We start from the raw sequence: 144,179 nt of genomic DNA on the forward strand, positions 1-144,179 counted from the left end.
ACTAGGAATAACAGATTATTGAATTTGATATTTTGAAAGCAGCGCAACTAACTGTACTTTATGTTTGATGGATAAGTAGCAAAGTCATAGGGGTGAGCAACTATTTGTTAATGTCTTCTTTTGCAGCTTAATTTAAACTAAAATGCAGCATAATAATCTGTACTCTGGGTTTCTGAGTTTTGTTACACCTAAATTGCTTTACTGTAAGATCAAGAGATTTTTTATCTTTGATATGAAATGACAGGGAATAGAAAGGGACATCAAACAACACTGAAAAAGACAGTTATTTAAAATATCAAGTATATATAAAAAGTATATATTATATTATCTATATTATATCTATATATATATATAATATATATATATATATATATATATATATATATATATATATAGATAGGATATATATATAATAAGAAAGAAAAAAAACATGATAGACCTTATCCGTACTGGTTAAAAGTGTAAATAATAACCAGTAATAACAAAAGTCAACTGTACTTCATCCTGTCATTTCTGTTTAACAAGCTTGCTGTTTCTTGCTTTCTCTTTTGTTGTTTATATAGCCCAGTGTGGAGGTTTACTGAAGGACTTTAGTGGAGTAGTTTTAAGTCCTGGTTTCCCTGGAAACTACCCCAGCAGCTTAGATTGTACATGGACAATAAAGCTTCCAATTGGTTTTGGTATGTGTGTTTTGCCTCATGTGACAAGCCAAGTGTCCCTTTAGTTTATTTGTAAGTCAAGGGTACCTTTGATCAGGAGTTTCCTTAAAGTCAGATCCTGACCAAGGACTCCCATCCAATGAATCCATAAAAATGTGAAATTTGGTTTTCTTTACAACTATGTTGAATAATGGTACATACTGTCAGCATGAAATTAAGATTATAAATGTATGTGAAAGGGTTACAATCTAAATAACAACAAGCTCCTGGGAAACATAGCTTTGGCAGGAGAGGGTCATTCGGGAGACTTCTCCGTATGTGCTGTGGTTCCCCTGAAACAATCTCTAAGCCCCCCCACCCCCCACCCCCCCCATGGGACCTCAGTTAGAAACGATTGCTTTATGTCCTATGCTCTATCCAGTCTATTAATGGGGATCCAATAGACATTTACAACATTTCATTTCTGGTGGGTGATTTAATTGTATGCCAAGGGATACAATTAAAGCACATACACAGTATTAAAGAGCACATAAGGACCTTTTTATTTTATTATGTTACATGTTCCTATGTGTTGCTACAACTGTTTACGTGAGGTGTGTGTATTGTTTAGTTTTTTTTTAATATATTTTTCATTTTGACCACTTTTTTTTAAATGTTCAAATTGCATTCCCTGCCTCGAGATGGCTTCACATGTACCTGCATGGACCTCTCAGAACTACATTTCCCATCATCCTCCTGCTCACATGTGTAACTGAGATAGATTTACCAGTGATCAGTAGGATGATGGGAAATGTATGCTTTGAAGACTATTATTATTATTATTATTATTATTATTATTATTATTATTATTATTATTATTATTATTATTATTATTATTATAACATTGTCTACCTGTGATGTATTATTAGCAGTACTGTTAGTCGTTGTAGTAGTAGTCATAGTAACAGTCTTAGTCGTAGTGTATTTGAACATGTTATTATTATGTGCCAGTATATAATATTGACATGTTAACAGTATTTGAAATGGCTTGAACTTGAATATGTCACATTGCAGTACAATATTACATTTTGGTTATGTGTAGGGGCGTTTTCATGTAAAATTGTTTAGTTTATGTGTGGCTCATAACATTTTCTCATATATATTTCATATTACTTACAGGTATTCAACTGCAGTTTGTCAATTTTTCCACTGAGTTAATCCACGATTATTTAGAAGTGCGGAGCGGATCTATAGAGACTGGTACTGTAATTGGCAGATTTAGTGGCACTCAAGTACCAGCCTCACTCTTCAGCACCACCCATGAGACGAGTTTGTATTTCCATAGTGACACTTCCCAGAACAAGCCAGGGTTTCATATTACATATCAGGGTAAGTACTACAGTAAATTAAGTGATCTGCACTTATTCTGTTGCTGATAGTGAAGTTAGAGGCCTAATATAAACTCACAAGAGGCAGGGCATGAGCTGCCTATATAGTATCCTAGAAATATATTGTATATATGTATGTTGTCTTTAATGTGTTGTGTTATGTAATATATTGTTTTTAATGTGTTGTAGCAGTTTTCCACATGTTTCAACATTTATTTTTTTTAAGCTGAATTATGCATACTTGGATTTTATATTCTGATATCACCCAAGGCATCATATTTAAATAACTTTAATAGAAATATAACAAACAATACAGCAGTATTATTCACATTTGATTATATAGCCTATCAGTTGCAAAGCTGCCCTGATCCCCGTCCTTTCCGGAATGGCTTTTTGATTGGGAATGATTTCAGCGTGGGACAAACTGTTACTTTTGAGTGTTTTCATGGTTACACTTTGATTGGAGAGGCAGCGCTAACATGCCTCCATGGTTTAAGTCGGAATTGGAACTACCCTGTGCCTAGATGTGAAGGTAAGGCCTAAAAAAAACGACCGTTCCTACCACATATTCATAAACAAATTAAAATAGTGGGGTCTAATATCAGTAATAGATTCTAACTGGACAAGCTTTTTCAGCAAATAAATATTTAAACTCGGTATGGGTATGGAGTACTAATGTGTTTGTCTTGTAATTTAAAATCAGGTATCATTCTCTGCTGTATTCATCATGATACAAACTGAATCTAAACAACTAGAGGAATACATTAGTTAATATATTTCATACCCAACCAATGTGTTCCTTTAGAGAAAATACTGTAAGGTAAATGCTTTGAGAATTACTCTGAAACTATGGGTGCATGGCTGTAATGGTAGGCAGAGCTCATGAAACATACTGTATGGACATTCAAATGATAGCTATCGCAGTAAATGAAAGTACAAATGTAAAAACTGTATCAAAATGACTAAGATGAATTTCCCCAGTTATCGCTCAATTACCTAATTGATGAATGGCCACACCTGTGATTGTTGGCAGGGATGGATTTAACCCCATCCATTGGAACCATACCTTCTCCAGACACTATTTACATCTGCTGGGCTTTTGCCCTGCCACACAGAGCATTACCTGCTATTTCAAAATCTGCTGTGTAAAGTAAAAAAAAAAACACATAACCTGATAATCTCAAAGGTTTATGCCATGTAGAATTATACCCCACATGTTAGGTTGTTAAAATGTAAACACAGTCTACACAGGTACTGTTTGAGATGTAATGCATATTGTAGTGAATTTCATTTATCAGTATTATAACATCTACAGAGATTAAATTCTAAGGAGAGGGTATTTGTTTTAGCCAGTATATAACAGTAGTAACCAGGCTTTTGAAGAAAAGCACAATACCTTAATGAAAATTATGACTTTCAAGTGCTCATTGATTTAAAGGCACATAAGCCTATTTTGTTTTAAGTTACAAAAGATGTATTTATTTAATTTTGTTGTATGTTAAATTCTTCTCTGGATGCACAATGCAAATCAACTACAATCTTATTACTCCTGAAGTTTCCCTAAAATATATTTTCAGATTTTTTGACAAAAGGTGTAACATAATGTTCATGTACAATAGTGCTGCAAGATTATTTGACCTAGTTTTTTTAAAAAAAAAAAAGTCTGATCTCATTTCTACAAGCCTATTTAGCAGAGATATACTCCTCTTTTAAGGAGATTTCCTCAGAGCATATTGCATGTCATAATCCCCTTGTGTAAAAATATCTTCCATCTGCTGTAAGGAGTCGAGAATAAAGCTTTCTAAAGACATATCAACTTTGATAAATACACCATTGCACTCTAATTCTTTAAAAGATGACTAGTTCAGTTTCCTTGGTGCAGTGTTTACACACAGAAACATTGCTGTTGTTTGTTTATATGTGTATTTAATTACTAGCATAGTTAATCAAATTAACAAAAGGTTTTACAAAAATTGAAAATAATTGAAAAATAGTAATTAAAATACATATAAATCAATTGGAGGACATGAAGTAAATGTGTTAGATTTCAGGGTAACCAAATATGAAGTAAATTGGGTAAAAAATGTTTTGAACTTAAACATTTTTTTATATTTTTATTTTATTTTAAAAGAATAAAACAGACGTTTATAGAACAAGAGTTCAAGTAAATATTGACAGGTATGCAAGTACTAATGTTTTGCGCGGCTTTATTTTGTGTATGTTTCAACTTTTGGCCATTTGAACACAAAATAGTTATATAACCCGAGCATCCAGCCATACCGGTATTCCTCCTCAAGCTTTGTTTATCTTAAAAATAAATAAATAAATAAATAAAACTGTGTTTTTTTTACCTCTGATCTAATTTCATGGTGTAACAAGAATTGTCCCCTGAAGAAACTGTGTTTTTCCTGAGCTCTGCAAGACTGCAACCAGTTTGACAAGAATTACAAGCTTTTTTTTAAACTTTGAAACTGCATTCCCTGCTTTAAGATGGCTTTCCATGTACCCACATGGACCTGTCAGAAGTACATTTCCCATCATCCTCCTGCTCACATATGTAACTGAGATGGATTTCACCCCATGACTCTAGTCTGCACAGAACATGCTCTTCTGTGAGAAAAACAGTTTCTTCAGGGCACAATTTTTGGTACACCAGGAAGTTATGTATTTTTTGAAAAGATAAACAAAGCTTGCAGTAAGTATACTGATATGGTTGGATACTTAGGAGTTAAATAATCAGTTTAAGGTTCAAACAGACAAAAATAAATTAAACAATACACAGAGAAAAGTTGAAAATGCTTGAAACAAAGCCAAACAAAACATTAGTAAACTTTCATATCTACCAATATTTACCAACAGTTTAAAGCAGCAATTCATCACCAAGCTCTGCTATAAGGAGACATTATTATCTTGTTTTTTTTTTTACTGAAAACATTAACATGTGAATGTGTTTGCTTTCACAGCTCTCTGTGGTGGAAACATTACAGCAATGAATGGTACTATTTACTCCCCTGGGTACCCTGATGAGTATCCAAATTTTCAAGACTGCATTTGGCTTGTTAGAGTTCCACCTGGTTATGGGATATACATCAACTTTACAGTCTTACAAACAGAACAAATATATGACTTTATTACTGTGTGGTAAGCAATAACTGCCATTTGTATTTATATCAGTAGATGGAACAACATTTTAAAGGATGTGTTTTGTCCAAAGACCTTGCTTAGATTTCTCAAATCACGTGTATCAGTTCACTTCATCGAACCCTTGTGCTAATTCTCTTCACCAATTAATGTGCTGCTTATTTGTAATCTTTATGGGTACCCAAAGAATCTATTCACTTTAGGAATACAATTTGAGTTACGTTCTGGCCTTAAACATTTAAATCTACACTGCTGTCTGTTGCTTTAAAATGTAGTCACGTTAGGTGTACCAAGTCATATTTAGAAAATCAAATAAAGCTGTGCTGATATGAGAAACCTCTACTGTCTTAGTGTGAAGTTAAACAGAGATAATACCACATATTAAACAGAAAAGGTAGGCCTTTGTTAGTATTTTAAAAACATTCAAATGTACCTTTATTTAGTACCTTAATTTGCTCATAGTAGAAAATGTGTCCTACCAAATTACATCATTCTTCATTTTTCATGTACTCATGTTCTGCAAACATCACAAGTTTTTTTTTTTTTTTTTTTTTTTTTTTTTGTATCAGATACAGTATAATAAAAAACAGTTTACAAACTATAGCATTTGACTTCACTTAAACCTTTGAATCAAACTAATTCTGTGGTTGGGTAAACAAGTTAATATTAGTTTATTTAGATCTACTGCAGTCAGTTGTTCTTAAATAACTCCAAAATGTTGTGTCTGTTTCCACTCAGATAGCATGCTTTCCATTCTCTTGCTGACATACGATGTACAGTTACAGTTTCTAATGAAGTAGCTTGACTACTAGTGGATTGGCCAGTACATTGTTCTTCAAAGGGCTGCTTAACATTCATAGAAATGTAATGCTCTGTCTGACTCATAATTCACCATAATGGTTTTGTTCAGCTGCAAAGTTAAATAACGTTGGTTTATTTTTGATTCTGCTGTGTCTGAATTAACATTCTGATACTTATTCATTAACTTGATTTCTTTTTGCTGGTAATATAAAGAGTGCAAATTAATTTTGCTATTAACCATTTATCTTTCTGGAAATAATTATTCATTGAGGCCAGGCTGACAAAATGCCATATACTAATAATAGTTATTGATTTGATTTTTTTTTTTTTTTGCTGCAGTATATTTACAATAGCACCAATTTAAGAATGAATGAACAAACACATTATTCATGGATACTGTCTTTGACAATGTACATATGTAACAGGCAGTATCTGGGCCTGAACAGCAACACTTTACACACCAAATGATCCCTCTAAGCTATTTTAATATTAATTTTTATTACTGTACATAGTCTTACCCACAGGGGTCAGGCATACCTGTAAAGGCAGAACACAAAGAAATATCCCCACACAAGACTTTGTGAATATGTGGAACACTTAACAAAACCTTTTCTCCAGCTTATCCATATTAACAATGCATCACTCCTAAATGTCCAAATATATAAAACTGGCCAGTGTTCTGCATATTGTTTTTTACAATTCAGACATACTGTAGAGTATGCTGCATTGTTGTAAGTGGTGCAAACTATAATTTTGGCTATTCCACAAACAACAGTAGGACGTTGTCTTAATTGGCCCTTCAACTGTGGAAAAGTTGAATTAATCTTTTGTTATGCGTAACACATAGAAAACACCCATCTATATAATTTATCAGGGGATATCTCCGAGTGCTTAGAAGTCTGCAGTAGTTATTCCAGGATTCAAGGCTGGTGACCGTGAAGAGGTCAATAAATGTAGACCTTTCAGTCTACTCCCAGTAATCTCAAAAGTAATGGAGGTGGTGGTAGTAAAACAGCTTTTGGCGCATCTAGACGCTAGTTCTTCTTTACACCCTATGCACTTTGGGTTTAGAGAAAAACACTCCTATAAACAGTTAACTTATTTTTTAGAAAGGATTAAATCTGAGCTTGATAAAGGTGGTGTTGTTGGAGCTGTATTTCTGGTTCTGAAGAAAGCTTTTAATACGGTTGATCATACTATTTTGCTGTCTAAGTTGTCTAAATTTAATCTGTCTGGTCAGGCACTGAAGTGGATGGAGTCTTACTTGTCGGATAGAAAACAGTGTTAAAATAAGCAATAGTCAATCAACTTTTAAGAACTGTACTTTTGGGGTCCCTCAGGGATCTATATTAGGGCCTTTATTATTTAGTCTCTACATTAAGATCTACCTTTGGTCTGTCCAGAAGTAATATTCAAATGTATGCTGATGATACACTGGTTTATGTAAGTGCTAAAACTAGTCAAGAAGCTGCTACAAAATTAACAGCTTTTATGGTAGAGGTGTCAGAGTGGCTTGATCACTCTTGCTTGAGTTTGAATGTGAGTAAAACAGTGGGAATGTGTTTTTCTATTAGGCAACATACAAAGCAGAATCAGTTCCCCATTTTTGTAAAGGGGGAGATGATTAGCACTGTCTCAGAATTTAAGTATTTAGGCATTATACTAGATTCACACCTTGCCTTTAAGAAACACATAAAAAAGTATTCAAAACTGTGAAATTTAACCTGTCAAAGTTTAGATACATTCAAAAGTATTTACCTACAACTGCTGCTAAGATGTATTTGCACTCTATGATTTTACCCCATATGTCCTACTGTATATGTCAACTATGTTACAACCACTTCACTCTCTATACAAACAGAGTTTGAAAGTTCTAGACAAAAAGCCAGTAAAATATCATCACTTTCACATTCTTACGAAATGTAACATGTTAAGTTTTCATATTTTTATACATTTTTCCAATGCATGTCTGATTTTTAAGTCTCTGCATGAACTGGCCCCTCCGCCCCTAAGGGAATTTGTTCAACCCTGCTCAGTAAGATTCATTCAATCAACTACAAGAGGAGACTGTATAGTGTCTCAAAGTCGCACTAAGTTTGCCCAAACAGCTTTCTCAATTAAGGGTGCCATGTTCTGGAATACGCTACCAGACTTTATGAAAAGTATATCAGATTACATGAGCTTTTTATCAGAACTGAAAAACTGGTTCAAACAGGACCAGCTTTGTGACCACATCTAGTCCCCTTCATTTGTTGATTTTCTTTTATAGTATTTTATTGTTATTTTGAATTGTATTTTTTTGTTGTTTTAGTATTTTTAATTGTATTGTTGTTTTATTAGCCCCCCTCCCTGCTGATTTTTTATTGTATTTTACTGTCATTGTTTTGTATGTTTTGTTTTATGTTTGGGACTATCAATGTAAATTAGCTTCAGCTAAATCGAATGTACAATGCAAAGCATATTCAGTCATGAATGTTTTTATTTGTATGTGGTCCCAACCAAATAAATACAAATTTTAAAAAAATAAAATAAAATAGCCAATATAAGTGCGCTAAAAGCAGCAGCTGCTATCTTTGGAAGGTGGACTAAATTAATGTTCTGTTGATCTTTTTATTCTTTTTTTTTTTTTTTTTTGCCGGACAGTAAAACAAATGCACTATTCAGAGGATGCATTAGTTGTGATTGGGTAGACAATATCAAGAATGTTTCTCACACAAAAACTTTAAACTTTAAAACCATCTCCTTGGCTACATCACTAGCCAAATAATAGTGACCCATTAGAGACACAAGGCTTGGAATCCCATTTCAGTCAGTCAGCATTTCAGTATAACAAATTTAGATTTTTTTTTTTTTCTTTTAGGGATGGTGCAGATCAAAACTCTCCTCAGATTGGCCAGTTCAGTGGAAATACAGCACTAGATTCTGTGTACAGCACATCAAACCAAGACCTGATCAAATTTCATAGTGACTTTACGACTGGTGGATTCTTTGTGCTCAGTTATCACGGTTGGTACCTTTCATTATTACATTTTGTTTATTGTTGCTGATTCTTAATAATGAATTACATATATTTATATATTACAATACATTTTTACTTCACTCTTCCAACCACTTAGATACTACATTCCATAATTGATTCATAATCATTGTGTGTAATTAGTAATGCAGTCCTAGTCTAAAAAACTTACAAACTGTACAGAAATTATATGTACTTCTCCCATAACCATTACTTGCCATTCTCATATTATACTGTATAAACATCCAGTAGAAGTTACTGTTAACTGTCACTTACCCTTTTTTATGTTTGCAAAAAATCTGGCTGGTTGTCATTTCAATTACTGAAATGCTTGTATAAGTCTGTGCTAAGCTGCTCTCACCTGAATTTTGGAGATCTCTTCAGGTCTGTTTGCCTACCATAGGTTTATGTAACATACATTATGCTAGATCAGCCATCATGTATTTTTAGAAGTAGAGCCAGTGAAGTGGTGTTCCATTTTTTTTTTTTTGCTGGCAAAACACTGCTGTGCACTAGCTGATGTAGTCGAGATTGCATGTATATGGCAAGGAGAATGAACTCATAGGCAATTACACAAAAAGCTAAAGTTGAGTTTTTAAAAAATGCTCAGAATTTAAGGGAACAGTAAAACTAACAATATGTCATTTGAAGATACTTACTCTTAAAATTAAAAAAATAATATTGAGGTCCTCACATAAATTGTTATGCACTATTTTAAATTCATTTGTTAGAAAATGAGAACTAAACATTACTAGATTTGATTATGCTGCCCCTTTTTGTAATTTAAGAAGTTGGATTCTATCAGCCTTTTAATGATGGAATCAGCTACTAAAATAGCAAATTTGAATAATTAAAATACCAAATAACATCACAAAAACAATGATAAAGCCAACTGACTTAATTTTTGTATTCGTTATTGTTTTAGTGTTAACATTCGATAATTGGCTACAGTTCTGACAGTTTTTGTTTTTAGGTACTTTTTATGTATGCAAGCGTCAACTTTGAGAGCATATTGCAACTGGTAGGCAAAAAAAAAAAAGGCCCAGTGGAAATGGTTTGTATGAATCCGAAAGACTCAAAGACGCATCTTTTTCAGGATTTGTATCTTTCATTTTACAGCATTATTTAGAAGGTTGCTTTCGGGAGTGATTTTTCTGACTGATTTATGTTTCCTCAAAATGTTGTTTTATTTAGTGTAGGTTTAGTTTAATTTGCAAAGCTCACCAAACTGTAGCTGGATTTCTCAGAGGCCATTGTTTAAATTACCCTTTTAAGTAAAGTTTTTTTTAGTCATATATGAAAATGTTTTGTGTATTATTAAAACCAATGCAATTCATTGTATTTAAATCTATATTAGTTATGTTTAGGTAAGGGGAAATCATGATGGTTCTACTGGCTGTAGGGGGATGAGTTTATGAGTTAAATTTAAACTTGTTTACAGACAATTCCAGGCGTAGGCTTTAAAAAAGGAACACAAAAAGAGACTCATTTGTGTGTTTATCTTAGTGTTGGGCCTGAATGTATGGTCTGGATTCATGGTGTATGTTCATGGTGTGTACCCAACAGTGCTTCTACAGTGAAAACAGGGTAATCGCAGATTCCTTTCAATTTAGATTGTTCTTCACTTCTTTTCACAATATCATCCATGCAAGCTTATTGAACATCAGACTCACAGGCTCTCGCCCCAATGCCCCAAATCAAAAACAAACAGCAGAGTCCTATTTTACCTTCCCGTTAGTTACAGAGACCTTACTTTTTTTTTTTTTAAAGAATTATCCTGGATCAATACCCCCATAATTACCCTAGTAGCTGAAATGAGTATTTACCAGTATAATTTCACCATACTACAAAGGTTTATTTTAGATTTCGTCAGGCAGCATATCACTCTTTTAAGTGTTAAGACTGTACTGGTATTAGTAACACATGTGTTTTATAATGAGTCCCTGTACTGTATGTTGCAGCGGTACACTTCATGGATGGAGGGTGCAGTGTCCAGCTTACTTCTTTTTTGTGTTTCTTATGGGAGCTTGTGACAGAAAGACAGTGATTCTTGGTGGTAAATTTCCCTCTCGACCTGCGAGGGTGCTAAGTAACGGGAACAGAATACTCTGACTACGTGACCTGACACTGGTTAAAAGGAAGTCGGTCATGTAGAAAAGAGACGGAGCTTCGGTACACTAACTCATTGACCCGGAGGGCAAATGATGTGGCAGCTGCAGATCATAAAAAGCAGCTGCAATCATTTACCAAGGGGTCATGAGTGACGGTATAAATAGGGGTCGAAGCAATGTTATCTGTTCCTTCATTTTTGGTTGTGTTAAGTGACCTGGAAGGACCTGTACTGTTGGTGAAATAAATAGTAAGTGTTTGTTTGTTCTGTCTATTGTTGAGTGTATTCACTAGACGGCTAACATGTTCTGGAGCTGTCGCCAGAGGCCAGCACAAACCCGGAACAGCACTTCACTTGTACCACTGTAAAACTGTACTGCACCACAATCACTAATTCACACACTATCATATATGTGTTTTGTGTTTAATGTGGGGATACAAGAACGGGACTATTATTTTACGACCTGCTTGGGGGATTATAAATGTAAATAATACACGCCACTGTATTAATTATCATCATTATTATTTACTGTTTGTTTGTTTTGCCATCAGGCACTGGACTTAAAAATAAATAAAACAAACCTTTTCACCTGGATTACAATTGTCTGTCTGTTCTTTAATCACCTGCACCTGCACACTATCAACCACTTTGCCACAGAGCTACAGCATATCATAATTCTGTGTTCACTGGGTGAGACCTAGTAGTGCAATGACTTGTTTTGGAAACAAAATACAGTTTGTTAGGTAAAAAAACAACCTAGCTTAAAAAGCATGAACTTTGGCTATATGAATTTGTTAATGTTGAAGTTACTTATTCACTCCAGTGAGATTATAACATTTTAACAGGACTACAATAAATACCCTAAAATAATCATGGTGCAATACACTTATCCAAAAGGAATAGGTAGAAAATGTAAATATATAAAGTGCAGAATATTATTTGCAGAGTAAAATAAAGAGCAACAATGAGCCAATCACAATATAATTGTCGCCTCAATAAATTGATTTAGCCGTGTTGTGTGCTTTCCTATTTATTTCCTACAGTTCATCATGTGTCATAGGCCTACAACATGAACACGGTCCTTTCTAGTGTATATCTGTACTTATTATAATATTTAAAAACTAAAACCGAATTTCAAGGTGATAAGATCTTTACTATGTATCCTGCCTAGAGGAAGTGCAATCATATGGCTATAGAGTTCATAAAGGAAAAAAGAAAATGCAGATTTAAAAATTAATTCAAGGTAATACATTTAGATATAACTGCAACCCCTTGAAAAATTGCCTGTGCGGTATTGAAATTCGTTGTTTGTTTGTTTTTTTTTTTTTACTGAAGATAATTGTTAATGTAATAAAGTATTTGTCAGAGCTATTAGGTTAAATGAGACCTAAATCAACCATATAATAAAAGTTACTATAAAGATGATTAAAATGTAATCGTAGTGTAAGTATCAATAGCCTGAGTCTGGCAAACTTTAACTCACTGTACTGTGGAGAGAGCTGTGTTTAAAGCTCTAACTAATTAGAAATCAGTTTAGACTTATTTCAGTGGTAAATGCTTCAACTACTTATCATTTTACAATACCAGTAATTTTAGCACATATACAGTAAAAGCATTTTTAAAACATATATCCTTCATAGTATATTGGGAATATTGAATACATTACATTGTTGTAAATGAGGTGGCTTTGTGTAATCACTTTTCAAATAGTGATTATTTAATTTTGTACTCGCTTTACTGGTTTAATGCAAATTTACATGGATCATTATCCAATTAAAAATGCTAAAGCCTTATAATACTTATGTCCTTTTAATTTCTGTAGCATATCACCTGAGAGTATGTCAGGCGCCTCCTGAAGTCCCGAATGCAGAAGTGCTGACAGATGACAATGAATTTGAGATAGGTATGGTAACTTCAGCTCTTTCTAAAATCCTCTTTATTTATAATTAATTGTAGGGGATGTGTGTCGCACATTTGTGCTAATTAGTAGAAAATTCCAGTGCTCCCAGATAACAAAATGCCTTTTCCTTTATGCCATAGCTAGTTACCATATGTTCTATAAATTAATGATGGATATAAACACAGATCATTGTATTTGTTGGGGTATAGACTGTTGGATTTGCTATAAAAAAAAGTTACATAGCAGACATGTTTTCTTATTGCACTTAAGGGGACATTTATTCCCCCTCATCTCTTACCTGGCCTGTGTTAAAAAATACCACTATCTGATTACATCCTTTATGAGCTGGGGCAGGAGAAGTATTTGATTAACCTGTAACTAGGGTTGCCACCTGTCCCTGTTTTCCCTGGATCGTCCTGGTTTTGAGGAAGGTGTCCTGGGAATTCAATATGCCTTCCTGGGACACTAAAAAGTTATGGTTTTTAATTGTATCCCAGTTTTTAATCTTATGCATCCACATCCAGGTACATCAGTACAGCAACAGCTCAATGCCAGTACCATACATTGAGCACAAGTTAGAAATATCGAGAAACATTATTACTGCAAGAGATGCACAATATTAACTGGTGTTCAATACTATAGTAGTAATATTAGATATTAGTAACAGAGGCTTTTAACAACCCCCTTCTGTTCGGATGCCCCGTGTTTATTTTAAACTCAGAAGTATCTGTAACCACTGCTGTCCATGCTTGATCAGTCTGCTTCTTATCCCTTTAATGAGAATCTACCCTAATCATTCCCAAAGAAGATGACCCCTAAGGCAATCCTTGCAAGATCTGAAAACTAAATGAATTAGAAGCAGCCTGATGCCAGTAATAGCCTTTCTTTCCTCTCTCTAGCAAAACAACTTTCTTGCAAGTGGCTTAAGTTTTTTTTTTTTTTTTTTTTCTGCACATCTTTAAGTTTTTCAGACTCTATATTCATTTTGAACTGAGTGAGGCTCATTTATCCTGCCACACCACAGTAGATTCAGCAGGAACTAGGATTCAGTGTGCAGCAAATGATAGGAAGATATATGAAAGTATTTCCGTTCACCAAAAAATGACACTACATTTGATAATTAAGTAAAAGTGTAATTAAATGTGCAGTATTTTGCAGTATATTAACAGTTTCACTAATTACCCGACAGGAGACATAATCAGATACCAGTGTCTGCCAGGATTTACTCTAGTAGGTAATGACATTCTCACATGTAGACTTGCAGAGCGTTTACAAATGGATGGACCGCCCCCGTCTTGCCAAGGTTAGTATAATTTTTGTACCAGTACGTTTGTCTTTCTAATAAACAGCCATGGATGAGTATTACAATATCTTTATAAATATATATATATATATATATATATATATATATATATATATATATATATATAATATATTTATATATTATTGTTTGGGGAACGAGTTCCTTCTGATATATCCATGACCAGTTTTGTTTAATCAACCTTTGAAGCACATATATTTAAATTGATTAGGATTCTTGGTATATAGCCTTTATGCATCCTAAAGGAACCCTAAGCTAACCAGAATACGTAAATAAATTCACTCCGTCATGCACATCATTCATTTTATAGGAAAAGAGGCAGACGTGTAGTAAGTAAAATATAGACCTTGACACGTACTTTGAAAGAAACACATGTTTTTGGAAACTTGTATTTTCATTTGAAAACATGGTGTCTGATACTAAAGTAAAGACAAGTAAAGAAAAGTGTGTTTGGAAGCCATGCTTTTTGACTGTCCTGTGCATCCTGGGTCAATTCACCTTGAGCGAAATTGGCCCCACCCCTTCATTGGCTTATTTCCTCTCAATAACCAATCAGCTGCTTCCCCTATTGACTGACATGCTTTGAGTCAGTAACATGCCTTTACACAGAAAGCACGGCTGAGGTTAAGTGACCCAGGGAGTGCAAGCAGATAACCCAAGAATAAGGTATAGAAACCAAGAGTTTACTTTACCTAAAGCAATACCACATATCATGTTTTAAAGCTGAGATTTATATAATTATTGTGTTAGCTTCAATGTAAGTTTCTTTAGGAAAGTAGAAGTTTACTGTAGTTTCTTGAATTGTTTGAGATAATGAAATCATCTGTAGGATTTACCCTTACAGTTTATGTTGCTTTATATAACAACTGCCATTTGCTTTAACAGTGCTGTGTCCTGCTAATGACATGCGCTTTGATTCTACTGGAGTCATTCTAAGCCCTGGATACCCTGATAGTTACCCCAACTTACAGATGTGTGCTTGGAGTATTACAGTGGAAAAGGGATATCACATTACTCTGTATTTTGAGTTCTTCCAGACAGAGAAAGAATTTGATATACTTGAAATTTTTGATGGTAAGATTTTATACTAAATGCATCTTAAATTTGTTATGTTTGACAGTATACAAATTCTGCTGGGCTTCACTCCCAGGGGGTTTAATCCATCCTCTTTTAATGTAAAACACACTTGAGTTTATCTTTACTTGTCAATCTCATTTCATTCAAACACATTTTTTCTGGGTACATTGATATTTTATTTACGGTAACTGCTTTTTGTTAAAACTAGGGGTGGTTAAAACGATGTGAATACATGTGTTTTATTGAAATCGATGAACATGACTGCCATTGAAACACATGAAAGCTATGGGCCTGATTTATGGAAAAATGCCAATTGCAACCCTTTACCCCCCTCCCCCCTCTGAGCTCTCAATTACTTAACTATACCCTTAATTGAACTGATAATTTGCTTAATTAGACCTTTTTACTTGTTTTCAGCTGTTAAACACTTGCAGCTCAAGTTACTTACAAAATTTTATAGCTAACTTGAAATATGCAACTATTCAAGAGCTGAAAACAAGTAAAATGTCTAATCAAGAAATTCTCAGTTCAATTAAGGGTTTAGTTATGTAACTGAGAGCTCAGTTGGAATGAAAACCAGCAGACACAGGGGGTCCCCAGGATCGAGTTTGAGAAGCCCTGCTTTAAGCAATAGATGAAAACTAAAACATAGAGATGTGTACACACACACACACACACACAAATGGCATATTTTAAAATATTTTGTAAACTTTTAAAACTTTTTTCAATCATATATTTACTGTTCCTTTTTTGTTTTTTGTCATTGTAGGGCCAAGCAGCCATAGCGCTATATTGGCTACCCTTAGTGGAGATTATTCTTCTTTCAACATAACCACCACTGGTCACCAAGCCCTTCTCCGCTGGTCTGCAGATCATGGCACGAACAAGAAAGGGTTCCGCATCAGATATGTTGGTGAGTACCAAAGTATGTATTACAATTTAATACACTTTTTATTAGAAATCTGTTTGTGCAGTATTATTGTTGTGGCTTGTGTGGTTGTGTCCCATATGTTTTTATATAATCTTACAAAATATTACAATGGTTTTGTTTCATTTTGCTTCCCAGTCTTAAAGCTGTAATTTATACATTTCCACTGAAATTAGTTACAGGAGCAAGAATATGTAATGAAAGCAGGTTTGCAACACCTCTGGATATCAACATATGATTTCTCATTAAATGTAAAGCACAAATGCCTTAAATTTAGAAGAACAAACTCTCCAGCCCCACTGTTCTTCCTCTCATATGCCTCGTCCACAGAATCCTACCATGACACTGTTAGCTCCACCGTGATAACAAGGTATGCTGACAAGGTCAGGTCGAAGGGTAGTTGTAGCAATCTCAGGTGGGAAAATAAGGCGCTGGTCTACATCTGCCAGCATTCTGCAATCTCTAGCAGCCTCCAATTGTTGATCTTATGCCGTTCTTCCAGTGCTTATGCTAGGCATCGTAGCACCTGGTCATGACACCAAACAAAGCGACCCTGGCTCAGAAAAAAAAAATCTTCTAGATCGTTTAATAAACAGTACTAGTACAGTGCTGAAGTACTGTACAATATCTATTATTTTGATGCACAGCAATACAATGTATAATATTTGTTCAAATGCCTTTATTTTTCTATAGCACATTCATTAATGGTATACACGGTACCTAGTCCTGTGGCCAGCTATCTTTACATGAGTTCCAAGAAAATATTACAGTTGATTTAGTAGTTATTCCCTTTTTTTATGGCAATGTAGTCTCATATGAGTAAAACAGCACAATCTTAATGTTCGCTTTAACTTTTCTGTTTGTAAGTGATGGTACTATTTGTTGACATTGTATGATTTATTTTTTAGACTGGAGGGCTTAGATTGTAGACAAATGAACAAACTAAATTAAAAGTTTGACTTTTCTTTGTGTGCTGTAAAATGTATGGTAGCCTCTGGGCTTGTATTATAACACAATACAATCTAACATAATTATTTGACCATATATTAATTTAACATTGGCTTCATATTGTGTATGCTTTCATGGTCTCGTGTAAAGCAAACAACGCATCTCAGAGTCAAATTTATTTTTCTTTTAACAAACCTGGTCTCAGGATCAAGGAAGTTAAAAATATAGCCTGTAGGTGTCTGTGGCAGAGTGTTCCGCCCCTTTATGTTTATAAGTGTTTTATGTTGTATGTAGTGTGTTTAATGTTGGTGTTTATGTATAAAATACACAGGATATAAATATGGGTTACAAGCACAAGTGTTTCAAATGGATATTTTGTATTTAGGCACGAGGATTGCACAGCACTTCACGTGTAAGTAAAATAATATGTGAGCACGGGGAATTGCACTTTTATTAATTCACGTGCAGTTGTACTGAGACTTCAATTGAATGACTGATTAGCAATCGAGTCTCGGTACAGCTGCATAAAAACTGCATGTTTTCACTCACTCGGGGTTGTGTGTTCGTGAGTGGAGAATGGGAGAGAGAAGGAAGTTAAAAAATAACAATTGCTACAGTGTGCTGGAAGTGCTAGTTTGTTTTGCCAGGCAGTTTGTTGGTTCGTCCACTGTCTTGTTTAGTGTTGTCCGTTTTGTTTGTTTGGCCAACGCACCCTTTATTTTCAGTAGCGTGTTTTGTTTAAACCTTTTTGTTTGTTATTTTTACAATAAAACCCTGGATGCCGTAGCGTCACAGATTCACTGCCCTACCTTTGTTTGTCTGTTCGTCCTTCTTCTGGTCTGACATCACCCTTACAAAGCCATCCTGTTAACAGTGTCTTACACTTTATAATTTATTTTTAAAATGATAATTAATAAAAAAAGACTGCATTTAGCTTTAAACCCCTTGTATAGCCCCACACCTTAACATAGTGGTTGTTAAAAATAACTGTTAAACCGCAAATTGGAACTTGCACAAAGCATTAGAGAGGTCAGTCTGATTACTTTGTGTTTTTTTTCCTTTCCGGTGTATTTTCTAATTAAAAATGGTTTTGCTTTCAACCTATTTTCATTAATGTTTGCTCCTGTTTGGCAGAACAAAGATAATTTAAAAGGGCATGTTCTTCATTACCATAGGAATGACTACATGAATATTTCATTTTGTGCTCCTGAGCAAAAGGGATCAATTGAAAATACCAGTAGTCAGTTTTTGCAGAAGAGCAGGTGAAGAGCATATCAACACACAAATGGAGCAAAGCAAAATCCTGCTGGTTTTCCATATTTCTAGTTTAGACATTTCACTTGTTTTATCTCCCAGTTTTCCTATAATCATTTTGGATCAGGGGAAATCAAAAATGTTATTGCCAAATTTATAAATATAACCACTGAATTTATTATTCTAATTTATTAGAACAAAAAATCCTTAAACTATGGTATGTTTCAATAATTGTTTTTGTAGGTATAGCCAAACATTCATGCTAATAGTCCCTATTTTGTTGAGACAGCCAGTATTTATACAGGGAAATTCCTCAGCTCTAGGGCCCTCGCTGACGCGTGTGTACTGCTTTTTGTTCTCTTTAGTGGCTGGTGACCAGCATGCACTGTCTAGCAGAGATTGTGTTCCCATGACCAGATCTCAGTTTATTGACCTCTATCATATCCAGACATATTGGAGAAGAGTATGGAGAGCCATTTTAACAATTAGTCCTCTATTTCTGTTGCAGGTCGAATTTGTATGTCAATAATTTTATTTCTGATATCAACAAAACATTACTGATATCAATGATATAATTGTTGATATAAAAAAAAATGTATTGCATACTAATTAGATGAGAACATCCAGTCTGTACTTCTTTATTTATATAAACTGCATTGTGGGTAATTTGAAAGCGCTAGGCAGTCCTTTAGTACATCATGGCTAATAGGGAGGTACCTCCTAACAACAGGTTTTAAGGTGCATTTTTTCCTCTATAGCAGGGGCCAGAACAGAACTATCTAACAACAATGAAACTTCAGAAAATCTGTCATTTTCAAAGACATATTGTTTTCAATTCTTGATAAATTTTAAATAGCTCAACCAATTTGCTGGAGTTCCTGTTATCCTACAGATTATAGTTCTTAGAGACTGCTCAATGTCACTTGCGCTTTCAGACATTTTTCAAAAGATGTTATGTGGTACATAGTGCAAGATATATTTTATTTAACTGTCATCATCTAATTAATATTACTTCTGTTTTTTATATCAATAAGTCCATTTTGAATACCAGCATTTCTGTTTTTGATATTGATAATTCTATTTTTGTTATTAAAAACAGAATTGTTAATATCCAAAATAGAATTGCTGATATCTGAAATTGAGGATTAAACATTAAAACAGTTTGCCATAGAAGCATATTGTTCCCTCACTGCTGCTCCAGAATGATTTGATGTGTAAGATTATCAGTGAAGTTAGGGAGTTAATGAAACGTGAAGGACTTGAGTAGTTACTACTTTGTTAATCAAGCAAAGTTTATTGAGCAACATTTAAATAAAGTCTTCCTGTCAAGTCAGCAAATGAAAATAGGAACGGCATCCATTAGACTCACTTGTTGAGAAAGCAAAACGTGTGACAGATAAAAAAAATCTTTAATCTGGAGCACTAACTTATTCAAAAGGTAATATGTTTCATTATGACTATTTTTATTACCATGATGGCCATGTTGTGTTTATTTAAGGTAATTAAACAGGTTGTATATTCGATTACTTGAATGTGAATGTTTGCGTGTATGTGTGTTTTTATGTATGTAACCCACAACATCCACGCTGTTGTCCCACTGAACAGTTTCCAAATGTTAGAAAGTATGTCCGCAGGACAGCTGATAAATCTGTTGCAAAGTCTCCTTTAACAAATAAAATAGCTTCAACAGATGAGGTCAAAGAGTCTCCAAGAAGTTGATAAGTAAGAACATAAGAACATAAGAAAGTTTACAAACGAGAGGAGGCCATTCGGCCCATCTTGCTCGTTTGGTTGTTAGTAGCTTATTGATCCCAAAATCTCATCAAGCAGCTTCTTGAAGGATCCCAGGGTGTCAGCTTCAACAACATTACTGGGGAGTTGATTCCAGACCCTCACAATTCTCTGTGTAAAAAAGTGTCTCCTATTTTCTGTTCTGAATGCCCCTTTTTCTAAACTCCATTTGTGACCCCTGGTCCTTGTTTCTTTTTTCAGGCTGAAAAAGTCCCTTGGGTCGACACTGTCAATACCTTTTAGAATTTTGAATGCTTGAATTAGGTCGCCACGTAGTCTTCTTTGTTCAAGACTGAACAGATTCAATTCTTTTAGCCTGTCTGCATATGACATGCCTTTTAAGCCCGGAATAATTCTGGTCGCTCTTCTTTGCACTCTTTCTAGAGCAGCAATATCTTTTTTATAGCGAGGTGACCAGAACTGCACACAATATTCAAGATGAGGTCTTACAAGTGCATTGTACAGTTTTAACATTACTTCCCTTGATTTAAATTCAACACTTTTCACAATGTATCCGAGCATCTTGTTAGCCTTTTTTATAGCTTCCCCACATTGCCTAGATGAAGACATTTCTGAGTAAACAAAAACTCCTAGGTCTTTTTCATAGATTCCTTCTCCAATTTCAATATCTCCCATATGATATTTATAATGTACATTTTTATTTCCTGCGTGCAGTACCTTACACTTTTCTCTATTAAATGTCATTTGCCATGTATCTGCCCAGTTCTGAATCTTGTCTAGATCATTTTGAATGACCTTTGCTGCTGCAACAGTGTTTGCCACTCCTCCTACTTTTGTGTCGTCTGCAAATTTAACAAGTTTGCTTACTATACCAGAATCTAAATCATTAATGTAGATTAGGAATAGCAGAGGACCTAATACTGATCCCTGTGGTACACCGCTGGTTACCACACTCCATTCTGAGGTTTTTCCTCTAATCAGTACTTTCTGTTTTCTACATGTTAACCACTCCCTAATCCATGTACATGTGTTTCCTTGAATCCCAACTGCGTTCAGTTTGAGAATTAATCTTTTGTGCGGGACTTTGTCAAAAGCTTTCTGGAAATCTAAATAAACCATGTCATATGCTTTGCAATTATCCATTATCGATGTTGCATCCTCAAAAAAATCAAGCAAGTTAGTTAGGCACGATCTCCCTTTCCTAAAACCATGTTGACTGTCTCCCAGTACCCTGTTACCATATAGGTAATTTTCCATTTTGGATCTTATTATAGTTTCCATAAGTTTGCATATAATAGAAGTCAGGCTTACTGGTCTGTAGTTACCTGGTTCAGTTTTGTTTCCCTTTTTGTGGATCGGTATTACGTTTGCAATTTTCCAGTCTGTCGGTACCACCCCTGTGTCAAGAGACTGCTGCATGATCTTGGTTAGCGGTTTGTAAATTACTTCTTTCATTTCTTTGAGTACTACTGGGAGGATCTCATCCGGCCCAGGGGATTTGTTTATTTTAAGAGCTCCTAGTCCCTTTAACACTTCTGCCTCAGTTATGCTAAAGTTATTTAAAACTGGATAGGAACTGGATGACATGTGGGGCATGTTGTCAGTATCTTCCTTTGTAAAAACTTGTGAAAAGTAATCATTTAACATATTTGCTATTTTTTTTTCTTCCTCTATGATTTTGCCATTTGTATCTCTTAAACATTTAATCTCCTCTTTGAATGTTCTCTTGCTGTTGTAATATTGGAAAAACATTTTGGAATTGGTTTTAGCTTCTTTAGCAATGTTCATTTCTATTTCTCTCTTGGCCTTTCTAACTTCCTTTTTGACTTGCATTTGCAGTTCTGTGTACTCTTTCTGTGTACTTTCTTTTTGGTCCTTTTTTAATGCTCTGTAAAGTGCCTTTTTTCGCTGAATATTTTTTTTAATTGATCTATTAAACCATTTTGGCAATTTAGTTTTACATTTAGATTTGTCTACTTTAGGGATATAATTGTTTTGCGCCTCTAGTACTACGTTTTTGAAGAACAACCATCCTTCTTCTGTGGGTGTTTTCTCTATTTTACTCCAATCTACTTCTGTTAGTCTCTGTTTCATGCCTTCATAGTTTGCTTTTCTAAAATTGTAAACCTTAGCTTTAGTCTTTACTTTTGAGGATTTAAAAAACACTTCAAATGAGACCATGTTGTGGTCTGAGTTTGCCAGTGGTTCTCTGACCTCTGTTTTAGTTATTCTATCTTCGTTATTTGAAAAGACTAAATCAAGGCATGCCTCCCCTCTAGTCGGTGCCTTGACAAATTGTGTTAGGAAGCAGTCATTTGTCATTTCCACCATTTCTATTTCATCCTTCGCGCTACCCACCGGGTTTTCCCATTTTATTTGGGGGAAGTTGAAATCCCCCATTAGTATGGCTTCTCCTTTGCTACACACATTTCTAATGTCATTGTATAACAGATTATTGTGCTCACCGTCTGAATCTGGCGGTCTATAGCATGCTCCTATTATTATGCCTTTTGAATTTTTGTCTGTTATTCTGACCCATATTGATTCGGTTTTATTTTCTTTGTCCAGGTTTAACACCTGGGCTTCAAGACTGTTTCTTATGTATAGCGCTACCCCTCCTCCTCGTCTGTCCTGCCTGTCTTTCCTATACAGTGTATACCCACAAATATTATATTCGTCCCCATCACTCTCAGATAACCACGTTTCTGTAACACCTATCACATCATAGTTACCTGTTAGTGCAGTAGCTTCAAGTTCTAGAATTTTGTTTCTGATACTTCTAGCATTTAGATAAATACATTTAATGGTTGTCTTACCTGAGTTGTTGTTCTTGTTTTGATGCGGTCTCCCTTCTGTTTTTTTGTTCATTTCTCCCCCCTTCCTTTCTAGTTTAAATGCTTCCGAACCTGCTCGAGGATCTTTTCTCCAAGTAGACTAGTTCCCTTGTTATTTAAATGCAGTCCATCCCGTCTATACAGATAGTCCTCGTTGTAGAATGTGGTCCAATGATCAAGATAGGTGAAGCCTTCCCGTGTGCACCACGTCTTCAACCATTCGTTTTGATTAATTATTTCCAGCTGTCCATATGGTCCTTTGCAAGGTGCGGGTAGTATACCAGAAAATACCACAGTTTTGGTTTTCTCTTTTAATTTCCTTCCTAGCTCTCTGAATTTGTTTTGCAGGGATTTTGGTCTGTCTCTTCCAATGTTGTTTGTACCGATGTGGACGACTACTACCGGGTCGTCTCCTGTTCGTTCTAGGAGCCTGTCCACGTTTTCAGTGATGTGCTTGACCGAGGCTCCCGGAAGGCAGCACACTGTTGTAGTAAGGGGGTCCAAACTGCGAACTGAACTTGCTGTGTTTCTCAATATGGAGTCCCCAACAATCATGACCTCCCTTCTTTTTACTGTCTTGTCACCACTGTCAATAGGGTCCTGGATGTTGTTCCTTTCATTCTCTTGTTGTTGGTTCTGCTCATCAAAATTCTGAAGTGACTCAAATCTGTTGGTTGTTTTGATTTCTGGTGGTTGTGTTTGACGAAGTTTCTTTTTTTCCCTGCTTCTGCCTACCTGAACCCAGCTGTTCTGACCTTCTATCTCCCTGGTGGCTTTCAGTCTGTTAGGGGTGATGCAGACTTCCATGAATTGTGGGTGTGCCAGTTCCTCAAGATCCTGTTGCTGTCTCACTTCCTCCAGCTCCATTTCTAGCATGTTTACTAGTTTATGCAAATCCTGGATCGTGCGGCACTTTACGCACACTTGGTTTAGCTCCGCTGGGTTTTCTCGGATTTCCCACATCAAGCAGGTGTCACAGATTACTGGCTTGAAGACCATGTTGAGGGTTTTTTTTTTTTTGAAGTTTAGTTTCTTCTGCAGCCGTCAACCTGCTTTCAAACTGCTTCGAAACTGCTCTGTACTTTTCCACGCTGTACTTCTCCCACTCGCTGTCGCTTCCACTCGCTGTCGCTGGGAAGACTGCCTCGTTTAACTGCGTTGTTCTGCTGTGCTGTCGGCTCCTCCCCTCGCCCGTGTCTCAAAACGGCGCTGAATTTGAATCAGCTGCTCCGAGTTTCAGCTTGTTTGTTATCAGAAAAACACACGCGGCTGTGTTTCCCCAATGTCCTCTGTTTTCTGATTAAAGCTATTCAAGATGCAATTTCTCCTTTCTGCTTCGAAACTGCTCTGTACTTTTCCACGCTGTACTTCTCCCACTCGCTGTCGCTTCCACTCGCTGTCGCTGGGAAGACTGCCTCGTTTAACTGCGTTGTTCTGCTGTATCTTCAGGGACGTCACCACTGTTTCCTTAGTAGTCGTAGGCAAAGAACTAAATAAAAAAAAAAAAAAAAAAAAAAAAAAAAGAAATAGCTGCAGCTCAGGTAGAAATTGAAGATACGTTACAATTCCATAATTTAGGCATAGCCATAAAACAAAGCCGGTATTCAGGACAACTGCATTTTCAAATCTGTGCTTGTAGGTAGAACATTGGAATTCTGTGTAACTGCTTTTTGTTACAGTCAGTGAAAGGGTGGTTACTATTGTGTTGGAGTTTTTATAACCTGAAATGTGTTAATTATTTCCTCTTGTTTTATCAGCTCTTTACTGCAGCACACCAGATTCACCACCCCATGGGTCAATTGTTAGCCAGACTGGAGGGCAGCTTAATAGTATGGTCCGTTGGGCTTGTGACCGAGGATACAGACTGATTGGGAAAAACACTGCTGTTTGTAGGAAGACACAATATGGGTATTTTACATGGGATGCGCCAGTCCCAGCTTGCCAAGGTAAAAAGCTTCTTTAAAAGAGGGGAAGTGGATGTCTTGCAAATAATGTAAAAGGCATTCTGAATCCCAATGCTCTGTGTTCAATATACTGTAAAATGATAGCCATACTGTATATAAGATGTATAACGCAGGACTGTGGCAGTGTGCCCTGCACCTGTGTGTATTTAAAGTTTATATGTAGCGTTGTTGTTGTAAAGTATGTAATGGTGTGTAAGCACGGGATTGCACAAATTAGCTCACGTGCCAAGATTCAAGTGAATGATTAATTAGTCATTGCAAATAGTTAAACACATGTCCATAGTTAATAATATGTGCATTACTGGACCATTGGAAATAATACAAAACAAAAGTAGACAGGAAACTCAAACTGTTAAATTTACAAAACTAATCATTGTCGAACCCAGTACAGTTGATATAGGTTATATGAGATGGATCTCAAGGGAACATCCATGGATGGTTGGTTAGTTTACAGGTGTGAACCCTGTGCTGAACTGAGCTGAATATAAGTGCACAGCCTTCCAATCACTGATGTTTAGTGTCTTAAGCATGGCTCTGGTGTGTATTTAATGTAAGGGATTGTGGTTGTACTGAAACCGGTGATCGGTACAGTACAATACAGTATTTTAATTTTTAGGCTGCCTATAAACTGTTTTTAGTCCATAGATCAGATGGCTACCAAGTTGGATTTCAAGGTGTTTTATAGCTTTTAATAACTATTATATAACGATTGTTAGTTTTAACATCAACTTTTTATTATGTTAAAAAATGGTTTACTTTTTTTGACTTAAACTTTTTTTTTTTTTAGCCGTTTCCTGTGGTGTGCCAAAAGCACCTATAAATGGAGGCGTGCTGACTACCGATTATTCAGTTGGTACGCGTGTAAACTATTATTGTAATGATGGGTATAGGCTTTCTTCTAAGGAGCTCACAACTGCTGTATGCCAACCAGATGGTACATGGAGCAATCATAATAAAATCCCACGTTGTTCAGGTAAGCCGAGTGTCTTCTGAGTGATCTGTATGCCAAAATGACTAGCATTAAGCATTGCCAAACCATTATGTCACTGGCCATAGGTTGGGTTAGTGTCAAACAAATTACTTTTATTTTACTCTAAAATTAGAGACATGACTTTAAAATGATATTGGGTCTGTTTTAGTGGAATTAAGAAGAATGCCCTGGGATTTCACAAAATGTAATAACCACATTTATTTTCTGTGCCAGTGGTACTCACTTGTGACACTCTCAGTCCATTGCAATCCAAGACCATGTTCTTACCAGGTCCTTCATTAGTGAACTAAACACCACAATTACAGATCTGATTAAAACAAGGCTTTGTTCAGCTCAATTCAATAATTGACCACATGTTCGAAGAAGGTCCTGCCTGGAATGGATTAAAAGAGTCACAAGTAACACAGTTATATACCTACTTAAATTGAATGTCCCTTAGACCTGAGATACACAAGCACTTTTTAAGCAATATTTTCTTGGCAGCTCAAGTTGACAATAAAAATTGACTGCGTGTCACTAATTGACAACTACAGTTGTCAACAAATTTTACCGATATTTTTCATGCATGATAGAAAATGTTTATGGGATGTTAGATGTGAGGAACATAAACATTTTTTACACAACAAATTTTACCAATCAAGTGGCAAGAATAGACCACTGGTCTGTAGACAAGTGGATGCATGAGGAAACTTCGCAGTTGACCGATATTTTTCATGCATGATAGAAAATGTTTATGGGATGTTAGATGTGAGGAACATAAACATTTTTTACACAACAAATTTTACCAATCAAGTGAGGTTTATGTTCCTCACATCTAACATCCCATAAACATTTTCTATCATGCATGAAAAATATCGGTAAAATTTGTTGACAACTGTAGTTGTCAATTAGTGACACGCAGTCAATTTTTATTGTCAACTTGAGCTGCCAAGAAAATATTGCTTAAAAAGTGCTTGTGTATCTCAGGTCTAAGGGACATTCAATTTAAGTAGGTATATAACTGTGTTACTTGTGACTCTTTTAATCCATTCCAGGCAGGACCTTCTTCGAACATGTGGTCAATTATTGAATTGAGCTGAACAAAGCCTTGTTTTAATCAGATCTGTAATAGTGGTGTTTAGTTCACTAATGAAGGACCTGGTAAGACTGCAATAAATCTTCAAATGTCGACAGGGATCCTCCAAAAGCAATTCCTGCATAATAGCATGATATGATCCATGTCTGTTTCTGCTGCAAAGCCTCTCTCTTGTCCACACTCCAGGTTTACTTCATCGACATCTGTTCAAAATTATTAATTATTATTTCACTATAGCACCTGCTGAACCATGTTAACTGCAAAATGACGCCATCTTAAAATTGCTTAAAATAATTGTCCATTTTCAAGTGTGTGTGTAGCTCATTTTGCAACAGCAATTCAGTTGTCAATTGTTTGTTGTCAACTTGATTTGGCAATAAAAATGCCATGTGTATCTCTCCAGCCATAGAAATTATTAAATTTCTCAAAGTTTTGAAAGATGTAATTAAAATATGGTGATAGAGTCTTTGGGTGGCTCATTTGTGTTAACCTTCTCATTGTACCCTGTCAGAAAGTGCCTGAGCTAATGGCAGAATATGTTGTGCTATTTGACCAATCACTGATAGTCAGAAGGGGGATTTGACAGACAGCAGAGATTTGTATTGAAATAAACATTCCGTCATACCAAATGCTAGAGCAAATAAGGCCCCCCTTTAATGATGAATGCATAACTATTCAGCAATTGATGTACAGAAAAAATCCCAATACAGAAGTACATATTAACAAAGCAGGCTATTGTAAATTGAAGACATATTGTTTAAGTACCATTCTCTTTAATACAACCTATACACATTTTTTTTTTATTAAAATAAAACTACCATTATTTTGGATTGGAAAATAAATTATATGTAAAAGACAAAAAAAAGACAATTTCACCACTTTTCTTTTATGTTTTGTTTCAAGTTGTCACATGTCCCAGTATAGGCTCTTTCACAGTGGAGCATGGGAGGTGGAGAATTGTAAACGGCTCCCATTATGAATACAGAACAAAGATTATTTTTAGCTGTGATCCTGGTTATTACCGAATGGGACCTGCATCTATCCAGTGTATGGCTAATGGGGCATGGAGCTGGAGAAATGAGAGACCCCACTGTCAGAGTAAGTATACAAGCAATTGTTCTTATCTAAAATCTGAAGAAAGACCACTTAAAAGATATGCCTTGAAATATAGTGATGTTCCTTTGTAAAAAAACAAGTTGGTTATTTTGTTGTCAGTAAACTGATTTACATTCAAACTCTGTAAATTACAGATTTCAATATTTTGTTTCTCTCATTTTTTTTGTTCTGTATTCTATGTATAGCCACTCAGCGTCTGGAATTGAAACGTTGGTTACATCGCAGTCCCATACAAACAAAACACTCTACACCAGCCTCCTGACCACAACTTTAAATAACCATCACTGCATTTTAAAAAAACATTTTTCGTTTTAGAATCACAATACCCACAAACATTGTATATGCAATATTTTACAAGGAAACTCTCCACCCACTGCAAAATAAAGTTGTTCAAACAGAAAAAGGTGATAAAATAACACAATAAACATGATTAGAGAAACAATTACAAATTAAATAAAATATGTCTCGTTTTAACTGTACCTACAATTGGTGTGTAACCAGGTGAAGAATACAATATTTTTAAGTACAGGGATAATGCTATTTTAAAATACAAATATTAGCTATTACACTTAATATACATACTAAATAGTAACGCATCCACTCAATCAAAAATATTTTCAAAACTTAAGAAACGTATCTAGTAACAAACCTTTGTACAATAGTCTTCTTATGTGTTTTTTTTTTCCTAGAAACATTAATGCTTTTAAAATAATTCAAATAGTTGCCTGAGACAGTGGTCATTACATAGTTAACTGCCAGCAATTTCCAGTGACAGATTGACATACTCCCTTTCTGTGTGCCTGTTGATGTTAATCAATCAAAGCTTTACATATATATTTTATTGCCCTGGCAACACATGCTTGCAAGCCTCTTTTTCAGCTAGTGGTGTATTTGTGCTCATTTACACAAGCTGCTTTAGCAACTTCTGGTGTACAGGTGCACGAGTGACAAAGTGCTTCTAAAGTTAACATTCAATTTGTCATCTGCTGTGAGTTTTTTCCTGCTAACGAAGCTTCTGGTTGCTGGATGAAAGTTTAAAGATTTCAATTTAAGCATTGTTGTCCGAGACAGTGGTCATTATGCTAGCAACAACAGTTAGTTTTGGGAGAGTATGTAACAAAAGACAATATCAATCATCTAAAGGTAATGGCTATTGCAGAGCAGATTAATGCTGCTACAAAATAAAAAAAAACTGTCTGCATCTGTAGGTTATATATTTTTCCTTAATTGTAGGTTTCTTGTTATCCCATTGCCTTTGAACATGTTGCTATACCTGTCAACTGTGATCTATTTTTGTACATGATACGTTCTGAGTTATAGATTTTTCTTACTGCAGTTATTTCTTGTGGGGAACTGCCTTCCCCTCCTAATGGGAATAAAATTGGTACTCAAACAACCTTTGGAGCAACATCTATTTTCACCTGTGACCAAGGATACGTGCTGGTTGGCTCAGTTGTGAGAGAATGTCTTTCATCTGGGCTGTGGAGTGGGTCAGAGACTAGGTGTCTAGGTATGGCAACAACATTATATTCATCCTTCTACTGTTCGATGCAAGTAATTACAAGACACTTTGACTAATCAGCCACATGTTTTAACCATGTTTTTAGTTGCTTTGGTGACTGTTGTATGCCAGTTTCAGAATTAAACTGAAACACAATTGTTTAAGTCTATCCCCAGCAGATTGCCCAGTTTAAAATGTTGTTATTTGTTAACTTTCATAACAAATCTAACATAAATATTATGTATTATATGTTAAATATGTTATTCCCTGTTTTCCTATCCAGCTGGACACTGTAGCACTCCAGAACCAATAGTTAATGGCCAGGTGATTGGAGATAACTTTGGGTACAGAGACACAGTGGTATATCAGTGTAATCCTGGACTTCGTTTGATTGGCTCCTCAGTGAGGATATGCCAGCAAGACCACAACTGGTCTGGTCAACTTCCAGTCTGTGTTCGTAAGTAAACGTAATACAGTTGTGTGTGTCATGTTTTACAATATAGCTGTGTTGTATACATTGATCAGTATATTAATTCTTAAACCATTTAAAATATGTGAAGCTGTTCATCTATTTCTTTTGTTAATAACAAAGAGGAAATAATATTGTTACACACCTTGTTCTCCTGATGGAGCTAACAGCGCCATGGGGAGGATACTGAGGATGAGGCATACAAGAGGAAGAAATTCTGGTATGCTGAGTTAGCTGCTGAGGTGGAACAGCAGGGGGGTCTAGGTTTATCCAGTAGAGGTGGGTTGTCTGGGATTCATTGTGAGCTCCAGGACCCGGCTTCTCAGATATATTGGATTCAGTGGACAGGAATTACTTTAGGCTCTATCAAAGGAGGGAGAGAGAAGTCACAACTAGCTGTGGTTGAAGAAAGAGGCCAATCGAGGCCCACAAAAGAGAGGTGACGGATGAAGTTAACACCAATGAAAATAAATGGATGGCTAAGGAAAGTAAACTGGACTGGATTTGGTGGGGGTGGAGGGGAGTGGCAGTAGGAGGCAAGCAAACCTTTGAGCCTTCCTGACATGTTGTGGGTTAGTCAACGGACACTGAAGATGGGAGGTGTCCACCTAATGACCCCTGAGAAGTGCTCTACCTAGCCTATTCCAGACGGTTGTCATGGTGAGGCGCTAGGGAGACTGCACTTTGATCCCTGCAGCCAGTGCTACATTTCAGCCATCAACACTGGGCCAATACTAAATCCACATTACCTGGAGGAAAAGCGTTGATTGGTTCCAACCACTAAATATCTTTGTATCTTTATGAAAGCTGAGTCCAATATTGCCATGGAGTAAATAACAGCTACTCCTGTAATAAAAACCACGACACGTACTGTTAATAGGTGTCATTAAGCCACATTGAACATACTGTTAATTCCCTGTGAATTTATCAAATATACAGTATACTGGAAATTGTTTAAAAAAGTAATATTCTACCAATGGCTTAGTAACTGGAACAGTTACAGGGCAGCTTATCTGCTTACATTGGAGCTTCTCTTGGCCAATCCCAAAATATAAATACCAAATTATAATTTCTGCATTAAAACTATATTACCTCATAGGGATTCCCTAACTTGATGTGTTTAAGCCATTATCTTTACAAAACCAAGGCCTACACATACAATGGCTCTCAAAAGTATTCACCCCACATTTTATTGTGTTACAACATGGAATCAGAATGAATGCAATTAGGAGTTTTTGCCACTGATCAACACAAAAAAGGCCATAATGTCAAAGTGAAAAATAAAATCTACAAATTGTTCTAAATTAGTTACAAATACAAAACAGAAAATAATTGATTGCATAAGTATTCACCCCCTTGAGTCAATATTTGGTAGAGGCACCTTTGACAGCAATTACAGCCATGAGTCTATTTGGATAAGTCTCTACCAGCTTTGCACATCTGGACACAGCAATTTTTGTCCATTCTTCTTTGCAAAATTGCTTAAGCTCCATTAAGTTGGATGGAGACCTTTGGTGAACAGCAATTTTCAACTCTTTCCACATATTCTCAATTGGATTGAGGTCTGGGCTTTGACTGGGCCATTCCAGGACATTGACCTTTTTGTTTTTAAGCCACTCCAGTGTGGCTTTGGCTGTATGTTTGGGGTCATTGTCCTGCTGGAAGATGAATCTTCTTCCAAGTCCCAGGTCTCTTGCAGATTTCAGCAGGTTTTCCTCCAGGATTTCTCTGTACTTTGCTGCATCCATTTTGCCCTCTATCTTCACAAGCTTTCCAGGCCCTGACGCAGAGAAGCATCCCCATAGCATGATGCTGCCACCACCATGCTTCACAGTAGGGATGGTGTTCTCAGGATGATATGTGGTGTTAGGCTTGCCCTAAACATAGCGCTTAGCGTTGAGGCCAAAAAGCTCTATTTTGGTCATATCAGACCATATAATCTTCTTCCACTTGGTCTCAGAGTCTCCCACATGCCTTCTGGCAAACTCTAGCTGAGATTTGATGTGAGTTTTTTTCAACAATGGCTTTCTTTTTGCCACTCTCCCATAAAGGCCAGTTTTGTGAAGCACCCATGCTATTGTTGCCGTGTGTACAGTGTCTCCCAGCTCAGCTGTGGAAGACTGTAACTCCTTTAGAGTTGCCATAGGCCTCTTAGTGGCCTCCCTGACTAGTGCCCTTCTCGCCCGGATACATTTTTGAGGACGGCCTGTTCTAGACAGATTCACAGTTGTGCCATATTCTCTTAATTTCTTAATAATGGACTTTACTGTGCTCCGGGGGATATTCAGTGTCTTGGAAATGTTCTTATATCCTACCCCTGATTGATGCTTTTGAAGAACCTTATTCTGGATTTGCTTTGAATGTTCCTTCGTCTTCATGATGTAGTTTTTGTTAGGAAATGTACTTACCAACTGTGGGATCTCCCAGAGACAGGTGTATTTAACCGGAAATCATGTGAAACGCCTTAATTGCACACAGGTGGATTCCATTCAACCAATTATGTGACTTCTAAAAACAATTGGTTGCACCAGAGCTTATTTAGGTGTGTCATAGCAAAGGGGGTGAATACTTATGCAATCAATTATTTTCTGTTTTATATTTGTAATTAATTTAGAACAATTTGTAGTTTTTATTTTTCACTTTGACATTATGGACTTTTTTTGTGTTGATCAATTAACTAATTAAATCCATTTTGATTCCATGTTGTAACACAATAAAATGTGGAAAAGCCCAAGGGGGGTGAATATTTTTGAGAGCCACTGTATATATTACATAATTGTTTTCAGGATTTAGCATTGAAGCCAGGTTGATGATTCATTGATTTTATTAAATGAAACCATTCATCAAAAGTTGTTTAGTGTTCTGTGGAAACATTGTGCTCCTCAATTTCAGTGATATCTTAAGATGGTAGAACCCTTCTATAACGTTGTATCATGGTTATCCAGGCACCGGTTGCATAGTGATGTGAGCCTATTTCAAAGAGCTATCCTTTTCCTGGGTTAGAGTGCCCAAGGGACAAAATTTCTGGGCCGAATTGACCAGCTGCTAGGTCCTGATTCTTTCTCCGTAGACCCTGTAGAAAGTAGCAAGTCACACACACATGCGGTAGAAGAATAATTGTTTTAAAATCAAGTCTCTTTTGTCTGTGGTAGTCCTTAGTCACAAAACATGTTTTTGTTTGGTATTAGTTCAATCTGACAGAAATAGTTGCAGTCTTCTTTTTATAATGAAAGTATATTTTTCTGTCTATTTGTTATATTTCTTGAAGTATTTTCTGTATGCTGCGTACATATAATGTCATTTTTTAAAGCTTTGCAGCTGGCTGCCGACTTAGATCTGTCTTGATAAATTGAGACTATTGTGAAATTTGAGCCACAGGGAACAACGACAAAAGATAATCTTTAAACAGGAATGAAATGCACTTTGAACAATAATTTCCACATCACTAGATACATGTCAGCAATTGAGCAAAACTAATTGGATGTGGGTCATCTGTAACAACAGTCACAGTTACCAGCATGGTTTGAATAAAGACAATGCAACTGCTCAGTTGAGGCTGTGCAATAAAAATAAATGATCAAAAATGGAAGAGGAACCTTTGGGAATGAAAACAATATCTCATTTTATCAGAAGTGTGTCTGATCTTATTACTTAATATTTATTTATTTATTTAAGTCCAATACTTTATAAACAAATCTATAAAAATGAAATTAAGTATATAAATACACTCTGTATTGATAGTTCCCCAGAAAATGTAGCCAGGGTTTAACCTGTTAACGTACTTCTTTTTTTCCCCCCTAGCTATAAGCTGTGGTCATCCTGGTAGCCCTATTTATGGAAGAACAATTGGAAATAGTTTTAATTTGAATGATGTTGTCTCCTTTTCCTGTAACACGGGATATATTTTGCAAGGACCTACAAGAGCTCAATGCCAAGCCAACAGACAGTGGAGTCATCCACCACCAACATGTAAAGGTGGGGAAAAGAGTTAAGTCTTCTATTTATACTGTGATCAGCATTTATTACAATTAATTTAATGGTGACAGTAGATTATCAAAATAACTGTACTTGAAACATATTCCTGCTCCATAATTGGTAGTAATGTCATTGCTTGTTTTTATTTTGCTTCTTTTTTTTTCAGTTCTTGGATATAGATGCCATAAACAGAACTGCTTCTGGTTTAGTGTGCTTTATATAGCATGTTAACCACACCCCCTGGAGTTGTCTTACTGCTTTTATCACACGATTTAGGTCAAAAACATATTTAAAAAATATTATGTTATTATTTTTATTTTTTCAATGTGTAAATGTACCTCACTGACATTGAGGAAGTAGTTCTGTTAAAAAGAATGACATTATAATACTCCATCACCCATTCGATATGTCGTGGGTGTCAGGGTCCAGTAAAAATCTGCTATATAGCAAGAGACCCATAGAAAAACAAATAGGTTAATAACAAATACTGTACAACAACTCCCTCGTTTTATCGTGGGCGTCAGGGTCCAATACAAATCCTCTATGCAATGTATTTTTTTCGTATAAAAAAATCAGCACACCATTTTAATTTGTACTGTGCAGGGTAACAGCTTCTCATCAATGTAAATCAATTAATTGCATGCATCTTCCTCTCCTTTCTCAAATGCCCAAACCCACTCCATTCAAAGAATCCATTCCCAGCATAGGAGACTTGTTGCTATGGAGCTGACGTCACTGCACTGTGACTTTTGCTAGTGCATTGCTTAAAAAAATGCTTCAGCAAGTAGATCTTTAATTTGCTTTATGTTATTGCGCAATGTGTGTATATATGATAACAGTACAATATTAATGCTTTGTTTTGAATTATTCTGTATATTTTTGTTTGTGATGTGCAGTGCAAACAGTAATTCTAAATTCTAATTTGTCTATGAATAGTGCAGCTAAGGCATGCACAGTTGTAAAAAAAGGGAGCCAGCTCCAGGACCGCAATATATCCGATTCTGCAGTCTAGCAAGGGGCGATATAATGAGGGGTGGGTGTATTTACCTTTCTATGTGGTGGAGAAACTCAGGCTACTACAGAGAACAGAAATGCTAACATTTACATTAAATATTTCTTGTATGTCACACATCATACAGGACCAATAAAAATAATATTGGAGCATAAAATAGTTGAGATGTTGGTATACCAAAACAATAAAAACAACTGTGAACACAGAGATTTATAAATCTAGCATAACTAGCTGTGGCCTTAATGTTCTTTCTCGGTGTAACAGGATAGCACTGTGGTCCCAGATGCTATTGGCAGGAAATAGAGAGTCAACAAACACAGGAACTAACAAACTGGGCACGAAGGCCAAAATAAAAGGCTTATACAAAACAATACAATCAGTGTCTGTAGGCAGGGCATTTGCCTTCACTCCAGACTCCAGACTCCAGACAAAAACAGTTATCAACTCACCTAAACTCCCTTCCCCAAACAAAGGATTTTGCTTCCCTTTATACAGGTGGTCCCCAATTAACACTCAATTACTTCATTGGGAAATGGCCACACTTGTGATTGTTGGCAGGGCCAGAATTAACACCATCCCTTCCAACCTTATATTTCCACACACACACACACACACACACACACACACACACACACACACACACACACACACACACACACACACACTATTTACACACTCGGTCTAAATATATTCTAGTTACTGTCCCACTTCCAGTCTGCTGGAATCGATCATGAGGGAGATGATCATTTTGAACAGTCCCATTCCCTTTTATATCTTGACTGCTGAATACAAACTTGATTAAAAATAATTTATATACTATTCACGAGTTCTACACGATATATAAGTATAATGCAGTCGTCTTAATGGTGCTCTGTGTGATGAGGTCATCCTCCAGAGATCAATCTGTCCCTTCTAGAATGTCACTAACCAATCAGAGTTCTCCATCAAACCAAGTAGTTGCATAATTTTATGTTAAATAAGCAATGACTACTAATTTGCTTGAACAACTGCTGAATTGTTAATTTACTTTGCAGATATGCTAAGGTGTTTAATTATTCAATTATGTATTTATTTAATATACTGCAGCTTGATTATATATATATTTTATGAAACAGAAAACTACATAAATGTAAAAGAAAAAAAAAACTGCTTACAAATATGTTTTATACATAGTGGTATGTATATTTGATGTTTGTAATTACTGTTCCCCTACAATAATCCCACTTTGCTTTAAAGTTTAAACGCCATGACTTATTTTATTCTCGCTTCATTTATTCTCGCCACCAGTGCTCCAGCACATCTGCTGAACTCAGAGAGGCAGTGGCAGGCAGGCTGGCTAGCTTGCTTGTTGGGAGCCATTCAAGTAAACACAAACAAAAATGCTCACTGCATTTTAATACACGCTGATGTTTGCATTTACTGTACTGTTGTTTACCTGAACTTCTTGAACGGACAACTTTTAAAATCTCGTATGCGATCCCTTTGTGGTTACTATCGAAATTTTGTAATTTTAAAGAACTGACATCCAAGGAGACTGATTGACATTTAGATATGTACAATTCTGTTTACTTTATGACATGGATTGACTAAAGAAAAATTCTGAAAAGTATCTAAGTCACCTTTAGCTCTTAACCATCAGTGGTAATGACGGTGGATTTCACAAAAACTGTTGACCCAGTTGCACTTTCATCTTAATGCATGGAATGAAATTCAGTCTGAACCATTGATTGTACTGTTTTAACTGTATGGAATGTCAGCAGACAACCAGAATGCATGACATTTCCAAGCCACTTTGTAATAATCTTGTTAACTAACATATAACTACAGTATAGCATCATGTTAGTCAATGTACCTGTGAAAGTGTCTGGTGGGTTGTGTGAATTTCCACAGTAGTAATGTGAGAAAATCCCATCATCGTTTTATTCTTGAACTGTAAAGAGTGATTAATAATATGTGATTCCAGTTATAGCAGTATAGCAAAGCAACACATCTACATAAATTGGCATAAAGAAAAACATGAGAATCCATTGGATATTAACAAGATACTGTAGCTCTGTAATTCTTGATATCAGCATTTTTTTCATATGTCTTATCTATGGATATTTATGTATTTTTATCTTTGCAAATGCTGTGTGCCAAACTGTACATGATACAACACAATACTTGAGAAAACAATTACAAATATAAACCTTTCAAAAAAAGAGTAAAATATTAAGTATAATTTGTCAATATGAGTATTTTATTTCATACCATTCTGTGTCAAAACATTTAGTAGGATAATTAAAATATACCATTAATAATATAGCATACCAGGAAGTTTGTAAAAATAAAATCTGCTAAGTAACATACATACCTCCTTTTTTTAGTGGTCAACTGCTCTGATCCTGGAATCCCTGCCAATTCCATTCGGGAAAGTAAAATCGAGCATGGAAACTTTACTTTCGGCACTGTGGTGTTCTATGACTGCAATCCTGGCTATGTTTTATTTGGTTCTTCAGTGCTAACCTGCCAGCATGTTGGCTATTGGGATAAACCTTTACCTGAATGCATTGGTAAGTTAACTATACAGCTCTGTAGTTATCTATAACTCCATCATAAAAAGTACAAGTAAATACTTCATGGAAACAATTTTGATGAATGCTAAAAAAAAAAAAAATGGAAGGCCATGTGCAAACTCAGACTGCTTGCCTTGCATCCTGTCATATCCGCCATGCTATGATTCTGAACAGAGCAAAGGCTAGACACTGGCACGATTGGGTTAGTGTTGGCCAATCCATGGAAAGTGAGAGCAGAAAGGGTTAGCAAATCAAGAGAAACTGACTTACGGCACATGAATTTTTTGATCATGATAAAATAAACATTTATTATTTCCATATATATCAAACATTTCACCATGGGAGCTTATAATGGGCACATTGCAGGAAACGTATAAGTATAATATGGGATGTAATATAGATTTCTATGAAACTTTTTTTTTTTTTTTTTTAAATTCAAGGCGACTTACAGGTGTTACAGGGCAATACAGGGTTACAATGGAAAATATTTATTTAATTTTGATTATGTTTATTTGACAGGGATATTGTACAATGTTTAACATAAATGAACATGTCATATGATGCATTGTACACAAATTTAGTTAAAAACTAATTTTCATTTGTAGTCCCTGAGTATTTAGATTTAAATACAATATAGTTTACTGCAAGTGCAGTACAGTAACTTTTTCCTTGTCTTCAAAATTGCTTAGGTAAAAATGGTAATGAGGCCACTGCCCACCTTTCTGCCCGACATTTTGGCATGGGAAAAACACGATACCAAAATCACTTCACAGGCCACATCTCATTGTGTTTGTTGGTGCCCACTTAGTGCCCCATTATCAGGCACTCAAAACCTTTGCCTTCGCCGTAGTGCCTTGCCCTGAGATCAAAATTTGGCCCCATTGTTTTTAAAAAATATGTCTATTTCAACAACTAATATAATTCAGTGTTAATAAATTTGTCTTACTTTTACATTATTATTATTATTATTATTATTATTATTAATGGCAGTATATACTTTTCCTGAACAACTATTATTTTTCATGGGCTTTTTCTTTTACACAGTTTTGTACCCTATAAAGTGTATACAGTAATTAGTATTGGCATCTTTAGTAGTATTAAGTGAGATGGGAAATACATCAATGTTATTAAAGCTTTTAAAATTTTCATTTAAGCATCACATTTCACTTTGACAAGCCACTTCTGTTTATTTCAGTGATTGACTGTGGCCATCCTGGTTCTCCCCCAAATGCTATATTAACTGGAGACAAATTCACGTTGGGTTTAACGGTTCGTTATTCTTGCACTGGAGGAAGAACACTCATAGGACAGTCATCACGGACTTGCCAATTGAATGGACTCTGGAATGCACCTATGCCACATTGTTCAGGTAAACCAGCAGATGGTTGATTTTTATATACAAATAAAGAAATATCAGGGTTTTAAGAATTTAATGTCTTTTCTGTATTTTTTTTTATAGAAACAAAGTATTAGCCGTTAGGGGAGCATGTATGATTTTTCAGTGTCAAGTTTGATTGTGGGACTTGTACAAGAAAACTGTACCCTTTTAATCAGTGGTTTTACAAAGCTGCCACAGTCGCAGTGATATCGACTCAGACTAGAGCCCTGCAGTGGTAGCAGGAAAAATGTACTTTGTTGCGAGCGAGACTGGGTGGGCAAACATTTCAGATGGCGGTAATTTGCGGGAACAGACTGCATCTCTCATCTGTTTACCAAGAGTAGGCTAATCAGGAAATTCCGAATTCCTTTTTGTTTGAGCTTTTCTTTTGAAGTATTTATCTCCCATGCTCTGACTCCTTATTTTTCTTTTTCTATTTTATTTTCCCTTCTTATACAATCAAGATGGCCGTCATAGTAGCAATGTGTGGATGTGAATGTTAGTTTGTTAGTTTATATATATATATATATATATATATATATATATATATATATATATATATATATATATAAAGCTTTTTAAAGCTCCACCCCCAGGGACTCTTGGTCCACAGCAGGTGATTTTTGCTGTAGTGCCACACCATTCTTGCCAGCACTGGCTGCAGCTCCTACACCTCTGGTTCGGGCAACCCTGTCTCTTGTCTCCATATCTGGTGTCTTTCTTCCAGCAAGTGTGTTTAATCATGTCTTTTATTTCCATACTTTAAAGAAAAAAAAAAATGTACTTAGTGTGTAGGGCTTAGTACCACTGCTACCAAATGTGAAAAATTTCACTTATTTTCAAGGTTTGTAGCCCCTTAAAAGCTGACCCAGACACAAGAATTGAAGTTTTGAAGCACTTTCATGCAATATTTAATATGTACAAAAAAAAAAAAAGAACGCAGATCAAAACAAAAGCAAACACCTAACATTCTGGAGGATAGTACTTTCGCCCCCCCCCCCCCCCCCCCCCGGACTACATTTTTCTTTCCCCCCCCCCCCCCCCCCCCCCCCCCCGGACTACATTTTCCCCCTAGTCTGCCTCAATATATAGGTCGGTATGGGTAGAAAATCCTTTAACGGGTACCTGCCATGAAAACGGTTACCCTTTTTTTGGTAATGATTTTTTTTTTAAATCACATATATTACTGTTTTAAGTGCATGGGACATATTTACAAATAATAATAATAATAATAATAATAATAATAATAATAATAATAATAATAATAATAATAATCTCTGTTTAAATACAGTTATTAATGTTAAATGTGTTTCGTTGGCCATTTTCTGCTGCTGTTGTTAACATGGCTTTTATGTTCAGGTTAAAACTAATGCAGTATTACAGCGCCACTATTATGTTATAATATAATAATGATATAATAATATCTTTATTTTTATACAGCACTTTTCATAATGGACTACTATCACAAAGCACTTTACAGAGGTAGGCTGTGAACTGAGCATTATATGCAGAGTCATTTACAGTAGGAGATTGATTTAACATCTCATCCGCATGATGGAGCACAAGGTCTGGTCTGTCGCAATAGCTACCGTAAATTGAGGAGGCTGAGATTTGATGGCAGTCGTAAAAGCGTTAATGCAACATGTGCTTCTGTGGTTGTAACAGTAAAGTGCTGTTCCTGATCACTAGATTATGGCTTAACAATGGCATCCAAGCAAAGCAGTGTGTGGAATTTCTTTACCAAAACAGAAGAAAACGGAATTTGCAAACTCTGTGAAGTTAATATTTCATTCAAAACAGGAAGCACTAGCACACTAACTTAATGTGCTCCACAAATATTTTTTTTATTTATCCCAAAACAAAATAGGTAAATGTTTAATGAGTGTGTGAGTAATGTTTTTCTCATCATGATATAATTTTGTACTTTGCACCTTTTTTGCATTTTGAAGTGTGTTTAGTTTTTCTTAGTTAATCTAAAAAAAAAATGTTTATGGCTTTCAGTATTTTTGCTGGGGTGCACTGCTCACAGTACTTTATTTGTTAATTTATTATGCTGTCAGTTAAGAAAAGGCTCAATGCAGAGTTTGTTTTAACATTGTCTTTATTACACCGGCCAGAGAACCGCGTTTACAACAGCATTGTCATATTTTCAATTATTTTTTTTTAATTCTCAAAATAAATAATTGATACTCGGGTAGTAAAAAGAGACCCAGGTCAAGTTCAGTCAGGGCTGGAGATTCAGATATATATATATATATATATATATATATATATATATATATATATCTATATATATATATAGATAGATGATAGATAGATAGATAATAGATAGAAGATAGATGGATATATATACTGTATATATATATATATATACTGAGCATAAAAAGAAATGTATTACGTGTATTTGGATTTAATTCATTAGATGTGATCTAAAAATGACAAACTCTGTTTTAGAGCAGGTGCAGTGACTTTTTATTGTGCTGATTAACAATTTACATCACAACGATGCTGCAAAATGATCTGTCGATCTTGGGCAACTGTTGTGACTCTTGGTCTCCCAGTTCGTGGCCTGTCATTGACAGATTGTGTCTGGTTATATCGTCTCGCCAGGTTTGAAATTGCTGGCTATGAGCACCCAAGACGGCGAGTCACAGTATGCTGCTCTAGTCCAGCCTCCAACATGCCGATTGTACGAAGGCGCTGCTCTCTTGACAGGCGTGACATATTGTTTTGTTTGTGTGTGTATAACTGCACTGATATAACGAAGGCCACACTCTCTTGACTCGGGTCGTGACATATTGTTTGTGTGTGTGTATAGTATATGTATATAATATAGTATATATATATATATATAATATTATATATATATATATATATACTCGTAGTGAGCTTCTTAACATTATATTTGAGCATCAGAAGAAATGTATTATTGTTCTAAAACAGAGTTTGTACCGCGAGCGCGACGACAGATTGTTCTTTGTGTGAAAGTACTTCAATATATATATTATATATATATTCATCAGAAGAAATGTATTACTTATTCTAAAACAGAGTTTGTCCGAAGTACAAAGGCGCTGCTCTCTTGACAGGCGTGACATATTGTTTTGTTTTTTTTCTGTGATTTTCTTTATTGCTTTTATTCGAACTTGCAATTCAACGACTGAAATCACTCCATATCCAGTGTCCAATCAACTGTCTCACTGATTAGTTGATTAAGTGCATATGCTTCAGTCATAGTCACTCCAGCGTGTCATGGTCAAAGCTCAGCATTTGCAGTTTATTCTGAATTTTACCAAAACATTACAGGATTCTCTGTGACTTCACAAACACATTATCACCTGATTATGTTAGCCAATCAAAGTCTGATTCTTGTGGCAATTGCTGGGCATAGTAACTACTAGCTTGATTAAAAATATAATATGTTTTAGAGAAATGGGGAGAAAATGTAAATCAATTTATGAATATTCAAAAGAAAATGAATGTTTCCAAGTATACAAAAAGCAAAAATAGCAGAAGAGGGTCAGATGAGGCACAAGACGCATAGGACTGCAAATACTGCTGCATTGAGATAGATGTTTGAACTGACAATAAAAGAACATGCTGAAAAATAAGCGACACATTAAACTAAAACAATAAACTGAACTGAGAGACACTCAATCCATTTATGAAGCTTTTACATGCGTGTTAATGAAACAGTGCAGAATGACTCTGTCAATGAGTTTGTCAGAGTGCTGTGTTTTGCTGGACAGCCACTGTTTATTGCAGAGAGGTATGTATTGGTGACTTCATGCAACACTACTGTTTGTCCATCAGCTAAAACACTGCCTAACGCTGACAATCTTAATCGTGACAGAAAATGCTGATGCTTTAGTTGGTAAACCTATATGGAATGCATTGATGTAAATGTCCAGTGTACATTTTGACGCATCTCCCGATGGCTTGCACCACCCAGTTCTGTCAATTTTTTCCTTTTCTTTTTCTTTTTTTAAGGTGAATAAACCTGACTTGTTTTGTGCTCATGTTATGTTCATACCTTCTGTAGATACTATTTCCGTCAGCACAGCGATTGCCCAAATGTTCGCAAAGTACCAGCTAACTTGGGAAAAAGTGGGTTTCACTTGCACAGATTCTGCTTCATCATACATGCCAGGGACATTATTACTTGGAAACCAGAACTTCTACGCATCATATTCCGCATGTAAAGTGTTTATACTGAGATTTTTTTCTGCCGTTTTTTTACCGATGTTTCAATTAAAAAACAATTTTTTACCGATTTTATGCCTATTTAAATTTTTTTTTTACGATAAAAAACGAAAACGTGGAACACTACTTCTGTTACATAGTGATGATGTCTATTACAGTATCAAAGGGAGTCAAACTGTTTTTGTTACTTGGTTGAAGCAAGATTTGTTTAACTCTGTTAGTGCCTACTTGATAAAACGTAAAAGTTCTGTCTGGATCCCGTTTGTTAAACTGTTGAAAATAAATTATTAAATAACTGGTCATTGTGTAGTTTTTTTTTTTTTCTTAGTTTTTTTGGTAGCTATTATATAGCTGCATTTTATTTTCTTAGCTAAGTTCCATTACTGGTGTTTCTTCTTTCGTATGGTGTTTGAAAAGCACCAGGCTACAGTTGTAATTTCAGTTTTGTAAGCCGTTCCACGGTATCCGGGGTAACTGCGTGGAGTCCACTTGTTCTGCCAGAATATACATGTATCGGTCAATCATCAGTGATGTGCTTAAAGGTTTGCACCTCACTGCATTTGCAGCTTGGTGGGTCCTTGGTCGTACATTTATAGAAGAAATATACCCATGCGTTGTTGAGACGCGTTTTGAGAGCAGGCTGTTCCTTGGTAGGATCTTCTATAGGGTCCATGTTTGGGACAACACTGTTTTCCCACATCCTGCGCCATTGGGTATATTTGGTACACAGCTGGATTCTTCTCTCAGTAAAGTTCCATAACAAGTGTAAATCAACTGGCGCAATTAGATAGTTCCACATTGGCAATATTATTAATACAGATGATCTCGGAGCACATATCTTTATACTGTAGTTGGTACAAGTAGAGTCCAGCAGAAATGAATTATTAGACTGTCACTTTGTTTTAACCTCTGAATTCTTATTAATATTTGCATGAGCAAAAATATTATTTTATTTAGTTTATTGTTTTATTTATATATAGTGATTTGCAGAAGTATTCACCCCTTACTAATAATGTCACATTTTGTTGAATTACAAATAATGTGTGCATAGTTTTTCAAACAAAATTTTTTTATTGAAACCTGTGGTGGTTAAACTGAACACTGTTATATGAGGAGGAGATTAAATGTCAGCAACATGTTTAAAGAAAATATACAAAATGCAGCAATTACTGTCTTTTTGGATAGGTCTCTACTAGCTTTGCACAGTAGGTTGGTGAAATTTTTGTCCATTCTTCACAGGAAAATTGCTCCAGCTCTGATAAGTTTATTGGGGGCTGTCGATGGATTGCAATCTTCAAGTCTCTTCATAAATTTTCGATTGGATTCAAGTCAGGACTTTGACTGGGCCACTCGAACATTAATTCTCTTCTTGTTCAACCACTCCAGTGTAGCTTTGGCTTTGTGCTTCAGGTCATTGTCCTGCTAAAATGTGAAACTCTTCCCCAGTTTCAGGGTCTTGGCTGACTCAAACAGGTTTTCCTCAAAGGATTTGCCTGTACTTTGCATCATCCATTCTCCCCTCTGTCCTGAAAAGCTTCCCAGTCCCTGCTGAAGAGAAGCACCCCCATAGCATGATCACTATGTGAGTTGCAGTGTGAAAGTCTTTATATACCTGAGAGAAATTATCTACAAGTTAAACCACTTTGAGTACACACAGGCTGAAACCATTTCACTAATGTGACCTTTCAAACAAATCATTTACACCTGAGCTGTTTTAGGGCTTCAGTAGCAAAAGGGTTGAATACTTATGCAACTGAGATTAATCTGTTTTTCTCTGTAAATCTTACTTATTTATATTCTACATGCATTTTCTAACTTTATCAATGTGGAGTAGTTTGTCTAGATTCTACATGTAAAATCTAATTTGAAAGCGTCGTGGAGTACGCTCAGGTGCCAACAAAATGTGAAAACCTTGCAGGGGGGTGAATACTTCTGCAAACCACTGTACATTGCTTTTCCACAGTTACAGTGCAAATGTTTCTTTCTTATTTATGTAAAATTTAGATAATTCCCCCGGCTATGAAATCGTCGCCTGATATGTTTATTAAGGTTGACAAATAGCTCTTTTTGTAAACATGTAGTTTGGGTTAGAAATACATGGTAATCGATCCAGCATGTCCACGTTGCTTTGAGTGTTTGCAGTCCTTTGTTGAGGCAGTATATCATCTGCTCCTATGAAGCTCAATGAGCTACCAGGATGCCCTTTCCTCTTGGGATTTTTTTTTCTTTTTCCTTTCTACTTCATTCATGCAAGATTAGTCTCAAAGCAGCACAGGAGGCTGAAAAAGCATTAAGACAAAAGTATCGACTTGTGTCTTATGTACAGTTATAAACTGAGCAAGAAGGGAATATTTAAAAAAGGTGCCTAAAATTGATGTCTTTAGACATGAATCTGTATACATTACATATTCAGTACAAAGAAAATGGCACAACAGTTCTAGAAAAAACATCTTTGTGTGTAAATGGTGGTGATTAATGCTAAAGTACATACAGGCCATCATAGTGAAATAGCTGAAAGGACATTAATACTATTGTATTGTCTGGTTAAAAGTCTGGTTTTAAATTATGGAAACTATATTTAAATGACTGGTAAATAGAAACCAAATTCATTATTTTGTAGTGAATTTATTTTATTTCTTAGCAGACACCCTTATCCATGTTGACTTACAATTGTTACAAAATATCACATTACAGAATATCACATTACAAATAAGAGCAGTTATAAAGTACAGTAAAAACAGTAGAAAATAAGATAAAATTCAAATAAGATCAAATTCAAATTAGATAAAAATAAAGAATATAGTAAGTAATTACATTTAAGAGCGAGTTCAACTAAAAGCATTTCACTTATGGTAAAAATATTTGTGTATAGGAGAAAAGTCCATTTAGAGCACATAGTAAGTACGTTAAATGGATAAGAACAATTTTGAATACGAGCAATTACAAAAAAATGTGAATACGAATACAGGAAGTAGTTATAATTAAGAGCAGTAGTAGAGTACGTCAAGGCATGGAGCAGTTCAGGGCAAGTATAAGCTGATACACATACTGTTACCGGGAGCAACAAGGAAAGAGGAAGTGAAAGATGTTCAGAGGACATCGCTGGCCAGCTGTGTGAGTTCATTTTTTAAATGTATTTTTCAACTTGATTGACATGCTAATCAATCCTCTGATCAATTTAAATGGCAACTAGATCAATTATTATTACAGAAGTAGGTCACAGAGGTCAACATGAACATCTGGCTGTATGTTCCCTGTGCTGTAAGAGGTTCTCAATCAACAGAGTGTTTAACAACTTGTCTGTCAAGTGCCTGGGGTGGGTTCAAGGCCAGGCTAAATGGGTTGGAAGATATATGATATCAGGCTACCAAATAAAAACAAATCCAATATTTTCACTTGGGCCATGGGATATTACATTTATCCATTATTTTATGTTCTTATTGTACTATTTTTTAAAATTTTATTTAAATTGCAATATGCAGTGATCTGTTGTTTCATCAGTGTCTTTCTTTTAGTTGTATGACCAAATTAACTTAACTTTCATTGGTTCTTTTTCCTGGGGATGGGGGTTGTGGGAATGGTGTCTGTTTAAAGCTCAGTTCTGCTACGGTGGTTGAGGCAACCTTTCCTGTACAAAGTGATGGATTTGTATTTTTAAAGACATTTATTTCTTGTTCTCGTTCCCCTGCAAACACTGTGTTTGTTATGTGCGCCGTCTGCTTTCGGAGATGTACTATTTGCCAGTTCCTGTTTCTCATTCATTGTTTTGGTGTCATTCTCAGATGAACGCAGTTACTCCCATATTTTTATTCTGACAGTTTCTATACAATGTTTCTAGGGTCTCGATTGGGCTTAAACTATTTTAAGTGATTGATACAGCTCTGTAAACGTTTCACTTTAACCACAGTTCGTTAAAAAAAAAAAACTAAAAAAAAAAACTACAGTACTTCCTAAACTGAAATACAGCAAAATTAGATTCAGCTGAGGAGAAAAACATACATTATGACAAACCCAGCCGATATTTTTTGCTGTGACACTCGAGATGTTTTTTTTTTGTTTGTTTGTTTTTTTTTCCTATAATACGTCATAAGCTCAAAAATGTATAAATGTATTCTTGCATGTGTTGTATAAAATATATATATCTTATATATATTATATATATATATATATATATATATATATATATATATATATATATATATATATATATATATATATATATATATTTATGGCATATGTATATTGGACCGTAAGCCTGGGTAGCTTTGCCATGTTTGGGACCTTTCACACGTCTTCTAATGTATACAAGAAGTACCATCAAAACAGCAAGTGAATTTAAAACAAGGTGGTGCCTGTATATGTATTCATTTACAAAACGCAAATAATCAAAATATACACCTAGTTCCACTTTGGAACCCTTACCTAAACTTTTCACCGCTATAAACTGGACGGCTAAGCCTTTTACGTCACCAAACAAAAGTATAACAATACCATTCTTATACAGGCCTGCCCCCCTCAGGCTTCCTTCAGGCCTAAGCCCGCTACACACAGTCTGACTTAAGCCGCTCTGACTCATCTCATCTGATTCTGATTCTGCAATCAGCTGTGCCCAGTTTTGGTTTGATGTCAAAACTGAGTTTTTCCTGATTGTGTCTTGCACAATGCTAAGACTAAGAATTAGACTCACCACAACTAGATCCTTGCGATTACGATGTATGCATTTTTAATTAATACTGCCCTGTACACATTTTTTTTATTAACTTAGCCCAACATAGCGACTCTCACATTATGGATGGCATCATATGCTAATTAGATGGTGGAGACAGCGCTGCGAGGCACCAAAAAGAAGCGCTTAGCCTATTAATTTATCTATTAAACATTTACACCGTGCAAACGGTTCAGGCAGCATTTGACTTTTTGTATAGTCTACTACACTTTAGCCTGTGGCAAATAAAATATAGCCTGTTGGTTTTTATTTGACTTTGGCCATGTATCGCTTTTTGTGTAGCTCTATCTTGGGGCTTTGTGATTATATTGATTTATTGTTTTAGACATTCTGGGGCAGTAAAAATATAGGCTACTACTTCACTGATATTAAAACTACCACATAAACTCAGTTGTAGTTCCAAGTGCTTTTGCAATTTCAGTTGTCACGTAGGTTTTGGAATTACGATCGGACTACGCTTTAGTACTGCAATCGTACAAACATGGACTATTGATCCACATTAGGACGAGCTCATCTTCACGATCTTTTATCAGATATTCTGCAATCTTGTTTGACAAGTCACATGACAAGCCACATCATTTAAACCTGCTTCACTATTGGTTGACCCCTTATGACTAATCGGTTTCAGTCAGTCTTGGCCAGCAACTGCCGTACACAGCGACTGAAAAAGATTCAACATGTTCAGTCTTCAAATCTGAAGACTTCCCGATTGAAATCTGGGTAGTCTTGGTTCTAAGGGCATGCACATTGCTACGATTCATCCAGACTGTGTACAGCCAGTTGAGATGAGATGAGATGAGATGATTCGGGCTGTGTACGGCAGGCTTTAGCCTTCATGCGGACGCTTCTCAAGTTGTTCTGCCCTGCTATATATATATATATATATATATATATATATATATATATATATATATATATATATATATATATATATATATATATATATAGCATAGCAAAGAGGAATACTTATCTAATGAAGACTTTTCAGGTTTTTATTTTTTTTAATTGATTTTTTTTTTTTTTTTTTTACCCCCCCCATTTTTTTTACAACATTACAATGTTGAACAGGTTGTGTAAATTTGCGTTGTTTGCAACAAACTGTGAAAGGTTCCCCTTACTTGCTGAACGATATATACAATATGCTTACGAATTAATGGCCGGTGTTTCTTATTATATATATATATATATATATATATATATATATATATATATATATATATATATATATATATATATATATATGATTGCATTTTAACCAGACACTATTTGAAGCAATACAATATTAAATGTGTTCTGATTTTGTTAAATAATTAGTTCAATTACAAAACAGGCCTGCTGAAAATCCAAATAAAGTATGTTGAAAATAATGTGGATACAACCCTCTTCTTGGAAACACAGTACATCAAGGCTGTCCTTAGGCTGAAGTAAAGAAAAGGGCTGGGAAAAATATGCCTAATCAGGCCTTAAGGCCCAGGACTGGCCTGGAAGACTAAGTCTGCAGGAGTCCAATTAAAATGCCAGTTGGGTGTTTTTTTTTTCTTTTTCATTGTAATCTGCCCTTGAGCAACTCTTTGTTTAACTGGCTTGATTCCAAAGCCCAAAAATGAGCTTTCCTGTGTTAAATAAATCTCTCTCTCTCTCTCTCTCTCTCTCTCTCTCTCTCTCTCTCTCTCTCTCTCTCTCTTTCCTATAATGATATAATAAAATTTTACAATTGTTTAATTCTAGCTTTTATTTACGTATTTATGTATTATTATTATTATTATTATTATTATTATTATTATTATTATTATTATTATTATTCAAGTTTGCTGACTAGCACTATGTCTAATGTCCTTGAAGCAAGGTATAGTCAAAACAGTCAGGTAAAGACAGAGCATGGCAGCTGCTAAATCAAACTACTGCTGTCAAGCAGAAAAAAAAAAAAAAAAAAAAAAAAACCTTTAAAAACTCAGGCAATGTGCTTACCATAATACAGTGCTGGCCAACAGTAAATAACATGTACAATCACAATTTTTTGGGGCTCCAATGTTACTGAATTATGAACAGGTACAGGAAATACAGTCTCAGCCCAGGCATTTGCCTCAGAGGTTTGTATACAGTACAGTATTTTTTTTTCATTGTTTCAAGGGGTTTAATTTATAACACGTTGATAATGAGAAGCGTAGCCCTGGGTTATGAAGTATCTAAATGTTTTAGATGCTAATTAATGATCTGTGTGAAAATGACTCTAATAACTTTCTAATCAATGCTTTGTGGATGTCTCTTCTCTGCTTCATGTTGAATCTGAGGCCACTGTGCAATGAACAGTTTAATATGGGACAGTTATATTGCTACCGACTTAGACTGTATCTCTAATGGTACTGTATATGAAGCTTGAAAATATAATGTCAGAATGTTAAAGTATCATCATTAAAAAAAAAAAAAAAAGAAAGATAAATTGTACATGCTTTTATTTGGTATATAGAGTTCAGCAGAAGTCTCATAGTGATAATTACAGTACTTTAAATTCATTAAAATACTAGTACTAATAAAAAAATAAGGAAGCAATAATGTTTCCTGATGAGTAAAGTGAAACTGACTGTTAGATGACTGCCTGGCAAATTAAAATCACAGCACTGTTTCATTTTTTTTTTTAATGGGATATTTGATCATATTAAATCAGATCGCCACGGAATTGTTGCTTAATGAAAAACATCGTTGTGCTTTTCAAACTTAATTTCTATTTGTAATTTAGACTTTGCAGGTCTTCATTTCATGCAAATAAAAACTCTCTCACAGATACTTCCAAACCACTGTCAGCAACAAAAGAAACATATGTACTGTAAGTATAACATGCTTGCTTATTTTTCAGGTGATGTTTCAGGTACATGCGGGGATCCAGGCATCCCTGCTCATGGCAACAGAGAAGACAGTGGTTTTAAAATCAGGAGTAAAGTACACTTCACGTGTGACACAGGGTATGTTCTTTATGGGTCAGCTGAGAGGATGTGTTTTCCCAATGGGACGTGGTCTGGAAGACAGCCAGCATGCCATGGTAAGATGAACTCAACCAGTCTAGATATGATACATTAACCCTGGTACAAAAACTCAGCTCACACGGAAGGTGGAATGGGATGAAAATACAAACTACGCACATAAACGCAGTTAACTTGTAAAGGAAACAATCGGCACAAACATGTTTTTATAAATACCTGAACTATTTTTTTTTTTGTATTGACCAAACACAGTTTTGAACTTCTGTTATGATTTTTAGATTAACATTTTGCTGTTACATAGATGTATAGGTTGTTCACTCTTAAACATTGTAGGCTGGGATTGTGCCATGCTAAATGTTCCTCTTTACTGCTTTGATCTTGATGCTTGCCTCACGTTAAATTCTACACTGACATAGATTATATCTCAGAAACCTCTGAAAAGTTAAAGACTTTATCCATATAGAAATACAGTTCTATTAAGTTTTGATTATATTAATGTTATTGTTTTCTTATATCAGACTTTAGGAATTATTTGAATGTAGGAGTTATTTGGAGTGTTTCTGCATATTTGTTGCACAATATGAGGATGTTGTTACAATTCTCATAACAATTAGGATGCTCTAAAGGTGTTCAATAGCCTTAAATTCTCTTTCAACTGAATTGAAAAAGGGAAGTTAGATTGAATGTATGCTGGTGTAATATAATTTGAAATACACTAAACAAGTGTTTTTTTTTTAGCTGTACAGTGTGGAAACCCAGGAACTCCTGCAAATGGGCGGGTGTTCCGCATCGACGGGACGACCTTCTCCCACTCAGTCATTTATTCTTGTATGGAAGGATATCTGCTTTCCGGATCATCGGTGAGACAATGTACAGCTAATGGAACTTGGTCTGGAATTCTTCCTAACTGCACAAGTAAGTCTAACAATTAAACTTTGTATGACACAGAGCTTTATTCTCAAAGCTATACAGTATTTCTTTTAGAAAGGTAAAACCCACCTAATACCACAAGTTACCACACTAGTAACAAGAAACAGCTCTGACTTGTAATTTAGGGATTTGTAAATTGTTTCTTATTCATTTCAGATTTGTAAATAATGTTTTATCTAATGGTTTGTAAATTGTATTTTATCTAAAGGTTTGTAAATTGTGTTTTATCTAATGGTTTATAAATTGTGTTTTACCTAGCCAAAAATTCTTATGCTTTATCGAAGTGCATTGGCAAATGTCCAAAATTATGAAGAAATAGATTCCTTTTTAGACATTTCCAGGTTAATCTTAGGATTTGCCAAAGCTTATTGGTAGATGTCCAAAATTATGAAAAATAGATACATTTTTAGGCATTTACTGGTTAAGCTTACGGTCTACCGAAGCGTATTGGTAAATGCAGGCATATCATCGAAGAATATATTTATTCCTGCATATAAACTGTCAATTAACAAAATAATCATTTATGTTGAATGTATTTATTTCTGCATACACATTTTCCATTAACAAAATAATAATTAATGAGCTTACAGTATAGCACAAGTGAGCAATTCGACATGGTACTGAACAACAACGTTGTGATCCACTTATGTAGAACAACCAACATGCAGGTAAATTTATGTATAAAGCAATCCACAATGGTGTTAAAGGATATTGTACTCCAAATACTTAGTAGTTTGATGAAAACATTCTGTTAAATGCAAATTAAATCATATAGGACAGAAGACCACACTTTGGTTATGACACAAAATCCAACAAATACAGGCAATAGACATATTTACTTACTTATTGCAGCATGGTGGAGTCTTGTGTCACCTGGAGTTAGGACTCCTGAAGCCTTGCAATGCACAAAAGTGAAACATTCAGTCATTAGCCAAAAGTACTTTGTTATTGTTGAGATTTAGCGGTATCGTGTTTATTTTGTAATGACATTCAGTAATTCCAAAGCCACTTGGTTATTCTTGAGCTTTACCGGTTAATGTATATTTCTGACTTTTACCGTTTTGCTTGGTAGATGTCAACATTTACCAGTAGATCTTAAGATTTGCCAATATTCTGACTTTTACTGTAACATATATAGTCTGAAGATGAAAAACAAAGAGCTAGTTATCAAATAAGCAGAGTTGTGGTACCTGTTGTTGTTTTGTATTGTTATTTGTGATGTAAAATATTAAGGACCGTTTTTTCAATCAAAGTACAGTAAATATCCCAAATGAAGTAGTAGAATACATATTGGTTCTACATTCTGTCCAACCCATGCATGTGTGCACATGGGGTTATATATTTGAATTCAAATGTGGGATCTTGTTAGTAGTTTTGCTAAGCTATTACAATAATAGCACATTTCTCTCCTACATAATCCTATATGCTAAGTATACAGTTTTAAAACGAATTTAATTGCCAAGGAAAATGTTTTACAGGTTTAGTTATTTTCTTGGTTTGTTTAACACCAAGATATTATCAGTTTGCACTGTACAATATTTAAAGCTTTGCGCCTGTAAACATAATTTGTCATCTTTTGTTTATCCTCTAATGGATTTTTTTGTTACATGCCAATAAATATTGGGGATGAAAAAGGGTAAAGAACATAGGTGACATTTGTAATAAACTAGAACACACAAGGAGGCCATTCCCTAAGGTCTTTCGTGAGCCTGAAATTTAAAGCCTGTTCTGAATTATGGAATTCTGTTGCCCTTGTGGTCACAGGAAACCACATTAGCAGAATTGTGTTCATATAAAATTGCCCAATCTAAGAAGGTAAAGAAGCCTGTTAAACAGCTTGCATTTGAATCATATACCTGGGGGTATTTGTTATTTTTACATATGAGACATCAGTAATACTAAATGATTTGCGGTTTTGATTATTGAAGTCCAACCATTAGGGGCACATATGAAGAAACTTGCCAGTGTGTATTAAATTGATTTTTCAAAATAATTGGAACATTTATCATTTTGTATTCACAATAAAGCACTGGAAGCCACAAGATGTCACTGTATAATTTAAACAAATGACATGTGAACTCTGTTACTAAAAGTAGTATAAGATACTGGAAAACCAATCCAATTTTCTCTTACTCTTTAGAATAGTCTAAATACTAAACAACTTTCATTGTGGATTATGGGGGGAACACATCTTTAAATGCAAATTACCCCAATGTACAAACAGCAGTCACGTGAGTTAACAGAAGCATCTTGATTTCAGTTTGGTCCTTGTGTAATAATAATAATAATAATAATAATGAAAATAAAGATTTTAGAAAGTATGCAATTAATAATGGTGTCATTTTAGCTTTAATAATACAAAATATGATGAACAATTATCTATAAATGCCTTTTTCGTAGCTACTGGTAGATTCGTTGAGTATACAGATATTCTGAAATGGCATTATCTTCATGATGGCTACTGAAACTGTGAGCAACATTTACCAACACATCTGTATCAGCTGGTTTCACAGAATCTGATTTAGCCCCAGTTATGGACTATATGTAACATTAGCTACTTTAGTCCAAGATGAGTGGTACCCGCAGTCTAAGAAACTAGCCATACTCTGTACTGCATGTAAAGTATTGCTATGAACTGGTTTTTGTTTTTTTGGGGGGCTTGAAGAAACAAAGCCAGTAGGGTTACCTTCGTATGGTCTACTGTGTATTTACTACTTCCTCTGCAGTTGATTTTGTATCTGTTTATTTTTAGTAGTACTCTTAATCAACTTCTTCAGTATTAAAGTTATGAAAGAAGACAATGCAGAAGGGCCATATGTTGCTAGCAGGTGGTAGTAACCGAGGTGCCACAATCTATAGAATCTAAATACTAATACAGTACAGTAGTGTATATTCTCTCTCTCTCTCTCTCTCTCTCTCTCTCTCTCTCTCTCTCTCTCTCTGTGTATATATATATATATATATATATATATATATATATATATATATATATATATATATATATATATATATATAATCACACTAGGCATTAAACTTCCCACTGTGTTTCATGTATGAGACTATTTGCATAAGAATGTCTACTGTACATCTGCATTTGGCTAATGTATGTGCTTGTGTTTCAGTAATCAATTGTGGAGATCCTGGGATACCAGCTAATGGACTGAGATATGGCGAGGAATTTTCTGTTGGGCAGAATATGACTTTTGTCTGCCAACCAGGATATACAATGGAACCAAAAATCTCTAGAATTCGTACATGCACTACCAATGGAACATGGAGTGGTGTAATGCCTTCTTGCAATGGTAACTACAATGTATTATTTATGAATGTAACAGGGTCTTGCTTGTGGGTGAGTGCATTTGCTGCTGAGTGACAGGCAGGAGATCAAGACAGGGGTTGATGTTGACACACCCTGCAGGCGCGCAGGATTTATTAACAAACAAAAAGAAAGTAAAGGTGGTCATGTGATGTTACCAGCCATGGTAACGCACAGAGGACACATACAACAAGCTGTACAAATATGCAAAATAAAACACAGTATAAAAACTATCAAAATAAAGGTGCCATAACAACGGCATGCGCTACTCCCTAAGGCATGGAGGTCCCGCTCTATACACCTCGCACACTATACATTAGTGTGATTTACAATCCCTGAACTAATCTTCTCTGTTCAACTATAACCAAACCCCGACTCCGACTACTAGCAGGTCCGTCGCTGGTTCACTCTCACAGCGATCAGGATTACAAAGCCAGGCCTCCATGTCCAGGTAGTGTGGACAAACTTCAGCCCGTTGTCCGGGGCTTTGCAGCAGCCCCGAGGTGAACAAACAGGACCTCTTTATACATGACGCCGTGCTGGAACACACCTACCTGCTGATTATCCACAGTTCTCAGTCACACACAACAGGCAGGCTATCCCAGGAGAGGCCTATCCAGGAGCATTTATTTACAATTATATATATATATCATATAATATATATATATATATATATATATATATATATATACACACATTTGGCTGACTCTTTTGGGACTCTTAAATAGCAGTGATATTCTAGCACAGTTTTTCTAATATTTTTACTTTTTACAGTTGTTCAAATGAGTCACCAAATAAATAGCTCCTATTAATTAAAATTGCTTTATAGTAAAATCAGAAGAAAAAAAAACTATTTTTTTGCCACTTAATTACATTTTTTGATTAACAAACATCTTCAGACTTTAAAATGTATACCCAGAAGATGTCTGTGTAGCTATAGAGCTTTGCATGTACTTTGCTGCTGGCTTCTAGTAATATGATATATAATTTGCAGTGCAGTTATTGTGTCCAAAACCAAGAGCAATTTCTGGCTCATGGCTCGGTGGGGAGTATTCTTCCCTCTTGGGTCAGACCATAACCAGTGCCCCAGCATGGTGAGGATGTTGGCAGTGCTGTCTTTCAGAAGAGACGTTGGACAGCTGTTCTGTATACTTTGTGCTATTAAGATCCAATAGTACTATGTTTTTTAAAAAAACAGGAGGTACTTGGCCTAATTTCACTACAGAACAGAAAATTCTGGCTTGACTATTTCCCATAGCCCTGGCTAATTAAAAGCAAACAAACAAAGCCTTCTCCACAGTTTACACAAAAGGGGAATGGGATGTCTCTGGATATATCTTCATATGACAAATGCAAAAGCCAGCTCCAAAAGCTCAACTTTGCATAAGTAGTCAAAATACTGAGGCAGAAATAGAAAGCATGAAGCATCATCATTGCCCTATTAAATGGAAAGTATTTTTATTTGCTAATGGCAGGGTGCGATTTGTCAAATTTCGAGGGGGGGGGGGGCGTGAAATAGCCAGACAACAAAACATCATGGCAAGCCTTGATACATCTGTAGTACACAATTTAAACAGTTAAGAGAATCGCTAAGTTACTTATTTATACTGAAGCAACTGCTAAAAAATCTTTTGGAATCACACATTTGCCAAATCTGGCATCATGCAGGATAAATGGAGTTATCATTATTTTTACTTATACGGTATTAAAAAGCAATAATACAAAGTACCTAAGCTTACAGCAACTGAAATAATGTTAAAATGCACCCATGACTATTGGTCTACCTAAATCGCGATTTCGCGGAATTATGAAATTTAACTACTGCACAACGCAACACAAACTACATATCTTCCTTCTGTAGATAGCATTTTTTCATTCCTTCGCCGTCCTATGTGCATTGCACTTAAGCAAAAAACAAACAAACAAAAAACGTCCACAAATAACATTTACAAAAACAATTCTCCAAAGCGGTTGACGTTCTTGTTTACCATTCAAATAACAACAAAGTTTTAATCAGCCTTTCAGTGTGTCTGTACTGCTTTTCTATGACCTGTACTGTGCAGTAGGGGGTGGGACAAAGTTAGTGCTGCATTGTTTTGATTTAGGTTGCTAAAATCTAGCTTTCACCATTGGAGGTAAAATACCAGAAATGGACGACAAAGCAAAAAAAGCAAAGTATATTACGGTGATTGATCGTGTCAAGATGTTTCCCAAAGAAAATGTACATGCAGATGGACGTAATTGTTTTGCATATCTTAATGTGTCTTTAGAGAAAATACGATCGATCGCTATTTAGCTTCAGAATCACACATTAAACAGAAGGCTACTACAGATGCTGCTGAACAGAATGTAAAATAAACAGCTTTCAGAAACCAAACTGGAAAGTCACCGCAGACTAAAAGTATTCCTGTCAGCAAGTTAAATCAGTACTACAACGATCTAGCACAGCCATCTCGCTTCAACCTGCTGCTTACTTTTTCGCAGTTGGAATTTTACACCCAAATAGCCACGTTTTCTTTGTTTTCACTCAGTATTAATAAAATTAATTATTGGATGGGACAAATAACATGACAACGAACGTGCTGCATACAACCTTGCAAGTATTTACAAGTTAGATTTCTTCATAAAACAGAATTTGTTCAAATCATGAGGTGCTGAGGGAGCTTTACATAATTTGCATTGTTAAAATGTTCAGTCAACATAAATAACCTTACTAGCTAAAAAATATATTGCTAATAAAAATGTATAAATACAAAAATGATTTGTTAAATTCACCAAATTGTGTAGTATATTTATGTACCGAGTACAGTGTTAACTATGCTGCACATGTACCTGTTTTTTGGTATGCTTTGAAAACCTTCACCATTTGATTCTGTATATATTCATAATTAAAACTGGCTGAAAAATAGTCCTTTCATTATTATGAAAAAAAATATATAAAAATGGTAATTTTACTGGCCTGTTGTGTTGAATAGCTTAAAATAAACATTTCAGAAATGGTATAAAGAACACATGCACATGATTGTGAGTCCTACAGTTACCAATGAGTCTTAAAACAAGCATATGACATATGTCATGTCTCGCTATGTTTAATGTTTTTGCAGCTGTTACCTGTCATGCTCCACCACCGATATCCAATGGAATATTGGAAGGGAGTTCTTTTGAGTGGGGAACCAGTGTGAGCTACAGTTGCTCTCCAGGGTATGAACTCTCTTTCCCTGCAATCTTAACCTGTGTTGGAAATGGAACATGGAGTGGTGAGGTGCCTCAATGTTTGCGTAAGTTAACTTTTTCTAGTCTTCCCCCAATTTACTGTAAATGTTGTTATTATTATTATTATTATTATTATTATTATTATTATTATTATTATATTATTATTATTATTATTATTGTGATTTATAACCACTGGAAGTGAACTTCTGTTAACTATATTTGCTTTTGAGTGGCAACAACAGGTCATAAAAAGTAAATCCCAGAAATGTTTTCAGCAGAAAAAATGTATTATTTATACTTTTTTGTTTGCTCACTGATTATTCATCAAGGGGAGTTCCCAGTCAGAAACTTGTGTTTGACTTTTCCTTGTACATTAATGGTAAATCAACATTGGTATTCATTTTATGACATTTTTAGAATATGCAGTGTAGGGCAATAACGTTAGGTTACTTACCGTAACCCTGGTGGTGACCACGTGTTTGTTATAACCTGGAACAAGATGTTACATCACACAGCAACCTTCACCATTTGATTCCATATGACAATGAAGTCGAGCTAGCGACCTTGCAATTGTAATGTTTGACATTTTTTTTCAGGGAACCAGGGTTAAGGTAAGTAACTTAAGGTTCCATTTCAATCTCGAAATGTCAACCATTACGAGTTGGGAAATGTATACCCAAGCTTAGCAGTGAGCCAAAGCAGCCACAAGTCTTGCCCTGGCACGAGCCTAACTGGGAAGCTGCTGCACAAGAGGACAAGCTGCATCAAGGACTCTGGAACCCACAGAAGGCGCCGCTGAAGTAGCCACATTCAGTCTGTAAAACCTTGTCAGCATATGCGGTGTGGTCCATGCCACAGCGTTACATATGTCAGGTAGGGATGCCCCATGAAACACTGCCCAAGACATCATAGTTCCTCTAGTGGAGTGAGTTATAACATCACTTGGAGATCCAGCTCATAAGCCAGCCAGATCGTATCCACTATCTAATGCGACATACGCTGCTCAGAAAGTGTCTGACCTTGAGTATGCAACCCATAACACACCAATAACTGGGTTGTCTGTCTCCATGATTGAGACCTATCAATGTAAAACCTAGTGCCCTGACAGGGCAGAGTGTATTAAATCTCTGATCTGTTTCAGAGGAGAAGGGGGAGGGTGGAATGCTTCCAATTCCAACGACTGGTTCAAGTGAAACTGTGAAACACCCTTAGGCAGGAAAGATGGGTTAGTGCGTAAAGTAAAGTTATCACTGCTGCTGGCAAAGCGCAAACAGGAACCCTCTATGGAAAGGGCCTGTACCTCACTGACACATTAGGTTGACATGACGGCCAGGAGAAAATGTACTTGAAGTGACTTGAAGGGAGCCTCCATAAGAGCCTCTAGACTCTAGAAGTCTAGATCCCATGAAGGAATCATTGGTCTAAGGGGAGGGTGGAGCTGCCTAGCCCCTTTTAAAAACTGCACTGCCAAAAAATGAGCTCCGGGAGACACGGAGTCAGTTTTTACGTGGCACACAGATATAACAGCCAGCTACACCTTCACCGTAGAGAGGGGGTTTATCCTCCTCTATGGGGTCCTGCAGAAATTGTAAAACAACCAACATGGGGCAGGAGGTGGGGTCATGGTCTCTCGCCAAGCACCACTCCTGCTAAATCTATTTTATAAGAATACTGAGACCTCGTTGAAGAAGTTATAGTGTGGCTATAATGGAGTCTGAGAGTCCGAGGGCATACAGACGCTCCCGTTCAGTGGCCAGACCCACAGCTGGACTGACCTGGGGTACGGACCCTGACCCTGACTGAGAAGGTCCCTGCATAGCGGGATCCACCATGGCTGATCCTGAATGAGCTGGCACAAAGCGGCAAACCATATCCCCCTGGGCCAATGCAGTGCAACCAGGAGGACCATCGGCCCTTGTTCCGTAGGGTCAATTGCCAACTCGGACAGGATCAGCGCTAGAGGGGAAAGTGCATACAGTAAGCCTTAGGCCAGCTGTGGGCTAGGACATTGATTCCCAGAGGGCCTCCGCCTCTCTGAATCGAGAAACACAGAGGTCAGTGTGTGGACTCCTCTGAGGCAAACAGGTCGACTGTTGCGGTGCCGAAACTGTGCTAAATCATGGCTACCACGTGGGGATCCAGGCGCCACTCAGCATGCCAAGGAGCACTCCTGGTTCAACACCCCTGGCAGATGGACTGCCCTGAGGGACAGAAAAAGTGGTTGTGCCCAGGTTAGCAACTGGAACTCTGCTCTTTTCCAGGTTGAGTATGAACCCCAGCCGGGTAAGATGCTCCGTCACTAGAGCCGTGTAATACACGGCTTGCTCCTGCGACTGGCCACAGATTAGCCAGTCGTCCAAGTAATTGAAGACCCTGACCCCCTGCAGAACACAGAACTCGTACACACTGACCCGAAAGGCAAAGCTGTGGTACTTTCTGTGGCCAGGACGTATCGCATGGTGAGACCGCTGCAGCATCTCTTCCACGGCAGGCCCGAAGGTGTAGCCGGAGGACATGGGCGCATTGAGCAGGGACGCTTTGTCTGCGTCTGGGACCCTGGCCTGAGAGAGCCAAAGCTGGCGTCATGCAACCACAAGGGCTTCCAGGTTACATCCAATAGCTTGGCCACTGTGGTGCTTTGTGGAGCAGCTGGCCATTCACCAGCCTCAGCTCATTAATAATATGAGAAGAAGGCTGGGCAGACAGGTCCTGCAGCAGCTGCTGTTGGTACGTAGTCAGCAGACTAGCGGTGTTTGCTAGTCTTGCTGCCAGTGCCCCCTCGCTGTATGCCCTTTTTAAGTGCATTTCAGTGACCCTTTATTTGGGCAGGAGAAGTCACGAGACAGCGTTGAAATAGTCGGTGTCTGCACTAAGGCAGCCACCGCAGAATCAACGGGCAGGAAATGCTGGAGCCCCAGCTTCTCTGTGCCCTGGAGGGCATACAATGCTTCCACCCATCTGGAGCAAGTTGGCACTGATGCTGGGCTGCCCCACAAAGACTACAACTCCTCCACAAAATTTGGGAGGACTGGGAGGGGCTTACCATGCTGTGTAATTGACACTTGAGGTTTCACAAACCGATCGGCAGACCTGGGTCTCCTCAGTCCAAGGGATCTGGACCCGGGCACCAGCTCTGCTCACACAGGCTGCTAGCTCATACACCAGCGGACCGCTAGGAGCCATATATGTCTCAGACGGGGGGCCCTCTAAACAGGAGGTGTCCTCTGTTCCCCTTTGGAATTCATCTTCCTCTATGGAGGCGGCCAGGGACACCACATCGTCCTACTCCTCTTCAATCAGCTTAGACTATGGTAGAGCAGGGACCACTGCTGGAGCTGAGGGGGTCCAAAAGCTGGAGTGGGTGCAGGGGGAGCTGTCAAACCATGTTTGCTAGCTTCATCATTTGTGCCCGTAAGGTTGACACATCTGCAATGGGCGAGTTCCTGCACTTCTTCGCTTTCTTGGTCTTGTGCTCCCGAGAGCGAAACACAGACCGAGCACTGCGGCTCGCAGACAGCTCATGCGAGGAGCTCCTCGAGATTGTCAGTAAAGGCCGCGGAAAGCCAGAGGAGGTGGAATGACCTTCAGCACAGTCTGCCCTCTTAGCCTGGATCTATTGCAAATTGCTGCACACAGCACAAAAGGTGGGATCTGCCAGCGCTCGCCGGGCATGATCAGCACCCAGGCATTGGACACACAAATTATGGCCATCCTCTGGGGGGAGGCTGGCCCCACATATCACACAATCGTGGAACGACATTGTACGGATGGATATATACACCTGTACCGAGTACAGGGTAAGACAAAGGTGCTATGCATGGGATTCCTAAGTACCGAGGTGTGCCGGGCACAGGGACACGGAAGAAGTGCACAGGGATGCATGGGAGTACTATGCACGGGAGTGTTATGTGTACCGGGGCTCTGCACAGAGGTCCTATGCACCTGGTTAATCCAGATGAATGCACGGAGCACAGAGCACAGGGCACCGAGGGTGCTATGAACAGCAGTACAATGCATGGGGGTGCTTGGTGTACCAGGGCTATGCACGGGAATGCTATGCACGGGGCACAGGGAGTGCACGGGAGTGCTATGTACCACTGAAAAAGGCCCAAAATGCTATGCACTGGGTTAATGTGCTAAGCTGCTGAGCGGTACACTAAAACAGCTGTAGCCGCTTTTAAGACAGGAACAGTACTTTTTTTTTTTTTGACATTTCAACAGCACCATATCAAAATTGTAGATGCAGTAGATGGCACTTATTAGCAACCTCTCAGTTCCCAGCAAAAAGTTTCTATTAACCAAATGTTGTTATTAAGGGAAAAGCCACATTTTCAAATGTATGTATATGAAAAAACAATGTATAATATAGTTGTAGAAACAGTGAAGTGAAATACACGTCTTGGTTCATTACAGTGTTAAAAATAAACATGGAAAAAAACAAATATCAGAACAAACAACTGTTTACTAATGCTACACGGATGTGTGAAACAAAAAAGTGTACCTAGTACTGTATTGTACACATAGCACTACAACAGCGTACTAGCAGTATCCTTAAACAGTAAACACTCTTGGTGTATAGTACGGACATTAAATACAGAAGCATCATTTTAAAAGAAGTAGATGTCCAATGTTGTTTGTTTTTTTATGATTCGCCACCTCCAGTTGTAAATCACTCTCAATTTTCCGTGCAGTTTCGTAGCCAATTTCAAAATGCGGGACACAGCTGATTTTGAGATGCCACACTTTTCTGTTACCCATACTTGTTTAGCACCGGGTTCATGTAGTGCTTCCAAATCCGAACTTTATCGGCTGTAGAAAGGTCTACACGTTCTGAAGCCAGGATGTCAGACAACAATCAGACTCGATAAATGCTCAGCTGCATTATGAAAACTGATACATAAATAGACGCTGTGATGTTTGTGCACAATGTATTTGTGTGCGTGCCGTAGCCATAGAAATTGTAAAAAAAATAAATAAATAAAAAATGTCATTAAGTGGCAGACAGTGATAATATCCGAAATCCATTAGCATTAAAGTCTATGGGATGGGATTGGTTCCTGTGACAATGTTGTTAATAACCGAAAGTTGTCTTTATCAGGGTTGCTAATAACTGGCACCTACTGTGATAGCGTTTACAGGTAGATCAATTGAACAGACTCAGTAGTCTTATTGAGACTGAACCTGTACAAACCACAGTCAAACGACAACAGTAGAAACATCGCTTGACATGATTGTGCAGCTTTTTATTTTTTATTCAACTTAGTTCACTCAAACCTTTTGAATGAACCTAACAATGATTTCAGACACAAGTTTGAAATGCAATTTGATTTAGGCTTTAATGACTGATGCAAATGACACATAACAGTGTTTTTATGAATACAGAAAGAGTTATTTTTTTTATATACAGATAAAATGGGCTAATTATCCCTAGTACCACCAAGTGTCACCGGGTGAGAGGAAATGACTGACAGCCTGATTGTTAGCTAACAGAAGAAACAGAATCTATTTGGGTTTCAGAAGACTATAAATGAATCAACCAGTATCTATGTATCAAATAATCCAAAACACCTTGGGTTTATTAGAGAACCTGTAATCTAATTAAAAACTAATCTTACTCTGATTCTAAAAATTTAAATCTGGGGAAAAAAAAAAAAAAAAAAAAACAGTAAGTGATGACAAAATGAACTGTCTACAACAGTTTCTTTGAATGTTTTCCTAAATAGTACAAAATAGGTAAAGGTAATGAAATGTAAATACATTTTAGGCATGTTACTGTATATCTTTTTTTCAGCAAAGTTTTGTGGAGATCCTGGTGTCCCGAGAGAAGGGATGCGAGAGGGAAGAAGCTTTATTTACCAGTCAAAGGTCTCCTTTAGCTGCAATCCTCCATTTCTTCTTGTGGGATCCAACACAAGGATATGCCAGGCAGATGGATCATGGAGTGGATCCCTGCCTCGCTGCATAGGTACAGAGAAACCAACACTACCAATAATGTGGAAAAAATATTGTCAAAATGGAAAGTTGCTAATACAAAATCTCTCAAGGAACTACAGAAACTAGCAATGCATGTTTTGCTTTGATTGTCAAACTTTCTAAAACTATGTCTTTGATGTTGACTCAGGGATGAAATTCTGCCAGTACTCACGGGTACTTATTTAATCTGCTTTTCATCCAACGCGGATGCATTCCATCCACTCACACAGTCCACTAGCGCAACGCTTCTCAAATGCGCTTTCATTCAGCACAGTTCATGCTGCTTGCATTCTGTTTCCTCATAATGCTTCTGTTTGTTTTAGCTGCTATTGGCCACCATTAACATCAGTATAATCACTGCATGTTGATTGGCCGAACTTTCATTCTGATCAGATTTCATCACAAGTCACAAATCTCCGCCCATTTTGCTTTGTCAGTACTCATTTGTTGATCAACGGGAGAAGATTTGTGTGTACATCTAAAAAAAAAAAAAAAAAAAGGAATAAGTAAGCCACAGTAATGACATTACTTTATGAAAATGTGTCTTTTGCCACTTTGTTTATTGTGCATAAACCATAATACCAGGGATACATTTTTTTTTTTTTTTTTTTTAAAGTCTACTTTTATACTGTTTCTGCCTGGACAGTCTTTTTTATTGATTAGATCATGGTAATTAATCTACGCAGAAACACAACAGAGAAACACACAGACTATATTATTGTAGGATAAGTAAAAAATACATTACAGAAACAGGCATATATGTTCTAATCCAAGGCTATTATTGTAGCTTGGTCAAGTCCTGTTGTAAGTGAGTACCCAGGGTCTGGAAAGTATGTGGGTGATTGCCATGGAGATTAAAATGGCCAAGCCAAGTACATCGTTAGTTGTAGTAGTGCCTGCTACATACAAAATTTGAGGGGTATTTTAGCCGCTGTTGTGCATTGTTTGACTTAGACCTTTTGTATCTTTTTTTCATAGCACAGTTGTTGTTTTTTTTATAACAGTTTTTTATAACATCCCTTTTGTCTTGAAACAAAGCTCACTCTCTACAGCAGTTATCGCATAGTGTAATATTTCTTAATGCTTCTCATTCAAGGTTTATCTTAAGTGTTACATTATAGTACATGACAGTGATACACGCTTTCAGTATTTTCAGCTTCCTTGTTTATGGTTTTAATTGATCAGTTATACAGCTTATTTTGTATTCATAAATGTATAGTGTACCGGTATGTATACATTTTTAAAGTATGTATTCATTGGCACTCAAATTGTCTCCATTTTTAAAATGTTTACACCCAGCTGTGCACATGAGTATCTGCACTTGTTTATTGAGAATTTCACCCCTGTCTGTATGTGAGTATTTATGTGGTTGCTATGAGGTTTACATTCAGAACATAGACTGGTGTACCATGCATCTGTTCTTACTGGAAATAACTAATCAGAACTTTTAAATAGGTTTGCAATTCACCACGTAATCACTGCACTGCGCTACGCGACCTGTCTTGCTCTGAAAAGCGATCTACGTTCATCATTTCAAAATACTGTATCCCAATTAAACTAAGTGACATCTCAATTAAACAACACAAATAGCATTGGGAAGAACCATCTCCCAGAGTTGTATCCCATTTAAGCAGAAATCCCGATTAGGTGGCACCGACAGTACTGTACATGAATACTGCTTTATAAGAAAATGTATATTTAGATACTGTCTGTAAAAGAATTAGGTGAAGAATCAATAGAGCCTCACGGTCTATATCCAGTATCAAATTTAAAAAATTGACAGTGAGTTTAAAAGAATAATGAAAACAGCATAAGGTACATTGTTTTTTAAAGAATGCCAGTTATGTAACAACAGATGTATAACTTGCTATAATTTGATAACTCATTTTAGCTTGCTACCTACCTACAGGTTCAGCAGAGGTTTTTTTTATGTTTGACAAACATACTGCTTTAATACTTGCTTACCTACATATACTCATCAATGGTCTTTCATAATGAACCTTTCCTATATATATATAATGGTTATTCTTTGATTATACAGTAAGTTTTGAACTGCAAGTAATGAACGTGTTTTTTGTCTTTAGAGCCCACACGCACCACATGTGAGAACCCAGGTGTCCCAAGGCACGGATATCAAAACAAATCTTTGGGATTTCAGGTGTTGTATTGTTTTCTTAACTGTTCTTTGTAAACACCAATTCCGTGGTTCAGTCGCCACCTCCCTCAAGGTTCAACTTTTCAGAATCCAGACTCATATACTGTATATAAATCCAGTTCATGTTAATTTGGCTAACTAACAATGGATTCTTCAGGACAAATATCTATTTATTTATTTATTTATTTATTTACTGTCATGTTTGACAAGCATTTTAAGTATCTTTTATAATTAATCAGTACACCTACCCCTTAATCTGTTCTGCAGATGCCATTACTTGGTAGTCCTTATCATTTAAAGAAATCTAAATTAATCAGTTCGGCAATACATTAAAACCCAAACCTTAACTGTGTCCTGTGAAATATGATGGCATTGCTTTTATTCATATTTTATTCTATGCTGTTCCAAATTTATTGTCCAAAGTAGCAAATCTCCATTCCATCAAAGTATGCTAGGATGTGAAAGCTGATGTTAATGGTACTTAATATCTTCAGCTTAACACAACTGGGGATTTCTGTTCATTCAAAGTACTGTAAAATGCTTTGAAACCTGTGAAAAGTGCATGTCTGACATCTTCAGTTGTAAAAATATATTACTTAATCCTTTTGGACGTGGAAGACTTGAAGACTTTATGCCTCTGGAGAGGGACACATTACTGAGAAACATTTGAAAATGTTAACCTAGTGGATAACAATGGAATCCAGCAGTGCCAGCTGTATCATGCAGTTTTTAACAACCTTTCGTACTGAAGCTCACTTTCCACATACATATTCTGCTACTATATCCAATTTTGATGTAATACCATGAAGGTGGTTCAGCTGATACAGATGTTAACCACAAGCCAGAATTTAACCACAGTTTATAGATAGAACAAATAATGTGTTTAACAGTGGTGAGAACGTAATGGAAGAATCTGAATACCCTGACTGTGTCTCATAAATCAAACATTTCTCAAAAAAAGCACTCCGACTACTGTGCATAAGCTATACCAGCATAGGAGCAGGTCAGTATTCCAGTTTAATGCCAATTTAATTTAAACCAAAAAGCAACTCACAAGCTGTTATAGTGGGAGATGTACAGTGCTGTTCTTTGTGACAAATAATTTGGATTTGAATGGCTTTTTGAATGTTTTCTTGTTGATAACAGGCCTGATTTTCATTTGACAAGGAGAAAAATAGCTATGAAGAAACCATGTTAATTCACTGCTTCTACTTAAACCCAAGATGATTCTTGCTAGTCATATAACATTAAGATATGTTTTTTCTATCTCCTTGTGTGAAAAATAATACAGTAGCAAAGGGAAATTTTGCACAGGTGCAAACAGATCAACAGGCCAATTGTATCAGTGGGATATTTTAAATACAACACGTGTCATCTCTTCTGTTTAAAAATTAAGTACAAAAGTACTTATTTACTTGCTTATTAACTTAGTTTTATTGTTCCAATTAGGTTGGAAGTGTGGTTCAGTTTGATTGTGAAAGGGGGTACCTCCTTCAAGGATCTACTACACGAGTATGTCTGGCGGATCTCACCTGGAGCGGAGTTCAAACCGAATGCATTCGTAAGTAATGGAATTATGTATGCTTACATTGTAGAGCATTAGAAAACGATACAGTAGCATCAGACAATCAGCGTCCAGATCTAGCGGGCTTCTATTACACAGTAGATGCCTGCTGGAATGTCACAGCATCAACTGTGAATAAAACTTGAAATCAGTCCACGCAAGTGGCCGCTTTTTCATTTTGACTTGCCTTAATGAAATCTCAGTTCACATCTACTGTGGTAATCAAACCCATCTTTTCACCTGTATGTGAGACTGTCACAGTGCAATATCACAAAAATGCTGCAGCTTTTGTTTTTTCTGAGCACCATTGAATCAGCTTCACGTCATTAGTCCTGCCACCAGGTGACATAAGAAAGCAGAAAATGTAGTAAACAAAACTACAGGGAGCGCTGTTGATTTAAATACTAAGCTATAAAGACAATTGTGCATTTTGAGGCAATCGGAGTGTAAATGTACAAGACAAATACATAAACTACCGTAGAACCTGTCATATCTGATTTAATTGGTTCACGGGGTCCATCGAATGTGTACAAATATCGTACCTCAGATGGAGTCACTATATTACATTGTAGTTGCTTCATTAATGTTGGCAAATTATATATTAACAATGTCAGATACATCAGTGTGATTACAACATCAAAGTACGGTAATACACGAATACTGCAGTGAAAATGATTGCAAAACAAAGCACGATAATACAGTATCTGGCAATTTACAAAATAGCATTCCAAAAAGCACTTCCAAATTTGCGCTGTCTTGTTCTTACAATGCAGATCTCCGCAGTTCTGCACAGTGCTGCACAGAATCGCAGAGATGTGCTGCAGACGTCACCCAATGTTACTGTGGGAGGCTGGCTGCAGCTGTGAACCAAAGGGAAATGCAAAGACCGCGAGTGACCTGCTAATCGTAATGCAAATAACCACTAAAACTACTGCTGCCACCTTGTTAGCGAAGGCGAACAACATTTTGTCATTATACAATGAAGCTGTGAACAGCCTTGTCAACGCTATATTAAATAAAGAAAGAAAGAAAGAAAGAAACATAATATACTAAATCCGTGATAAGTGATGTATCATTTTACAATAAAGTTGATGTTAATCAATTACTAATTGATAATCCAGACAGATTTAAATATAGCACATTGAAAATGTATGCTGTGCATCAAGGTTTGGAGAAAGTGTTTCTCTAAAAGCTGCATGTGAGGTCAGAAAGACAGCAGCCAAGAGCAGCCGGCGCAGCAAGCTATGTGTAACAGAACGCAACAATTGAAACGTGCCTTCTGTGTCGTTGACAGTTTCCTTCAAAACCATTATCAAAATACAGTATCACTTCACCTAAAATATATTCCTCAGACACTTTGCTAAGGCTGCAAGTACCATCGCTTGATTTAGAAGAAGCGTGTTTGCAGTTGAAAAATGCATTAACCGTTGTATAAAGGAATTACGAAAATTGCGGTTTAGAATAAAAGCAACTGTATTAATACTGAAATGTTCCTAAACCACGGTAAACCGGGAAAAAACGGTATACCGACCCATCCCTACTTACTATGTATATGCCTGTTCACCTGAGAAAGCGTGTACACAAACTTGGTTTAGTTGTCGGTGAAAAAATCTTCTTTCAGCTTTTTAACTGTATAGAACAGTAATTATATGAATCCCTTGCTTTCTTGTTTTGTTTTATTTAAACTGGGCAGTTACGTGAAGTGATATCATGTAAAACGTGAAACTGAATTCCCAAATGCACGTCTTTTTTTATTTATCTACAACTAAATCCATTCTGTCTTGTTAAAGAGCTTAATTTACTGTTTTATAGCCGTAATAAAAAAAAAAGTGCATTGATCAGTTTATCAGTACCAGTAAATTGGTAACAGCAAGAGAAAATATACAAATGTAATATTTATCAGGGAAAAGGTTTAGGTATTACTGAATCCTGAAGCTGGGACGGAATGCCCCTCCCACCTCTACGTAAATTCCCGTATATAATCTTACAAAGTTAAATAGAAGTTTCAATATAGGTTTTCTTAACAAAAAAAAAAAAAAAAAAGACCAAAAAAAAAAAAGCATTTTCCTCCTTTACTTCCAGTGCCACATACAATAGTAGACTGTTTATAAATTATAGTTGCCATCACAGTGATGATTGCAACCAGGGAATAAACCTTTACAAATACTCGGATGTCAGCTGTATGACTATTTTAGAAGAGGTCAGAGACTGTGTTAACTCACCAAAACGATTTATGCTGTAGTATGCTGCATTACTCCATCTCTTCAGCAAAAGCATTTTAAGTTCTTGATATACTGTAGGCTACGGCATATTCAAGTTGTTACTGCAATTGTGCAATTCAGTATAAAAATTACTTTAACTCAGTGTAAGCTTTACACTTATGTTAGTCACACGTTTCAGCATAGAAACATTGTATTTCAGTAGTAACCAGTTTCTAGTCAGATAACACCCTCTAGCATGCAGAAGATGCAGGACAGGTTAACTAAACTGCATTTTCCGGAAACCTCAATGTTATATTTTGCCATTTTTATAGCTGGCTTTGGTTGCCACTATGTTTTACAGCAAATACTAAACAAAGACACAATTGGTCCAAATTTAATTTATCTACCAAAACCAGCCACTGTTTATTGGTACAGGACGGGTAGAAAGCTACCCGTCCTGTACCAATAAACAGCTCAAAACAGCCAACCACAGCCTGTCAACTCAGCTGGATGTCAGCATCTTAACGACAACAGCCCAAGACACGGACATTTCAGTAATATTGCTTCATTTTGATATCTGGCATTGTCCAAATAAACTATAAGCAACCTTTAGCTTGGGACACATAACTCCAGTCAATCAACTATCACACGGTAGAGCCTTCATCGACATTATTGCTGAACTAGAACACAAATAGTACTTTTAGGAGGATGCATTAACACTACATTTTGAACAATGGAAAAAATGGCAGCAGCATACATATAATATACTGAAGTGGTGATTGATGTTTTTTTCTTTTTTTTTTGTGTCACAGCATTTTTTGTGTTGTGTGTTATTTTTTCTTTGATTCAGTACGCTCTTTTGTCATTATATATTTTAGAGTACGCAATTGTGTCATGCCAGATATGCAGTTGTTTAATTAGATTTTGAGACCAAGGTAGTTAGGATTTGATTAAAAAAAAAATAATAATAAAAAGCTCCCCACCATATCACTCTGACAGCATACTGTTAATCCGTGGCTTTTTAAATATAATGACAGCAGTACATATGACTAATTGGTTGAGGGATTTAGTTTGCTCACTTGGGCATTACATTTTCAGAAAGTTAAGTCCAGTCATTAGATTCCTTTTTTCTAAAGACATGCATAATACAGTATTTGCTGCAAGAAATGGGAGTGTTGAGGACATTCTGGATCTTAGTTACTTAAACAGTGCCTTGTCTTTTTCCTCATTGTTTTAAGGCTATGTTAAAATTTTAATGAACTTTTCTCTTTTTTAATACCAAGATTAAGGCTATGTTCACACTGAGTTTGTTTGGGGGGTTGGTTTAGCACTCAGTACAGCTTAGGTTATAACCTGAGAAAAGGAAAATGTAAAAAATTGTTCTGAGATGACCACGCTGACCATTTGTGTGTATGGTAAGGAATAGGTGCCCATATTCTTTACGATGACTCAGTGTGTTGCTAGCGAGTTGGTAAAGATTGAAACTCAGAGTTATGTATTGTTTTTGTTAAGGAAGAGGAGTGAAAGCGTTTGGTAATATTTTCTTGTTTTGGAGTAAATGCAAAAGACTGGCAAGTCCCTGGGTGCAGCCATCTTAATAGTCAACAAAACAGAGTACCTACAAGTTATTAGTCTATACTAATAATAGTAATAAAATAATCTGAACAGTGCATATAATGTAACCTGACCAAAACAATAGAAAATGCATTACAACATTACAATAGCATCAGTAATAAAACAAACTTAAATGAGATCGATGCAGTAATTGTGTCACTATGTATTTTACCTGAGGCCTCAAATAAAAACTCTATTGGCATTTATAATCTCATCTTCTGACTGTTTCTTACAACCTATAACAACCACCGAACCACACTACTTTACAGTCTTTGACAAATGTCAGGACAATACTGTTTCAAACAGTTTGCCTGCATGGATGTGTCCTGGGGCTGTTACTAGGACAAGATCAAAGCCATCTGCCATTTGGGATCATTCTAACAGGCATTTACTGTAGCATTCATAGCCTGAAATAACTGTTAAAGGGTATTTATTTATATTAAGTGCATTAATAGTGTATGTGTTACATATTTTTCAGCTCATACATGCAAGCAGCCAGAGAGTCCTCCTCACGTTAATGTGGTTGGAATGGACCTGCCCTCAATCGGATACACACTGCTTTATTCTTGTCAGCCTGGCTTTTTTCTATCAGGTGGATCGGAGCACAGGGTCTGCAAGTCAGATGGCACTTGGACTGGAAAAATGCCTGTATGTCAAGGTAATAAAGAAATGTGTTAAAGCCGCTGTAATTTATTGTTGCATATTTCTGTTAAACCTCTGCATTTAGACAGTTTCTTTTAATAAAATGTTATATTGTAACTTTTACAGTGGGCTCCAAATTAACTGAGAAAACCAACAAACCCGTGACAGGGACTCCAAGTCCTAAGTTAAATGGTAGGTATTTCTTCTTCTTCTTCTTCTTCTTCTTCTTCTTCTTCTTCTTCTTCTTCTTCTTCTTCTTCTTCTTCTTCTTCTTCTTCTTCTTTGGACCAGCTTTGCATTTGATCTCAAGTTTGCCATCAGTGGCCGGTTATACTAAAGGGATCCGATCCAGGATCAGATCTTGATCCATGTTGCGTTGCATTAAAAGGATCAGCCTTTATCGTGAGCTCAGTTTTGGTTCAAGATCTGATCCAGTTTGAATCTTGCTTAGAGCAGGATTAGAGTCAAAACAGGATATCCCTTATTTTTTGTATGCACGGAATATGTTTGCATCATGTTCCTGTTACAGATTAGGCATATATTGGAATTCATTCAGTTGCCCCTAATTCACACATTAATCACACTTAATTGCATAACAAATTACTAGCAATAAATGTAATGTGTTGACAAATTGTATTTACATTATCATTGTATAGATTTTAATGAATGGCTAATAGTGTACTTAGATCGAAAAATCTTTCTAAAAATCCTTCTTCAATTGTCTATCAATTAGACCTTCCAATTTCTGCCAAGTTAACGTCCATTGGGCATAAAGTTGTCGGGGGTGGGGGGGCAAAATTACAGGCATTATTGGGGAGGGAGTATTTTTAAGATTAGGTATATATAGATTATGTTTACAATTAAGCATGCTTACAATTCAAAGGTAGAGCACAGCATGCAACCAAGATAAAGACTCAAGAAGTGCAGTTAACATATTTAATGACTGGTGAAATGCAATTCAAAGCTGCTGCAGTATGTCCACTGTTTTGTTATTTCAAAACAAACATTAATCTTTAAAGCTGCAGTGTACAGTGCAAACCCACATGAAAAACCACACTTGTAGGTGAAAAAATAATATCATAAAATTTGCTATATTTAAAAAAATATATAAACACATGACATTTTTGGTCCACTAAAGGGCTTTAAAGTAAGAAATTGCAGTGTCTAGTGTGAAAACAACACAAAATAATAAATTAACACCCAAAGTAGCATTATAGTATTAAAATGTTCAATACAGAAAATGGTCTGAGTTCTTGCATTGTCTAAATAAATAAATAAATAGACTTCCAGGCTTTTTGGAACATTGATACAACATTGTGATTCATTGGAATAATAATAGTGTCAATAGTGCTTTGTAAAGTATTTAGTTTTGATTGAAGTCTATATTTATTTTCACAAGGTGACGACATACTGTTTTTTAATACAAAAAGCACAAAAGTAATTTTAAGTTTGCTGTTTCAGTTTAATATAAAAGGTTAAACTGCACATGGACAGTTAGAAACCTCAGTGTGGTGACATTAGTAAATAATACCGAGCTACAGTAAGTATCAAACTTAAAACATCTTTCTGTTGTTTACATAATATAAAGTGTTTTGGATACAGTAACCTGGATTTGCATTATTTAATGAGTTCAATTGTGCAAGACTAACACATCCTCCTCTATCCATGCCCATCCTTTTGCCATTTTTCCTCCACATTACTGTGATCTCAGGCTGTATGCAAATATGACAACCGAGGTCTTTAAACTATGCACTACACATTTTCGCTTCTCATTGGTCATTGTTTTTATCTTGTAAGTACAACTGGCCCTCAGGTGGCACTGATGTTTCACTTTAAACAGGGTAGTTACTGCCATTGCAAAGTATGCTATGCTTTGACTAAATATTTTCACTGCACAGGACCGGTATTGTATATTCACACTTTGTGAAATACAGGTAATATCTGTCACAAAGGAAGTGTCAGCGCCCAAGAAGCAGTACAACACACAGATGGTATGGGGCTAAACGGCCACAGTCGTATCTTTATTAAATAATAAAGCAAAACAATTCACGCAAAACACTAAGAAACAGGCACATTGACCAAAACAAAATAAACACTAACAAATAATCTTTTATAAAACAATTACCTTGGTTCGTTTGCTGGTAGCATTCACTCTCGCTTTTAACTCCTCTTAACTCTCCTCTCTCAATGAGCCTGGAGTGGGTATTTTATTCTGTGGCTGGAACCTTAATTGCCTATTAAACAATTACTTTATTAATGATCCAGACATATTCCCACAAGCTTCTTGGGATGGGAATTTAACCCCATCCACACCAGCTACACTTTATAAGACCAGCTTATAAGAAATAAATTCATATCCACAATGGGTGGGCACCCCATGACAATCTGCCAGGTACTATCTGTCAAAAAGTCACCGGTAGCATTCTAGAATGAGGGCTCATAAATTAAATGATAATTGGTGCTTTGGAGATTACAAGTTCTTATTATTTTTTTGCCATTAAAACAGGGTGGCTGTTTGCATACCAACAGCCAGCAGAGCCATATTTTTCACACCAGATGCAATTATATACACCAGAATATTCATGTATTCAATAAGTAATATTCAAACACTGTTGAATAAAGTAGCTCTGAAAAACTACAATTAACAACTAAATGATTCAATCTTTTTACATTTAGGTCAATACAAAATACAGAGCACAAACTAAAATAAAAATCTGCACCCTGGGAAGTAACATTACAAAAAAAAGAAACATTTGTCATGAACACTGAAAGTTGTTTGTTTTCATGATTTTTTTTTTGTTTTGTTTTGTTTTTTTGTAGTTCCTGATGATGTATTTGCTCCTAATTACATCTGGAAAGGCTCCTACAACTATAAAGGAAAGAAGCAACCAATGACTTTAACTGTCACAAGCTTCAACACCTCCACTGGTAGAGTTAATGCAACTTTAACAAACAGTAACATAGAAATGCTACTGTCAGGTATGTTTGTTTCTCTTTTGTCTACCTTGGTATTTTAATATATAGGTTAGTGCATATGTAGCATTTTCTTTATTTTATATTTCAACTTCTGGCATGTGGTAGTTTCTTGTCCCAGAACTGTAATAGATTAAAGGGCTGATCACACACAACACATCTGGTTGCATTTCTGCGATCCTGGCACCTAGGTTGCCAGGTGTGCTGAGACATATTCTGCAACATGATGCCGGTGATTAGGCTGGTGGCAAATCTCTTTAATTAACTTCCCGGGAATGTTCCATGTGATGTCAGCATATGGGCCTCTCCAGCCAATCTAACTGCCTGGCAATTTGGTCTCCAGCCGTTGCCAAACCAGTAGTAATGGAGCTGCTGTTATCTATGTAAATAAAATGTGAAAATAACTACAGCCAACCAAAAAAGAAAAAAAAAACACACGGCCCAACCCCCCACCCCACCCCCAGGATGCATGTACAGTAGTGACTGCCTGTTTATTACTGCAAATGTAGTTGGTGTTTCAGTTCTGTTCATGGTAAACAGGATAATTTTTCATAGTTCTAGCCTTGTATTTAGCAGTATGATAGCTTCCCCTTCAGTATTTCCAATTTGACAAATAAATAAAAGATGCAGCAGTCAGAACTTCAAACACAGTCATATCCAATAATAACATGTGCTGCAGCCATTGTAGGGTTAATGGAATACTATCCATCAGGTGATATAGTTTTAGAGGAATGCAGAAGGATATAGCCTAAACAGACTTGTGATTTTAATGAATTTTTAGACTGCTGACAAAAAATTGACAGTGTATATGACCTTAAATTGATATTCATGCATTGTAAATTATCTCAAAAGAAATTCCTATTTAATTTTTATTCTCAGTCTAACAACATCAAAGCCCTCAGACTATGCAGACATGATCTGAATTCACTAAATCAGTCAGCTTTTGAAAATAAGTGAGCTGACATTTTCTAATGGAACGTGACATTTATGTATGAAGCAATAGCAATAGAACCCAAGGAAGAGGGCTTTATTTTCTGGTAAGGCCCGTCTCTTGTCGTTAAATGTCCCAGTGCCAAAGGCAAGGGCATTAAGATAACAAGAATGGCCTTTACCAGACGGTAGAGCGGTATGAGGGGTCTGTTGCTATTAGAAAATCAGTACGTTAAAAAAAACAAAAAAACATTTAAAGTTTTTCTGTTATTGTTTTTTCCAGATTTTTATGCAGCGCTAATCTTTGTTGCTAATGAATACAAATTCCATTTGTGGTCTGGTAGCCTTCAGGCTTCATTATCCCAGCGGTGGACTATGTCGCATCGTGGGTATATCCAAAAGCCTAAATAATACCTCAATAGTTTAAAAAAAAAAAAAAAAAAAAGTCAGCTTACATGGAGATATTCTTCAGTTCACAACAGTGAATGTGATCTGTGAACTGTTTGTAAAACCTGTAAAAGAAAAAAAAAGTGACACTATTGAAGGATATGTCTTGGTAACTGCACACCCCAATTTGATTAAACTATTTATGAATTTGCTTCAGGGATACTGTATATTGGAGCATATAACTGGTAAAGTGATTGTACACCTGACCATCGGTCCCTAATACCAAAGGCTAGAACAATAAAAAATTTCTACAAAAAAAAAAAAGAATAAGGATAGGATAGGATGTGAAAAGTGGTAGTCACTGCTCTTTTCTTTAGGAAGACATTCAGTACGTTTCACTTTTAATGTAATGGACAGGACATACAAAGGTGTATACTACTGTGTAGATATAGTTATAAACAGTACAGATTGTATTCTTTATGTAATAAAGCTTATGAAAATAAAAATGTAACACTGCAGGTCAATCTCTAGTGTATTTATGTCTGTAAAAATATGCAAAACATTAAGGGTCCGATTTTAATTATTTAAACAATGGCAGTGTCAAGATCTGCTGGTATTTACAGCAATTGAATAGAATTGATGTAATTTATCACACAGGAATTTATAAAAGCCAAGAAGCGCGACTGATGTTGCTAATGTTCCATGCAAAAGCATCTGCTCATTCTTCCTTAAGCAAGATCAAAGAAGAAAAATGGTCCATGGATGGTTTTGTAAGTAGATCTAAATTGACTAAAGATGAAATACTGTCGGTTTTAAAATGTGTTCACTTGGATATATGCTGTAAAAGTAGACATCTTCCCCGTGAGAATTATGAATTGGATTAAAAAAGGTTTACTTACACAGTGTATTGATCTAATTGCTGAATACATCAAATGTACAAGAAGTTTGCAATAAAAAAATGGCAATAAAATAATGTACCGTAAAAAACGTTGAATAAGTCAATTTTCTAAGCATTTTTGTGGGGCCCTTAAAAGGGGACAGCTACTAATACACTGGTGCAACATATGCGCCGGTGTGTCTAATATTAAACTACTGTACCAATGCTACAATGAGATTACTACTACATAAACTTAACTGTCAACAACCCGATTTATTTGTTCAGGATCTACGGCATGCAGGTCATGTTGCTAGGTAGCAACACAAAACCACTGTTCTAATTAAAAGTTTACATTTTTTACTCTAAATACCCAAACAGCTATTGGTTAGAAAGCAGAGTGGTAAACTTTTCAAGTCTTCTGTTGAAATACATGTTAGTCGCAATGCTGAAAAAGCAGTATGTGACTGTAGACAAAACAAAGACAAACTTAAAATGGCCAAAGAAAAGCGACCTGATAGACAGAAAGTATTTATGGCCCGATGTAGAAAACATTTTGTTTGAATGGAGTACTTTGAATAAGTTTAATACACACTGCAACCCTGGTTCCCTGAAAGAGAAGACGACCACCAAAATATTACGTATGTGATATGCCTGCCTATTGGTAGGTATTCACTGAACTCTATACCAGGACTGCCGATAGTCCCCTTCCTGCATTGAAACCATGAGGGCGACCAGTGTGTCCTCACGGTTGGTGGTTGCCATCATATGCAGACGAGTATGTGTCCGCAATCCAATGCGACAGTCGCTGCTTCAAGAGGAGCTGTCTTAGGGTCCGTATACCATGACAGACAAAAAGCTGGTCAGTATGACACAGAGCTCCCGCCCTATCCATGTATCATCTCAGTGCCCGCACTGGGAAGAGGAAATTAAATCTCCTATCCTCCTCCGAAGAAAACGGGGGTGGATGGAATAATTCCTGTTCCACAGACTGATTTATGAAGGCTGTGATCACCATAGGGGAAAGCAGGGTTTGTACACAATCACACCCTGCTGCCAATGTCCAAATATGCAACAGGAGCTGTGCACTGACAGCACCTGTAGATCACTGACCCGCTTAGCGGAAGTGATAGCCAAGAGGAAGGCTGTCTTCATAAACAGATACTTCAACTTCAAACAGATACTTGTATGGGCTCAAACAGGTCCTTCGTGAGAGCCTCCAGTACCATATTAAGGCTCCATTCGGGGAGAATGGCGTAACTGCTGAGTACCCTTCAAGAAATGGATTGCTAGTATATGAGCGCCTGGGACACTGAGTCAATAGGGACATGGCATGCAGATATGGCTGCTAGGTACACTTTCAATGTAGAGGTGGATCATGCACCGATTTTGAAAATACTTCCATAGGCATACAACACTCCTGTGGAGGAGGCCATAACATTCTGCAGTGTACTGACAACTGCACCTGAGAGCTCTAAGGCAGACAGATGGTCCCGTTCAGGGGTCAGACCCACAATTGGCCAGAGGGTGCCTTGCGCCTGACTGACTTATGTGCAGGGATGTCCAGCAACCTGGCCAGGGTCCACAGACTCCACTGCCAGCCTGTACCGCCCCGTCACCAGAGTTGTATGCGTCCGTCATCACCAGTTGATGGTTGTGTATCACACCTATCCTTACGCCTTCGCTCAGGTGAGAGGCTTTCCTCCACCAGAGTAGTTCTTCCCAGCATAGACGAGACACGGTCAGCCGACGGTGTCTGTCGCGCTTGGGATGTAGCCGAAAGTTACTTAGCACCAAAGAATTGGGGCACCGAGTGCAGGTGTTATTGACATGCTGTGGTGCTAAGCACGAGGGCGCCGAAGCATCGAGAGGCACCTAGACTTAACAGTGTGTAGTCAACACAACCCGGGGTATCGCATAGCATACACCGTGGTGGATATACAGGCTCAAGTGGCTGCAGTAGACAATCATGGTGCAGCGCAGCGATAAACTGGTTCTGGACCGCGTGTAGTCACACAACGTAGCAGCGCATCGCATATGCCAGAGTGGAGCACAGGCTCAAGGACCTGCAGCGTGTTAGACAGGAAGAAAATTTTACTGTGAGTGGGTGGGTGAAACAAGCTGGCTGATTCAACTCAACAGTGGGACACGCTGCTACTGCTTTTTCTTTTTACGCTGCAAGACAGTAAAGAAAAAACACATACACACACAACAGCAAGCTGTGAGGGTAAAAATAACAGTCATCATGGCAACGTGGGTAACTGATTTTGTTTTGTTTTGTTTTTACCAGTCCACCGGGTAGGCGGCTGAAACAAGGATTGAACTCAACAGCAGGGCGCAGCCAAGCTGGGTCCCGGTGGAGGAATCGCTCTTGTATTTATTTATTTTTTCAACTGCAAGGCAGTGAAAGAAAGCCACACATACACACACACACACACAACAGCAAAGCTGTGAGAGTAAATACAACAGACACCACGGAAACACGGGTGAACTGAATTTTTTAAACAAGAGGGTGGGCCGAGACAATCCAGATGAGTCAACTTCATGGTGGGGCGAGGCAGATCCAAGGTCCGTTGGAGGATCTGACTGTGCACAGAGGTACCGAAGCACCGGGGGGCAGCTGAAGCAATGATGCCTAGCCTAACCGCGTGTAGTCACACTCCTGGGCAGCACATAGCGTATACCGGGGAGGCGGGGAGGCGGGCGCACAGGCCGAAGCAGTGCGTGTGCACCGAGCACCAAGGCACCGAAGTACCAAGGGCTGAGCCTGCATTGAGGTACCGAAGCACTGGGGGCAGCTAATGCAGTGGTGCCTGCCCTAACCACATGTAGTCACACACATAGCGAATACCAAAGGACACACAGGCCGAAATCACGGCGGGCGAATCTGTGGATGGAGTACAACACAATAATACAATACAAATAATATTACTGGGGAGCACACTGCTGCTGTTGTTGATTTTTCAAGGACAAGGCCTGCTGGTTTTTTTTGTTTTGTTTTGTTTTTTTTATTACCTAGCTGCTGCACAACACAGGCAAGCGGAATACCACGTGTGCACTGCAGATGTGCCAGCAAGGGTATTTAGCCGACAAGAATAACAAATATATGTTTTTATATATATATTTAAACTGCCACTCGGCAGCTAGCCGAGTCGCTCGACAGTGGGGGTATGGCAGAGCCTAGCAAAGAAGATATGTTCTTGAACTTGTTTGAGTACTTGATAAGCTAAAAGAAAATACCGGTAGTTTAATACAGATTTGATGTATGATGTATAACTTGATTTTACGCTCTGTTAATTACTTTTTTAGTGTTGAAAAACGAATAGTTTCTAGAAGTTTAACTAAAAACGAATAAAATGTTGCAAACAAGGGTTTCGAGACTAAACCTATGTATCTTTCTTTATTTATCGGTGTTGAGCATTTAGGAAAAAATAAATTGTAAAAAAACTGTTTTAAACACAAAAAAGGTGTTTTCCTAAAACTGAAGTCTCAAAAACGGAGTGGGTGACTTTTACGCCAGTACGAGCTATAAAACAATTTTTTCGGTACCACTAAATCTCCAGTTAATAGTGGGAGCAAGTTGCCATATTGGTTAACTACTTACAGACTGGGATTACAATGTTTTATACTTTAATTATGCATTTTAATGTTTGGATATATAACCCAGAGTTGAATTCTTTTTTTAGGTTTCTGCTGAACCTGATGGAGCAACATATGTTTTTCAAGGATTCATACAGAGTAACGACTATGGGCAGTTTGGACTTCAAAGAATAGGTATTATTAAATCAAGTGTTTTATTTTGTATATATTAAAACAACAAATTAGTATATAACATGCATAAAATGAAAAATAACATGCAAAAACAAATTTCATACTTTGACAAAAACATATTTTGTATGAAACTTATTTGTTGCTAATTATTGACAATTATCATGTTTGAAAACCAATACCTGATAATAATTATAGAATAAGTAAATGCATAATCAAGTGCTGAAACATAAATTGGAAATTTGTGATTAAAAAATGCAACAAAAAAATGATTAAAACTAAAGAGTACAGAAATGATCTCAAAATGGCAGTGATACAACTAAATGAAAAAGGAGAAACTATCAGCAAAATAGCAGAAAAACTTGATTTACTGAAAAGCAGTGTGTGGGGTGTTATTGACAAACACAGGAGAACAGGAACTATTGCAACTAGCTCCAGGTGTGGAAGACTAAGAAAGATTGATGCAAAATCTGGTAGAAGAATTGTTCGAGCAGCCCGGCAAAATCCTCGGATTACTGCAATAGATTTGACACAAGAATTGAGAGAAGATGGTCAAGAAATTCACAATATGGATGTAAATAGCAATTCACATGGTGGAGGTTGTGTGATGGTATGTGCTTGTTTTTCCTCCTCGGGCACTGGAGACCTTTGTATTTTAGAAGGATCAATGAATGTTGCAAAATAGCAATACATTTTGCACTCTCATTTGTTACCCAGTGTTAGAAGGCTTATTGGATGGAAGTTTGTATTCCAGCAAGATAATGAACCCTATTTTAGCATTCTGCCAAGTCTACAAAGGAATTTCTATAAAAAAGAAGATTACAATTATGGATCAGTCCCCAGACTTGAATGCCATTGAGATGCTGTGGATTGACTTGAAGACTGATGTTGCAAAAAGGAAACCAAAGTGGATTGCAGGACTCAAAGCTGTATGTGTTGAAGAATGGGCAAAAATATCTCCGGAAAGAAGCCAGGAACTGGTTTCAAAATACAAAAAACGACTGCAAGCTGTAAAGGAAGTAAAGGGTGGGCACACAAAATACTAATGTAAGGGTGCCCAAATACTTTTGTCAAAGTATGAAATTAGTTTTTGCATGTTATTTTTCATTGTATGCATGCAAAGTTTTATTATAAAGCTGAATCTACTTTCATTTATATTTTTCAATAGAACAATTAGAAATTGTAGAAATCATAGAAACCTGAGATGGAATTGTTTACCTGTAACTCACCGAAGAGGCCCATCTATTATTTTTATAATACATGTACACCCATGTGATGCTAATAGTAAAGAAGACAAGGTTCAGCAGAAGTATTTTTTTATTGTGTTTTTCAGTGCTGTACAGGCGTTCTGTGTCGTTATCCATTTAGTTTCTCTAAGATATGATTGTACCAGCTTTACATTATGATCAGGATGAACCAATCTGAGCGAAACAACTGGTTAAAAACTGTTACTTTGAATGATCAAGTAGTAGCAATAATCCTTTGAATATGGGTGTAGGTAGCAGGTCGAGGACATCATTCTTTGAATATGAGTGTAAATAGCAGGTGGAGGACATCGTTCTTTGAATATGGATGTAAATAGCAGGTGGAGGACATGGGTTTACAAGAAACGCCTTAGTGCTATACCAGTGGATGTCATTTTATGGTTATTAAGAGGGCTATGTTTGTATTTTGGATGTCACGCATCATAAGAACGCACCATCAATTAAATGTGCATTGCATTAAAAAAGGTATTTATAATAACTTTGTAAGATTTTAAAATGATACACAAGAAATGTTCTAATTTTACTTCCCTAATCGTGGCTATCCAGGTTCACAGCAGAAGTAACTGCAGCGTTGTATTTGTTAACTGCTTTTTTAATTTTATTTCTGAGGATTGTTAAATGTCATTCTTTGTTAAATGTTTCCATTAAGGTTCTGTCATAGCACAAAATAGACTTGTAATTGTACTGTACTGTGTTAAAGTTGTATATATTTTTTTTAACTACACCCTATTAATTGGAGCTTTGTTGTATGGTCACCCCTTCTTACTCAGCAATGTGACCATCAGTATAGCTTCACTGTAACGTGAACTTCAGTCAATGTAAACAAAATCTGTCTGCTAAAAGTATGATTCTTAACTCCAAATCAATTAATTTCTAAAGAAAGGCTATAACTACTGTAATTAGAGAAGTATCAGTTCTATTGTATTAAAATACATTCCAACAGCGGGGTCTGATTTATATGATCTTGAAGCTCGCAAGCAAAGGGTTTGATTTTGGGCTGCATGGAGAGTTTGGCTTGCTACTGAAATTTCAGTGGTTTAATCAACAAAAATGTGTAGGTTTGTTATTCATATTTTTTTTTAAATGTACAGTATAAACAGAATATGCTGTTTTTAAATTATTCAGAGAAGCCTTGTGAAATTCCTGAAAATGTACTTTTGACAATTGTGGGGAAGCACTCATGTAGCTCTGTGCTCTCTGGTTGACATTTTTTCCATTGTATCTTGCGTTATTTATTATTAAGTTGTGTGATAAGCATTTACTAACACAATATTTGAAACGGGATTACAGGAGATAAGGAAGTTTAAAATCTAGAAAGTAGAGTACAATGGTGGTATGGTGTCATCACAATTCTAGAAAAGTAATATTCCATTCTGGGTGACAGAAGTTGTTGTAAGCATAACAGTTGATAATTAATTTGTGAAAGTATTACAATATACAATACTTGTTGCTACAAAGTCTTCAAATTCTTTGGAAAACGGTTAGAAAATGCTAAAACCTTAATGAAAATATGCAGTATAGAAAGGGTTAAACAATAAATATTACACTATCACAGATTTGAAGATGAAAAGAGGGATTTTATTATTTAGCTCACCATTGTGTATACCCTTTCAGCCAACCAAAGGGCAGACAGTGTCCCCATTGTGTTCTGCTGTACCTCGGTTATGACTGCGGACATCAGTGCATCTGTATCTCACACTTACATGTTTGCATACACCTGAAAACCCGCTTATGTAATTGTTATGAAACTTGGTATTGACATTATTTAGTGTACATTATTGAGAATATCAAATTTTGGGGACTACATGGTGGTGTCTAGCTGTCTATTCATCAGTCTGTATGTCACACTAAAAATGTTTAATAAATATCTGTAGAATAGCTTATCAAATTGTGATGAACCATTCCAATGCTAACTCTTACGCTATACTAATCTGTACATGCTGTTGATATATCCCTGACTACTGATGGGGACAAAATTCACAGACAAGATCCTAGTAGTTAGTGTCCACAAAAAACATAATTGTCACCAACACCTATGCCAATAGTCTCATGGGCCTTTAACTCAGAAATGTGAAACTGATGCCTCAAATGTAGCCTTCAGTATGCAACCGCAGGTCTTCCAGTCAATTCCATTGTAAGAGTTTGTTCAAACCAGATCCTTAACAATTTAATTGAACTTGTTTTGTTATGTAAAGAAAAATGTACATTCCAGTTCAAAGAAAAAAAAAAATATATATAGTAAGTCAAGCAAATTTAATTGGGGAAAAGAAATCAATTATGTAATAGAGACTATATAGAAAGTTGCTTCGAGATAACAAAAGAACACTCAATGCGAAGATAAATGGTATTTTCATGCCTTATTATGAGTTATTGTGCTTGGTCTTCATGATTTTTAAAGGAAATGCAGCTTTATAAATGAGTATTGTTAAATGGAGCTGCTTAATTGTCTTGATTAATCTTGAATCACATGCTATGGCAGTTAGTAGTAATGACTATATTAATCTTGTGTATTTTATTTCTTCAAGGTCTCCACTTGTCAGAGAGTAATAACTCTACGAATCAGCCCCATGGTACAAATAGTAGCTCTGTGGCTATAGCAATTCTTGTGCCTTTCTTCGCCCTGATATTTGCAGGATTCGGATTTTATCTATACAAACAGCGGTATGTGTTATTTTTATTTTTTATATGACACTAGCATAATAGTTTATTCTATGGAACTGTTACTTCCATGAATTGTTCAAAAGTTAAAATCAAATGGAAAATAATTGTGTCAGACTGAAAAGAAAGTAACTTCTCCTCCGTTGTTTATTTATAAATTATACACACTGGTGTGTGATTTATAATAAAAATTGGAACCTACATTTTAATCAATACAAAGACTGAGAATCTTAAATAAGCAACATTTGCTCCAGAAAACAACTGTTCTTCGCAGAGAACTATAATATTTTTTTTTCTAATTTGTTTTTTTGGTCTGTTGGAAATGTGTGGTTTTTTTCATTTACATAATAGGCATACTACACAGTAATTGTACATTTTAAAATATAATTGCCAATATTTACTTAGTATAATCTAGTACTGTTGATGTTGGTAAGACATTGGATTGATAAAAAAGCACAATGTAGCTACATACAGTATGTAGGCCAATAAAGTACATTCTAGGGGCACGATTTATTAAGCCTACTGCTCCTAAATGACCTGTAGTAAATTATGTGGAGCTAGTTCTGGCGTCAAAAGTAATACAAGTGTATAGTAGTAGGCCTATGTCAGTTTTAGTTTAAAATAACTTGTGCTAGAACCTTGGGGAACACTTTTGCACCAAGCCATGTTGAGCCAACCTCAAAGGTTACACATCCTTTCATATATATATATATATATATATATATATATATATATATATATATATATATATATATATATATATAGATATATATATTATATATATATATATACTTGTGCTTAGCTATTCTATTTGCCTTGTTTTTGATTAAAAAAAAAAAAAGGAAAAAAAAAAAAAAAATCTTTTTAGTGGTGTGTTGGGACTGTAGCCACCTAACCAGGGGTCTTTTTAAATTGAAGTGTTATACAATATGCCTAGTTAAAATAGTCCTAATGTGTGCTCCTGTATTAACATATATCTACTTTTTATTTTATCGTAGAACTACGCCTAAAACAGAGTACACTGGTTGTGCAGTACACGAGAACAACAATGGTCAAGCAGCCTTTGAAAATCCGATGTACGACACAAGTGCAAAATCTGTAGAAGGGAAAGCTGTTCGATTTGATCCTAACCTTAACACAGTCTGCACAATGGTGTAATGAAGTTGGCTAAAAGGACAATATATCAACTATTTGCTGGATGCTTGCATTAGAAGATACTCCAACTCAAAATGGTGCACATCCACTGATCTATTTAAAGCACACTTTTCAGGAACCAATTGGTCATGTGCATCCAGAAAATGAATCAAGCAAAAGTGTTTTAGAAGGCTGGTTTAAAACTTATCTTCATGGTCACTATGGAGAGTTCTACAGCTTTGTATCTGCACTCTAAGAGTGCTTGTTCACTGTTTATTTTGTCTTTTTTAAAAGGAAAAGGGATCTGTAAATCTACTTGCATATATTTGAGGAGCATTCACCACCTATATTTTTGCGCTATATAATACCATGGGCTGGGTTTGGGTAAAAAAGGCTATACAAAGTTTATAAACTAGATGTTCTCTTAAATTTTAAAATAAATGCACAAAATGATGTAACATTAAGCTTCCTTATTTTCTCATTTGATTTTTTTTTTCTAATTCTTTCATATTTATTTTTCACACCAAGTAAGTTCATCATAACAAACAACAAGGTTTTGTTCTGTATTTCATCAAATTTTATGCATGTCGTATCTTGCACATTCTATTAACAATTTTATGGTAAATAACTGATAAACCGTGTTACAGTATGTTTATTGGTTGCAAATGTTGGCTTTGCATTACTGTTTTTAATTTCAATTTGTTGAACACTACCCCATTTTTTATATTTGTAAAGAGCCTTTTATAATCATCATAATTATATTGCCTCACTTTTAGTGCAAAGATACTTGCTTTGACATGACCTTATTTATAGTAACAGGTAGTGTATGAATTCTGCGTAAAGGCTATGACAAGGTGTAGTTATTTTTCACACAAAAATAAATGTTGTAATCTATTGTAATCAGTATCTGCAGATAATCTGTCCTTGGATGCATCATTAGGAATCAGAACTATGTTTTTTTTATTACAATAGCATTAGCATCTGGCTGGTAGGGGCAGTTTTCACAATCAATGTTTTGTGTAACAGGGTTTAACATCGGAATGTTAAAAGCATACACAATTATTTCAGTTATAGTATAGTTTAAGATAAAAGTAGGTTAGTTTTGTTTGGTTACCTTTTAAGAACGGAATGCGCTGATGTGTGAAATACATGATCACAGTGCCTTGTTAAAACAGACAAAGCAGATTAATTAGAAAGTTGCTTGTCTAAACATTGTTATTGTGAACTGGCAGTCCAGGTGACATTACATGCTGCAGCTACCATTACTTCATTGTTAAGCAATGTATTCGCCCTTCTAGATTTGAAAATCTAGAAATTTGAAATTTACAAATAATTACATTATTTATACTGTCAATGTCTATGCGGAGAATTCATATATTTTTCTCACCTGGGTGAAAGGAATTGTTATGAATATGACTTTACCATTTTACACAGTGCCTACCAAAAATCACAAAACCCAGGGTTGCTGCACATTATTCATTGTTTTATTCAATTAAACACTTGATTTAATTTATTCTGCTTCACAACATTAATGGATTGGATATTTATGCAGTTCTGTTATAAAGTTGCTTTTTCTTAACAAGGATGATGTTTGTGTTTCTGGTGTCTTATATATATATATTTTGCCACTAGCTGTTCTTTATATAAATTACTGCAATAATTACAAATCACCCATAATGTCTTGGAATGAACACGTTCAATTGAATTAGAAAACAATTTGCAGTACAGCTGGGTACTCCTCATGATAATGGATAAAAACAAAACAAAAAAACTAAAAAAAACTTTTGTAAAGAAATATATTTTTATGAAAAAATAATTTGTAAAATGTATGACATCTATAATGTACATTTTCAATGCAGTGCAAAATTAAAAAAAGGCTAATTGCTTTTGTATTTTGTTGACCTTTATTTGCTATTTCCTACATGACCCCCCGTCCCGTTCCGTCCTGTCCCGTCGCGTCCCCCCGTCCCATCCAGTCCCTGTCTCATCCTGCTATAATACCATATTGTGGAACCTGTTTATCATTGTGTGCTTGCTACTGATTAAAAACACAGTAGTAAGTAGTATAAAAAAGTGACGTGTAACAAAACAGAGTGGGATCACACAGGCAGTAGAGATACTGTACTTCCACAACTCAGACCTGTTGTAAAGATTTAATGAAATATTCACACATCTGCCTTAGCATTAGATTGAATCTACCCCATATACAGTTTTTTTTATAGGTATTTAATACAAAAATAGTTTTTACATGATGTTCATAATTCGGCAGATCATTTCTACTAATTAAAGGGTTTTTCTTTTTTTTTTTTCCACAAAAATCCCTTGAATGACTAAACAAAGTAAGGCCAGTGGCGGAGCATTAGCAGATGCAGCAGGCGCAAGGCTTCGAAAGTTTTTATTTAATTTTTTTTTTTTTTTTTTTTTTTAACAATGATAATATCCTTCACATGTATATTTGCAGATGTTACACATTTGTATCACTGTAGCTGGCGGTGTGCGGTGCCAGTAATTCAGATTGTACCATCCCTCATTTCAACAGGTATCGTTATTGTCTTAATTATCCTAATATTTTTACCCTGGAAGCTGGTACGAGGCTGGAAGGTTTTGGGGTACTATTCAGCACAGACTTTTGCAGTTATATTCTGTGTGCACAATTCACCCTGTAGTTTAGATGGAAGCTGTTGGGTGCTGCTGCGGGCACCAAAATAAACTACAGCAAATCAACATGCCTGCATTTCTGATTTAAAAATAATAATAATTTAAAAAAAAACTATTTCCTATTTGAGACAATTTCTGCAAATGTCTGTGCAGAATGGTGAATTCTGTAATAATTTCTGTGATCGCAGAATTGGGGAATCCTGGAAGGGTTAGTGATTAAACCTGTTCGTTTATGATTAAAAAATAATGTAGTGTTGGATGTAAAGATGTACACAAAATAAAATAAAGTAGGTGAGTAGAACACGTTCTTATGACGTACTGTTTCTTACATGCTAACATTCTGACAATTAAATATAGTTCAATATTGAACACTTGATTTGGTATGTTTGATGTTTATAAATAAGGGTTAAATTAACGTTTGGGGAGGGGGGTCCACAATAAGGTCTTGCGGTGGGGCCCATCTTCTTCCTCCTCCGCTACAGAGTAAGGCAGCTTAAGACTGTTACTCAGTTTGCTGATTTACAGTACCTATTGAAAATGTACACACCCCTGTGTTTAGTTTACTCACCTGAAATGTTATTCAATTGAAGGGCTGTTTAGTATGATAAGACTGTTCTGTTCAGAATTACAAACATACAGGACTGGAATCACGTACACGACATCACCGTGAGTCCAAGACCGCGCTGACATCACCACGGGGGCCATTACAGCGCTACAACATCACCGCGACAGATATTACAGCGACTGCCCATAACAGCGCTACCACATTACCACAATGGACATTACACCGCTGGCCATTACAGCGACTGCCCATAACACACTATGACATCACCGCACCAAACTACAATTCAATTCCCAGAAGACTCTACGAAGTTCACAAACACGTGACTTACCAGGAACTCCCCCGCCTCCCTCGGTAAACAGGTTTTAAAATGACCTAGCAGTAACAGTAAGACTTGTATTGAACAATTGCAAAGCAGTTGCATTCTGGGTGTTACTACCAGCGTCCCACTCCCATCCCATCCCATCCCATCCCATTTCTCAGAGTGTCCATTTCTCAAGGAAAAAATAAACAGTAGTTTGTGTTACTGCTATTTTGGCCCCAAAACTGCCTTTGTGTGTTTCTTTTGTCTGCTGACGCCACAGTATGTAAAAAAGTTTGTTTGTCCGTTTCGCAGGGAACCTAAATCCAAAGTTTACAAACCCTAATTTATGGAAGTTTAACACCCTAAAATTAATGTTGAATATATTTATACATAGTACATTCCTATAAACACCCCTATTTATCCATGGTAAATATATGTAGATGATACATTCATAAAATCCCCCTTGCAAAACAAAACACATAACAAAAAACTGTCAGTTGAGCTTGTTACAGTTACATACTGCTTTGTTTGTGCTGTAACCCTGAATAAATATATTTTTAAAGAAACAAGAAATCCCATTTAATGTGTGTAACAGAAGCATACATTGGGATACCTTTGACAAAAAACTACGGATATTGGCCAATTGCAATATACGTTGAGCCCTTGATTGTGACAGACTCACTCAAATAAAGATATAAATGCACAATTGAATAATAATAATAAAAGCTTCTGCTCGGAACTCAGATACAGGGGAATGGGGAAGAGCTGCAAGACTGGAAGAATTGGATCAAGCTTGCGCCTTTGACAATTAAAAAATATGAGCGGATGTAAATACCTCTGTGATGTACTTGGTAAGTGACGCTTTTTCCTGGTAAGTGCCGCTTTTGTGAACTTCGTAGAGTCTTCTAGGAATTGTAGTTCGGCACAGTGATGTCGTAGCGCTGTAATGGTCGGCGCTGTAAATTTCATCGCGGTGATGTCGTAGCGCTGTAATGGTCGGCGCTGTAAATTTCATCGCGGTGATGTCGCAGCGCTGTAATGGTCGGCGCTGTAAATTTCATCGCGGTGATGTCGTAGCGCTGTAATGGTCGGTGCTGTAAATTTCATTGCGGTGATGTCGTAGCGCTGTAATGGTCGGCGCTGTAAATTTCATCGCGGTGATGTCGTAGCGCTGTAATGGTCGGCGCTGTAAATTTCATCGCGGTGATGTCGTAGCGCTGTAATGGTCGGCGCTGTAAATTTCATCGCGGTGATGTCGTAGCGCTGTAATGGTCGGCGCTGTAAATTTCATCGCGGTGATGTCGTAGCGCTGTAATGGTCGGCGCTGTAAATTTCATCGCGGTGATGTCGTAGCGCTGTAATGGTCGGCGCTGTAAATTTCATCGCGGTGATGTCGTAGCGCTGTAATGGTCGGCGCTGTAAATTTCATCGCGGTGATGTCGTAGCGCTGTAATGGTCGGCGCTGTAAATTTCATCGCGGTGATGTCGTAGCGCTGTAATGGTCGGCGCTGTAAATTTCATCGCGGTGATGTCGTAGCGCTGTAATGGTCGGCGCTGTAAATTTCATCGCGGTGATGTCGTAGCGCTGTAATGGTCGGCGCTGTAAATTTCATCGCGGTGATGTCGTAGCGCTGTAATGGTCGGCGCTGTAAATTTCATCGCGGTGATGTCGTAGCGCTGTAATGGTCGGCGCTGTAAATTTCATCGCGGTGATGTCGTAGCGCTGTAATGGTCGGCGCTGTAAATTTCATCGCGGTGATGTCGCAGCGCTGTAATGGTCGGCGCTGTAAATTTCATCGCGGTGATGTCGTAGCGCTGTAATGGTCGGCGCTGTAAATTTCATCGCGGTGATGTCGTAGCGCTGTAATGGTCGGCGCTGTAAATTTCATCGCGGTGATGTCGTAGCGCTGTAATGGTCGGCGCTGTAAATTTCATCGCGGTGATGTCGTAGCGCTGTAATGGTCGGCGCTGTAAATTTCATCGCGGTGATGTCGTAGCGCTGTAATGGTCGGCGCTGTAAATTTCATCGCGGTGATGTCGTAGCGCTGTAATGGTCGGCGCTGTAAATTTCATCGCGGTGATGTCGTAGCGCTGTAATGGTCGGCGCTGTAAATTTCATTGCGGTGATGTCGCAGCGCTGTAATGGTCGGCGCTGTAAATTTCATCGCGGTGATGTCGTAGCGCTGTAATGGTCGGCGCTGTAAATTTCATCGCGGTGATGTCGCAGCGCTGTAATGGTCGGCGCTGTAAATTTCATCGCGGTGATGTCGTAGCGCTGTAATGGTCGGCGCTGTAAATTTCATCGCGGTGATGTCGTAGCGCTGTAATGGTCGGCGCTGTAAATTTCATCGCGGTGATGTCGTAGCGCTGTAATGGTCGGCGCTGTAAATTTCATCGCGGTGATGTCGCAGCGCTGTAATGGTCGGCGCTGTAAATTTCATCGCGGTGATGTCGTAGCGCTGTAATGGTCGGCGCTGTAAATTTCATTGCGGTGATGTCGTAGCGCTGTAATGGTCGGTGCTGTAAATTTCATCGCGGTGATGTCGTAGCGCTGTAATGGTCGGCGCTGTAAATTTCATCGCGGTGATGTCGTAGCGCTGTAATGGTCGGCGCTGTAAATTTCATCGCGGTGATGTCGTAGCGCTGTAATGGTCGGCGCTGTAAATTTCATCGCGGTGATGTCGCAGCACTTATAGACTGAAAGCTGTCCTTGCAGATAAACTTTACCTACAGGCTGTTAATTACAACACCATTTCACAAGCTATTGTAAGTGCTTGAATAACTTTGACGTTGATTTTGATTATGTCAGTGCATTTATCTCTATATTTGCTGTTTAAAAAAAAATAATAATAATCTGTACACAATTTAGAAAATAGTGCTGTGCGCAAAATACGATACTTTACCTGTGACACGGTCAGGAATTTTAAAGAAAATTTGTACTATTTTTATCCTCTTTAGCAAGTTATTCGTTCTAATGTGAAAAATGAGTTGTTGGTGAGAGAGCTAGGTAGATTTGGAAAATTAATGTCCCAGATCAAGAGTATACCTCTGAAACTCAAAGATGAAAAATTAAAACGTGCTATCATTTAGAAGGCAGACTGACATGTTACTTAATAACATAAACACAGTAATAGATGTTGCCTGGACGTTTACTATAAAAGAAAGCAAATGTGTTGTTTTTGTTAGTTCCAATACAATGCATTGTTTCAAATGTGGAAGTCAGGGGCACCAGAGAAAGAACTGCCCAATGAGAGAGACTGAGGAAGGACAGGAGGCCAGGGGAAATCAAAGAGAACTCCTCGTTGCTCTCTGAAATTCCTGAGAGCCAGATCGCCAAGAGAAAATGATATTCAGTAGAGCAGATCAGTGATTTTTTAGACTTGACAAAAGGTAGGAGAGGGGTGAATGTAAAAACATTTTTCCCAGACCTTAAATTGTTTTTTATATTGTACTGATATAGTCGCGAGAAGAGCAACATTAAAATAAATTTAATCTCCCAGCACATAGTAAGGGTGAGATTAGATAAGGTTGTACACAATCAAACAACATTTAATTATTTTTGCAATAGCAAAATTAATACCAAACAGCCTGTCTGACCATTACTGCATCCTGATAGCAGCTATAGTAACCAATGAAACTCATAGGGCAGCATATTGGCATTTCAATACAAAAGTATTGCAGGACTTCACCTTCACACAACAATTTAAAGATTTTTGGTTAATTTGGCAACAGCAAAAAAGTCATTTTAAAAATGTGGGGCAGGGTGGCATATTGGGAAGACACAAATAAGGCTTTTTTTAACAGCAGTACACCTTAGGTGCCACCAAGTCACTGAAAGCAACTGTGAGAGAGCTGCCGAGAGACATACTTCAACTTTAAAATGAACAGAGCACAGTGGCACAGGAGCAGAGACAAGCACTGGGTAACCTGTTGGAGGAGAAGGTGCAGGGGCACAAGTATGATCCCGTTTTATTGAGCTCAGAGACATGGATGCCCCCACAAGCTGCTTCTTTGGATTTGAAAAAAAGAGAGCAAGCAGCAAGCAGCTGACCTGTGTCCGACTGACCAGTGGAAGGGAGCTACTTGGCAAGGAAGAGATCAGCGAGGCAGCGATGCAGTTTTGCACTGAGCTGTTTTCCAGAGAGCTCTGTGACCAGATGCAGATGGCCAGTGGAAAAGCCAGAGGGATTGAAGGACTGCCAGCTGGATTCTATCAGCGCTTCTAGATGGAGCTGGTGTCGGACCTATTGGTGGTGCTGCAGGAGAGCCTGAAAGCTGGAGAACTGCCGCTCAGCTGTTGCAGGGCTGTCATCACTCTGTTGCCTAAGAAGGGAGACCTGTGCCAACTTAAGAACTGGAGACCAGTCTCATTATTATGTGTCGATTTAAAAATAATATCAAAAAGTTTGTTGAATAAGCTAAAGGACTGCTTGAACTCTATAATTCACACTGATCAAACATACTGTGTGCCAGGATGGTCTTTTTTTTTCCATTGACCAAGAAAAATAGTTTAATCGTGTTGGCCACCACTACCTATTTAAAACCCTGCTGAGTTTGGCCCTCTGTTCATTAATCATATTACACTTTTATATATTAATGTTTTTAGTGTTTTAAAAATTAATAGCAGGTTGAGATGTCAGTTCCCAGTGCACAGGGGCATCAGATAAGGCTGTTCCCTGTCTGGTATGCTGTACTCCCTCTCCATTGAGCTTCTGAGAAGCAGGCTGTCAGTCTGGATAGTGCCCTGCTCTGCCCCTCCCGTGGCAGTGAAGGTGTCAGCCTATGCTGATGATGTGAATGTGTTTATACACAGTAACAAAGACTTCCAGGTTTTACAGCAGTGCCTTGAGACCTTTCAAAAAGCATCATCAGCAAAAGTTAATTGGACCAAGAATGACACTTTCCTGTCTGGCAGCTGGCAGGAGAATGGCCCTCCTGTGCTGCCTCATGTTCCGAGATGGAACAGAACAGGGCTAAAAGTATTAGGAATTTTCTTAGGGACAGATACCTTTATGGGACAGAACTGGGAGGGCATGGTGGATAAAGTGAGAGGGAGGCTTCAGAGTTGGCAAGGGTTGCTGACCAGCCTGCCCTACAGGGGAGTCTTATTAATTAATAACCTGGCAGATTCTACTCTCAAAGAAATAATAGAGGAGTTGCAGAAGCTGTTTCTGGAGTTTTTTTGGGGAGGGAGACATTGGCTGAAACCAGCGGTGCTATATCTCCCCCAAGACGAAGGAGGGCATGCGCTGGTCAGCATTGCTAGCAGGGTAGCAGCTTTCAGGATAGTGCGGTGCAGTGGCTCCTGTATGCTGGGGAGGAGGTTCACTGTAGGAAGGTAGCATGCTTCTTTCTTAACAAGGTAGGGGGGTTGGGGTGAAGAGAGATGGCGAGACTCTGACAGGCCAGGGTCTATTGGCAGAGCTTCTCTTATTTAACAGTCTTTTTCCGGCACATTGTCTTCAGTCACAGGAACTGTGTGCAAGGTTGGAGAGAACAGGTGTGACCAGACTGTCCCATCTTATTTCTCCTGGGCTTTCTCACTGGCTCAGTGCTGCCGAATTTGGTGCCGGTGTGGGCTGGCAGGTTGACAGGATATTGGCTGAGATCAGGAGCTGTCTCTCTTCAACGCTCAGAGAGGTCCTGAGGGAGGAGATGACTCGAGGACAAGAGCAGAGTCAGATAAAAGACTTCTCGGTGTTGCTGGTGTCACCCTGTCTAGAGGAGGAAGAGCAGGAGGATGGAAAGCTATTAAAAATATTTCCATGACCTCAAGAGCAAAAGTCTGTACATTCTTTTAAATAAAGATAGCTTCTTTTAAAATATTAAGGGGGGTGTCTGATTCCAAATGGAGGGACCATCTGTCTGAGGGATAGGAGGGATCCCCAGTGTGGAGAGTCTTATATAAACCACCCTTAGATAAGAGACCTGGAGATTTACAATGGATGCTATTTCATGACATTTTGACCACAGGGAGGTTCCTGCAAAGAGTGGATCTGCTATCAGCTCTCTGTGCAGTTTCTATAGACAGTTTTCCATACATACAGCACTATGAGAAACTCAAGCCACTGTTTCACCTCCTGACAGAGCTGCTGCCAGGGCTGGGGGGTCTCTTTTACAAGACTCTTTTTTTTTTGAACCTCCTATAGTTTTAAATGAAGGAGAACATGTGTTTTAATTAATTTTATTACAGGCCAAGCAAAATTGCCCATTTTAAAGTCTCGGAAAAACAAGCTGTCTGGAGCAGGGCTGGCAGATGTGGTTATGCTGTTCAGAGTGCTGGTGGTCAGGAGGTTAAAGGTGGATTCTGCCTATTTTAATATAGTTAATGATCTGCAGGGCCTTCAGGAGAGGTGGTGTGTGGGAGACACTGTGCTCTGTGAGTGACGAGGGACAGCTCAATGTGCTGTTTTAGGAATTTGCTTTAAGATATTAGAATTTTAGTCATGGGTCTTTTTATGGTTAAAATCTGTTTTTAGTAATAGTACTGTGTTTGGGTAATTTCTGCTAATTGATTTTAACCTTGAATAGTTAAATGCTTATTCATTGTTTTTAAAATCTGTTTTTTTTAAAGGTAAAAATAGCTCTTTGAAAGATTTTTTTATGCTGATGCACTGGGGAGGTTTTGACAGAATCTTAATTTCACATTTTTGTGGTTTTACCTTGATTTTTTTTTTACTAATAGATTTTACTATGAGTAATAGTTGGCCTCCCCGGTCGTAAAGGTGACGATTTCGAACCTGCCTCCATTTCTGAAGAACGAGGTGCTGGTTACCGAGCTGAGCCGCCATGGAAAGCTCATGCCCGGGATCAGGAGGGTGCCGCTGAGCTCCAGAGCTCTGGAACTGGGACACGTCATGTCATTCCGATGACAGGTATTTATGATTTTAAAAGATGCAGAACAGCACCTTAGTCTTGTACTGAAATACAAGATTGAAGAGATTGATTATGTTATTTTTGTGAGGTGTTACAGCTGCGGAGCGTGGGGGCACATTTGGAATACATGTCTGAGGAGAGAGCTTGCTGATGGGCAGGGAGAACAACAGGGGGAGGATGAGAGAAATGAACAGTCAAAAGCTGCTGATGGTGCTCAGGCGTGGGGTGAGGAAGCACCTGGCAGTGAGATCGTGGAAAGGTTAACAAATGAGCTGGACCCCGAGGAAGGAACGTCAGAAGCAAAAATAATAATTACAGATGAAGGCCAGGGAGTGGAAACATACAGTAAGCTCTGATAGTGAAAAAATAAATAAAGCCGAGATGGTAGGCAGACAGGGGAATGAGAAGCATGTAGTTCATGCTTCTTGTGCAATTAATGAGAGAATATTAGATCAAGGAGAGAGTGTACTTGTGAAAGTACCAAAATAAAAACAATTAAAAAGACTGTATAAATCTTCAAAGGCTCCTGCCTCTGCAAAAAAAAGAACCGTGTCTGTAAGGGAAAGCCAAAGTGATCAACAGACGGAAGCGGCAGTTACAGGAGCCCCAGGTGTGGAGTCTGTTTGGGGAGCCATGGGAGTGCAGAACTCTATGGAACTCTGTGGGAAGCTGGGCCTCAGAGTGCACACGTGATGACTCTTGGTCTTATGATTTTGCAGGCAGTCAGGAGGTAGATGGGTACTGGATGTTAAAAAGTTTTTATATCAGATTAAAGGGCAGTGGGGAGTAAATGTAAAAGAGTTTTTCCCAGATTTAGAAAAGTTTCTGAGAACTGGACAAATAATATTGTAGAATGCTATTGTAGCTAATTTTAGTAATATGCATAACTTAACCCTCTGCGGTCCTAATTATAATAGCGGTATAATTTTCCCTTTCCAGTCCGATGTCGGACCCTGGCCTACATCATAAAAAAGATGTAAAGCACAGGTCTCTAGTTGTTTTTTATCCAGAAAAAGCAGAGGAAACCTTTCAATGGCCAAGTGAGACTGATAGGAGCCGAATTAAGCTGAAAAAAGGGCTTATCTAATAGCCCCATGCACCACAGAGATAAGACGGACATAAACAAAGGAGATAGCTGCTTCTGCATCCAGTGCTCAAAGAATATCACGGACATCTGCAGAGCTTTTGGGGGGTGTGGGGAGCGTAGGGTACTTTGTATGCCAAAGACAATAATGAGCTGCTGCTAGTCCTGTGAAGTTTTCTTTTTTAATGGTTATTTATATATATATATATATATATATATATATATATATATATATATATATATATATATATATATATATATATATATATATATATTCCTTTTAAGAATAAGTAATAGCAAAACTAGTTGGGTATTACTATAACTTGGAAAAATGACCATAATTGTTCTGAATAATCATTTCTATACTCATTAAATACCTCTACATTTCAATGCTAGTACTACGAATCAATCAATCTACCACTGCTACAGTGAGACAGTACCTTGTATGTATATCTAGATAGAACAGTAAAGACTCCAGATAGTTACGCTAGATGTATAAATCTCTGCTTACAGTTGTATTAATTGTTTTAGTATAACGCGTCATGCCCTTGGAGTACATTTTGTTGCACCCCCCACCAATGAAATCTGAAAAAATAAATCTGGGTTTTCACAAAATAAGTAATTATTTTGCCAGATAAATTTGAATCTAAGCCTATTGAAGCGTTTGATTTGGCATTGCATGCTGCAGAGCTGCTCTTACACTCCAAGAGCCAAGGTATCCATGTCCCTGCCTCCTCTGCATACTACACTGCCAAAAAAAATGTATACATTTCAATCTAAAAGTTTTTGGATAGATCTAGGAAAAAAATGCACAATTTACATTAAACCCGGGATAAACACTGTTAAAATATGAGTGCTTTATTTTTACACTTTCGACTGTTCACTGCAGTTTCACTGACACTTCAACACCATTTCTTCGGTTCTACAAGTCCTAGAGTGATCTTCAATGGCTCATTTGAAAGGTAATAACTTGGACTAATTAGATTAATTAGACTGTCATTTATGTATTTGTAAAAAATGTTCTATAAAAATTTACAGAACTGCCTCTTTAGTAATAGTCACGCCTCCTTACTGACTCTCCCCTTGGGGGGGCGCGCCCAACACTTTGTGCACCACTGCCCTGTATGCTACCTTTAGGACTGTGATTATCTCATGTTATTCACACCCCCTAATGTGTCTTAATACTTAGTGATGCATGCAGTGTATCAATTTAAAAAGTAGTTTGTTTATCTCTTGCTTATATATATATATATATATATATATCTATATCATATATATCTATCTATATATATATTTATATATATATATATAGTAACACAAGGTAGAAACTGGTAGCTTGTGTACTAATATTCATTAGAAAACAACTCAATACAACCAGCCAAAGCTTTCAGCTCTAGCAGGCTTCTATCAGACAGCAGATGCCTGCTGGAACGTCACAGTGTCAACTGTGAATCAAATTTAAAATCAATCCATGCAAGTGCCGACTTTTTCTTTTTTATTTGCCGTGATGAAAGCTTAGTTCACATCTATTGGACAGCAATTACTAAACAAAGACACAATTGGTCTAAATGTATTTAATTATCCACCAAAACCAGCCCTGACAAAAGCAACCAGTCCTGTACCAGCAACTGCCAAATCAACCAATAACAGCCTATTAGCTTGGCAAAGATACAGACAATTTAGTACTATTGCTCCATTCGGGTATCTGGCAGATAAATGACTGTACAAGCAATTATGGCAAGTAAAAAGTTATTTGTTTGACAAAGTCATTTTTATTATTTTTTTCTCTCTAATTATGTATTGGATCCTTTATGAACATTTATGGGACTATTTTCCTAAAATTTCTCAACGAAAGGGAACCTGACAAATCATTACAAGTTCATGGTAAATCCAGGTTTTAATATGCTGCTTTAAAGACAGGTACAGTGAGAGAGAAACAATTGAGTCTCTGGGTGAGAGAAGAAATAGCGCATAAGTTGCGAAAGAACAGTGTGGCCGATGGTCCCCCCCTTTTTAACGAAGGCATGAATAGCTGCGGCTGACTCATGGCTGGGGAATTTGCAGAGCTTTTTGAGAATTTATAGTAATAAAATAATGACTTGGATCACATTATTGAGAAGTTTGGTGATATAACGAGTGAGCAGGAGAGGATTTATCAGTATGCACTTCTAAAAGAGTTATGTGAAAAATACAGAGAACAAGGGGTGGGGCTTAGATATAGTACCTGGTGGGTTTTTTTGCGATAAAATGCCTTTTGAACCTGTTTTACTCGTAAAAAAAAAATTTGAACAGTGTGTGTAAAATAAACAACACGTTGGACCTGACATGCCTGACGAGTGCTGAATAAATGGACCGCTAAGGGTTAAAGTTAACATTTCACACGTGGGAGCTAGGGCTCCCCGCAAGGACCATACCTGTGAAGAGAAACAAAAGACAGTGTGCCAATGTGCAACAAAAAAACAGAGAAGGACAAACAAGGACAAAGAGAGAGAGAGATGCTTAGTAAAACCGGCTATGTGTAAGCCTCCGCTCGGTGGAGAGGAAAAACCCCCTCTGTTAGGAAGAAACCTCTGGTGGCCCTGGCGGGAAGGGTGCCCACACTCTTGGCATACTTGTTATTGAGGGGTGTGCTACTGAGATGTATGTAGGAAGAGAACAAATGTAGAAGTGGACTGCTGATGATGACCAGTGGCCCACAGTTTTTATTAGGTGATGACTAACATTGGCTTTTGCTGCTGATGAAGCTGCGCCAGTCCTGAATGATTGTGGGGTATAGAACTGGGGAGAGAGACCTGCTGTAGCGTAGGAGGACCTGGTAGATAGTGAGAGGGCTGATGAAATGTATTCTCTTGCAGAGTAGATTGAGAGCGATGCGTTTAGTTGAATATGAAATGATGAAACTGGGGAACCTGAAGAGGGATCGGAGCTGCTGATTGGACCAAACTGCAAAACTTAATGATCTTCAATTATTTGACAGTGAAATTGAGGGGAAGGAACGTGGTGGTAAATAACTGCTGCAGAATAAGAAGCTGAAGCGAGGTTGAATTCTGGGATGTTGATAGTTGGAATTGAAGTTGAAGTAGGTGCTGATTGGGTTTCTATGGCGAGGGGGGGTGGCTGAAATGTTTGAGGGGGACGGAGGGGCGGATGCAGAAAAAACTGAAACAGCAGTTGATGTTCCTGCTGAAGCAGGAGAGTGGGATGCCTGCTGAAGAGACTAGAGATCGCAGATTGAAGATTGCTTGAGGGAGGGGATCCGAAGGTGGGGATATAAGGAGAAAAGTGTCTTCCCCTGAAGATCCCGAACATGTGGTTTTGGGAAGGATGAATGGGCATGATTTAAAAGTGTCTAGTTTATCCGCTTTTGCGAGCCAGGTGCAGTGGCCTGCTGCTTTGATAGATTTAATAGCATTGGAAGCTGTAATGTAACAAAGGGAGAATTTGATCATGGGGAATTAAGGCATTGAGACTGCAGTTGAACTGCCCCTCGGGGTGGAAATAATGATGATTAGATGCTTTCCCTGATATTTTGCGGGTCACTACTCCGTTGAGGATAATTCTGAAGATGAGGAATGGAGCTGAGAATGAGCCAGCCATGAATTCCTTGTCCATCTCGACTTGAATTAGAGACTTAGTGTTTCTGGGTTCGGAGGAAGCAGAATGAAACAGAGGGAGATTACAAAGGGGGCCAACCAAGTTTTAAAGTAGGGTGAGTATGTGACTATGGGGCAATGTAGAGCGTATGTGTTTCTGTGACTGCGGGGCGGTGCAGAGCTTGTGTGGGTCTATGACCATGGGCAGTGTCTCGTGTGTGTAATTTTCTTTTATTACTTGCCTTTGGATCAACGGGGAGACGTTAGATGGCGGCTGCTGATTGGGAGCCTAAAGCAGATGCTATAACCAGGTTGTACTCTAGAATGCTGATAGATGGGGGCTGGGGTGAGCAATGGAGCAGCTGAAACAGAGGATGTAATGAAAGAGGGAGTGGAGATTGTCACAAGAGGCTGAAGGAGGAACTGCAATAGTGCTGGAGCAATTGACTAAGCCTTCGAAATGAGTGTTTATTTCTGACAAGGAGTTGCTGGTACTGCTGAGCAATCAGGGGCTGGGTGCAAGTGAAAAATTCGGCTTTGACGGGGTAAAATCGAAATTATGAAAATATCTTTAGTTCAGTAGCTGCGTAAACTGGAAGTGTACTGGATGGGAAAGTCCTGTAAAATAGCAGTGAGAAGCCTTTTTCCAAAAATTAAACTCAACAGAAACAACAACTCAGCCGTTTCTTAGTATTTGCAAGCAGTCTAAATTAGAACTGTACTTAGAATTGTAATTAGAACTGAACATAGCTTTGAAAAATTAGCCCTTAAGTTGCACAAATGTCAAAATAGAAACCATATGTGGTTGCTGGACTTGACTTCTGATTACAGACGCTTGCTCAGGACCATCGAGAGCGGCTGATGCCCAGTTGCAGGTAGGAACGTCAAATGTGGGGACTGGAAGTGCTGAACCCGAAGAGACAGTGGCCATGATTGGAGTGGCGAATACTGGCTTGAAGTAATGGAGAAGCAACCTGTTTGTCCATATCGTTGAGCTGTGTATTAACTGAGGCAATTGAGATGGCAATGGAGTGAATGAGGGACTTCACTTTAAGTGTATTTGCTGTATTTTTCACATACCTCTTTATAGACGTGCATACTGATAAATCCTCTCCTGATCACTCGTTTTATCACCAAACTCCTCAATAATGTGATCATAATTTTATTACTATAACATCTCAAAAAGCTCTGCAAATGTATATTCTTTGCGTGCTGGATGCGGAAGCAGCTATCTCCTTTGTTTGAGTCCATGTAATCTCTGTGGTGCATGGGGCTATCAGATACCTTTTCCTTTTCAGCTTCATTTAGCTCCTATCAATCTCAGTCAGCCATTGAAAGGTTTCTTCTGCTTTTTCTGGACAAAAAACAACTAGAGACCTGTGCTTTACATCTTTTTTATGATGTAGGCCAGGTTCCGACATTGGACTAGAAAGGGAAAATTGTAATGTCAGACCTGGTCCGACATAGGACTGCAAAGGCTTAAAAGTAGACGGTCCATCAGAAAAATGAATAAGATATTTTGAGGAGAATCAGGCAGGGAGGTTTCCGACAACATATGCATAAAAGCAAAATACAAGAGAAGGAACATAGATTGTGACGTGGCTTAAATAGGCAGATAGCTTTGATATGCAGGAGAACTCCACCTTAACTTGAACTCCACTTTAAAGCTAACATCCATTAACCTCAGCCACATAAAAGCATTAAAATGTTGTGTTGCTGTTTTATGTCTCTATATCCATTATACCTTAAGGACGCATCTTTCCAAACATTTAAAAGCTGTTCTGGGGAAGAGAGGAATGTTGGTCTAGGTGGTTTTGGGAGAACTCATGTGGTGGTAAGGAGGAGGGGGTAGTCATCGAGTTGTGTAGACCTGCCTTTAGGAAGGATTGGAGCAGAGCAAGGAGTGTTTGTGATATTTGTGTTTAGTCATCGGCACAAATTGGCTGGTCATTTGGCATGGGAGAGTATTCCCACACAACCTGTGTTTTGTTGACATGCTGTTTTATTCCCTGTCAACAGCACAATGCAATACCTGTATTAATTATTGTATAAATACAAAATAATTGTTGCTTAAATAAAGAGATACAGTAGATACAAAAAGTGCTTAACCTGAATTCTTAAATTCTATTTAAGGTTTTAGGTTTTCAAGATTTGCAAAAAGCTTGTTATCCATAAGAAAAGATTATAATTGCAAACATATATTTAAATTTAAAAACAGGCATTGGCCACTACACTAGATTACGCTTGCCTTGCCTTCCAGAAAGTCTGTTATGGCTTTATCTCCTTGGTCATTTCACCCCACCAGCATCTTCTGAGTCAAAACATGTTACTGGCTAAAACATGTCAGTCAACAGGGGAAGCAGCTGATTGATTACTGATTATTGACAGGAAAGAAGCCAGTGAAGGGGTAAAATGACCCAGGAAGCACAAGAAAGTCTAAAAGCATGTCTTTCATACATGAAAGATTGTACATAGCAGAGAAACATTTTGTTAGCTACAATTACAATATAGCAGAAAAAAAAAACTAAAAACTTTTCCCTGGATCTTTAACTGCAACTCCACTTTTAAGTCATAAAGCTCAACCTGCTGGAGAAATTGACCATTAGGTTAACTAACAAGTGCAATACTGTTGTAGTAGTAGTGGAACTATAAAGTCATTACAGTCCAGAACAAAAAAAGATCACACCCTTCACCTTATGAGAAATACACATCAGTATGTGGTTGTGGCTAAAAAGCTGAAGTGATCTCTTTGCTTCATACCATAAATATATTTCTATTAAAAATGAAAATGGAAAGAAAGAAATGCCTGCCATAACACCACCCAATATAGGACAATAATGGGCAGTGTGTGATGTGAAGGTGTTGGAACAGTTGTGAGATACGTATGGACTAGCTGTGAATAAAGCTTCTAATTCCTTCAAGTTCAGTCACCATTACCACCATGAAATTACAATAATTCTTGAATTACCTTTTAAAAGATATGTACTCAACATATGGCCATTTTATTGAAGAACACATGTAATAGAGTCACTAAAATAAACTGCCATACTCCAAATATGTAATATTATTGTGGTCCACTGCAACTTTAAATAATCTATTACTCAACTATATACAATTATATACTCAATATTAATACATTATTCTACTGAGATGTATTGTTCTTGTACAGTGTCATTGATACAATTGATCTGCATGCACTGTAACTCTAACTAGAATAAGCAATCCAGTCAGGATGAATGAATTATCAATCTTGTCCTTCCTAGTGTCTTAGTACAGTATTTTCAATTTCTCATAAATTATGCTGTACACTCAAGATTTAAGTGTAAGTCACTCTCCATTGAAGTTTGGATGTTGTTGTGCTTGCAGAACAAACTTATTCTGGATTGATCTTCTCTATTATGCTGCTCTACAGAACAAGCATATTCTTCAGCAAAACAAGTCAAAAACATTGGTATTCTCTTAGTGAATCCAATACTTTTTCCCAAGCTTGTTCATTTGTCCTGTTCTTATCTGTAATTCTGCTGTGTCCCAGCACTGACTTTCAGAACATATTGATCGCACAGGCCTTTTCACTTCATCTTCACGTCATAGCTTAATTTTTAGCTCTTAGGTTGCTCTCTTTGGTCCATTTTTCTCTTCAGATTGTACAACTGTCATTTTTACTTTTTTTCTTGTAGCATCATAACATACTTAGAGTTGCCTTGCCAACTTGTGTCATCATTCTGTTGGTCAAATGAGTTAAGCAAACATACATTTTTTTTTTTTTTTTTTTTTTTTTTTTTCTCATGGGGACCTCTGCATTATTTAATAGGACTTATGTTTGCATTACAGTACATATTTGACTTCCTTATATATTTCAGACCCTAACTATTTTGTCCTATATATTGATGACAGATTCAAAGAGTGTTATTTGTGATTGTGATCACCAAGCATTACAATATATTTCCACTTAAACTAACCAAAGTGTGTGAACTTAGGGAGTCAGACTGGTTTTTAACATTTATGTGAATGAAGCTTTATGGGACATTCTGGAGAATGCAACTTCCCTGAAGGAATTATGCCTAACGATCTATAATTTAAACATCTTACAGACTCACCACCACCACCGCTGTGTGGCACACATGTTGAGCTAGGAAGGATAGTATAGCTAGACAAGCAAGATGTTGGCTATAGCAGGCTTCTTGTCCACTTGATACATCAGCCAACAAGACGCTGTGCACAGCATGGGCACCTGCTCACTGTCTGATGATATAAATTGTCCACAGGTTTAACATTCCTTTTGACAGTACATGCTGTTCTCCAAGTAAAATATCCAACATAGTAATACTTCTCAAGTTAGCGTGTTTGTGTTATAGCCAGACCCATGCTCACTGCTGGTTAAGACATGCAGTACACAGACCTGCAAGGACAGAACTCAGTCTCAGAATTTCAACCCAAAGAAATACAAAAAAGCATACACACCTTAATTTTAAGAAATTTATTTTTCTTATTATTATTTAAAAAATGAGCAGATAGTACACTTATAAATACAGTATTATTGACAATGTTACTGTTATCCCAACACGCCAGATTACATTAAAGTGGGGTCTTGCCCTGCAGGAAAAAAAATACATTATTGAGCTTGGCACTATATCTAGAATCATTCAGCATGTTAGTCTCTAAACATATGCCCAAGAGAGTGTTGGTATCACAAAATCTGTTTAAAAATTGCTGGTTAATTCACTAAAACATCCAAACTTAAACTTTACCAAGTCACACATGCAAAGTGTACTTACAAAGCATCCCAGTGAGAACTTGTTTGAGTTAACAAATCCCCTGCCACTACAAATGCAAACATCATATTTTGTTCTCAGTTACTTTATAGTCATATTTGTCATATATATTTCATGGTTTATTGAAATGCATATGCACATGCACTTTTCACTGTTTTATTTGTTTGATATCAGGGAAATTCTCTAACACTCTCTGGACATGCTTTCTGTGTCATGCAGTGTTATGGTACTGTGAAGTTCCTCCTGAGCCACTTGTGTTTTCCGGGATGGACTGTGTTGCTTAAAGTCTGCCTCTAAATTGGTTTTTAGAAGCCTAGATACCTGCTTTCTTGTTTTTTATGCTCTGATCTTTAAACTGGATGCTTCCTTCTTATTTGGTTTTGCCCCGTCTGGATCTTGTTGAACAGTTTGGTCCTGCTGCATAGCTCAATTTCTTTTTTAAAAATGATTTATCGTTTAATCATAAAATCACAATTTACAAGATTAAATACACTACTATACTCCTCCTGGTCACTGCCATAATAGGGTCACACGACTGTGATACTGTACGCTGATTGGCTCTGTAGATATGTTGGATTTTGCTAAAATAGATGCCTGGCGTATAGCGCATTATGGAAAGAAATTATAATTTGAGCTGTATTTAACATAGTGTATATCGTGCTTTGAGGACAAAGGACATTGAACATCAGAAAGTAGGCACTGTGAGATGAATGATCTGATTGTGGTTCTGCATTTGTGCCATACAAAAATGTGAGAAACATCATCTGTGTGTGTGTGTCCATCTGTCTGCGATTATTGTTCTTATACAGTACAGTTATACACTGTACAGCACTGTGAACAAAGTTTATATTTTCTGCACTCTTAAGGATAGTTCATACACTAGTGAAGGGTGGTTCACGAGCCCCGTCAGCTCACTTTTGTTTGTGGGTTACTTTGAGCTCCCTATGTGATATTCAGATACAAATAAGCCCAGCATAAAGCTAGTTTGATATAAATCATATGCAAAGTTTAGTGGGAATCACAAGGAGTGGAGCGGAATGAAAGAAAGAGCCGTGGAGCAAAGAAAGAACGTAGCAGATCGGAGGAAATTATTATGAGCGGTGAACGGAATTGTCACCGCTTCATTCCGCTCACATTCTCTGAACAACACAGACACTCGCCGTTACAATATATTGTCTTTAACACAGGATTTGCACATCACAGGAGAGCAGAAATGAGCAAACTATGTATCCCTTATATGAAAAGTGGGTAAACAATATATTGCCCAAATTCAAAGTGGGTAAAAGCTGTTTAAAGTATCTGGTATTCTCCCATCCAAGTACCAACCAGACCTGAAAACTATTATTTTATTTCTTAGCAGACACCCTTATCCAGGTGTTATTTTTTACATACAATTACTCATTTATACAGTTGGGTTTTTTACTGGACCAAACTAGATAAAGCAGCAGTGTGTCCCTGTGGCAAAGTGGCTGGTGAAGGGGAACAGGTGTAGCGGTGATGTGGTGCAGGAGTGAAAGGCAGACAATTGTAATCCTGTGGAAAGTGTTTTTATTTATATTCCAGGTCTGGTGACCGTTAAAATAATAAATCCCCTGCAATACACAACTATGTGTAAAGCACGGGGATAACAAAACAGGGCACATTCCCGAACAAGAATGAACACACTGTCACCAGTCCTGGGTGAGTGCAGTTGTGCTTGTGGTGAGTGCAGACACGGGTATTTCGTGACTGTGGTGCAGTGGTGATCCGGATAGTGCTGACCCTAGGGGACAGCTCCGGATTTGTGCTTTAGCTGTCTGGTGGTGCAAAACACAGACAATTACAACACAGACAAAACACTACATAAAACACGTAACACGTCTCTTTCTTAATGAGAGCTCCTCTCTCGGTCCTTCTCTCTGCTGAGCTTTACCCAAACGAAGGAAAAGATCAGGGTTACCCTGGCCCCTATATGCAATCCCACATGACATCTTGGTAAACGGTTGCAGCTGGCCTTATTGCTTGCAGCTGCCCCTCGTTTACCTTTCAGGTCAGTACGGTCTTACAACAGAGTCTCGCTTCTTTCCAGGCTGACCGACTTCCCGGCCCCGGAAACGAACTGTCAGGTCAGCCCTTCCAGACACTTCTCCTCCCGTTCTTTAGCGCCCTCACAGGTCGGGAGGGAGATTTACCACTAGAACTCATTGTCTTTACGTCACAGTCCCCCACAGGGAATTGAACCACTACTCCACATATATGAAAACGTACCATTTATATAGGTATACAAATGTCAATTGCTCTGGATAAAAGCATCAGTCAAATCAATTAATATAACATAACTTTTTTCTGGCTTGCTATTTATTAATTTATTTATACATTTATAATATAAACATTAATTTCTACATTTATTTAAAACTATTTATTTATAAATATATATTATTCCTCTATGCATTTTTAAATCATGTATTTATTAATACTTAATAAATTATTCCTTTATTTATTTTTTAATTAAACAAGGAACTACAATTTATCAGAGATTTAGACAGGGAAGCTACATGCCACTCTTGTGTACAATTCCATTCTATAATATCTACCAAACAGGAAACTGGATATTTTATAACAGGAAATAGAGCATTTCTAGAATTGAACAGAACCTTTAGGTTTTCAGTGAAATTTGGTCAGGCATGGCTGTGCTGTTTTAAAACATAAATAGTTTAATATAAATGGTGTGGATATCAAACTGCTTGCATCTCTAGTTTATTTTGACATTGACCAACATGTTGAATAGCATGATTGGTAGATGTCTGGTTATTTAGCTTTTCTGTTAGAAAAGTCGCTATACACTTAAAAAAAAATTAAGAAAGTAAGAAACGGAAGAATTTTACCTTAGTTTGATGACTTATATCTCATTGTGTATAAGAGGTATTTATTTTTTATTTTACATTTAATGTAAGAAAGTTTCAGAATTTTGGTACTGGTACAGATAGTAATTCTAAGTGATTTAGTTTTGCCGCTGCAACATGGTGAAAAAACTCATGGAGCTGTAAAGAGAGTCTCTGTAGTTTCCAACAAGTTTTTCTAAAACTACCGTTCCTCTCAATAAATGTGTAACTTAAAGGAGTTGCCTCATAAATGCAGATAATTTGATCATTGCCCCATTTCTGAGTTAATTTGAATATATAATCAATTGAGTTTGATCACATATACAATAAAACTAATTTGCTAAAATAGGTGCTGGAATGTTGGATTCCGTTGTGAATGGATATTGCATATTGACATGATCGATTACAAGAAATTGGTATTGAAAATACTAATGCAAAGTAGACACTTTGTGTGATGAGCCATATCTATTGACTGGCCCTCGGCCAGTTGTGTGCTGTCTCCTAAGAACTCCCGTCCATGGTCGACAGTGGAATAGCCTGGAATCTACGTGGAGTGCCTTTACCAGATGCACCACTCAAGAGCCCCCCTAAAGAGACATTTTAGATAGGTCAGTTTCCATTCATCCATTTTTTACCAGTTATAACCCCCCCTTTAGCTTTAGCTTTAAAACAAAATTTACACACAACTCCGGCGCTGACTGAATATTGAAAAATATGTTTGTTTTGGTTTTCACAATTTTTAAAAGCCAATCATCTTTAAATGTTGAACTGCACTTATTCTGAGCCACTGTTGGCGTCTGTGCCCCTATCTTATGCTCAGACATGGTATTGTTTGAATAGGGTGTCTTTCACACTCTAAACTGTTAGCAGATGATTTTCACATTTTATTTCATGTTTACAAACCATTCAATCTGATATGGCATTCCCCTTAGATTATGCCACAAGGGGTTCTTTGTTTTTGTTAAATAAAAATAATATTTGTAGTTATTAATATGTGTATGTAAGTGTTGACATTAACAAGGGAATTTTAAATAGTTACCCAATCAAAGTTAAAAAAGAACTTCTTAAAATAAGTTTATGTATTAAAAATGACAGCAAAGTATTACAAACATCTATTCAGGTGATGTTAGTCATCAGCCTGAACAACAGTTTTCTGCAATTCCTTACACTCGGCTCATCATTCAACAAAACTTTGTTATTGGTCGAAAATGGTGAAAGTGTTGAGCAGAAGTTTATTCTGCAATGTATGCTGAGTAATTATAAAAGAATGCTTAATAACGCAGGCACAACTGGCAGAAGCTTGCTTATTTATTCAACGTCTGTTTGACTATGCTGCAAATTATTTGCAACTGCTGAGATCCAGCTGGTTTCTGTAGAGTTGGAAACAAGACCAAACATTTGAATCTGTTAAACTATCATGGAGGGTTATGCTCACGTGAACTCCCAGAACACAGGTAACAAGGCCGGTTATTCTAACTATGTTATTCTAATGGCTGCATTACATGTGAAGTGTTAATGGGTTCCTTATACATGGAACCTTTTTAACCTTTCATCAAAGAATCAATAAAACCTCACTCATACACACCTAAAATGATAGTTCTTTAAAATACAAATTTAAATACGGAAGCTATTACAGAGTAAAGAAAATGTAATACGTAGCCCTTTGCAAAGCATAGGAAGATATTTGTTATCCTTTACACTTTTGCTATTTATGCCTTGCACCGTTCCTGTGGAATTCAGATCTGGGAATTCATTATTATTATGATATGATGATGATGATGATGATGATAAGAACATTATGTAGTGGGAACTGTGGGTGACTAAGGTAGCCTACTGTAGATTTACTACCAGTATTTTGGAAATGGATCCTACTAGACATTTTGATTAGATTGAATATTATTCCTTTCCCTCAACAATCTAACCACTATTCTAGAGCACAATGAAATGCTAACAAGTGTTATCTCAACCCATATCTGAACTTGCTGTGTACAGCATGTACAAGAAAACTTTCTCAACTAAACTTTAACTATACAGGGACATATTTCAACAGTTGCACCATAGGAAAGCTGAAAAGTCCTACACACAGCTGCCACATGACACACAATGGGCTAGAGCTAATCAAGACTGTCATGAGATGTGTGTTGATATGCAATCTGTAACATAATGCCCAAGTCTTATGCATTCTAAAGTGTGCTATAAATGCCAATTTGGGTATTTGGGAGCATGGTACTGATGAACCAGCAGCAAAGTGTGTCTGGCATGAAGTTACTGCCAGCAGAGGATCACTGGAAGTGGCAAGCTGTATCTGTAAATTGATTAAGACATTAAGACAAAATCCACTCCCTTGATCAAAGCATAGGAGGAAAAGCACAGAACTATGGGCAGAACTGAATACTGAACCTAATTTCTCTTATTGTTTCTATGTGTTAGTTCACCGAAGTTGAGCAGAAGTTTATGGTTTCTAGCCATTCCCTGCTACCATGGAGGTTATTATTATTAATTATTTAGTGACTTTGCATAACACATAATGTTATAGAAATGTATTATTCTAACAAAGTCAAGTATTTTAAAGCAGATCAGCAAAATGTGGCATATTCAGATAATCATAAAGATATACTGTTATATGTTTTGTCTTTTTGATTGAAAAAAATGTCAAGATTTTGTCAAGGTATCCAAATATGTAGCTAGCTATTTATCTCATTGTAAACATTAAAAAAATATAAACATACAGAAAATATGTTTTGCTTTTATGAAGTATTTCTATTATTTTGTATCTTCAGCCAAGGATCTCTGGCATCTTTACACCAGGAGAGCCACAGTCAGTTTGAAACCTTGCAGAAATGGGTTGATCTAATTGATTAATTAAAGTTCTAATTTGGTAACTATTTTACATTTGAAATGACATATTCCTTGTCATGTGATACATACTGTTAGTATTTTCGCTAATTCACACATAGCTGGTTAGATACTGTTTTTCCACATTGCATTTTTTGAATAGTAAATATTAAATCTAACTCAAACCACAATTTGTAGGAAAATTCAAATACCATCGAAGTGTGTATCACATTTTCAAATGGATTTAGCTCAAATCCAACTTGTTGGTAGACTAGCCATTGTTAGAGCTGTTCTGACTGCTGCAACAAATGGACCAATAATGAGCTTAATAAACATACACTAATATTAACACTGATCCTCGATACAGAATGACACCTCTCTGCAAACCATACTTTAACATGCTTTATATTAAATTAACATCATTGAGATGTTAACTCTCATAAGATTAATGGAACATATCCGATAAGAGCTACTAGCCTTAATAAAGCTTAGTAGAGCTACTGGTAAGACTGCTTTGTACTGTAGCTCTACTACGGATAGTTGCTCATTCAGCATACAGACAATATCTTTACAAACCATCTCTGTGGTTTAGACAAGCAAACCTGGTTATCAGTCATAAGAACATAAGAAAGTTTACAAACGAGAGGAGGCCATTTGGCCCATCTTGCTCGTTTGGTTGTTAGTAGCTTATTGATCCCAGAATCTCATCAAGCAGCTTCTTGAAGGATCCCAGGGTGTCAGCTTCAACAACATTACTGGGGAGTTGATTCCAGGCCCTCACGATTCTCTGTGTAAAAAAGTGCCTCCTATTTTCTGTTCTGAATGCCCCTTTGTCTAATCTCCATTTGTGACCCCTGGTCCTTTTTCTTTTTTCAGGTCGAAAAAGTCCCTTGGGTCGACGTTGTCAATACCTTTTAGAATTTCGAATGTTTGAATTTGGTCGCTGTGTAGTCTTCTTTGCTCAAGACTGAACAGATTCAATTCTTTTAGCCTGTTTGCATATGACATGCCTTTTAAGCCTGGAATAATTCTGATTGCTCTTCTTTGCACTCTTTTTAGAGCAGCAATATCTTTTTTATAGCGAGGTGACCAGTACTGAACACAATATTCAAGATGAGGTCTTACTAATGCATTGTACAGTTTTAACATTACTTCCCTTGATTTAAATTCAACACTTTTCATAATGTATCCAAGCATCTTGCTGGCCTTTTTTATAGCTTCCCCACATTGTCTAGATGAAGACATTTCTGAGTCAACAAAAACTCCTAGGTCTTTTTCATAGATTCCTTCTCCAATTTCAGTATCGCCCATATTATATTTATAGGATATTTCTAATGTACATTTTTATTTCCTGCGTGCAGTACCTTACACTTTTCTCTATTAAAAGTCATGCTTATCTGAACCTAAAATCAAGTGTCATTAAGGTCCTTTTTTGTTCTATTCAGCACTGTTCAACCCATTTTGCAAATGTACCTTTCTCAAAATAAGTTGCAAGCCCAATTTGTAAGGGAAGTATATTTTTTAAATGAAGACTAAATTACAATTTGGAATAATGAAACCATGCAACTTGGAACCAACATGAATCACAAAAAAACGGAACATTGCAAAAAAGAAAAAGCTTTGGGTGGACAGTAGGGCAGTACTCAAAAGGCACCCCAAGCTGTGCATGTTTATATCTCTGTTGTGAGTTTTATATTTCTGAGCACAAGCTGTAACTGCCACAAGGGAGCCTGCGGCAATTCCAGCCACATCCCAAGTGCCAGCTGTTGTGTATCAAAGTGATGATCTCCTTATATTGCCAAAAGACCGCTACAGGTTGTTTTTGTTTTTTTAATTATTTAAGAAAATCAAGAGTTTTTACAACAGTGTTGCTAAACAACAAATACATCATGTGCATACTTCATAACTGCAGTCCACCATCTTCCTATGAGGCACTGTTGGCCCACAGGTTTCTTCAGACATGGTCTAATATTCTTATCCTGGGCAAATGGAAAATAGGCTTGGGGGATTTTTTTTTTTTTTAACGTAATTACATAGGGATGTTTTTGGTAATATTAACTGACTTTTTGTTGTTTATTTATTTATTTAATTTTTTTTTAAAATAATGTCTTCACTACTTTGGCACATGTTGTTCTGTATGTACACCTCTGACAGTATTTTTGTCTATTTCAATAGCCCCCTTAGTTCACTTCAGTCTCATTCTCTCTTTATACTGGCTAAGCAGTATCTGTCTGATATGCTTTATGCTTTATTCAACACCTTTATTAGAGGATATAGACTCCATATGGGACTTGGGAAAGGGATAGCTTTCCTTAAGCTGCCAGTGATATCCACTGTTCCTCAAGGGTCTGTTTTGAGCTCTCTACTATTTATTTTGTACTGCATATTAATTATCTGGTAACTATACATTTTTCAGAAAATACCAGTCTTGTTATGTTTGCAGATGATACTGTGTTATATAAATCCACTAATAATTACAATAGCTCTTCAACATGATATTAATCTTGTTTTTGATAGGTTTGAAATTAATTTTTAAAACCGAACATTTCCAAAACTAAATGTATGATTATTGCCTTATCTAGAAAGCCAGATCTGATAATGGTTTTATCTAAGGGGGGCTCCCAATCAGAAGAGTTACTCATTACAGCACTTAAGGTTTTGGGTATCTGATAACTTGCTCTAGACATACCATGGTAATGATTGTGGTAAACCGAGAAGAGTTATGGGGTTTCCTTTTAATTCTTTAGAGAATCACCTTCAAGCCATTATCACGGCTGACAAAAGTGTGTGTAGATTATTATTATTATTATTATTATTATTATTATTATTATTATTATTATTATTATTATTATTATTAATAATTTTGTTTTTTGTTTTATTTAATTGCTTTTTTTCTTTTTTTCTCACAATTTGTCTAATTTGAATTGATGTGTTATTTGGACCACGATTTATGTACTGTGTGCGTTTTATTGTAATTCAATATTTGATTGTGTTTTCTATATATTGCTGCTGGACTTTCCTCAGTTTTAATTAACTGTAAGAAGCGAACAACTTGTTGATTCAATTCCAGGTGCACACAGTGTTTAATTAGCCACTCACTATAAAGTCCAGGGCAGGGGTCACAAGAGGCAGTCAAGTCAGTTTCGTTCAGTTCAAGTTCAATTTCCAGTTCCAGTTCTGTTCCAGTTCGATATCGAGATCGGGGAACTGCAGGAAGCAGCATACAACCGGATGAAAGGAGAGAAAGGAATGATTCGGGTTGCCATCAGAAGCTGCATGTGGATGAGAGCGAGGTGCAGGAAGTTGCAGTCGTACATACTTTGCTGCTATCAATGTTTATTGGTTAAATAAGCTAAGCACTTTCAGCTCCTAGGCCACTTTCAAATTGCTATGTCTTCAACTTGCACTTTCATTACTTGCTGTTAGATATATTTGCTGCTTGAGCTATTTGCTGCTAGATCTGTTTATTGCTAGAGGTATACTTCTTGTTACCGATTCATTATTTATGAGCAAATTAGGAGTGGCTATTTATTCATTTTTAGTAATTTGAATGAGTTGTTGTTTTTAACTTATTTGTAATCTATGTGAATAGAGGGAAGGCCATTGTTTTATGTTTAGAATATAGTACACATATAGATATAACAGGTATAAACTAACTGAGAGAAATGATTGTGTTGTTTAGAAAGTTAATGCACTACTCTTGATCTGTTCGTTATTTAGGAGCTGGGAGTGCATTATCTAGGTTTTGAATCTGAGGTGGAGGCCCAGCTCCCCTCCTTTGAACCCAATCCAGTCTGCGTGACCATTGATCGGACTGCCTGCTGGGGAAAAAAGATTGAGAGGGTGGTGGAGAGGTGGCCCCTGCTGGGGAAAGGGTAACTGATTCTACTAAAGTTGGGTGGCAGGAGACTGGAGCCACGTCCTTCAATAGAGATCCTGCCAGGGCAAGTGCAATATCTAGCTGTGATTGATTTTCTATGTTTAATTGTTGCCTTTCTATATCTCTCTATTATGTATTCTCCAACATATGGATTACTGTTTTTACCTATGTTGCCTAAATAAAAAAAAACAAAAAACAATTGATTATACTTACCATTGTCCTCCTTGGTGGTTGCTGTTCCCCTCTGTTGATGCCTCGAACCTCTGTGCTATAATAGGAATAAAACACAACTAGATAGAATTCTTTATATTCTATTTCCTTATATTCTTTATGCAGGGTATTTGAAGAATTTTATCCAACCCCCCCCCCCCCCCCCCCCCCCCCCCCCCCCCCCCCCCCCCCCCCCCCCCCCCCCCCCCCCCCCCCCCCCCCCCCCCCCAACCCCAACCACCACCCGACACCCTCGCCGGTGACATCTTAGTAGGATTTTGTGGATAAGCCATACAAGAGGAAAAACCTCTGGTATGTTGAGTTAGCTGCTGAGGTGGAACTGTGGGGGAGGAGAGTCTGGTTGGTTGTCGAGGGTCTGAGGTTGTCGAGAATTTGACGTGGACTCGATGACTCGGCTTCTCAGAGATCTTGCATTCAGTGGGCAGGAATTGCAGCGTATAGTGAAGGCTCTTACACTCCTGAGAGATAAAAGATACTGAAGAGTTTGTGCAGTACTGTTTGTTTGTTATTTAATTTAGATTAATAAAATATTGTAATTAATTGGATCTGTTTCTTTCCTAGTAAAGAACCAAGTGGGGAACTTGAAATCAATTGGAGATCTTCCGCCTCATATACAGGAATGGTGTGGTTGGATTACATTGTGCGCCCCCTATAGTAGGAGGTCACATTGCATTACACCCAGTTAATAGCGTTACAGCTTTTTGGTGTGTGTCAGCAAGATAGGATGAATTTTAACTTAAAGTTTGGATCTGTGTTTATTCTCTCACAATGACCAATGAAGGAGCAGAGGCTCAGCTGCAATGCCAGTTTTTATGGTTCCTTTTTTTGCAAGGGCTCCAGGGCTATCTAGATTGAGTGGGATGCATTCTGTAGTAACATTTACAGAATGGAGAGCTCATTTACAGGCAATGTTTATAAGTCAAAGAATACCAGTAGCAAATCAAGTAGAGGTAGTATTGAGTGGCCTGGAGGGGGAGGCAAAAAGCGAAATTGTAATTCTGCTTAAAGAACAGTGTAACACTACTGAATTAATATTTAAGACATTGGATTGGTTGTATGGGGATAAATTGCTTGCCTCGGTTCTGCGCTCCTTGTACTTCTGAGGGACCAGTTTGTTGATGGCCTGTGCAATACGACCTTGAGGCGTGACCTGAGAACGTAGCTACTCCTGAAGGAGGATCTCACCTTTGCGGAGGTAAAGCAGGAAGCAATTGCTCTGGTGGAGGTTTATAGGGAAGAGAAGATTCCTGTCCAGTCTTATGTGGTTGAACAGGTTAAAGCCAATACTCCTGACTTACAATAAGTGAAAGAACAGCAGTGAAATGAACTGTTGAGTGAGGTCAGACAGCAGATGACAACCATGTCCCGTGAGTTAATGGAGGAGTTGCGAGGGGGGCTGCAATCATGCGGGCCACGAGATAACTGGTGGCCACCACACAAATCATAACCCTACCATCCACCTCCAGTCAGACCTGCTATCATAAGAACATAAGAAAGTTTACAAACGAGAGGAGGCCATTCGGCCCATCTTGCTCGTTTGGTTGTTAGTAGCTTACTGATCCCAGAATCTCATCAAGCAGCTTCTTGAAGGATCCCAGGGTGTCAGCTTCAACAACATTACTGGGGAGTTGATTCCAGACCCTCACAATTCTCTCTGTAAAAAAGTGCCTCCTATTTTCTGTTCTGAATGCCCCTTTGTCTAATCTCCATTTGTGACTCCTGGTCCTTGTTTCTTTTTTCAGGCTGAAAAAGTCCCTTGGGTCAACACTGTCAATACCTTTTAGAATTTTGAATGCTTGAATTAGGTCACCACGTTGTCTTCTTTGTTCAAGACTGAACAGATTCAATTCTTTTAGCCTGTCTGCATATGACATGCCTTTTAAGCCCGGGATAATTCTGGTTGCTCTTCTTTGCACTCTTTCTAGAGCAGCAATATCTTTTTATAGCGAGGTGACCAGAACTGAACACAATATTCAAGATGAGGTCTTACTAGTGCATTGTACAGTTTTAACATTACTTCCCTTGATTTAAATTCAACACTTTTCACAATGTATCCGAGCATCTTGTTAGCCTTTTTTATAGCTTCCCCACATTGTCTAGATGAAGACATTTCTGAGTCAACAAAAACTCCTAGGTCTTTTTCATAGATTCCTTCTCCAATTTCAGTATCTCCCATATGATATTTATAATGTACATTTTTATTTCCTGCATGCAGTACCTTACACTTTTCTCTATTAAATGTCATTTGCCATGTGTCTGCCCAGTTGCTGCTGCAACAGTGTTTGCCACTCCTCCTATTTTTGTGTCGTCTGCAAATTTAACAAGTTTGCTTACTATACCAGAATCTAAATCATTAATGTAGATTAGGACTAGCAGAGGACCTAATACTGATCCCTGTGGTACACCACTGGTTACCACACTCCATTCTGAGGTTTTTCCTCTAATCAGTACTTTTTGTTTTCTACATGTTAACCACTCCCTAATCCATGTACATGTGTTTCCTTGAATTCCAACTGCGTTCAGTTTGAGAATTAATCTTTTGTGTGTGACTTTGTCAAAAGCTTTCTGGAAATCTAAATAAACCATGTCATATGCTTTGCAGTTATCCATTATCGATGTTGCATCCTCAAAAAAATCAAGCAAGTTAGTTAGACACGATCTCCCTTTCCTAAAACCATGTTGACTGTCTCCCAGGACCCTGTTACCATATAGGTAATTTTCCATTTTGGATCTTATTATAGTTTCCATAAGTTTGCATATAATAGAAGTCAGGCTTACTGGTCTGTAGTTACCTGGTTCAGTTTTGTTTCCCTTTTTGTGGATCGGTATTACGTTTGCAATTTTCCAGTCTGTCGGTACCACCCCTGTGTCAAGAGACTGCTGCATGATCTTGGTTAGTGGTTTGTAAATTACTTCTTTCATTTCTTTGAGTACTACTGGGAGGATCTCATCCGGCCCAGGGGATTTGTTTATTTTAAGAGCTCCTAGTCCCTTTAACACTTCTGCCTCAGTTATGCTAAAGTTATTTAAAACTGGACAGGAACTGGATGACATGTGGAGCATGTTGTCAGTATCTTCCTTTGTAAAAACTTGTGAAAAGTAATATTTTAATATATTTGCTATTTTTTTTCTTCATCTACCATTTTGCCATTTGTATCTCTTAAATCTTTGAATGTTCTCTTGCTGTTGTAATGTTGGAAAAACATTTTGGAATTGGTTTTAGCTCCCTTAGCAATGTTCATTTCTATTTCTCTCTTGGCCTTTCTAACTTCCTTTTTGACTTGCGTTTGCAGTTCTGTGTACTCTTTCTGCGTACTTTCTTTTTGGTCCTTTTTTAATGCTCTGTAAAGTGTCTTTTTTCGCTGAATATTTTTTTTTAATTGATCTATTAAACCATTTTGGCAATTTAGTTTTACATTTAGATTTGTCTACTTTAGGGATGTAATTGTTTTGCGACTCAAGTACTACATTTTTGAAGAAAAAACCATCCTTCTTCTGTGGGTGTTTTCTCTATTTTACTCCAGTCTACTTCTGTTAGTCTCTGTTTCATACCTTCATAGTTTGCTTTTCTAAAATTGTAAACCTTAGCTTTAGTCATTACTTTTGGGGTTTTAAAAAACACTTCAAATGAGACCATGTTGTGGTCTGAGTTTGCCAGTGGTTCTCTGACCTCTGTTTTAGTTATTCTGTCTTCGTTATTTGAAAAGACTAAATCAAGGCATGCCTCCCCTCTAGTCGGTGCCTTGACAAATTGTGTTAGGAAGCAGTCATTTGTCATTTCCACCATTTCAATTTCATCCTTCGTGCTACCCACCGGGTTTTCCCATTTTATTTGGGGGAAGTTGAAATCCCCCATTAGTATGGCTTCTCCTTTGCTACACGCATTTCTAATGTCATTGTATAACAGATTATTTTGCTCACCATCTGAATCTGGCGGTCTATAGCATGCTCCTATTATTATGCCCTTTGAATTTTTGTCCGTTATTCTGACCCATATTGATTCGGTTTTATTTTCTTTGTCCAGGTTTAACACCTGGGCTTCAAGACTGTTTCTTATGTATAGCGCTACCCCTCCTCCTCTTCTGTCCTGCCTGTCTTTCCTATACAGTGTATACCCACAAATATTATATTCGTCCCCATCACTCTCAGACAACCAAGTTTCTGTAACACCTATCACATCATAGTTACTTGTTAGTGCAGTAGCTTCAAGTTCTAGAATTTTGTTTCTGATACTTCTAGCATTTAGATAAATACATTTAATGGTTGTCTTACTTGAGTTGTTGTTCTTGTTTTGATGCGGTCTGCCTTCTGTTTTTTTGTTGATTTCTCCCCCCTTCCTTTCTAGTTTAAATGCTTCTGAACCTGCTCGAGGATCTTTTCTCCAAGTAGACTGGTTCCCTTGTTATTTAAGTGCAGTCCATCCCGTCTATACAGATAGTCCTCGTTGTAGAATGTGGTCCAATGATCAAGATAGGTGAAGCCTTCCCGTGTGCACCACATCTTCAGCCATGCGTTTTGATTAATTATTTCCAGCTGTCCATATGGTCCTTTGCAAGGTGCCGGTAGTATACCAGAAAATACCACAGTTTTGGTTTTCTCTTTTAATTTCCTTCCTAGCTCTCTGAATTTGTTTTGCAGGGATTTTGGTCTGTCTCTTCCAATGTTGTTTGTACCGATGTGGACGACTACTACCGGGTCGTCTCCTGTTCATTCTAGGAGCCTGTCCACGTTCTCAGTGGTGTGCTTGACCGAGGCTCCCGGAAGGCAGCACACTGTTGTAGTAAGGGGGTCCAAACTGCGAATTGAACTTGCTGTGTTTCTCAATATTGAGTCCCCAACAATCAGGACCTCCCTTCGTTTTGCTGTCTGGTCACCACTGTCAATAAGGTCCTGGATGTTGTTCCTTTCATTCTCTTGTTGTTGGTTCTGCTCATCAAAATTCTGAAGTGACTCAAATCTGTTGGTTGTTTTGATTTCTGGTGGTTGTGTTTGACGAAGTTTCTTTTTTTCCCTGCTTCTGCCTACCTGAACCCAGCTGTTCTGACCTTCTATCTCCCTGGTGGCTTTCAGTCTGTTAGGGGTGATGCAGACTTCCATGAATTGTGGGTGTGCCAGTTCCTCAAGATCCTGTTGCTGTCGCACTTCTTCCAGCTCCATTTCTAGCATACTTACTAGTTTATGCAAATCCTGGATCGCGCGGCACTTTACGCACACTTGGTTTAGCTCCGCTGGGTTTTCTCGGATTTCCCACATCAAGTAGGTGTCACAGATTACTGGCTTGAAGACCATGTTGAGGGTTTTTTTTTTTAAGTTTAGTTTCTTCTGCAGCCATCAACCTGCTTTCAAACTGCTTCTAAACTGCTCTGTACTTTTTCACGCCTGTACTTTTCCCACTCGCTGTCGCTGGGAAGACTGCCTTGTTTAACTGCGTTGTTCTGCTGTGCTGTTGGCTCCTCCCCTCGCCCGTGTCTCAGAAAGGCGCTGAATTTGAATCAGCTGCTCCGAGTTTCAGCTTGTTTGTTATCAGAAAAACACACTCGGCTGTTTGACTTTGAGCTGCTGCTGTGTTTCCCCAATATCCTGTGTTTTCTGATTAAAGCAATTAAAGATGCAATTTCTCCTTTCTGCTTCTAAACTGCTCTGTACTTTTCCACGCCTGTACTTCTCCCACTCGCTGTCACTGGGAATACTGCCTCGTTTAACATCAGGCAGCCCCAGCCCAGGAGGGATGAGTATGTAAATTTGAGATCTAGAGAAACCGACAGATTTAATCCCAGGCAAGGACCCATCTGTCCTCGCTGTCAGCAGCCAGGACACATAGAACGTTATTGCAGGGAAAGACTGAACAGCTGTGACCAACCCCAGCAGCCAGATTTAAACTAGTGTACCCAGCTGTTGTGGACCATTCAGCTGGGAGCCCTGCCATTCGTGCAGGAGAAGAGGCTCATCTGTTGGGGTACAGCCCAACAATAGAAGTAGAGACTGAAGTAGTCCGTGCCCCTTGCCTATTAGACACTGGGTCCCAGGTGACAATGTCAAAAGAAAGCTTCTTTGTGCACCACTTTGTGAAGCAAGGGGCAAAGCTTAAATATTCCTCCACCTGGTTAACCATTTGTGCAGCTAATGGTTTGTCTATTCCCCATTTGGCATATGTAGAGCTGGATATTAATCTAGGGGGGAATACAACTGCCACGTTGTGGAGTTGTCATTGTTAAAGATCATTGTTTGTATGTTTTTATGTAGATTTTCGCGAATCAAACATGGTGACCAGAAAGGATGCCTATCCTCTTCCTCGGGTTGTGGAAGCTCTTACCCTTTGAAAGAAGGCCCAGTAGTTTCGACTTTAGACCTGGCCAGTGGTTACTGTCAGGTGGAGGTAAAGCCAAGAGACTGTGAAAAAACAGCTTTTACTATGCCTATGGGGTTGTACGGATTGATAGGATTCCATTCTGGGTTTTGCAATGCACCTGCCACATTCTAGCATTTAATGGAGTGCTGCCTGGGGGATTTGAACCATGAGGCCCTTCTTATTTAGATGATGTTGTAGTTTATGCAGATGATTTTGACACTCATCTGAAGAACCTGGAATTTGTGTTTTCTAGGCTGATGCAGTTTGGTTTGAAGCCGAAATGTTTCTTACTGCGACAGTAAGTACACTATTTGGGACACATCGTTTCCAAAGAAGGTGTGGCTCCAGACCCTGGGAAGGTGGAGACAGTACGTGAGTGGTCTATTCCCCCTACTGTTACAGAATTGCGCTCCTTCCTAAGTTTCATTGGATATTTTATTGTCATTTCACCTGTGACTTCGCCTGTATTGCATCCCCACTCCAGCAGCTCCTGATGGGAACTGACTCCAAGAAAAAGAGACAGGCTTTGGGTGTATGGACAGAGGAATGCAATCTTGCTTTTCAAGTGTTAAAGGAAGAGCTGACGTCTGTCCTTATATTGGCATTTGCAGACTTTTCCCTTCCCTTTTCTCTCTATACAGATGTAAGCCACCAGGGATTAGGTGCATTATTGGCCCAGCACCAGGAGGGACGAGAGTCATAGCTTATGCAAGTCGGAGTCTTCACCCCTCAGAGAGAAATTATTCAAACTATAGCTCATTTAAGTTGGAGTTTTTAGCTGTCGAATGGGCAGTCACAGAAGTTCAAAAAATATCTCCTGGGGTGCATTTTATGGTGTTCAATGACAATAATCCCTTGTCTCACCTACAGAGGGCAACACTTGGAGGGGTGGAGCAACGGTAGCCAGCATGCCTAGCCAATTATCAGTTTGACATCAAGTACCATTCGGGTCATCAGAATAGAAACATTTTCTCGCAAGCCAGGAAGTCTGGAGCCCCTGCGCAGATGGAACCTTTGTCGCCAGAGTCACGAGAGAGTGGGACACTTCTTGGTAGAAAAAACACTAGACCTTTTTTTTTTTTTTTTTGGATAAAGCTTGCCCAAGATGTGCAGACTTGGGGTAATAATTGCCCACAGATCTTTTCACAGGCGTCATACACGCTGGCAGACTTTTGCCTTCATATAAACCGCTAATGACTAGCAGATGTCCTTCATTCAATTAGAGCCAGGTGAACCTCATCCTGGCTCACTCTCGTGGCATTCTGGGGAATGTAGTTACCAAACCCACAAGGACTACATCTTCCGCTCTCCTACCCCTATTCTGCCACAATACAAAAATATAAATGCAGCAGTCTTGAGAATTATTTTTTTTTTTAGGGTGATTTTTATTTTAAAACTCATGGTCTATTTGTGCTTATTTTTGCTTTATTCTCTCTTCTAATTATCTTAAGATTTGTGAAGGAAGTTCACAAAGCTTTCTTCTTTCAGTAGTCCTTATCTATTTTGTGTTGAGTTGCAGTGTCATGTCCCTGAAGGAGCAGAAGTAAAAATGTTTTATATTCATGCATGACAAAAATAAACATAACAAAAAGGGCACACTGATGACCACCACCTAAATGATTAGCTGCACCAAAGAAATACAAATCAATCTTCAATGAAGGATAATCACACAGGTAGATTCAGGCAGAACATATTAAACTCTAGTGCAAAAGAGAATACTCAAATACTACAAAAACAAATTTTGGGGCAACCTTAAATGTCCTTATCTACGAGTTGGTTGTTAACTTTAGGACATGTATGTATGTATAAAATGCTTAAGAAATAACTCTATTGTTTATAGTGTCAAAGCTTAGCTGTGTTTCTGGGTATCATGGAAATAGTCTTTTTTTCTCAACCAATACGCTTCATTCTCCCACACTACCTGCTGAACTTACCTGCATTTGTCTTTTGTTCCAATGACATCCACTTCCCACTTCCACCATGCCTTCTTCTCATCTGCCAAGCTGCTTCAGTTGGTACTTAAACTATAAAAAGAATAAGCCCATGTCTCTTTGGGAGAAAGAGAATCTTGGACATAAGTGTTTCTCTGTGCTATTATGTGTCTTCCACCTAAACCATACCATTATCATATTCATTTATTAATCTGCGCAAAAATGCCACAAGAAATTTGAGATGGAATTATAGCCTTGTATGTAATTTTGTAAATATGTTGATTTTAATGTTTCCAGCCAAGACCAACAAATCAGAGCTGAAAACATGCCAAGTTTGCACTCAGCAAATCTATATTTGCACCATAGAAGAAAATCTCTCGATCCCATATTTGCAATTATCCTTATTCTTGATTTTTGTTCATGTCCAAAAGAGGACTGGCTACTCTTGTAATTCTGCTGTGAATACGAAGTAATTACAAGCGACTACATTGGCATGACTAGGTACTACTGTAAAATTACCAGACCCCTATGTAGAAAATATGTAGGTCATTTACATTTATTTAGAACATGTACTAATTCCAATTAGAACACATTCTGTTTTTTTTTTTTTTTTTTTGTGTTCTCATGGATCCAAGTTAATATATGTAGTAATTCAATTTACAATGTGTACTAAATATTTGAAACGTGTACTAAATGACACATTTTTGACCCGGATGGCTACCAAGTGAGGGTGTGTGAGAGGATGTGTCACAATATAAACACCTGTAGCTGTTGACAAAGTGGTTGTGTCACTTTATAGGTACTTGTTGACACCGATACTGTGTCACTAGATACATACCTGTACCTGTCGACAGAGACTGTAAACACCTGTACCTGTGGGGAGTGGGTGTCCCCAAGGGGGAAAGCCCAGGAAACGCAGGTTCGCGTCTTGAGTGTGCGAAGTGGCCGGTCTTCACTGGAAACGTTCCGAAGGGAATGCTGCATTGGCTCTGGCGCTCACATGGGACAGGAAGGACAGATCGAGATGGACTGTTTCTCCTCATCCTATTACATCGGACCCTGCTGGCCAGGCGCCCAGTGAGCTCAGGTGGACACCTGCAGGCCTAAAAGTTGTATTTTATTTCAACTAAAATGTGATCCAGCAATGTTCTGATCATTAAAATAGATTCCAAATGTTTGAAGACACAGCAGCATACATAAATCTGTGCATTTGTTTGCAGCCATTCAAATTGTAATTTGGTGTAGTCCAGCATTCTATCCACATAAGTGATAACTGAAGTCAAGGTGAAAAAGGCTGCACACATTGAGAAAATATGGTGAAAACAACTTGTCATGTCTGTTTAAAAAAAGGCTAAATAAACTAATGTAGAACAAACAAAGCTAAGTAGCTAAGGTGGTGGAGTCATAAAGGATTATAATGAGATTCTGTTAGAGAAAAGAAAATGCGATGGAAAATTTAAAGAATGAACACAAACTTGCCGTTGGTGATGAGCCAGATAATGGCCTGACAGGATGACTGATGTCTGAATTTAGGGAGCTTGTATAAAACAACTTAAGGTCCTGTGATCAAGCTGCTGAAGATAAACAAAGCTGTGGGTCATGAAGCAAACATTTACAAAGGAGGCAAAGAGACCCAGGTAAGTAAGCAAAAATGATACAAGTCTGAGTACACTACAAGCTCAAACATTTGCATTAGAAACTGTAACTGTATGTAAAATGGACAGTTTTTTATTTGAAATAGACTCCAGGAATACAAGCACCAATAAGAGTAGCAGGTAGGTGGATTTAAAAATAAATAAATAAATGAAGCAAGATATCACGTCCCGAGTTGGGCATTTGTAGATGTGCAATGACGGTAATAGTACATTTAATTACATTTTTGTTGTTTTGTGTGCATGTGTGTGTGTATTTGTGAGTGATTTAGAGACTACAAGAGCCAGGTGTTACTATTTTCCTGTAATTCTGCACCATCAAAAACTTTCCTTAGAATGTCTCATTAAGCCATAGGTTAGAGTCCTGCACAGGTCTAATTTTTATGACCCGCTTCCGACCTGGACCCGCTACTACAGGACCCAACCTGAGCATGCAACCCACTGCAACACCGTCTTCTTACCCGCGACCCGACCCGAACCACTTTAATAAGACCTGCAACCCAACCCAAACCCGCAAGTGTTTGTCCTTTACTGCCTACTTTGTACTACTGCCTGCGTCAATTGACTCTCTCACACTCTCGCACAGATATCTCTACCATTCTCCACAGACTGAATTTACACAATAGGCTATACAGCGTGGTAGCTTTCCCTAGTGGTCTAGATGCAGGACTCTACCATAGGTTTACAGACCCCTGCATTAGTAGTATATATTTTTTTGTAAAAATAAAAAATTTGTTTGTATATATAAAAAAAAAAAAAATCAAACAACTCTGTAACAAGACTAATTATAAGTCTTCATAGCAGATGGTATCTGATTGACTAAATGATATGAAATGTGCTCCCTGGACTACCAGGTCTGGGAAGCTATTAAAAGAGCCATTCTAAGGAAAGTTTTTTGATGATGCAAATTGACAGGAAGATTGACAGTAAGTTATTCAATTGAAGATGAGTCTTAAGAACAGAAGAAGCCATTTTGAAAAGCAATATTACAGTTAACTGACAATGAACTCATGTCTTGTCATTTTCTACAACTATAAAATTGGTACAAATACAACACAGCCCGAGTGCCTATAAGATTTGAATCTTGGTTTGTACACTGAACAAAAAAGCAAGAACACAAACCATATTCTACAAGGGTCTATTAAATAACTAATAACAGAGATGCCAATGTATGATGTATTTTTTTCAAAAGCAGCTATCAATTTGTGGCTGCTGAACTCAATTCTGTACATGAAAACATACTGTCATTTCTTTTGTGATGGAAAATAGTAACACAAATGTAGCTGAATAAAAGATTACTACCATCATTTTACATCACTGTGTACCGAAATATAGTTGTATTCCTAAAAGAAACTTTAGTGGGCCTCATAGTTAAGCATTTTCAGTTATTATCACACTCAAACCAGTATGTCATCCTTAGATGATTTAGAGAAAGTTTAGGCTATTATGCATTTTACTACCACTCAAAAGTACCCTTAAACCATTTGAATGGGGAACTCCATGGCCAAGATATTCAAAAGGTCTGTGCATTGCGCAATGGGTTATGTGTGTCGCAAATGGCTGTTATGTGCGAATTCGCAAAATGTGCCATATTCAAAACTTCTTTTTGTCTGCCACAAATCAGTTTTCCGTATGCATAGCGCAATTTGGCAGGAATGGCTGACAATTTGTGAGATGCTGCCATGTTCGAAATTATACACCAAGCATAAAACCAGTTTTGCAAAGCACAAAATAACGCTTTTAAAAAGCAAACCTTAACTCTGTGCATATCACTCCAGCACTCATTCTGTCACTGAAGTGAAATGCAGGCACTTTCCGAAGTACTACAGCAATGGAAAACACCCAGTGAACTTCTAAGGTTCCGTCTACATCTATATAATGATTATGTTCAAAAGAACGATTGTGATAGCAGCATCACTAGTTTTAAAAGCTGTAAAGCTGCACTCATGATTGTTCTTTTGGGCCGAAAGGAAACTAATCACTTTCCCAAGCGCGCCTTCTTGGTGCTGAAAGAATAACTCCCAAAACACAATCAAGAGTACTGCGCGGTATTTTAGTACATACCGTCGGCATGTAACATAGACCAAGCCAGCAGATACTAAACTACCTGTATAATGCAGGAAAGCTTTACTTTAACAGACACATACAGCAGTATACCAACCCTAGATTGATCGAACAACAGTTTGCACCTCCTTACCTTGCATTCACATAGATTTCAATATCAAAGACACTGCTTATGCAATAGTAAGCTAGCTGCTGATTACTGTTCTGGTAAAGGTAATCCTTTCTTATTCCACTACCCGTTCAGCCTGTTTTATTTAAGTTGAATTAATTGCCCCCCAGGTTTGTCAAGCAAGTTATATATATATAGTGTAATATATATATATATTGTCACCAGGCTTTCACTACTCAAAGTTCGTTGCCCCTTTCAGACAGGACCCAGGACACGGAAATGGAAGCTTTCAAGCTCTTACATGCTATTTTTAATATGCAAACAAACAAACACAAAATAAACACCTAGCTCTCACAAGCACTAACTAACACACACAGTAACCTAAACTATAAACAGGACAGCTAAGCTGTTTACCTGTTAACACAAACATCACACACAAAAAGGTTTTTACATACTACCTTTTTTTTTTCTTCTTTACACTTGCATACACCCACAAGTGGGCTTTTCACACACAGCAGCCCTGAACATACTGGCTGCTTTCTTTAAATACCCTACACCTGGCTCTAATTTACAATAAACCCCAGATGTAGTGCATAACTAGTAATTAAACAATAAAACAACATACACGTACGTACCTACTCACATGTTTTTGGCAGGGAGGATTTTAACCCCCTCCCTCCCTGCCGTCTTACTATATATATATATATATATATATATATATATATATATATATATATATATATATATATATATATATATAATTTAAAAAGGTGATTCCAGCTGGATTATTAATTGTTATTGTGTGTTAACAACAACAAACAACAATTACATTTTACATAAAAGAATATTGTCTTTTCAGGGCGACTTACAGTTCTTACAAAAAAAAACAAAAACACATGAATCTCAGATCAGTCCAAACACGGAACGACAGCGTTTTGATAAGCGGGATCACAGCTAATATTGAGAAAGAAAGAAAAAAAAAACAGATGGTACTGGAACAGAAAAAAAGAAAGTCAAAAAATGTAAATGAATTAGAATAGGTAACATGTACTCATATTTGTGTGACATCTGTCAATATTATGGAGACAGAAGTAGAGAAATCATAAACTCACTTCCCAGCAGACAGCACAGCATACATACATCTGTTTGAATTAAATAATTTAAATATTTAGCTTATTAGCCATGCTAATGCATGTGATAATGATAAACATTAGATACAAATGTATGCATGTGCACAAATTTCAAATTGCCTCCGAGGCCAAATTTGAATGAAAATGGCTGTTTTGCAATAAGCTTGTCAGGCTTGCAATGTGCAGAAAGTTTCTATTACATGCGTTTGGCTAAGTGCCCTATCCTCAGCAATACTGGCAAAGTTCTGCAGTGAAATATCTTCAGCCATGTGCAAATAATAGTTATTTATACATTGTTTAAATAACATTATTTGTACATCTGTTGTAGCAGTGTAACCAAGTGACCTGGCTGTGCACAAAGTGAAATGCATCCTTTTGTCCAGGAGTGAAATTCTAAACAAAAAGGAGCAGGTACTTGTAACAGGGTGGAGCAGACCTACATGTAAACATTAAAAGACTGAGGCAATTTGAGTGCCAATGAATATATATATATATATATATATATATAGATATATATATATATATATATAGTAACCATATATATATATATATATATATAGTACAACCATGAAACTTGCACTTTTGAATACAAAATAAGCCTTAAAAAATAACTGATGAATTATAACCAATTCACATAGAGTGCCTTGGATTAGAACATATGTCCCTGTTATTTCTTTTAGTTTTCCTCATTATTTATTGTACAATAATATATGTGTGTTTCCATGCTGTGTTTCTGTTTAGATTAATTACCATGCCATGTTGTGTTTATGTTTAGATTAATTACCATGATCTATTCCAGAAAAAAAAAAATGCTCATGAAATGGCTTCTCAAAGCTGAACAAGAGGAAATGTAAATTACACATTTAGCTTGTTCAATTGATTTTTCATCATAGCATGATTTTCTTCCCCACACACTTTCTGGTAATCAGCTTTGAGAAGTCTTTTTAGGAACATTATAAAAAAAAAAAAAAAAAAAAAAAAAAAAATAGGTAGAGCAAGATTTGGTAGTCAGCACTGCAAATACTTAAATTATTTATAAAATAAAAAGTTCTGAGTTTTATAATGCTATTTTCAGATTTTACCCAATCTAATACATTATGCTTTTGATATAGATTTAGGAAAGCTACACATAGGATACTATTACATGAAATTAAGACTAAGAGCATTTCAAAAGGAATTTATTTTGAAGTACAAATAAACATGCCCCCCTTCCCCAGTGCATGAATACAGAAACGATAACACTCTACCACTCTACATTGTTAAAAAATGCAACATTTGTAGTTTATTAAGAGAATGGGAGACCAGTGGTACTCCCTTGGGTTAGGGATGCAAAACCAGCAGGGACTGTTTCTCTGCATCACGTTATATCAAACACTGATGGCCAGGCGTCCAGTGAGCTCAAAGGTGGACACCTGCAGGGCTGACCTTTGTCCTCCAGAAGTCGGTTGCTCGCTGACATCCGCTCTTGAGATCCTGGGGGAAAAAGAAAGTTCACTCGTTTTTCAGTATGTTATTTTGTTGTCAGCGAGAACATGTACCTCAATGCAGCAGAATTTGCAACGCTATGCATCCTCTGCCTCACCTGACCCACTTCTGCCATTTTTGCTCTTTGCTTACTTTGAAACATTTGTTTTCTTTTGAATATTCATGAACTGATTTACATTTTCTCCCCATTCCTCATCCACTAAAAATATTATATTTTTGTGTAAGTATTTCATTTTAGTTTTTGATCAAGCTAGTAGTTAGTACACCCAGCACTGCCACAATAATCACACTTTGATTGGCCAACATAATCAGGTGATAATGTGTTTGCGAAGTGACAGAGAACCATGTTTGAACATTATTGATCCTCTGACATCTAAAATCCTAGGACACAGTGTAGGTTATAAATCAGTAAAAATTGTGTAATTTTTTGGTAAAATTCAGAATTATCCACAAACATGGAACACTACATATACATCAGACTTACTTCCCTGGGCCATTCTGTTTTATTGATGGTTAAAAATATTGTCAGTCCTAACCCAGAAGCAGACACTAATGATCACTCAGTCTCTCCTGACCCAGGAGCAGACGCTCTCACAATCACTCACTCTCTCCTGACCCGGGAGCAGACGCTCTCACGATCACTCACTATCTCTTGACCCGGGAGCCGATGCTCTCACGATCACTCATTATCTCCTGACCCAGGAGTAGACGTTCTCACAATCACTCACTCTCTCCTGACCCAGGAGCAGACGGTCTCATGATCACTCGCTCTCTCCTGACCCAGGAGCAGACGGTCTCATGATCACTCACTCTCCTAACCCAGGAGCAGATGCTGTCATGACCACTCACACTCCCCCGATTAGGTAAAATAAATCAAAATAATCCCCTTCACGGCCTGCTCAGGATGGAACCAAATGACTGATATACTCCTTTATGAAAGAAATCTAAATCTTTATCCCACAAAAATCCACCAGAATCTAATTAAGCATATTTAAATATAAGACAAACCTAAATTAGGAAAGTAATCTGTGGGTCAAGGATATAACACTGACTAACTAATTAAAGAAAATACAACATGTATGCTAGGCCTAGTACTGAATATGAAGTATTATAGGACATTAATAATGTACTTGTGTGATATGAAATAAAATATGATTCAGTGAAGCGTGACTTCAGTTATGAAATAGCCTTTAAGGGCAAATGGAAAAGAGTTCTAGTTGTTTACAAAATCAACACCATAATTCATAGTTAATGTTCTGTTAGAAGTCCTACATTATTTTTGCCTGTTGACCTTGAAGTACTATATCCTCAGCTCTCTTGTGCTGTCACCACAGCACCTTAGTGAGTCCAAGGCTAAGCACAAATATCAAGGTAATAATCTTAAACTTGCTGAGCAGGGCTCTCTAGCTCTTAAAATAATGGGGATCACAGCAGAGGAGCAGACTATGTTTCTTCCCCTGTAATGTCACTCACCATCTAACTACGTTTAACATCCTGTTTGGTCGTCAATAATGGCAATTCTCTTGTTGCCATTAATAACCAACAAAGAACAATAATTAGAACCAATACATGCATGGCTGCTGTTTGCATTATGCTAGTGGAAATAAAAGAAGGATGTTTTATTGAATGCAATAACAGACTGTAATTAAAAAAAAAAAAAAAAAAAGTGAAACTATTATGCATATGCATTGTACATATGTTAACGTCTCTTGACCTGGACTTCTGACTATAGTATTACAGAGCAGAACTGTAGTCTATATATAAAACAAATAATGATAGTTTATGCAATAAATACTAGATTAAAGTAATAGTGGTAGTGATACAATTCTCAATAACAGCACTAGGGGTTTTTATCCACTCTGAATGTACTCAGTGTCTGACCAGTGGTGTTCACTGTTGTGCAATGAGGAGAAGTCCCTGCCAGTTTCCCATCCTTCACGCCGGGAACATCAGAGCCAATGTGACGCCCCCTTCGCAGTCCCCAGCAAAGTTGGGTCTCTTTGCACAGCCTGGACGTGATCTGGCGCTATCCAAGCTGTATGACTCATCCTGCACTCCTAGTGGCAGCGCTTTAACAGGATTAGCCACTCAGGGACCCAGAGGTGAATTCTAGTCCAGGACTCCAATCCCACAATTCACTGCAGAGATGGCATATTTCTTGGAAACAAGCAACATGAAATAATTGTATTTCAAAAGGATAAAAGAAAGGTAAGACATATATGAAATAAAATGTGAATGTTTTTTTACTATATTTACAGCAGGTTCTATATAAAATCAAACTGTCAGATTGGCATTGATAGATACCCAATAATTGTGTAAAGAAAGGCAACATAACAATTTAAAACATCTTAAAGGGAATTAATCTTGAGTGTCTGCACACCACTAATAGCTTGATAGATGATAATATATATATATATATATATATATATATTATAATATATATATATATATATATATTATATATTATATAAATATTATGTAGTCCATTCAGTTATAAGATATATTTGGGGTCCCACCCCATCATTGTGCAATATAAGTATAATTGTGTTAGGGAATGATTTTATTTTACATTTTTGGCTTAGAGATCAAATCCCGTATAGATCATAATTAACAAATCCCTTACAAATAAAATGAAAAATCAAAGAAACAAGCTACAAAAAACTTAGTGACATTTTATATTAAGGTGCTGCTTATTAATGTTTTATAAATTTATATTTATAATATATATTTATAAATGTTTTATACATATATGATAGATGCTTAATAACTATGTTATAAAGCAGGGGTAGGCAACCCTGGTCCTGGAGTGACACAATCCTGCAGGTTTTGTAGGTATCTTGTAAATCATCAATTGCTAAATACCTGGAGCACATGGTAATTATGACCAATTAAGACAATCATTGAATCAATTAGGGGTGGTTCCCAACCCTGGTCCTGGGGACACCATGTGTCTGCTGGTTTTCTTTCCAACTGAGCTCTCAATTACTTAACTATACCCTTAATTGAACTAATAATCTGCTTAATTATACCATTCTAATTGTTCTCAGCTCTTAAAAAGTTGCAGTTCAAGTTGCTTATAAAATATTATAGTTAACTTGAAATCTACAACTGTTTAAGCTCTGAAAACAAGTAAAAAGGTGTAATTAAGATAATTATTAGTTCAATTAAGCGTTAAGTATTTGAGAGCTCAGTTGGAATGAAAACAAGAAGACACATGGGGTCCCCAGGACCAGGGTTGGGAAGCAGCAGGTGCCAATTCAGCAAAACTGAGTTCTGACTAATTAATTACTGGTGTTCATTGCCATGAAACCAATTGGGTTTTATCAGTGCTAACAACTCATGTTGTACTCATCTTAAGCACCTACACATGGTAAACACTTCAGACATAACACGCAAATAACAAAACAGTAACAACAAACCCCCAACACACTGCACTGACACCAATTTTTAATAAAACGAACAAAAATAAATCTGATCCAATTCTGTATTCTTAAACAAAATCCACAAGCAACAATTTAAAGGTTACAGTGATATATTTTCCCCATTTAGTACATTTATCATCCCAGTAAGCTATCAAATTAATAAACAAAATGCTACTGGCATTTATTTAACCCTATACTGACAGACTGATAGGCAGTTAATATTGCAAACAGCTACAGTTCATATCAATGCATGTAACACCCAATAGAAAATGACATACATGTCCTCGAACACGCCCTTGTTATTCTTTGCGCTGTTTTTGACCAAAGTTCTAAACAAACGGTGGATACGTTATTTCAGAAAGAAGTTATACTGTTACTGTTTTGTGAACTGACAGTAGAATAAAAATACTAAAGAAAAGAAACAACAACTATCAATAAATGAATGTGTGTAAATATTGTTGCATTACTTTGGTATTTGGATGGTACTCTCTATTTCCCTTCTATTTTTCTTTTGAAAGGGTACTTTGCATCCCTGTTCTTTTCACGATGAACACTCTCTCTCTCTCTCTCTCTCTCTCTCTCTTTATTTTTAAAGTCAGACAGATAGAATAATTCTATATTTTATTTTGAACGGCAGTGAAGTTTGCAAACCTCGTAAATAACTCTTCTGGATTTTTTTTAATACTTCAACCATGATGAAATTCTGAAGAGGCTGTTTCTATTTTGAAGAAATTGTATTCAATAAACCTATACTTGGATTTATCCCATATGGATTCATAAGATGCCTGTGCTAGAAAGGGAACTGTAAAGCAGCTGGAACATACATTGAATTTGCAGTTTTAGTGGTTTTATCTCACAGCGAGGGACATACATGGCAGCTGTTGAGGCTGACTCTCTTGCATGAGATTATTATTGCACTTTGGTTATTTTTCAAAGGATTTGATTAAGATTCCAGTACTGTGGTCTACGTGTACCTATTGTACAGTTCAAGACGGTCGTGTCTAGGAGAGTCTAATGCCATCAATAGCAAGCTGCATCATTGTGGTGATCTTTGTTGTGGGCATTGTATTAAATAAAAATGTTGTGTTCTTTTTAAAATTGGAATGGGATATTCATTTCACACAAGTTCTGTTCCTGATATGAAGACTTAATTCATATTAGAGACTAAGATAGAGGCTGGGGCCTCCTGAGCTAAGCAGGAGTCATGTCAACTTTTTCCACCAACCATAAATATATTCAAATATAAAATTAGAGTAAAAGAAAACAAATTACCTAAGAGGAAATAAACATATATCATGTCTAATTCAAATAAATTATGTGAACAACAAACAAAGTGAATGTATAGTATTCTTTCAAAAGCATCGGTAAAGAGAAAAATAATAGTACAAATAGTAGTAATTGTTAGGTATTTTGTGTTCTGCAGTAGATGCAACTTGCATCTTTCAGGGCAGTCGGTTGACAGTTAAAATGTTTCAGGGAAATAATAAATACTGCAATCTTAGTTATGTATCAGTACATAAAACATCAATAAGCACCATTATATTGGCAGGTGCTATTAATGCTTTAGGATATATATTTACCACACCTCATGTTACCTGATGTTTCGGTTATGTATAACCCATTGTGTCTTGTCTTGCTATTAAAAAAGGATGGGGTCTATTTGATGATTAGAAAAGGATATTTGCATAGCTTATGATGTTGTTCCAATATATTTGTATTGTCTTCCGCGAGGTTAATAAAAAATTAAACCGCCACTAGTGGAAAACATCACATGATTGGTATAGATTTATTACTAGGGATGTGTCATGAATATTCATGATTGGTTGTTCTCCCTCCACACCACCCAAATACAAGCAATACACAAGTCATTTTGCTACTACTCATTATTCAGAAATCCAGGGGTTTCAGACATCAGCGTTATTGTATTGAACTTGTGGTATATTAATGTCAGGTTTAGCAGCAAGTGATTTTCAAACATAATTTGTTAATAAAATCAATCCAATAATGCTTTGAAATTGAGTGGATGAGGTTGTTAATGAATGAATTTCTCGTTAAAAAGCTTAATTGCTGCAGGTCAAGTACATCACATCCTGTCTCAATGATGAGATAAGGGAAACTTGTTAATCAATATGCATGTTAACGAGATCAAGAAAAATGAATGGAAGCAGAATTCACTGTTATTGAAAGTATTAGCATACAGGGAGGCAACTCTCCCACCAGTGAGCAGCAGCCAAATGGAAATAAAAAATAATGGGAATATCTATTTTGTGTATAATTTGTAAACTTCATTTAAATTGTGTATTTTTTCATGCATGATGTACATTTGTTTAGAACATTTCACATATAAAATGCTAATTTACAATTATTTCGTGTGTGGGTAAAAATTGGATGGATTTAAAAAAAAAAAAATACAATTAAAATAAACTTAAGCCCCACTAGTCATTTACCCTCATTCAAGGAGATATTTTGCCACCGCTTATTATATACAACTCTTTTAATGTGAATTTGATAATCTTTTTTGGTTAAAAAAATAAAAAAATAAAATGTATTTTGGATGGGGCAGGGGGGGTAAGTCATCCATGTAGGAATTTATTTTCTTATGTTGACATCTACTTTTGTATGTATTTCAGTATGTACGATTGTAGGCTATAAATAAATACATTTGAAGTGTCATTTGTGTTTGTAGTTGTTAGTTATTATACATGTATACCATGTGTGTAACACTTCGTTATATATTTATTAAGCTTTTAAAATTACGATAGAACTTCCTAACAAGGATGCATTGCAAATCCGCAATCACCTGTAAGGAAACTTTATTGTAATAGTATGCCATTTTCTATACCAAGATTTCATTATTTACTCGTAGGTTTTTATTTGTATAAGTTATCAGTTGTCATATAATGTACGTATCCAGAGTTCAGATAGGCTACAGTTGCATTGATAATTGATTGGTAGTAACATTATATCAAATAATGGTATATCATTTTAGCAATACAATAAATGTTCCGTAAGGTTACAAATGGTTAAATCAAGTGAATAATTCTCATTCGTAACCACAAGTATAGAAAAGGATCAAATATTTTCATAACTACAAATATTGAATTATCTAGACAGTCTTACAATACTGACCTGCTAGCATGCCATCTGGTGTATTGGGTCTTGTAATTTGTATATCTCTATAGTGTGACAGATTAGGGAGAGGATGTTTGGGTGCACATGTGTGTGGTGATGGAAACTGTGTTTAATGTATTAACGTGGTTTGTGGTCTGCAGTTCAGTGCCTTGGCATACTTTTATTTACACAAATCAAACAAAACACAGGGCACAGGTGTCGTTGTCCATCAAATCAACAGCACAAAGGTCACTCTTGAAATCAAGACTTACAGGATGTGCTGCAGTAAGAATACCTCTGTTTAGAAAGGGGAACACAACTAAAAGGCTAAAATATGCACAAGAACACAAAAATTGGACTATGGGACAGTGGTCAAAAGTGCTTCGGACTGTGCTTTTTGCCAGTTCTGTTGTCAATTCTACATTTGTCTTGCTTATCCTCGTTAGACAGCTTTTTGGGTCTTCCAATCCTGGGTTTGTCAATTACAGATGATGTTTCTCTGTACTTGTTGATTGTGATTCGATACCACACCTTGAATTGCTTGATGCAAGCAATTTCACTCAATATTTTTTTGTTCTTTACGCAAGTCAAGGTTGTTATAATAGTAGAAAACACTAGTGGTGGCTTTGAGTAAATTGTTGATGATTATATTGCATTAGAGCACAAAATGCAACATGTGTAAGACTTTTGCACAGTAGTGTATATATATATATATATATATATATATATATATATATATATATATATATATATATATATATATATATATATTCCAAATAACTACACAAATAACTAAGAACTCCATCTAATATTTCAGCATTGTGTTATTGTGTTAATTCCCCATGAAATGAAATACACTCAGGACAAAAAATGCAATTATAATGTCTCAATTTCAATTCCCTGCAGCAGTTGAGATGCTTCAACTAAGGAACATTAAAAGAAATATACACACTCAGTAATGTTTTCAGATCTATGCGGTCCCATGACTACCAAACAATATTTTACCATTTGCAACATAGTTCTCAAATTTTATATATGAAAGAATCACAGATTATGGTAAACTTGAATATGATTTTTAAAAACCATTTCACTCTATCTGTAATCACAAACACTTGAGATGATCAAAAGGGGGAATGCAGCCACAGTTACTGACTAGAAGTGGCAAGTAATTGGGGAGCAGCTCAAATTTGGGAGAGGCAGAAAGGCTGCCAAAGGTTATTTTAAGGAGATGTAATTTAAAAAGAAAAAATTAAAAATATGTATTTTTTACACATTTCCTGAAAAGACCGAAAAGGTTTAGTGCATGTTAACAATTATGGGAGGTGTACACAATACACTTAATTAAGTCACAAGCCAGAATGCTTGCTCACTTATTATTATTTTGTATTAAGTTTTGCTGTGATTTTGAACTCTGGGAGGTTTAAATAGCTTGTCTATGCATAGAACTAAAGTAAGAAACAAAAATTTGTAGGTGGCGCTCCTTATATAGTATATAGTTAAGCATCTTGACGTCACTGAGGTTCGATGTGATTCTAATTGAATGTGACCTGGCAAATTAAGATGACGTTGTTATTTGTTTGCCTGTCAGATGACTCATTGAGCTACTATTTGAAGTTCTGACATGCAAAAAAAGACTGTGAATCCCCAGCTGCCAGTGATTGTGCATTCAGTTGAAATACCTTTGGAACAAATATATGTCCTCTAAGTGTGTGTTTATCAAGATGAAAAGGAATGACAGTGGTGCACGGTGACACTGATTCTTCACAAATGGCAAATAACAGGTATGGAAAGTATGAGTAATACACACGTTTAAAGCCTAATACTAATATATATTAGCACCAGCTCATGGACCTACTGACAGGAGAATTTAGCAATACGCAATAAGCTACAGGTACTGATAGGTAGGATTAATTAAGTAAAAAACATTACTTTAACTGATTGCCTAAATTGGCCAGCACCTGTAGCCTAGATAGCTATCAATTGTCTCCAGCCGAGAGACATAAAAGTGCAGACCCAACCAAGACAGAGACAGAGACCAAGACTGAGACCAAGACCAAGACAAGCACCAGTGAAATCTTTGCTGGCTTTTCTACAAACAGGAAATCTGAACCCCAACACCAGCCCGAGGATTTGGATACCAGACCAACACCTAAAGGTGTGTGTGATGAGTCAAAGGGGTTTCGGTCTGCAATTCAGCCTCCCAACAGTAGAAGGCATCAAACCAACTCGGGACTTCCCTTACCAAGGTCTTGTGACCATGACAAAAGTCATCTTTTTGAGGGGCGGAACCTTGGTGAGGGGCGGAAGTACGAGTATGTAAATTCCAGCCACTGGAGTCAAGTGAAATTAAGGATACCTTTCAGTTTGGGATTGGTGATCCACTGACTACCGGGGCGGGGTTTGCATACTAAAGGGAACGTGCTACTGTGTTTGGGGTTGGTCCTAAGGAATAGAGGCGGGGGAAAAAAGGCTGGAGGGAAGTACGTGGGAGTTTGGACTGTGTCACGAACGGAGGCCTTACTAACTTGGCTCTTTTCTGTTTTTATTCCTTTTTGTTTTATTTTTGGATTTAAGCAGAGCGCGAAGAGGACTAAGAGGCTTCCGTTCCTTTATTTTTGATTACTCCAGCACTCCCTCCCTCACATCCTTCTTTATTATTTTTTCTTTTTTTTCCCTTGTAATATTAAATAAAATTTTAATTTTTACACGTAAATCACTGTCTGGAAAATCCATTTTTACTCACACGCCTCACAGTGTGGTATTTGCGAGGGACTTGGCAGCTGAATTTGTTTTGTTGTAAAAAATCGTAGTTGTTGGATTGCAACGCCATTTTGAATCAGGGCTTTGGGGAAACATGAGGTTTTTTTTGTGGATTGTTTTGTTTAAACCTTTTTGTTTTCCTTTGTATGCATGATTGTCAGGGGGTACCTGTGGTGCCAGCCGATAATAGAAAATAATTTAAAAAAAACAGCATAAAACTGAACTTCTTGACTCTTATTTCCATGCAATTTCCTGTGCCTACATAATTCATGCAATATATACATGTAGTAAATATGGACTGGAGAAGAAGGCTATAGTGGAGAATTATTGACCCGAGGGAGGACTATTGTTACAAACAGGGGGCTATAATTCCCTAAGCCGCAGGAGGCAACAATAGTCTTCCCGAGGGGCATTTAATTTTCAACTATGACCTGAGTCTGCACTACATATTTAATATATGAATCAGTCAAAATAAGAAGAGGCCATTTTAATACTGTTAGACCTCTCAGCGGCCATGATCTTTTATTGCAGAGTGTGGAGCAGGATATGGGCATCTGCGGGACTGCACTTAACTGGATCAGGTCGTTTCTGGCTGATCGCTCCCAAAAAATAACAATGGGTCCCTAATCCTCTTCAGCCAGGCCGGACACGTGTGAAGTCTTGCCTACTGTTTAACATTTATGTTAAGCTGCTGGGGGAACTGATCAGGGCAAATGGCCTGTCTTTCTACCATTATGCCAAATATACTCAGCTATATCTTGAAATTCGGGATGAGCAGGATTTTAATACTCTGTCTGCTTATCTGTCTGATATTAATAGCTGGATGTCTGGCAATTTGTTGAAACTTAACCCTGACAAAACAGAATACTTGCTGATTGGGTTGGAGTCTAAACTTGGTGATCTGAGGCACATGGCATAGTCATTAACTGTCAATGGAACTTCTCCCCTATTTGTAAATAGGACTAACAGTCTGGGTCTGGTGTTGGCCAATTTCCTGTAATTTCTTCCTCAGATAAAACAATTAGTAAAAACTTGCGTGTACCACATATGGACAATTAAATAGATTAAACTATTTCTCTCTGACAGAGACTGTGCTACCGTTTTGAATACCCTGGTAACATCTCGTCTCGACTATGGCAACGCCCTGTATGTGGATCTGCCTCGGTGTCGAACCAGATTGCTCCAGGGCATTCAGAATGCCTCAGCTCGACTCCTGACTGGTCGAACATGTCGGGATCCAACTTCTCAAACTTTACTGGATGTACATTGGCTCCCAATTAAGCTTCGTGCACAATTCAAACTACTGTGCTTAATTTACAAAGCACTCTATCAGCTACTTCCTCACTATCTGCAGGTGTATAATTCTACTAGAAGTCTGAGGTCCTCGCACACCATGTTTGTCAGCTACGTTTTAAACAAAAATGTTTTGGAGCTTGCACTTTTTCGGTCCTTAGTCTACAGATTTGGAATGCTCTGCCTGTAGAACTCCGCCTCACCTCTAAAATTCTCCCTTTCAGAAATAAACTGAAAACATTCTCATTTCACAAGATATGCTAATTCAATCGGGAGACTGTATTGTCAGATGTTTTGATATTGACATTTTATGCTGTGTGCTGTTTTTTTTGTACATGTAGTTGTGATGTTTTCTGTATATGTATATTCACATCCTGTACAAATAATAAGTATTGACCAGGAAAGAAAATAGGGAAGCAGGTTGTATTGTGTTATGGTAAAGCTAGTCCTTCTCTGTCTCTCTCAATGCCACATTATGCTACTGGTATAGTAAGACAAAAGCCCCCATGATCTGTTTTAATCTGCAGGGAAGGGAATCATCTGTATACTTCTTACACAGTATATTTGTCTGGTGTGTTTTCTGCCAAGTCAAATGGGAACTATGCATAATAGGAAAGGACTTTATTAAAATGCTTTCAACTAATTCAGTTGAATAATATCTTCTCCTGTCTCAGGACTTTTTACTTTGTAATGCAAAATCCTTTTTTGAGTTTTAAATACATTTAGGCTACACTGGTTATGCAAATTTGTACTTGAAGTGATGCTTAGCAAACATGAAGGCATTAAAAGTCTTTATTTCCTGGGTTTTAATCAAAATCAGAAATTATTCAAATTAAGTATTAGGGGGATTATAATTTTTGTTTGTTTGTTTTTTGTTTTAAATAAGATATAGGAAATTTCAAAGATGTTTAAATTACTAATTTGTTAATACAAAATGAGTGCACATTTGAAACATCTCATGTAAACTTGATTTTTTTCCCCCAGAAAACTGGAGAGATGTTGAAGGCACCACATTGCATATTAAGTTGAATGGTTTCTTGGTTATTTTATTTTTTTGTTGCTCTTAAGTTCATAGGACTGAGAGTTACTTACTTGGTTTTAGAGTTTCTTTACCTCTGGACATTATTGATTGAAATTTTTTTAAACTCACAAATACAAACAAAAAAAATTAATTAAAAAAAAACAAAAAAAAACATGAGCAATATATAAGTAAATTGGATAGCTGTTGTTGTGATAAACAACCATTACCCCTTGAGGTGAAATACTTATCTACCCTGTCAAAATATCATAACAACCAGACAAAGACCATGGTATGTAAATACAGAAAGAGTGAATGCTGCTTCAACTGTGAGAGAAAATAACAAAGTCAGGAGATAATAACTGTTCTGTGGGCTACTGGGCCTTATGTATGCATCCACTGAAAGAATGTGTTGAGCTGACGGCTTGCTTTATTAACCTAATTCATTGCCTTTGCACCCAAGTTTTTCCTACACTTCAAACCTCAACACAAAGTAACAAAACACCAAATGAACACCAAAGGTAAACCCAATAAAACAATATGTAAGGATTTCATCGGACAAGTTGATAATATATGGATATCAACAGCTCTGAAAATAATGAACAACCAAATAATATTGAAAAGGATTTATCCTCAACAAATTCAACTGCTCGTTATGAGGCAAGCCTCACTGGCAGATAAAAATGACATGACAAATAATGCTGCATCTGGAGATGGAGAGCTATACCAACTATAATTCGTGATTCATGTCAACAGTGTGAAAAGGGTCCATTAGAGTAGAAAGACAGGACTTACAGTGTCACTAAATAATTCAACACAAGGAAAGTTCAGTGCAGAAATACAATGTGTTACACCTCTATCTAAACAACCCTCCTGAGGTCTAATATGTTAACTCCTCAATAAAAACAGTAAACACGTCCAAAGTAAAACATTCATGTAATTTTCCAATAGTCAAACTTGATTTGTAGGACCATTGGACTATAAAGGGACTAATTTGATTATCTGTAGTGTTATATTTCCTGTCTAAAAAGGACATTTCCATATGGTCCTTGTATATATTTTGCTTGATTTTTTTTTCAGGTGTGAAACTTAATGATGTGCATATACACTTGGCATTGCATGTATCTCACCTTTTAGAGTCAATTGCTGCAGGTCAGGGCCTTATATGTACAAAGCATCTTATTCCAAGCTTACACATTTACCATTACTTCCATCAAAATAAATGTCTGGATAAGTACAGTATTTGAGAAGGAATAAGCCATTGCAGCTTGAGGGTAAACAATATTATTGCATAGGTAATTTTGAGTTTAAGTGTTTTAAAATAAAATATCGAACAGAACGAAATTTCAATGTACCATTTGTAATTCAGTAATATGAGAGAATTTGTCAGGGGTCCGAATACTTTTGCAAGGCACTGTATTTATATAGACACACACACACACACACATTACGGTATATATAAACAGAATTAATATTATGCAAATGAACAGCAGTATACATAGTCCTTATAGTTTGTTTGTAACACTGAAAAGCACATAGCTTGCATAGTTC

General features: G+C 37.1%; 2 protein-coding genes and 1 long non-coding RNA gene across 3 annotated transcripts; all 3 read left to right on the forward strand.

The window, feature by feature from the left end:
• The first annotated feature begins 2,378 nt into the window (after positions 1–2,378).
• On the forward strand, positions 2,379–30,220 carry LOC121313983 (CUB and sushi domain-containing protein 3-like). Its single transcript, XM_041246751.1, has 12 exons — positions 2,379–2,558; positions 4,990–5,167; positions 8,829–8,974; positions 12,917–12,997; positions 14,184–14,297; positions 15,201–15,389; positions 16,162–16,305; positions 24,866–25,054; positions 25,860–26,045; positions 28,042–28,236; positions 29,591–29,764; positions 30,039–30,220. The coding sequence occupies exons 2-12, from the start codon at positions 5,016–5,018 to the stop codon at positions 30,218–30,220; spliced, it is 1,752 nt and encodes a 583-aa protein (XP_041102685.1). The 5' UTR covers positions 2,379–2,558; positions 4,990–5,015.
• A 3,811-nt stretch (positions 30,221–34,031) lies between these two features.
• Positions 34,032–78,149, forward strand: LOC121314905 (CUB and sushi domain-containing protein 3-like). The gene is made up of 14 exons (XM_041248651.1): positions 34,032–34,199; positions 37,578–37,763; positions 38,962–39,135; positions 50,928–51,110; positions 51,790–51,966; positions 55,104–55,283; positions 58,402–58,575; positions 64,302–64,475; positions 66,568–66,641; positions 68,088–68,199; positions 72,496–72,675; positions 72,786–72,851; positions 75,480–75,638; positions 77,607–78,149. The coding sequence occupies exons 3-14, from the start codon at positions 39,120–39,122 to the stop codon at positions 77,831–77,833; spliced, it is 1,722 nt and encodes a 573-aa protein (XP_041104585.1). The 5' UTR covers positions 34,032–34,199; positions 37,578–37,763; positions 38,962–39,119; the 3' UTR covers positions 77,834–78,149.
• A 3,095-nt stretch (positions 78,150–81,244) lies between these two features.
• On the forward strand, positions 81,245–88,469 carry LOC121314906. Its single transcript, XR_005950173.1, has 3 exons — positions 81,245–81,597; positions 85,382–85,517; positions 86,513–88,469. It is a non-coding gene; the product is annotated as an uncharacterized LOC121314906 (long non-coding RNA).
• Positions 88,470–144,179: the final 55,710 nt, after the last annotated feature.

The sequence above is a fragment of the Polyodon spathula genome, chromosome 4 (assembly GCF_017654505.1).
Source record: "Polyodon spathula isolate WHYD16114869_AA chromosome 4, ASM1765450v1, whole genome shotgun sequence".
NCBI classification, from domain to species: Eukaryota; Metazoa; Chordata; class Actinopteri; order Acipenseriformes; family Polyodontidae; genus Polyodon; species Polyodon spathula.

What these genes read in the sequence shown, in the direction of transcription:
- LOC121313983 (XM_041246751.1), top strand. Translation starts at nt 5,016, where the DNA reads ATGAATGGTACTATTTACTCCCCTGGGTACCCTGATGAGTATCCAAAT. An exon ending in TATGACTTTATTACTGTGTG is followed by an intron (nt 5,168 to 8,828) that starts GTAAGCAATAAC and finishes TTTTTCTTTTAG; the next exon opens with GGATGGTGCAGATCAAAACT. An exon ending in ACCGCCCCCGTCTTGCCAAG is followed by an intron (nt 14,298 to 15,200) that starts GTTAGTATAATT and finishes TTGCTTTAACAG; the next exon opens with TGCTGTGTCCTGCTAATGAC.
- LOC121314905 (XM_041248651.1), top strand. An exon ending in TGAGGTGCCTCAATGTTTGC is followed by an intron (nt 58,576 to 64,301) that starts GTAAGTTAACTT and finishes TCTTTTTTTCAG; the next exon opens with CAAAGTTTTGTGGAGATCCT. An exon ending in AAAAATGCCTGTATGTCAAG is followed by an intron (nt 72,676 to 72,785) that starts GTAATAAAGAAA and finishes TAACTTTTACAG; the next exon opens with TGGGCTCCAAATTAACTGAG.